We start from the raw sequence: 105,818 nt of genomic DNA, 5'->3' as shown, positions 1-105,818 counted from the left end.
TATTCGCAAGGAATGAGTCGCCCACTCCATCGTAGGGTTTCAGCCTAGTCTTAGTGCAGGGTCAGCTTTCCCCATCTCTCCTACTTCTGTGCTGCAGTTTCGTAACAATATCTACATAACCTGCCTGCAACTGTTGTTACGGTGTCCAGTTCTGATCCTTTTGTTCTGTAAGCTGTACCTCAAAGCCATATGCTACCTGTAATGGGCTTCCAATCGGCCTGTAAGCGATTGATGGTAACAGCTAATAATTTTTCTTTGGTTATTGCAGAGCTGGCAGTGACCTTACCGGAGTATATAGAGTACAGACCAAACGTTTGGACACACCTTCTCATTTAAAGATTTTTCTGTATGAGGCATTCTATGCGAAAGGTGAAAAAGTGGGGCATCTGCTCTCAGTAGTAGCTTCGGCACAACGGGAATCCTCGCATGTGTACGCAATTAAAACAAAGGAAGGAAATGTGGTTACACAGGGGGATCAAATTTTGGATGTATTTAAATTTTTTTACAGTGAGTTATATTCCTCTAAGATACACAAAAGTCAAGAGGAGAAGGATAGGTATATGAGTGTGATTAAGCTTCCTAGATTAGGGGTTGAAGACAGAGTGGATGGATAAGCCGCTTGCAGCGGAAGAATTGAGGGCGGCACTGGCGGACATGGCCGATAATAAGGCCCCGGGGTGGACGGCATTCCGGTAGAGGTGTATAAAATCCTTAATGAAGAAATAATAACCAAATTGGAGAAGGTATTTAATGAGTCGTCGGAGAGGGGAATATTACCTACATCTATGAGAGAGGCCATTGTTGTGGTCCTTCCTAAAGCTGATAAGGATCCGCTGAATCTGGAGTCTTACAGACCAATCTCACTCCTGACGGCAGATATAAAGATTTTGGCAAAGGCCTTGGCCAACAGACTAACCCATGTGATTGATAAAGTAATCCACCCAGATCAATCTGGATTTATGCCCAATAAATCTACAGCAATCAGTTTAAGGAGACTATATTTAAATATGCAAATTCCAGCCAAAAATGCTGGAAAGAGAGTAGTACTGTCTTTGGATGCCCATAAGGCCTTTGATTGTGTAGAATGGAATTACTTGTGGTCGGTGTTGTTGTGCCTTGGGTTCGGGCCTAAGTTTATATCTTGGGTGGGGTTGCTGTACTCCCCTCCAATGGCAAAAATTAAAGTAAATAATAAATTATCTGATAGTTTCTCGTTGTATAGGGGTACAAGGCAGGGGTGCCCATTGTCTCCGTTGCTGTTTGCCCTTGCCGTGGAGCCCTTGGCCGCTAAAATAAGGGAAGTACGAGAGATAAAAGGATTTGTCTATGGAACGAAGGAGAAGGTGTCTTTGTATGCTGACGATATTTTGCTATTTTTGGGGGACTCAGGGGAGAATCTGGATAACGAGGTGGCATTGATTGAGGAATTCGGGGAATTTTCTGGACTCACAATCAATTGCCTTGTGCAGGCGTGTACTATGGAGGACAGAGAATGAATTTCAATCCAATATTGCAGCCAGCATGCAGCCAGAGGGTAAGGAAAGGGTGAATCAAACACTCGAAAACCCCGCCTCCATGGCTGAAGATTGTTCCCTCCAAATTCAGGTGACAGTGTCCCTTTAATAAAAATGTATCTAATTAAAAAAAAAAAAAGATTTTTCTGTATTTTCATGACTATGAAAATTGTAAATTCACACTGAAGGCATCAAAACTATGAATTAACACATGTGGAATTATATACTTAACAAAAAAGTGTGAAACTGAAAATATGTCTTGTATTCTAAGTTCTTCAAAGTAGCCACCTTTTGCTTTGATGACTGCTTTGCACACCCTTGGCATTCTCTTGATGAGCTTCAAGAGGTAGTCGCCGGGAATGGTTTTCACTTCACAGGTGTGCCCTGTCAGGTTTAATAAGTGGGATTTCTTGCCTTATAAATGGGGTTGGGACCATCAATTGTGTTGTGCAGAAGTCTGGTGGATACACAGCTGATAGTCCTACTGTCACGGGGCTACCGCGACAGAGAGGTTCCAGAGAACCAGAGCACTCTGGGCCTCGTTCACACACAGTGAACAGGAGCTCTTCTGTATTTTGACCTGGCTGCTTTGTGCCAGCAGTGCAGGAGTTAACCTTATTTGCTAAGTTGCTGTGAGCTGGGTCTCTCAGCTGAAGTGGATGTTTGTAATCTGATCTTCTATATAGACCCAGTCCTGACTTCAGCTAGTGTCAGTGATCAGTTTTGCTGCCTGGCTTGGAGGTTGAAGAGAGTGATATTTGGAGCTTGGAGGTTTATTACAGAGATTGGTGTCTGCTGTTTTGGTTGCTTGTTAAACCTGTTTTCCTTCCTTGTTTTCTCCTTCTCTTCCCTTCTATGTGTACCCTCTGTGGTTGTGTATTTGGTGAGTTTGAGACTTTTAGTTACCTTGTCTGTATACCCTGTTTATTGTTGTGTTTATACACTGGTGCAGTCCTCCCAGGGGGGGAGAGGGGGCCACTTATAGGGCCTGCACAGGAGACAGGGATATGCTGGCGGCTCGGGCCTCCTAACCATCATAGGTACCCCCGAGATAAGGGAAAGCCAGGGCCCCATTAATTTGGTAGGGACAGGTGCGGGTTCCAGTACACCGTCCTGCCCCTTTAACACCGCTTCCGGCGTGACACCTACTGAATAGACTGTTAGAATTTGGTAAGAAAAAAGCAGCTAAGTAAAGAAAAACAAGTGGCCATCATTACTTTAAGAAATGAAGGTCAGTCTGTCCGAAAAATTGGTTAAACTTTGAAAGTGTCCCCAAGTGCAGTGGCAAAAACCATCAAGCGCCACAAAGAAACTGGGTCACATGAGGTCACCTCTGCTTCTGAGGATAAGTTTATCTGAGACAACAGCCTCAGATATCGCAGGTTAACAGCAGCTCAGATTAGAGACCAGGTCAATGCCACACAGAGTTCTAGCAGCAGACACATCTCTACAACAACTGTTAAGAAGAGACTTTGTGCAGCAGGCCTTCATGGTAAAATAGCTGCTAGGAAACCACTGCTAAGGACAGGCAACAAGCAGAAGAGACTTGTTTGGGCTAAAGAACACAAGGAATGGACATTAGACCAGTAGAAATCTGTGCTTTGGTCTGATGAGTCCAAATTTGAGATCTTTGGTTCCAACCACCGTGTCTTTGTGCTGCGACACAGAAAAGGTGAACGGATGGACTCTACATGCCTGGTTCCCACCGTGAAGCATGGAGGAGGAGGAGGTGTGATGGTGTGGGGGTGCTTTGCTGGTGACACTGTTGGGGATTTATTCAAAATTGAAGGCATACTGAACCAGCATGGCTACCACAGCATCTTGCAGCGGCATGCTATTCCATCCGGTTTGCGTTTAGTTGGACCATCATTTATTTTTCAACAGGACAATGACCCCAAACACACCTCCAGGCTGTGTAAGGGCTATTTGACCCAGAAGGAGAGTGATGGGGTGCTACGCCAGATGACCTGGCCTCCACAGTCACCAGACCTGAACCCAATCCAGATGGTTTGGGGTGAGCTGGACCGCAGAGTGAAGACAAAAGGGCAAACAAGTGCTAAGCATCTCTGGGAACTCCTTCAAGATTGTTGGAAGACCATTCCCGGTGACTACCTCTTGAAGCTCATCAAGAGAATGCCAAGAGTGTGCAAAGCAGTCATCAAAGCAAAAGGTGGCTACTTTGAAGAACTTAGAATATAAGACATAATTTCAGTTGTTTTACACTTTTTTTGTTAAGTATATAATTCCACATGTGTTAATTCATAGTTTTGATGCCTTCAGTGTGAATGTACAATTTTCATAGTCATGAAAATACAGAAAAATCTTTCAATGAGAAGGTGTGTCCAAACTTTTGTCTGTACTGTATATATTATATACATACTGTGTATATATATATATATATATATATATATATATCTATATATATATATCACTCGTCAGACAAATGCCTAATTGTAGTAACGATTGGAGGCAGCAGAGTTCTGTCCCCTGACAAAAAAATAAGTGGGTGGATCTGTGCTGTGATCTTTGACACATACTATAGCGTAATGTCCCCTGTACACAAGAGCCCCCAATATACAGTATGTCCTCCCCAGTAAGAGGTCACCACATCTCTCCTACACATTGATCACCCCCATAGTTCTCTATATATAGTATAATGTTCCCTTTACAGAGTATGTTCCCATAGCCCCCCAAGCACAGTATTGTCACCATAGTCCCTCTAAACATAGAATGTTTCCATAGCTCCCCGTACATAGCATAATTCCCCCTATACACAGTATGATGGCAACACAGCCCCCAAGCCCACCCTGAATCTCAGGACATATAATGAAAAACAAAAAAATCTTCTCCCCAGTCCTGGTCCTCTTCCACTTCAACCTCCGTCTTCTCTTGCACCTCCGCGATGCATTGATGCCCACCATCCGGTACACGATGTCAGCCTGCTGGAGAAAAATGTCACCTCATGGTCCTCTCACCTCATGGTCCTCAGAAGCGGCCTTGGTGTTATTGCAAACATTTTATTTCTAGCAAAGAACACTTTGGGCCAGAAAACATTCACAAAACCTTTAGTAAATAAATGTAGGACAATGTATTTTCAGAAGAAAATCCGGCCATTTGTATCACATTGTATAAAAGTAAAGTCAGAAAGGAGCTACCATAGTGTGAAGAATATGCCGCCCTGTGTATGATGATGGTATAACAGTTGTCCTGCACTCACAACACTGTTCGTGCTGTCTGAGCCTCCCTGGTTCTGTTACTGCTGTCTGAGCCTCCCTGGTTCTGTTACTGCTATCTGAGCCTCCTTGGTTCTGTTAGTGCTGTCTGAGCCTCCCTGGTTCTGTTTACTGCTGTCTGAGCCTCCCTGGTTCTGTTAGTGCTGTCTGAGCCTCCCTGGTTCTGTTAGTGCTGTCTGAGCCTCCCTGGTTCTGTTACTGCTGTCTGAGCCTCCCTGGTTCTGTTAGTGCTGTCTGAGCCTCCCTGGTTCTGTTACTGCTGTCTGAGCCTCCCTGGTTCTGTTAGTGCTGTCTGAGCCTCCTTGGTTCTGTTAGTGCTGTCTGAGCCTCCCTGGTTCTGTTACTGCTGTCTGAGCCTCCCTGGTTCTGTTACTGCTATCTGAGCCTCCTTGGTTCTGTTAGTGCTGTCTGAGCCTCCCTGGTTCTGTTTACTGCCGTCTGAGCCTCCCTGGTTCTGTTAGTGCTGTCTGAGCCTCCCTGGTTCTGTTAGTGCTGTCTGAGCCTCCCTGATTCTGTTACTGCTATCTGAGCCTCCCTGATTCTGTTACTGCTATCTGAGCCTCCCTGGTTCTGTTACTGCTCTCTGAGCCTCCCTGGTTCTGTTAGTGCTGTCTGAGCCTAGCTGATTATGTTACTGCTGAGCCTCCCTGGTTCTGTTACTGCTGTCTGAGCCTCCCTGGTTCTGTTAGTGCTGTCTGAGCCTCTCTGATTCTGTTACTGCTATCTGAGCCTCCCTGGTTCTGTTAGTGCTGTCTGAGCCTCCCTGGTTCTGTTAGTGCTGTCTGAGCCTCCCTGATTCTGTTACTGCTATCTGAGCCTCCCTGGTTCTGTTAGTGCTGTCTGAGCCTCCCTGGTTCTGTTATTGCTGTCTGAGCCTCCCTGATTCTGTTACTGCTATCTGAGCCTCCCTGGTTCTGTTAGTTTTGTCTGAGCCTCCCTGGTTCTGTTACTGCTATCTGAGCCTCCTTGGTTCTGTTAGTGCTGTCTGAGCCTCCCCGGTTCTGTTTACTGCTGTCTGAGCCTCCCTGGTTCTGTTAGTGCTGTCTGAGTCTCCCTGATTCTGTTACTGCTATCTGAGCCTCCCTGGTTCTGTTACTGCTCTCTGAGCCTCCCTGGTTCTGTTAGTGCTGTCTGAGCCTAGCTGATTATGTTACTGCTGAGCCTCCCTGGTTCTGTTACTGCTGTCTGAGCCTCCCTGGTTCTGTTACTGCTCTCTGAGCCTCCCTGGTTCTGTTACTGCTCTCTGAGCCTCCCTGGTTCTGTTAGTGCTGTCTGAGCCTAGCTGATTATGTTACTGCTGAGCCTCCCTGGTTCTGTTACTGCTGTCTGAGCCTCCCTGGTTCTGTTAGTGCTGTCTGAGCCTCCCTGATTCTGTTACTGCTATCTGAGCCTCCCTGGTTCTGTTAGTGCTGTCTGAGCCTCCCTGGTTCTGTTAGTGCTGTCTGAGCCTCCCTGATTCTGTTACTGCTATCTGAGCCTCCCTGGTTCTGTTAGTGCTGTCTGAGCCTCCCTGGTTCTGTTAGTGCTGTCTGAGCCTCCCTGATTCTGTTACTGCTATCTGAGCCTCCCTGGTTCTGTTAGTTTTGTCTGAGCCTCCCTGGTTCTGTTACTGCTATCTGAGCCTAGCTGATTCTGTTAGAGAACCAGGAAGGGTCAGACAACACTAAGTGCTGTCTGGGCCTCTCTGGTTCTGTTATTGCTGTCTCAGCTTTCCTGATTCTTGTCGAAGTCTCCCTGGTTCTGGTTTTTCTAGTGTCGTCTGAGTCGCCCTGGTTCCATTAGTGCAGTCTGAGGCTCCTTGGTTCTGATTCTATTAGTGATGTCTGGACCTCCCTTATTCTGTTTTTTTTCTAGTGAGACCTAAGTCTTAAATCCAGAATTTCGATGTTTTTCAGTTTCGTTTCTGTGGTGTGACAAGTCTTGGTGACTCACAGAGCTGTGTTTGGCTTCCGGCACTTTTTTAGGTTTTGACTTTATTTGTTCCTCATTTATACTGGTGCAGGTCCTGTCATTACAGCGCCTTGCGCAAGTAATCGGCCCCCTGGAACTTTTCAACCTTTTCCCACATATCATGCTTCAAACATAAAGATACCAAATGTAAATTTTTGGTGAAGAATCAACAAGTGGAACCCAATTGTGAAGTTGAACGAAATTTATTGGTTATTTTACATTTTTGTGGAAATTCAAAAAATGATAAGTGGGGCGTGCAATATTATTCGGCCCTTATAACTTAATACTTTGTTGCGCCACCTTTTGCTGCGATTACAGCTGCCAGTCGCTTGGGGTATGTCTCTATCAGTTTTATACATCGAGAGGCTGAAATTCTTGCCCATTCTTCCTTGGCAAATAGCTCGAGCTCAGTGAGGTTTGATGGAGATCGTTTGTGAACAGCAGTTTTCAGCTCTTTCCACAGATTCTCGATTGGATTGAGGTCTGGACTTTGACTTGGCCATTCTAACACCTGGATACGTTTATTTGTGAACCATTCCATTGTAGATTTTGCTTTATGTTTGGGATCATTGTCTTGTTGGAAGACAAATCTCCGTCCCAGTCTCAGGTCTTTTGCAGACTCCAACAGGTTTTCTTCAATGGTCCTGTATTTGGCTCCATCCATCTTCCCATAAATTTTAACCATCTTCCATGTCCCTGCTGAGGAAAAGCAGGCCCAAACCATGATGCTGCCACCACCATGCTTGACAGTGGGGATGGTGTGTTCAGGGTAATGAGCTGTGTTGCCTTTACCACAAACATTTAATTTGGCATTGTTGCCAAAAAGTTCAATTTTGGTTTCATCTGACCAGAGCACCTTCTTCCACGTTTGGTGTGTCTCCCAGGTGGCTTGTTGCAAACTTTAAATGACACTTTTTATGGATATCTTTGAGAAATGGCTTTCTTCTTGCCACTCTTCCATAAAGGCCAGATTTGTGCAGTGTACGATAGATTGTTGTACCCACCTGAGCTGTAGATCTCTGCAGTTCATCCAGAGTGATCATGGGCCTCTTGGCTGCATCTCTGATCAGTCTTCTCCTTGTTTGAGATGAAAGTTTAGAGGGACGGCCGGGTCTTGGTAGATTTGCAGTGGTATGAAGTCCATATGAATGAGTATCATATGATCGCTTGCACAGTGCTCCTTGGGAAGGTTAAAGTTTTGGAAATCATTTTGTATCCAAATCCGGCTTTAAACTTCTCCACAACAGTATCACGGACCTGCCTGTTGTGTTTCTTGGTCTTCATGATGCTCTCTGTGCTTCAGACAGAACCCTGAGACTATCACAGAGCAGGTGCATTTATACGGAGACTTGATTACACACAGGTGGATTATATTTATCATCATTAGGCATTTAGGACAACATTGGATCATTCAGAGATCCACAATGAACTTCTGGAGTGAGCTTGCTGCACTGAAAGTAAAGGGGCCAAATAATATTGCACGCCCCACTTCTCAGTGTTTGAATTTCCACAAAAATTTAAAATAACCAATAAATTTGGTTCAACTTCACAATTGTGTTCCACTTGGTGTTAATTCTTCACCAAAAATTTACCTTTGGTATCTTTGTTTGAAGCGTGATATGTGGGCAAAGGTTGAAAAGTTCCAGGGGGCCGAATACTTTTGCAAGGCACTGTGTGTTAGTCTCCAATACAGAGAAAAAAACCTGTGATATAGTAGACTTTCCTCTGCGTGAAGCCGGAGGCTGATGTTGGTGCAGTAGGTACCCCTGGCGTCCTTCTCGGGGTCAGGACTATACCCAGTTTACTGATTGAGGGAAGTACAGATAATTGCCGACTGTTAGATAAGATCAGGACTAGGGAATCTGCAATATCCCTTCACTGCGTCAGAAAATGGCCGCGGGATGCCGCGCGTGCGCATTAGAGATCGCGGTGGCCATTTTCCCAAAGCCGAGATGCAAACTCGGCTTTGGGAAAATGGCCGCCGCGATCTCTAATGCGCACGCGCGGCCATTTTCCTGAAGCCCCGTGCAGCAGAGCACTCGATCTGCGCACGCGCGGCCCCAGGAAGATGGCCGCCCCCACCGATGACAGGGGCAATAGCGCAGAACGCGCGCTTTTGCTTCACGTGCGCGCAGGGGATTCGGAACTCTGGACATGCGCACACCACTACGCCACCAACGGAAAGCTGGGGAAGAAAAGAGCGATGTCACCACGCCCACCCGACCTGACCAGCCTGATTGACAGGCGAAAACGGCGACTTTGGTAATGTATTTCTCAGCATAGGTGGGGAATCGGGGTACACTACATACACTATTGTAACACACAGCGCAGGCCCTATTTAACAGTATTTATATCTCAATCTCAAAAAACGGGGTGACAGGTTCCCTTTCAGATAGCAGCTATAATACCACATAGAGGGGACACATACCACCACCACATAGTGACCAAATAGTACCATATACAAGGGAGAAATACAACCACATACCACCACTGGTGGATAATAATGAGGGCAATCTGGGCTACTGTCAAAGGCCCGAGGCTTTGCAGGCCCCATGACTAAATTGCCTTTGTTATACTGTTTTCTGCACTGCCATTGGCGGTGCACATATAATATATTGGCTCTGCTGCCAAAGATACAGAATGGCAGCCAGCATGATGATGTCATCATGCCAACAAGTACACGCTGGCAACAAGTAGAAGCCGAGCCTCGGGGACCGAAGCAGAGCGCTAGGGGGACGGGAGCGAGATGAACACGTGTTGTTTTTTGTTTTGTGTATGGGACGTGTGCCTATATAGGGGTTATGTGAGGGTTCATACTGTATATAGGGAGCTATGTGGGGGCGCATCTTGCATACAGGAAGTTACAAGGTTCATACTGTATATTGAGAGCAATAAGGAGTCTCACTGTATAGAGGGCTCATACTATATCTAGGGGACAATGTGAGGGCTCATACTGTATCTAGGGGGCTATGTGAGGTCTCATACTGTATATGGAGAGCTACATGGTGCCAAAAACACTATAGAGAGTGACAGAGGCACCCACTGTACTGGTGAATTGATAAATCATGTCCACTTTTGGGATTGAACATGTTCCCTAGACCCACAAAGTAGTGGGAAGGTGGAACGCCTTAATGGTACTCTGAAATGAGAACTCCAGAAGTGCATGGAAGTATCACACTGGTTCTGGTAGATTGCTCGACATTGAATTCAGTGAGGACTACCCCGAGGGGTAGAGAGAGTAGTCACAGGATTCCTACAGTTCTCTCACTAAATATGTCTTTAATTTGCATAAACCTCTATGGTAACTGCTAGGCTGTGTGCCCACAATGCGTTTTTGCGGTATTTTTCCCCACACGGAATTGGCTCTAAAACGCAAGGGAATCCTTCTTCTAGCAAAGTCAATAGGAGTCCTGAAGTTCTGTGCACATGATCAGTAATTTTCCTTTCCAGATTTTTGCTGCTTTTAAATCTGCAGCGTTAACTCTTTGTGCGGATTTTTAGCGTTTTTCACCAATTGACTTCAATTCAGTCAAGTCAAATCCACAGGTATAAAAACGTTTGTGAATTTGTTGAGTTTTTGCTTGCGTTTTTATGGACTTCCAATTGTGTTTCCCACGGTGTCATCTGTCAACCTAGATTGTTTTATTTTTAATCGTGTCCAAATAAACTTTTTTTTTTTTTCATTTTAACTGGTCAGTGTGCCAAAAACATACCCTTTCCTACGTTTGCTGAATGTACCAGCAGGATCAGCACCCACGACTCATGCTAGCAAGCTTGCTTAGATTCCAGCTGGATACTACTCACGTGGAGACTCCCTGTCCCTCTTCCCTGCCTTGGAGATACTCTGGCAAAAGAACACTTCTATGATTTGTGATATTTTCAGGAAAGCTCCATGGATATTTGGACAATAGCGAGTTGTGGTTTACAGGTACTTGTGAACAACCTTACCCCTTTGATTACGCTTCTGAGTCTAAGACGTGCCGAAGGAATGAGGTCGGTTTTCAAAACAATTGAACTCGGCGTGCCAAACGCAAGGACTTTTGACTTCTATACGTTGTCTTGGGAGACCCACTGACATCATCCCCTAAATACCGTGTAAGGGTTTATATCTAGTATGTGGTCACCAGGCCTAGAAATGGCAGAAGGAACCTGCACCTTAGCACGCCTTATGCCTGCTACCTTCATACTTCCTGATGGTGACCTTGATATAAATGCTGTCCCAAAACATTCCCTATATAAACAAGCTGCAGACAATCGCTCCAGACCGAATGGTACACCTCACATAGCAGAAATGGGGACAGAGAATAAGATTAGTAATGTGTTCATTTACCTTTTCATTACACAAATGTATCAGATAATAGACCCTACCTATGGCAATTACATAGACCAAGACAATATCCCAGTAAAAGCCAAGCAAGAAACAAGGGACAAATGGTTACAGGACGGAACACCGTGAAAACGAGGATTCTAAATGAGGCAACAACTTCTGATTCCTTCGTTCCACCAGTTGGTTCAATGGTATAGGTGGGTGGCTGACGGGAATTCTGCAAGGAATCCTACAGATAGGAACGTTGGTACTGCTGGTAGATGTAGCTGCTAGAACTGGTATATTTGTTTAGACGACACTATGTAAAAAAGAGACAAGTAAGATCAGGCATCACGGGCCGTCAGTTATCACATCTGCAAAATATCACAGCGCTCCTTCGATAAATATACATGACGAGATTTACAAGACGTCCGCCGGTGACTGGGATTCATCCCCTCCAGGCTGTCATAGCACGGGGAAAGTAGCTGTAAATAATAAAAAGGAATTCTTATGGTAAATATTTGATATTTCTCTTTATTTCAACTATTTATATATCTTTGATAATTTCGTGTTTGTATTATCTTTAGAAGCGTTCGCAATAACACAGGGAGTTGTGCCTAAGGCTATGTGCACACGTTGCGGATTCTCTGCGGATCCGCAGCGTTTTTTGCAGTGCAGAAACGCTGCAGATCCACAATTGATTTACAGTACAATGTAAATCAATGAGAAAAAAAAAATGCTGTGCACACTTTGCGGAAAATCCACTGCGGTTTAAAAGAAGTAGCATGTCACTTCTTTTTTGTGAATCTGCAGCGTTTTTGTACCCATTCCATTATAGAAAACCGCAGGGGTAAAAAAACGCAGCAAATCCGCAAGAAAACTGCAGCAAAAACGCACAAAAAACGCTGCGGAACCGCACAAAAAAAGCGACAAATCCAGAGGTGCGTTTTCTGCCAGGAGAGGCAGAATCCGCACCAGAAATTCCTAAGCCTAATCCGCAACGTGTGCACATAGTCTTATATAGACCACCACATCTGTGACAGCACCCTCCGTCCCCACAGATCCCCACATGACAGCACCCTCCATCCCCATAGACCCCCACATGACAGCACCCTCCATCCCCATAGACCCCCACATGACAGCACCCTCCATCCCCATAGACCCCCACATGACAGCACCCTCCATCCCCATAGACCCGGATGTGACAGCACCCCCTCCTTCCCCATAGACCCCCACGTGACAGCACCCTCCATCCCCATAGACCCCCACGTGACAGCAGCCTCCGTCCCCAGACCCCCACGTGACAGCACCCTCCGTCCCCATAGACCCCCACGTGACAGCACCCTCCGTCCCCATAGACCCCCACGTGACAGCACCCTCCGTCCCCATAGACCCCCACGTGACAGCACCCTCCGTCCCCATAGACCCGGATGTGACAGCACCCCCTCCTTCCCCACAGATCCCCATGTGACAGCACCCTCCGTTCCCATAGACCCGGATGTGACAGCACCCTCCGTCCCCACAAACCCCCACGTGACAGCACCCTCCGTCCCCACAGACCCCCACGTGACAGCACCCCCTCCTTCCCCACAGACCCCCACGTGACAGCACCCCCTCCTTCCCCACGTGACAGCACCCTCTCCTTCCCCACAGACCCCCACGTGACAGCACCCCCTCCTTCCCCAGACCCCAATGACATCACCCCTCTCCTCCCCCCGTGACAGTACCCCCTCCTTTCCTACAGCCCCCCTCCTTCCCCAGACCCACTCCTTCCCCACAGACCCCCATGTGACAGCAGCCCCTCCTTCCCCACAGACCCCAATGACAGCACCCCCCTCCTCCCCCCGTAACAGCACCCCCTCCTTCCCCACAGACCCCAATGACAGCACCCCCCTCCTCCCCCCGTGACAGCACCCCCTCCTTCCCCACAGACCCCCAATGACAGCACCCCCCTCCTCCCCCCGTGACAGCACCCCCTCCTTCCCCACAGACCCCAATGACAGCACCCCCCTCCTCCCCCCATGACAGTACCCCCTCCTTCCCCACAGCGCCCCCCTCCTTCCCCACAGACCTCCATGTGACAGCACCCCCTCCTTCCCCAGACCCCCCATGTGACAGCACCCCCTCCTTCCCCACAGACCCCCCATGTGACAGCACCCCCTCCGTCCCCACAGACCCCCACGTGACAGCACCCTCCGTCCCCACAGACCCCCACGTGACAGCACCCCCTCCTTCCCCACAGACCCCCACGTGACAGCACCCCCTCCTTCCCCACAGACCCCCACGTGACAGCACCCTCTCCTTCCCCACAGACCCCCACGTGACAGCACCCCCTCCTTCCCCAGACCCCAATGACAGCACCCCCCTCCTCCCCCGTGACAGTACCCCCTCCTTCCCCACAGCCCCCCTCCTTCCCCAGACCCCCTCCTTCCCCACAGACCCCCATGTGACAGCACCCCCTCCTTCCCCACAGACCCCAATGACAGCACCCCCCTCCTCCCCCCGTGACAGCACCCCCTCCTTCCCCACAGACCCCAATGACAGCACCCCCCTCCTCCCCCCGTGACAGCACCCCCTCCTTCCCCACAGACCCCAATGACAGCACCTCCCTCCTCCCCCCGTGACAGCACCCCCTCCTTCCCCACAGACCAATGACGGCACCCCCCTCCTCCCCCCGTGACAGCACCCCCTCCTTCCCCACAGCGCCCCCCTCCTTCCCCAGACCCCCTCCTTCCCCACAGACCTCCATGTGACAGCACCCCCTCCTTCCCCACATACCCCCCATGTGACAGCACCCCCTCCTTCCCCACAGACCCCCACGTGACAGCACCCCCTCCTTCCCCACAGACCCCCATGTGACAGCACCCCCTCCTTCCCCACAGCCCCCCGTGACAGCACCCCCTCCTTCCCCACAGCCCCCCGTGACAGCACCCCCTCCTTCCCCACAGACCCCCATGTGACAGCACCCCCTCCTTCCCCACAGCCCCCCGTGACAGCACCCCCTCCTTCCCCACAGCCCCCCGTGACAGCACCCCCTCCTTCCCCACAGACCCCCCACTTGACAGCACCCCCTCCTTCCCCACAGACCCCCCACGTGACAGCACCCCCTCCTTCCCCACAGACCCCCCACGTGACAGCACCCCCTCCTTCCCCACAGACCCCCATGTGACAGCACCCCCTCCTTCCCCACAGCCCCCCGTGACAGCACCCCCTCCTTCCCCACAGACCCCCCATGTGACAGCACCCCCTCCTTCCCCACAGCCCCCCGTGACAGCACCCCCTCCTTCTCCACAGACCCCCATGTGACAGCACCCCCTCCTTCTCCACAGACCCCCCATGTGACAGCACCCCCTCCTTCTCCACAGACCCCCATGTGACAGCACCCACTCCTTCCCCACAGCCCCCCGTGACAGCACCCCCTCCTTCTCCACAGACCCCCATGTGACAGCACCCACTCCTTCCCCACAGCCCCCCGTGACAGCACCCCCTCCTTCTCCACAGACCCCCATGTGACAGCACCCACTCCTTCCCCACAGCCCCCCGTGACAGCACCCCCTCCTTCTCCACAGACCCCCATGTGACAGCACCCCCTCCTTCCCCACAGACCTCCCATGTGACAGCACCCCCTCCTTCTCCACAGACCCCCGTGACAGCACCCCCTCCTTCTCCACAGACCCCCATGTGACAGCACCCCCTCCTTCTCCACAGACCCCCATGTGACAGCACCCCCTCCTTCCCCACAGACCCCCATGTGACAGCACCCCCTCCTTCTCCACAGACCCCCATGTGACAGCACCCCCTCCTTCCCCACAGACCCCCCATGTGACAGCACCCCCTCCTTCCCCACAGATCCCCCCATGTGACAGCACCCCCTCCTTCTCCACAGACCCCCATGTGACAGCACCCCCTCCTTCCCCACAGACCCCCCATGTGACAGCACCCCCTCCTTCCCCACAGACCCCCCATGTGACAGCACCCCCTCCTTCTCCACAGACCCCGATGTGACAGCACCCCCTCCTTCTCCACAAACCCCCCATGTGACAGCACCCCCTCCTTCCCCACAGACCCCCGTGACAGCACCCCCTCCTTCCCCACAGCCCCCCGTGACAGCACCCCCTCCTTCCCCACAGACCCCCGTGACAGCACCCCCTCCTTCCCCACAGACCCCCATGTGACAGCACCCCCTCCTTCCCCACAGCCCCCCGTGACAGCACCCCCTCCTTCCCCACAGCCCCCCGTGACAGCACCCCCTCCTTCCCCACAGACCCCCCACGTGACAGCACCCCCTCCTTCCCCACAGACCCCCCACGTGACAGCACCCCCTCCTTCCCCACAGACCCCCATGTGACAGCACCCCCTCCTTCCCCACAGCCCCCCGTGACAGCACCCCCTCCTTCCCCACAGACCCCCCATGTGACAGCACCCCCTCCTTCCCCACAGCCCCCCGTGACAGCACCCCCTCCTTCTCCACAGACCCCCATGTGACAGCACCCCCTCCTTCTCCACAGACCCCCCATGTGACAGCACCCCCTCCTTCTCCACAGACCCCCATGTGACAGCACCCACTCCTTCCCCACAGCCCCCCGTGACAGCACCCCCTCCTTCTCCACAGACCCCCATGTGACAGCACCCCCTCCTTCCCCACAGACCTCCCATGTGACAGCACCCCCTCCTTCTCCACAGACCCCCGTGACAGCACCCCCTCCTTCTCCACAGACCCCCATGTGACAGCACCCCCTCCTTCTCCACAGACCCCCATGTGACAGCACCCCCTCCTTCCCCACAGACCCCCATGTGACAGCACCCCCTCCTTCTCCACAGACCCCCATGTGACAGCACCCCCTCCTTCCCCACAGACCCCCCATGTGACAGCACCCCCTCCTTCCCCACAGACCCCCATGTGACAGCACCCCCTCCTTCCCCACAGCCCCCCGTGACAGCACCCCCTCCTTCTCCACAGACCCCCATGTGACAGCACCCCCTCCTTCTCCACAGACCCCCCATGTGACAGCACCCCCTCCTTCTCCACAGACCCCCATGTGACAGCACCCACTCCTTCCCCACAGCCCCCCGTGACAGCACCCCCTCCTTCTCCACAGACCCCCATGTGACAGCACCCACTCCTTCCCCACAGCCCCCCGTGACAGCACCCCCTCCTTCTCCACAGACCCCCATGTGACAGCACCCACTCCTTCCCCACAGCCCCCCGTGACAGCACCCCCTCCTTCTCCACAGACCCCCATGTGACAGCACCCCCTCCTTCCCCACAGACCTCCCATGTGACAGCACCCCCTCCTTCTCCACAGACCCCCGTGACAGCACCCCCTCCTTCTCCACAGACCCCCATGTGACAGCACCCCCTCCTTCTCCACAGACCCCCATGTGACAGCACCCCCTCCTTCCCCACAGACCCCCCATGTGACAGCACCCCCTCCTTCCCCACAGACCCCCCATGTGACAGCACCCCCTCCTTCCCCACAGACCCCCCATGTGACAGCACCCCCTCCTTCTCCACAGACCCCGATGTGACAGCACCCTCTCCCCCACATTCCAAAGTCACCCTGCTCCCTGTACAGCCCCCATGTAGGAACGTCCGCTTATCTGTGCCCCACAACCCTCAGATCAGCCCCATGGAGTCCTGTGTACAGCGCCCCCGCCATGGCGCCGCTCCTCAGCCTCTCTCCCCAGGTCTCCCGCTATCAGCGCTGAGCACTGCACTGGAGGACGCCCCGCCCCTTCCCGTGACATCATCTCACACGGTCATGAGGTTGGCAAAGTCAATAAGGAAATACCACAGTGTGGTGAACACCGCCATCTAGTGTATGGAGCCGGTATTGTAGCCGTCCTGCACGCTGACAGCGGCCACAGTCATGTGATGTTAATGTTATTCCTTGTGCAGCGCGCTGATTGGATGGCGCGGCTGTAGCTCCGCCCGGAACTAGGGAGTGCTCAGCTGTTCGCACTGTGAGGTGTTTCGTTTTTTTTTTATTTTTCAAAGATGGCGGCACAGACAACGGACGGGATACGTCTGAGTGCGGTGAGAGAGGGGTAAATGGGGCGGCCGGGAGCCGGATACGGGGAGGGGAAGGGGCACCGTGAGGCCGGGCATGGCTGCGGCGGGTTTTACACAGGACTGTGCTCGGTTTCCAGCTCCTGCGGTCATAACGCCGAGAGATCCCTGTGATGTGTGCGCCCCAGGATGTGCTGGAGGGAAACAAGGCTCGGACGCCGAGGTTCCGCTGGGAGGGCATGGCCGGTGCTGGCCCCGGTGAGGTCCGCAGGGTCGGCTCTGGTGCTGTGTGCGCTGCTGCTCCGGGGCCTGCTGGTTCCGGCTCTGCCCCCATGGTCCCCCTCCTGCCGGCTGTGCCCCCTGGTTCCCCCTCCTGCCGGCTGTGCCCCCTGGTTCCCCCTCCTGCCGGCTGTGCCCCCATGGTTCCCCCTCCTGCCGGCTGTGCCCCCATGGTTCCCCTCCTGCCGGCTGTGCCCCCTGGTTCCCCCTCCTGCCGGCTGTGCCCCCTGGTTCCCCCTCCTGCCGGCTGTGCCCCCTGGTTCCCCCTCCTGCCGGCTGTGCCCCCTGGTTCCCCCTCCTGCCGGCTGTGCCCCCATGGTTCCCCCTCCTGCCGGCTGTGCCCCCATGGTTCCCCCTCCTGCCGGCTGTGCCCCCATGGTTCCCCCTCCTGCCGGCTGTGCCCCCTGGTTCCCCCTCCTGCCGGCTGTGCCCCCTGGTTCCCCCTCCTGCCGGCTGTGCCCCCTGGTTCCCCCTCCTGCCGGCTGTGCCCCCTGGTTCCCCCTCCTGCCGGCTGTGCCCCCTGGTTCCCCCTCCTGCCGGCTGTGCCCCCTGGTTCCCCCTCCTGCCGGCTGTGCCCCCTGGTTCCCCCTCCTGCCGGCTGTGCCCCCATGGTTCCCCCTCCTGCCGGCTGTGCCCCCATGGTTCCCCCTCCTGCCGGCTGTGCCCCCCTGGTTCCCCCTCCTGCCGGCTGTGCCCCCCTGGTTCCCCCTCCTGCCGGCTGTGCCCCCCTGGTTCCCCCTCCTGCCGGCTGTGCCCCCATGGTTCCCCTCCTGCCGGCTGTGCCCCCTGGTTCCCCCTCCTGCCGGCTGTGCCCCCATGGTTCCCCCTCCTGCCGGCTGTGCCCCCATGGTTCCCCCTCCTGCCGGCTGTGCCCCCATGGTTCCCCCTCCTGCCGGCTGTGCCCCCTGGTTCCCCCTCCTGCCGGCTGTGCCCCCATGGTTCCCCCTCCTGCCGGCTGTGCCCCCCTGGTTCCCCCTCCTGCCGGCTGTGCCCCCCTGGTTCCCCCTCCTGCCGGCTGTGCCCCCCTGGTTCCCCCTCCTGCCGGCTGAAGTCTCTCTAGTCATCTCTAGTGTTTGCTGGCGGTGTCCTGATATTTCCGTGGCTCCTGGTTTGGGTTGTGGTTCTGCTGCTGTTCATTGATCTCCGCCTTGTTTTGGTGCTTTCTGTAGATTCACAGTTGTGGTGGTCCCCAGTGCTCTCTGTGTGTCTCTAGTTGTAGAACCCGCTGAGATATCTACTTCTTGTCCTACCTGAGGCCCATAGTCTCTGTGGTTACACTATTGCTGCCTGAGCCCGTCTGGCTTGGCTCCACGTTGGCGCTGCCTGAGCCTGTCTGGTCTTATGTTCCGTGTTATGTTGGCTATAGAAATTTACCAACTCCAGTTTAAAAATAAATAAAATCTGATTTATTAACACAAAAGCTTATATAGCTTTGCGCTGTGATCCTGATATGGATCTATGTATCAGTGTTACAATACTGACCTATACCTAGATCCATATCGGTACCATAGTGTTAAGGTACCATCACACTGAACGATATTGCTAGCGATCCGTGACGTTGCAGCGTCCTGGCTAGCGATATCGTTGAGTTTGACAGGCAGCAGCGATCAGGATCCTGCTGTGCCATCGTTGGTCGGAGCAGAAAGTCCAGAACTTTGTTTCGTCGCTGGACTCCCCGCAGACATCGCTGAATCGGCGTGTGTGACACCGATTCAGCGATGTCTTCACTGGTAACCAGAGTAAACATCGGGTTACTAAGCGCAGGGCCGCGCTTAGTAACCCGATGTTTACCCTGGTTACCAGCGTAAGCGTAAAAAAAAAAACCAAACACTACATACTTACCTTCTACTGTCTGTCCCCGGCGCTGTGCTTCTCTGCACTGTGAGCGCCGGCCAGCCGGAAAGCAGAGCACAGCGGTGTCGTCACCGCTGTGCTTTCCGGCTGGCCGGCGCTCACAGTCAGTGCAGAGAAGCACAGCGCCGGGGACAGACAGCGGAAGGTAAGTATGTAGTGTTTGTTTTTTTTACGTTTACGCTGGTAACCAGGGTAAACATCGGGTTACTAAGCGCGGCCCTGCGCTTAGTAACCCGATGTTTACCCTGGTTACCAGTGAAGACATCGCTGAATCGGCGTCACACACGCCGATTCAGAGATGTCAGCGGGAGAGCCAGCGACGAAACAAAGTTCTGGACTTTCTGCTCCGACCAACGATGGCACAGCAGGATCCTGATCGCTGCTGCCTGTCAAACTGAACGATATCGCTAGCCAGGACGCTGCAACGTCATGGATCGCTAGCGATATCGTTCAGTGTGAAGGTACCTTTAGGCTATGCAAGTTTTTGCATTCGAAATAGTATCACAGGCACAGGAGCAGATTGTGCGTTTAGCCGGTGCAGCTTTGTTTTACACATTATAACTCTTTTATTCTTTGTAGAGGAAGCGCTGGTGATTTTATTTGGTTTATTAACGGTTATCGGAGTTTAGAAATGTTAAAGATATAAATGTAATTTAATTCAAGGTCCCTATGTGTAAAAACCAGGGCTGTGTTGTCGGTGAGCCCAAACCTCCGACTCCTCAATTTCCCTGACTCCACAGCAGCGGTCACTACAAAGCATGTACATAAAGTGCAGCACAGATTCATCTCCACTAAAAGCCAAGATCCTTAGATCAGGAACAGAACAGACATTTGTAGGACATTTCAGAACGTTCCCAAATTCTTATGAAAACATTTACAGCACATTTTGCTTTGTACTACTGAACCCAATTTATTATATATTTTAGGAGTTGGTCCATTTTATACCAACTCAGACTCAACCAAAGTGGACACCGACTACATGGCCCTGGTAAAAACAATAGAAAATTACCAACAAACGCACTACTGTATTACAGTAAGCATATTGGCCAATTGTGAAGAAATCAAAGTCTGGAAATATAACGTAATCGATGTCTGTGCCACTCTTGGTTTGTTAGTGCACTCTGAGCCTCCCCGGATCTGTTGGCGCAGCCCAAGCCCCCCACCCCCCGGGTCTGTTGGCGCACTTTGAGCCTCCCCGGGTTTGTTGGTGCACTTTGAGCCTCCCCGGGCTTGTTGGCGCACTCTGAGCCTCCCCGGGTCTGTTGGCGCAGCCCAAGCGCCCCCCCCGAGTCTGTTGGTGCACTCTGAGCCTCCCCGGATCTGTTGGCGCAGCCCAAGCCCCCCACCCACCGGGTCTGTTGGCGCACTCTGAGCCTCCCCGGGTCTGTTGGCGCACTCTGAGCCTCCCCGGATCTGTTGGCGCAGCCCAAGCCCCCCACTCCCCGGGTCTGTTGGCGCACTCTGAGCCTCCCCGGGTCTGTTGGCGCACTCTGAGCCTCCCCGGGTCTGTTGGCGCACTCTGAGCCTCCCCGGGTCTGTTGGCGCACTCTGAGCCTCCCCGGGTCTGTTGGCGCACTCTGAGCCTCCCCGGGTCTGTTGGTGCACTCTGAGCCACTCTTGGTCTTTTGGGGCACTCTGAGCCTCCCTATGAGCCTCCTAGTTTTGGTTTTATTAGTGTTATCTGAGTCGTTCTGGTCCTAGATGTTGTCCTGATAGTGACAGAGCTTGCTGAATTGGTTAAATCGAGAGTTTGTTCTTGGTTTCAGTTTCGTTTGTGTCGGTATCACTGTGACTCCCAGAGGTGTGTTGTTTTGCTTCTGGCACTTCTCTTGGTATTGAATACATTTGTTTTTCATGTATTTTTAGATTTGGCTCCTCAGGATCAGTTAACAATCATTATATAATGCTCCTCATATCCCTATTACTGCTCCCTACAATCCGGAGCTGTGCCTCTAACCCACACAGTGTATAATACCAGTCAATGTTCTGCACTCCGGTAATATAAAGCCTACTTGCTAGCGCTTTCCATACGAGAACGCTGTTGTTTTACAATGATGCAATCGTTTGACACCACTTTTGTGAAAATGGAGATCCCCTTTAATGAAGCTCAATCACTGTATATTGAACAAGTTGTAGCATTTTCTAATCTAACAACTCTAGAAGGCGGAGCAGTCGCCCCTGGTGCCGGCGGTATATGGAGGCAGTGTAGGTGATATTACATTATTAATAGCAGTAATAACATATGGGGACAATCCGTCTTATCAGCAGCGGTTAGTCCCATACGTGACCATAAAACCTGTCCGAGATCGATGACTTACAAATAACCATTGTATAAACAGCAAATCCAAATCCGTGGGAAAGTTCGCGAATTTGATTCCTCTTTTTGACTACAAGATGCCGAAAGAGTTTCCTTGCATGTGGACAGAGCCACGCTCCACCCGCAGCGTGACTGTCTGACACCAAGAAGCGAGAAAATGTTCATTTTATGTAGGCTTAATTATATGACATTAGTAGGCTATCGATCTGAATGGGCAGGACGGTTAATCAGTAGGGACCTCGTTATCTACGTACGCAGGGGCAAAGATCGCTCTATAGAGAGAATCTACCCGAGCCGTCATACTGCCTGGTCACGCGTTGGAGCAGTTCTGGAGCTCGGCCACCAGCAGGCTGTGACATCACATATCTCATTCGTCCTACCGTCTGGCTCTCTTCTCATACAAAGATGATTTTTGGGGGCATTTTGTGCTTTCAAACAGGAATCTGCAGTCTTGCCCACATAGTTGTCGTGTGTACAACTCTTTGCAACTGGGCAGGTTTATGGTCAGGAACAGGACCATCTGCTGGTCAATCAGACTGTCTGTATATTATTGCTAATAATAATAACTAGATGGTGGCCCGATTCTAACACATCGGGTATTCTAGAATATTTTTGTAGTTTATTTATGAAGATTTAAGAATAATGCAATGAATACACAGGATTTTCCGGGTAAAATATATACATTATCAGTGAAGCGGTGTTTAAATCCCGCGCCGATATCGCTGATTGGTCACGCCCGGCCAGCCACGACCAATCAGCGAAGCGTGGTTCAAATCCCGGGCCAATTCGCGGACGGACTGCGCCTGTCACTAATTGGTCGCGGGCAGATTGCAAGACCAATCAGCGATGCGGGATTTCCGTTACAGACAAACAGGCAGAATTAGACGATTATATAGTAGATACCCGATGTGTTAGAATCGGGTCACCATCTAGTATTCATATAAACATTGGTGCTTACATTTATGTTTTAACCCACTGGACACACTGCCATTTGTTTTTCTCCTGTCTTTATTTTAAGAGTTAAAACTTTATTAGTCATCTATCGCTGTATCGCTTGTTTTCTGCAGGGTGACTTATAGTTTTCAAAGACACCATTTATTTTACCATATGATAAACTTAAAAATGGGGAAAATTTTTATTCTCTCCCTTACACACTGTCCTCCATGATATTCTCTCCCTCACAGACTGTCCTCAATGTTATTCTCTTCCTCACACACTGTCCTCCATGTTATTCTCTCCCTCACAGACTGTCCTTCATGTTATTCTCTCCTTCACACACTGTCCATGTTATTCTCTCCCTCACACACTGTCCTCCATGTTATTCTCTCCCTCACAGACTGTCCTCCATGATATTCTCTCCCTCACAGACTGTCCTTCATGTTATTCTCTCCTTCACACACTGTCCTCCATGTTATTCTCTCCCTCACAGACTGTCCTCAATGTTATTCTCTCCCTCAGAGACTGTCCATGTTATTCTCTCCCTCACAGACTGTCCTCAATGTTATTCTCTCCCTCACAGACTGTCCTTCATGTTGTTCTCTCCCTCACGCACTGTCCTTCATGTTGTTCTCTCCCTCACGCACTGTCCTTCATGTTGTTCTCTCCCTCACGCACTGTCCTTCATGTTGTTCTCTCCCTCACACACTGTCCTTCATGTTGTTCTCTCCCTCACAGACTGTCCTTCATGTTGTTCTCTCCCTCAGACTGTCCTTCATGTTGTTCTCTCCCTCACAGACTGTCCTCCATGTTGTTCTCTCCCTCACAGACTGTCCTCCATGTTGTTCTCTCCCTCACAGACTGTCCTCCATGTTGTTCTCTCCCTCACACACTGTCCTTCATGTTGTTCTCTCCCTCACACACTGTCCTCCATGTTATTCTCTCCCTCACACACTGTCCTCCATGTTATTCTCTCCCTCAGAGACTGTCCTCCATGTTATTCTCGTTCCAGTATATGTATGTAGTTTATTTATGAACGCTGATTGGTCGCGCCTGGCCGGCCTCGACCAATCAGCAACACGGGATTTCGGTTACAGACAAACAGACCCTTAGACAATTATATATATACTAGCTGAAGAGCCCGGCGTTGCCTGGGCATAGTAAATATCTGTGGTTAGTTATAGCACCTCACTTCTCTTATTTTCCCATCACACCTCTTATTTTCCCCCTCACTCCTCTCATTCCCCCCTAACACTTGTCATTTCGACCTCACATCTGTCATTTTCTGATCACTCCACTATTTTCCCTCCCTCCTCTCATTTTGCACTCACACCTTTTCATTTTCACCTCACACCTCTCATTTTCACCTCAGTATATACATGTTTGTCATCTCCCTTATATATAGTATACACCTGTGTCATCTCCCCTGTATATAGTATATACCTGTATGTCATCTCCCCTGTAAATAGTATATACAGTCATGACCAAAAGTATTAACACCCCTGCAATTCTGTCAGATAATACTCAGTTTCTTCCTGAAAATGATTGCAATCACAAATTCTTTGGTATTATTATCTTCTTTTAATTTGTCTTAAATGAAAAAACACAAAAAGAATTGTCCTAAAGCAAAATTGGATATAATTCCACACCAAACATAAAAAGGGGGTGGACAAAAGTATTGGCACTGTTCGAAAAATCATGTGATGCTTCTCTAATTTGTGTAATTAACAGCACCTGTAACTTACCTGTGGCACCTAACAGGTGTTGGCAATAACTAAATCACACTTGCAGCCGGTTGACATGGAATAAAGTTGACTCAACCTCTGTCCTGTGTCCTTGTGTGTACCACATTGAGCATGGAGAAAAGAAAGAAGACCAAAGAACTGTCTGAGGACTTGAGAAACCAAATTGTGAGGAAGCATGAGCAATCTCAAGGCTACAAGTCCATCTCCAAAGACCTGAATGTTCCTGTGTCTACCGTGTGCAGTGTCATCAAGAAGTGTAAAGTCCATGGCACTGTGGCTAACCTCCCTAGATGTGGACGGAAAAGAAAAATTGACAAGAGATTTCAACGCAAGATTGTGCGGATGTTGGATTAAGGACCTCGACTAACATCCAAACAAGTTCAAGCTGCCCTGCAGTCCGAGGGTACAACAGTGTCAACCCGTACTATCCGTCGGCGTCTGAATGAAAAGGGACTGTATGATAGGAGACCCAGGAAGACCCCACTTCTTACCCCGAGACATAAAAAAGCCAGGCTGGAGTTTGCCAAAACTTACCTGAAAAAACCTAAAACGTTTTGGAAGAATGTTCTCTGGTCAGATGAGATAAAAGTAGAGCTTTTTGGGCAAAGGCATCAACATAGAGTTTATAGGAGAATAAAAGAGGCATTCAAAGAAAAGAACACGGTCCCTACAGTCAAACATGGCGGAGGTTCCCTGATGTTTTGGGGTTGCTTTGCTGCCTCTGGCACTGGACTGTTTGACCGTGTGCATGGCATTATGAAGTCTGAAGACTACCAACAAATTTTGCAGAATAATGTAGGGCCCAGTGTGAGAAAGCTGGGTCTCCCTCAGAGGTCATGGGTCTTCCAGCAGGACAATGACCCAAACACACTTCAAAAAGCACTAGAAAATGGTTTGAGAGAAAGCACTGGAGACTTCTAAGGTGGCCAGCAATGAGTCCAGACCTGAATCCCATAGAACACCTGTGGAGAGATCTAAAAATGGGAGTTTGGAGAAGGCACCCTTTAAATATCAGGGACCTGGAGCAGTTTGCCAAAGAAGAATGGTCTAAAATTCCAGCAGAGCATTGTAAGAAACTCATTGATGGTTACCAGAAGCGGTTGGTTGCAGTTATTTTGGCTAAAGGTTGTGCAACCAAGTATTAGGCTGAGGGTGACAATACTTTTGTCTGGCCCGTTTTTGGAGTTTTGTGTGAAATGATCAATGTTTTGCTTTTTGCTTCATTCTCTTTTGTGTTTTTTCATTTAAGACAAATTAAATGAAGATAATACCAAAGAATTTGTGATTGCAATCATTTTCAGGAAGAAACTGAGTATTATCTGACAGAATTGCAGAGGTGTCAATACTTTTGGCCATGACTGTACCTGCTGTATGTCATCTCCCCTGTATATAGTATATACCTGTCATCTCCGCCTGTATATAGTATATATGTGTCATCTCCTCCTGTATATAGTATATACCTGTAGGTCATCTCCTCCTGTATATAGTATATACATGTGTCATCTCCTCCTGTATATAGTATATACGTGTCATCTCTCCTGTATATAGTATATACATTTGTCATCTCTCCTGTATATAGTATATACATGTGTGTCATCTCCTCCTATATATAGTATATACATGTGTCATCTCCTCCTGTATATAGTATATATCTGTGTCATCTCTCCTGTATATAGTATATACCTGTGTGTCATCTCCTCCTGTATTAGACCTCGTTCACACGTTATTTGCTCAGTATTTTTACCTCAGTATTTGTAAGCTAAATTGGCAGCCTGATAAATCCCCAGCCAACAGGAAGCCCTCCCCCTGGCAGTATATATTAGCTCACACATACACATAATAGACAGGTCATGTGACTGACAGCTGCCGTATTTCCTATATGGTACATTTGTTGCTCTTGTAGTTTGTCTGCTTATTAATCAGATTTTTATTTTTGAAGGATAATACCAGACTTGTGTGTGTTTTAGGGCGAGTTTTGTTTGTCAAGTTGTGTGTGTTGAGTTTTGTGTGGCGACGTGCGTGTAGCAACTTTTTGTGTGTCGAGTTGCATGTGACAGGTTAGTGTAGCAAGTTGTGTGCAGCAAGTTTTGCGCATGGCGAGTTTTGCGCGTGGTGCGTTTTGAGTATGTGCAAGTTTTGTGTGAGGCAACTTTTGCATGTATTGCAACCTTTGTGCATGTGGCAATTTTTCCGCATGTGCAAGTTTTGCGTGTGGTGAGTTTTCCATGAGGTGAGTTTTGCACGTGTGGCTAGTTTTGCGTGAGCCTAGTTTTGCATGTGGCGAGTTTTGCGCGTGGCGAGTTTTGAGCGGCGACTTTTGTGTTTAGACTTTTATGTGGCGAGGTTGGTGTATGTGTGGTGAAATGTGTGCCTGGGGTGGTATGTGTTCAAGCACGTGGTAGTGTGTGGCGCATTTTGTCTGTGTGTTCATATCCCCGTGTGTGGTGAGTATCCCATGTCGGGGCCCCACCTTAGTAACTGTACGATATATACTCTTTGGCGCCATCGCTCTCATTCTTTAAAGGTGCCGTCACATTAAGCGACGCTGCAGCGATATAGACAACGATGCCGATCGCTGCAGCGTCGCTGGAGAGCTGTCACACAGACAGTTCTCCAGCGACCAACGATGCCGAAGTCCCCGGGTAAACATCGGGTTACTAAACACTACATACTTACATTCCAGTGTCTGTCCCCCGGCGCTGTGCTTCTCTGCACTGTGTGACCGCCGGCTGGCCGTAAAGCACAGCGGTGACGTCACCGCTGTGCTTTACGGCTGGCCTGCGCTGACAGTGCAGAGAAGCAGGATGCCGGGGACAGACACCGGAATGTAAGTATGTAGTGTTTTTTTTTTTTACGTTTACGCTGGTAACCAGGGTAAACATCGGGTTACTAAGCGCAGCCCTGCTCTTAGTAACCCGATGTTTACCCTGGTTACCAGTGAAGACATCGCTGAATCGGCGTCACACACGCCGATTCAGCGATGTCTGCGGGTGAGCCAGCGACAAAATAAAGTTCTGGCCTTCTAGCTCCGACCAACGATGTCACAGCAGGATCCAGATCGCTGCTGCGTGTCAAACACAATATCGCTATCCAGGACTCTGCAACGTCACGGATCGCTAGCGATATCATTGTGAAGTTGGTTAGTGTGAAGGTACCTTAAGGCTAAGTTCACACGGGACTTTTTTTAATGCGTGTTTTACGCTAATTTTCATTTGTTTTTTACAGCAAAGCCTATGGGATTTCAGAAATCTCATGCTGCACACCGTTGTTTTTTTTTTTGTCTTCAGTATTTTGTGCTGTGCTTGGTTTTTTGGTCATAGAGCATGTCGCTTCTTTCAGCGTTTTTCACCCATTGAAAGCAATGGGGGATGGAAAAAAAATGCTGAAGAAATGCAGGTATGATGTTTTGCAGCTTTCTTACTAGAAAAAAGCAAGTACAGCAATATATGAAACCCATTTATTTTTGTGATTTTTTTTTTTTTTCTTTTTTCTTCTTCAATATTTATCATTTTGTCTTGGTCACCTGAGATGGAAATTTGGATTAGTACAGTTTAATTAAATTAGTGATGTGTAACAAGTAAACATTGGATGACAAAGGTGTGAGATTGAACCATGCCTGTGGCTGGCTGAGGTGTGAGACTGAACAATGCCTGAGCAACTCAATGGCCAACCAAAGTGTGAAAGTTAAACAGCATCCTCCAAACTCAATGAAATGCCAGTGTCTTGGGTAAATTATTCCAGACCAGTTCACCTCCCCCAGCTGTTACATTTGTATGTGTATTTTTTTCATGAACATATGTCTTGTATTGGTGACCTGTGTTCATGCTTCTGTGGTGGAAGCAAAGCTGAACTTTGGGATCCTGAAAAACGCCTCCGTTATGGCCGGCACCAGTCTCTCACGGACTGTGGTTTCCGGTGACATTGCTACAATAGAGAAGGTGCTTCTCTTCGGCTCTGCTCTGCTGACATCGCACTGATAGACATCCGGCTCCCCGCTGCCTCACTGCAGGGAGCCAGCTGTCAATCAGCATGACATCGGCCGAGACGCCCAGTAAGAAGAGGAAGTGCCGCTCCATTGATGTGATGTTAAATGAAGCTGGAGAGTCATCACCTGAGATGTCGGAGATCTTTGGCAACAAGCTGCCTGTAAACTCGTTATCCCCCTACAAAAAATGCAAACATTCAAAGTGTATGTGGCTATATGGTGTGCCAGCCCACTACTACGTGCCGCATTTATGATGCCTTTTGCTCTCACATTACATATTATTGTCCCAGTAACTTTTTTATAAGGTGTACAAGTTTTCCACTTTTTGCTGTGTGTTCACCTTTGTTGTAGAAGCGCCATTTTTATTCATATTTTGGACTATAGATACTGCTGCTAGTAGTAAAACGCTGTAGAAGTGAAGGAGAATTCAGTGTAAGGGTTAAAACCTCCAAGCTTTATTTACATGTAAAAAAAAAAACTCCCATCGGTGATTATTGTGCGGCACCCTACACTCCTGACGCATTTCAGATTCTAAGTGGACTTTTTTGCTGATTATTTCTGAGGCTGTTTAACCCCTTAGCGACCGCCGATACGCCTTTTAACGGCGGCCGCTAAGGGTACTTAAACCACAGCGCTGTGGAAAAAGTGAATAGCGCCCCCCAGAGTCGGATTTTCTCTGGGGTCTCGGCTGCCGGGGGTAGCTGAGACCCCAGAGAACATGATTCGGGGGGGTTTTTAACCCACCCCGCATTTGCGATCGCCGGTAATTAACCGTTTACCGGCGATCGAAAAAAAAAAAAAAAAGCGATCTCTTTTTAATTTCTCTGTCCTCCGATGTGATCGCACATCGGAGGACAGAGAAAAGGGGTCCCAGGTGGCCCCCCAATACTCACCTATCTCCCCCGATGCTCCTTGTGTCTCCCGGTGGGCGCCGCCATCTTCAAAATGGCGGGCGCGTGCGCCCGCCTGCCGGCCCCGCGAGAGTCTTTGGGGTCTCGGCTGCTTCTGGGGTCCAATTTCTCTTGTTACCCTTGTGAAAATAAAAACTTGGGGGCTAAAAAATCTTTTTTGTGGAAAAAAAAAATATTTTTTATTTTCACGGCTCTGCATTATAAACTTCTGTGAAGCACATGGGGGTTCAAAGTGCTCACCACACATCTAGATAAGTTCCTTAAGGGGTCTAGTTTCCAAAATGGTGTCACTTGTGGGGGGTTTCCACTGTTTAGGCACATCAGGGGCTCTCTAAACGTGACATGGCGTCCAATCTCAATTCCAGCCAATTCTGCATTGAAAAAGTCAAACGGCGCTCCTTCTCTTCTAAGTTCTGCGGTGCGCCCAAAAAGTGGTTTACCCCCACATATGGGGTATTGGCGTATTCAGGAGAAATTGCATAACAAAATTTATGGTTACATTTCTGTTTTTACACTTGTGAAAATAAAAAAAATGGTTCTGAATTAAGATGTTTGAAAAAAAAAAAAAGTTAAATGTTCATTTTTTTCCTTCCACATTGTTTCAGTTCCTGTGAAGCACGTAAAGGGTTAATAAACTTCTTGAATGTGGTTTTGAGAACCTTGAGGGGTGTAGTTTTTAGAATGGTGTCACACTTCATTATTTTCTATCATATAGACCCCTCAAAATGACTTCAAATGTGATGTGGTCCCTAAAAAAAAAACTGGTGTTGTAAAAATGAGAAATTGCTGGTCAACTTTTAACCCTTATAACTCCCTAACAAAAAAAAATTTTGTTTCCAAAATTGTGCTGATGTAAAGTAAACATGTGGGAAATGTTACTTATTAACTATTTTTCGTGACATATCGAAGAAATGTTACCACGAACATGAAGTACAATATGTCACGAAAAAACAATCTCAGAATCAGCGGGATCCGTTGAAGCGTTCCAGAGTTATAACCTCATAAAGTGACAGTGGTCAGAATTGCAAAAATTGGCTCGGTCATTAAGTACCAAATTGGCTCTGTCACTAAGGGGTTAAAGGGACTCTGTCACCTGAATTTGGAGGGAACAATCTTCAGCCATAGAGGCGGGGTTTTCGGGTGTTTGATTCACCCTTTCCTTACCCGCCGGCTGCAATATTGGTTTGACGTTCATTCTCTGTTCTCCGTAGTACATGCCTGCGCAAATTCAGGTGACAGAGTCCCTTTAAGTCTCACCCCAACCACCTAACACCTTTGGTATGCATAGAGAAAAATGGTATACTGCAAAAGGAAAAAGAATTCAAAAAGTCATACAAACATGCACAATATGCACCAACAGTGATTAAAATGAAATTTGTCAGCAGGAATTTGCACTCACACTATTTATAAGTGCCTCTAGCTGTTTCAGACAAGTCTAGTAATACCTTTTACATGGCTAGTCCTTCTGCCATTGCTGAGAAATCAGCGTACGCTTTGATATGCAAATGAGGCTGAAGAGCTATGGTAGATCTGAAGCCACTATCACTCCAATATCAATGTGCAAATTGTGGAGGGTTTGGAAGGGATCTATTATCTATCTTTTACAATTTGGGAAAACCCAACAGGAACCCTCACTAACAAGTCTTAAAACTTAACTTTTATTATGGATTAAAATAGTGGGGTAATAATAAACCTGAAATATGCTGTCCCTATATTGCCTAAAAAAAATCTAATATAAAGTAGAGGCGATTGCCAAAATATCACTGTGACACTTTGGAGTGTCAATATTATAGGGCAAACAGGACAGTGTTTCTTAGAGCATGTGTCCCCCCCCCCCCCAACATGTTTCATCGCTGATGCGGCGTCATCCGGGGATGGGATTATAGCTAGCTCTAAGAAAAGCTGTCGTGTTTATCCTCTGTCACTCCAGATCTATTCCCAGTCGAATGCCACCTTCTCTTGCTTGATGGCTCCTTTGCCTGAAATCACACATAACAGAGGCTGTCGATGGAGAGAGACAGAGCCTCTGTGCAGTTTATCAGGCAAAGGAGCCGTCGGTCAAGCAGAAGGAGGTGGTGTTTGACTGGGAATAGAGCTGGAGTGACAGAGGCTCCATGTTTCTACTTCTTACCATCACTGTGACATCAATTTAAAAAAAATTTTTTTTAAATAATAATGTCTGAGCTTTTCACCGTTAAAAAAGTTAAAAACAGAGAGCGCACTGATCATCCATGGATGGCCTCTGTGTCCTCCGTGTCCTATGTATTTATTCTCAGAACCATTGATTTCAACAGGTGGGTTTGATTCACGACTAGTGATGGGCGAGTATACTCGTTGCTCAGGTTTTCCAGAGGACGCTCGTGTGGTCTCTGAGTATTTGTGACTGCTCAGAGATTTCATTTTTGTTGACGCAGCTACATGATTTACGGCTATTAGCCAGCCTGAATACATGTGGGCGTTGCTAGGGAATCCCCACATGTAATCAAGCTGTAAATCATGCAGCTGCGGCAAGGAAAACTAAATTTCCGAGCAGTCATAAATACTCGGAGACCACCCGAGTGTGCTCTGGAAAACTCGAGCAACGAGTATACTCGCCATTCACGACTCATAAAAATGGACACGTTTCCTGCCCTTTTTTTCGTGGACACAGTCTACAAAGAAACACAAACATGGGAACAGCACCGTAGACTATAATGGTTGGCTCCGTGGTTAGTACTATAACTTTGCTTGGAGTCCTGGGCTCAAATCCCACCAAGGACATCTACAAAGAGTTTGTATGTTCTCTCCGTGTTTACGTGGGTTTCTTCCATTGCTTCACTGTCACAGGGTGACCAAATGTGTCTCCTTTTTTCTTCTGTCTGGTCACTGTGTGTCAGTATAAAATAGCCCTCACCACCCTGAGATGCCGGAGAGAACGATCACCTGGAAACCAAACCCGCTGCTTGACTGCTCATTGTCCAGCAGGATCATTCAGGTCACGCAGCGGCCATGACCTTTTCTGTAGTACCACGTGTTGTGTTCTGACGATCTACTTCTGTCTTTATTTTCCAGTTGTGCCCCAAGTTTCTGCACACCAATTCCACAAGTCACACGTGGCCGTTCAGCGCAGTGGCCGAGCTCATAGGTAAGTCTGCGCGTCATCCCGATAAATAACCGTTCACACTGATGTTGTCACCAATACATCGAGGGGCTGGCTTGGCTATTGAAATAAGCAGTGAGCCAGTCCCCTTCGCACGCAGCGCACTTTCTTTTTGTCTCTGAGCTGTCGGGACCAAGCCAGATTTCTATGAAGGATAGGATCACGTGAGGTTCAGTGTTCGGGCCCATATAATGGAACAGATAGGAGAGCAGGAGGGAGATCAAAGGCAGGTGACGAGGTAAATACATGGGATGGGAGGTTACTCTGAGGCTCTACTTAGGGCGCAATCAGATGGTTATATAACACGGGCGACAATCTCATCACAATGCTCGCACTGGCTGGCGGCTCTCCTGACCTGTGTGTGACAGCTACATAGAAATACATGCAGTCACCCATGGGTCAGGAGAGCCGCCAGCCAGTCCGAGCACGGGACCGTCGTCCTTGTTATACGGCAGTCTGACTGTGCTCCAAGTCAGATTTTACTGCTCATTATGCAACCAGTCGCAGGGAAATCCACGGGACAAACCCGCACCAAATCGTGTGGATTTGCTGCTTCAGATTTTGTCACGAAATCTGACACGAAGTAACATGATCTTGAAATACGCAGTTTTCTAGATCTGCATGAACCATCTCTTCCCTCTGTCAGTGCTGGCTATGTAACCACTTAGATGTCTCCATCAATCTCTGACAGTGGCATTTATGAAGCGTGGCATGTCTGTTCTGACGACCGTTTTACTCGCACCCACGGGATGCCAATGGGTGGTTTACCCCAATCATTGCCATCAAAATACCAACCCTTCCCCATGAAGTTTGAGCTTCATAGAAGACCAATTTCCACTTTATACTGCCATACTGCCCGTACAAATAATCACAGGTGAGGACTAAAAAAAATTGTGTAAAAGTGGAAAAACACGTTTTTAAAATATATGTAAAAAAACATAAATGGAATCGCCCCACTTTCACCATTTTAAAAATAATTTGGAAAAAAAAATTGCAATGGCTGTGAGCCGAAGGTACATACAGCTCACAGCTATCTTTTGCACCTGGCTTGCTTAATAGATACCCTTAGAAAAGAAAGCTTCACCCATAGAGCTCCCCCGAGCCCCTGTACTTAGTATTTATAGGATGGCACCTTACAATCTAGTAAGTCATGAATGTGGCCTCATGATCCCACGTGACAATGAACTAAAATCTATAAGCCTTCTCATAGTGAAGATTAACAACATGACTTTTAGGGTCCAAAAATTAGCTAAGACACTCCATATGACCCTGGTGCAGCAGGACTCCCCTGCTGTGAACAGGTAATTAAAGTGCATCAGCTAACTAATGGAAATGGCGATCGTTACACATGGTCTTGCACCACTGGGCGGATGCGGAAACGCCTCCAAATTAATATTGATCAGATGGATCACAATATTCATGCCATGTTTTCTATCTATGGAGAGAGAGAATCGTAATTATGGCATTAATATCTCCCGTCTGGGACCTCCAGAGGCGACGATATCGTGAAAGTTGGGGAACCCATATTTTTCTAAAGACCTAGCCATCTCTCATGACCAGCCCTGTTATAAGTCACTACAGGGAAGTTATGTGGGTGTGACTTGTGTTAATGAAAGCAAATACTGAGCTACAATCGGTAACAGTCCACTGTGATTTTTGTACCGTTACTCCCCAAAAACTAAGAACTCCCCTTCATAAGAGACTGCGCCAATCCTGTGACATCCGGTTTAGTACATTTCTTCTATCACTTTTCTTTTTTCATGTAAATATATATACCATATTGTTTTGTCATTTTGTATCATCTTTATGTATTGTTTAGAAACCCTGCCTACCTTTCCAGATTAAATATATAAATTTAGTAGCACCATTCCTCTTGCTCTGTAAACCGCACCCCTGAAGCCATACGCTACCTATAATGGGTGTCCAGTCGGCCTGCACAAACGATTGGTGGCAGCTAGTTATTGTGAAGTTGTCAGTGACTGTACCGGGGCATATACACACATTCCATACGTTGGAATCGGAGGTGTATATACCATGCGCCCACTGTGAGCTCCCTAATAACCGGCCTAGTAGTGAGAACAGCCGCAGCCTCGTCCATCACTCAACTGCATAATTGTCCTGATGATGAGGTGGCGGAGTGTGTTCTCTGACAAACTGGTGGGATCTACGTGATTCTCCTGGCTGTTCCCCTGACAGAAAGCTTTGGAGGCCGTTGTTGCAGAACTACAATAACTCTGTTTTCTATGTATTTCAGATAACGCCTATGACCCGGATGTCAACGCTAAGCAAATATGGATTGATCAGACTTTTCTGAATGGTTACCTGAGCTTAATCTTTACAGACAACGGGAATGGGATGACTTTGGATAAGTTGCACAAGATGCTGAGGTGCGTGCGGTGTCAGTCGGCTCTTGTTAGTCTCCGCAGTCTTACATTTTTCACTATAAAGGTTTATAAGTGATATCGATTCTTCTTCTGTCTCATTTCAGTTTCGGATTCAGCGACAAGGTCGCGGTACAAGGTCACGTTCCCGTCGGCCTTTACGGAAATGGATTCAAATCCGGATCCATGCGCCTGGGCAAGGACGCCATTGTACTGACCAAAAACGACTCCGGGATGCACGTGGGAATGTTGTCCCAGTCCTACCTGGAGGCTGTGAAGGCAGAAAACGTCATCGTACCGATCGTCTCCTTCGACAAACAAAATATCCTTTTTTGTTTTTCTTTGTCTTTTTTTTTTTTTTTTTTTTTTTTGTGCAGGTAGTAAATGTTTTTATGCAGAAATAAATTGCAGGAAGACTTTGATATTCATGATCAGGACAACATGTTGTTTCTAAGGGGGAAAAAATAGCATTATGTCATCAATCATACAAGAACGGAAGTTGCTCTGAACATGGCTGCCTTCCATCTTCCGCTTAACGGGACACATGACAGGGATCCTAGCGGGCGTATTTAAACCCTTACCATTGTGAATTTATGGCGGGGGGGATTATAGCTATCGCAATCTAGTTGAGTGGATATATAAAAAAAAATAAAAAGCTGCGTTTTGTGAAGCACTATATACATAGTGCTAACTGAGCGTAGTGTCGTGTGGCGATATCGCTGCTGTTATTGTACTCTGATAATGTGATCACATGAGACATAAAATGTTGTAAGTTCTTTAACTCCACAAACAGCAGCTGGTGAAAAATTCGGACTCCGATGTAAATCTGCAGGCGATCTTGGGACATTCTCTTCTGAGAACACAAAAGGACTTGCTGACAGAAATGGATGCAATTTTTGGGAAAAAGGGAACAAGGATCATTATCTGGAATTTAAGAAAGTATGCATTTTTCTACATTTTTAATAAATGCACCATTCTGTATTGTTATGGAACACAGATTGTCAACAATATCAGATCTCTACAGGTTTGAGACCGTCCACCAATCAGCTGTTTGCAGGCTCCTCGGGGGACAGTTCAAAATTCCACAGCTCATTACGCTGCGTAGTGGCCATTCACAGGTACTGCAGCTGAAATGACAAGAGCTGATCTACAGTACCCTGCAGTGACCACTACACAGTGTACGGAGCTGTGGCTTTGTACAGTACTTCTGGATGCCAAAGACCTGCAGACATCTAATTGGTGGGAGTGTCAATCCATCACTTGTGTATGATATTGATGACCCTCCCTAAGGATAGGTGTTGGACAACCCACTGATATATCCTGCTGTGTGACGTGACTCTTTCCCTTTCCAATGCTAGGCTATGGAAAAGGAGACGAGGGCGAAGTTAAAGTGAAATTTCTCTAATATTCTTCAATTTTATGCATTTTTGCTATTTAGAGACAAAAATGGGAAACCAGAATTTGATTTCACTGTGGACAAGTATGACATAAGGATTCCTGAGGAGTTTGATGGATCTTCCAGGAAGGGGTATAAGAAGCAAGAAAGGACGGATCACGTTGCTCCAGATAGTGATTATTCTTTAAGGGTATGTCATTTGGCTATAATATTGTTCTTGCTTGTTGCCTGCATTTGGCTCTAAGAATTGACAGTGATATGTGTAGGATTCATTCAGGGGCGTGGGCAGAGCAGGAAGCCAGCCAATAGCTGCAGAGCAGGAAGTTTGTGTGGTGCAGCTTCAGCCAATAGCTACAGAGCAGGAAGTTTGTGTGGTGCAGCCTCAGCCAATAGCTGCAGAGCAGGAAGTTTGTGTGGTGCAGCTTCAGCCAATAGCTGCATAGCAGGAAGTGATGTCAGAGAAAGGGGCATGTATTTAGCTGCTGCTAAAAATCAGTGGACGTTAACATTACTTCTGATGTTAAGGGCCTATATTGTACATGTACGCCAAAAGTCATGTCCCTGAGTTTGATGTGGCCTCACACAACCCAGCATGCATCTTTCCTATCCTGGCACATGATGGCTGATTTAATCAGCCATCATGTCTTTAACCCCTGGAGCTTTTTTCGTTTTCCACTCCCCTCCTTTCCAGAGCCATAATTTTTTTTTATTTTTCTATCAATATGGCCATGTGAGGGCTTAGCTTTTGCGGGACGAGTTGTACTTTTGAACGACATCATTGGTTTTAGCATGTCGTGGAGATAAAAACAGGAAAAAAAATTCAAAGTGTGGTGAAATTGCAAAAAAAAAGTGCAATCCCACACTTATTTTTTGTTTTGGCTTTTTTGCTAGATTCACTAAATGCTAAAACTGACCTGCCATTATGAGTCTCCAGGTCATTACGAGTTCATAGACACCAAACATGGCTAGGTTCTTATTTATCTAATTGATTAAAAAAAAATTCCAAACTTTACTAAAAAATTATTTTAAAAAAATTGCTCAATTTTGGTGCAGATACGATCTTTTGATCGCCTGTTATTGCATTTTAATGCAATGGCACACCGACCAAAAAAGCGATTCTGAACGCGGCAATACTAAATGTGTAGGTTTTTATTTTTCTGTTTTATTTTGAATGGGCGAAAGGGGGGTGATTTGAACTTTTTATATATTTTTTTTCAAAAAATGTTTTCTCTTTTGGCATGCTTCAATAGCCTAGAAGGCTAAAAGCTGGCGCAACTTGATCGACTCTGCTACATAAAGGTGATGCTCGGATCGCCTCTATGTACAGTTGTGGCCAAAAGTATTGACACCCCCTGCAATTCTGTCAGATAATACTCAGTTTCTTCCTGAAAATGATTGCAAACACAAATTATTTGTTATTATCTTATTTAATTTGTCTTAAATGAAAAAAACACAAAAAGAATTGTCCTAAAGCCAAATTGGATATAATTCCACACCAAACATAAAAAAGGGGGTGGACAAAAGTATTGGCACTGTTCGGAAAATCATGTGATGCTTCTCTAATTTGTGTAATTAACAGCACCTGTGACTTACCTGTGGCACCTAACAGGTGTTGGCAATAACTAAATCACACTTGCAGCCAGTTGACATGGATTAAAGGCGACTAAACCTCTGTCCTGTGTCCTTGTGTGCACCACATTGAGCATGGAGAAAAGAAAGAAGACCAAAGAACTGTCTGAGGACTTGAGAAACCAAATTGTGAGGAAGCATGAGCAATCTCAAGGCTACAAGTCCATCTCCAAAGACCTGAATGTTCCTGTGTCTACCGTGTGCAGTGTCATCAAGAAGTTTAAAGAACATGGCACTGTGGCTAACCTCCCCAGATGTGGACGGAAAAGAAAAATTGACAAGAGATTTCAACGCAAGATTGTGCGGATGTTGGATAAAGAACCTCGACTAACATCCAAACAAGTTCAAGCTGCCCTGCAGTCCGAGGGTACAACAGTGTCAACCCGTACTATCCGTCGGCATCTGAATGAAAAGGGACTGTATGGTAGGAGACCCAGGAAGAACCCACTTCTTACCCCGAGACACAAAAAAGCAAGGCTGGAGTTTGCCAAAACTTACCTGAAAAAGCCTAAAACGTTTTGGAAGAATGTTCTCTGGTCAGATGAGACAAAAGTAGAGCTTTTTGGGCAAAGGCATCAACATAGAGTTTACAGGAGAAAAAAAGAGGCATTCAAAGAAAAGAACACGGTCCCTACAGTCAAACATGGCGGAGGTTCCCTGATGTTTTGGGGTTGCTTTGCTGCCTCTGGCACTGGACTGCTTGACCGTGTGCATGGCATTATGGAGTCTGAAGACTACCAACAAATTTTGCAGCATAATGTAGGGCCCAGTGTGAGAAAGCTTGGTCTCCCTCAGAGGTCATGGGTCTTCCAGCAGGACAATGACCCAAAACACTTCAAAAAGCACTAGAAAATGGTTTGAGAGAAAGCACTGGAGACTTCTAAGGCGGCCAGCAATGAGTCCAGACCTGAATCCCATAGAACACCTGTGGAGAGATCTAAAAATGGCAGTTTGGAGAAGGCACCCTTCAAATATCAGGGACCTGGAGCAGTTTGCCAAAGAAGAATGGTCTAAAATTCCAGCAGAGCATGTAAGAAACTCATTGATGGTTACCGGAAGCGGTTGGTCGCAGTTATTGTGGCTAAAGGTTGTGCAACCAAGTATTAGGCTGAGGGTGCCAATACTTTTGTCTGACCCATTTTTGGATTTTTGTGTGAAATGATCAATGTTTTGCTTCATTCTCTTTTGTGTTTTTTCATTTAAGACAAATTAAAAGAAGATAATAATACCAAAGAATTTGTGATTGCAATCATTTTCAGGAAGAAACTGAGTATTAACTGACAGAATTGCAGGGGTGTCAATACTTTTGGCCACAACTGTAGTAGAATTACAGCATTGCTATGAGCGCCGACCACAGGCGCTCATAGCAATCTGGCATCAACAACCATAGGGGTCTCAAGGAGACCTCTGGTTGTCATGCCGACGCACCGATGGCCCCCGATCATGTGACGGGGGTTAGCGGTGCGTGCATTTCCGGCTGGATGCGCTTGTTAAATGCCGCTGTCATGAGTTTTGACAGCGGCATTTAACTAGTTAATAGCCGCTGGTGGATCGCAATTCCACCTGCGCCTATTGCAGGCATATGTCAGCTATTCAAAACAGCTGACATGTCCCGCTTTGATGCGAGCTCACCCCCGGAGCACACATCAAAGTGGGGGATACTGGCCGCTGATGTACTGTTCCATCCGATGGCAGAAAGGGGTTAATCTCTGACAGCGGCATGTAACGAGCCGGCGGTGGGTCGCTTCATTCCACCCACCCTACTGCGTGCCCATGACACATGCATTTATGGTATTGCTGCATTTGGAAGAGTCCGATCTATCAAAATATAAAATAATTTAATTCGATCGGTAAACGGCGTAACGAGAGAGGAAATAGAAATGCCAGAACTACATTTCTTTGGCCACAACACTGCAATAAAAAAAACAAAGGGCGATCAAAATGTATCTACCCCAAAATGGTATCCATAAAAAAAAAATCAGATCAAGCCACAAAAAATAAGCCCTCACACAGCCCGAGATCCCGAAAATTGAAAGCGTTACAGCTCTCAGAAAATGGTGATGCAAGCAAATTTTATTAATTTTTTTTTTTTTTTTACAAATTTCTGATATATTTTTTTCACTACTTAAATTTAAAAAGGGCAAAAAACTAATGTATATATGTTTATCTGGGGAATCACACTGACCTTGGAGAATCATATTCACCTGGTCATTTTTACCATATAGTAAGGAAGGTAAATTAATAAAAAAAAAAAAGAAAATTGTGTAATTGGTTTTGTTGGTGTTTTTTTTTTTTGTTTGTTGCAATTTTAACGTGGTAGGAATATATATATTTTTCCTGCTTTTCCAGTGCATCACATGATAAAATGATGTGGTTCAATGAACCTCTAGTCCTAATAAAAACCAATCCTCATACGTCTGTGGACGGGAAATGAAAGAACTTTGAACCAAAAAAATAGGAGCACAAAATAGAACCAATCATATAATAGAATTCAAGTAGACCACAACACAATCAACCTAAAGAAAAAACACTTGAAAAGGATGTAAATACCAAAATAAATCACAAACCAAATATGTTCAAAATATAAATAAGTTTATTAAGGACACCAATCCAATCAAACACACACAGTAAAAAACACGTAGGACAAATCTAAAAACTAAGGGAAACAGAGCACCACCAAAAGTCAGAACAAATTGCCTAAATCAGCATATACTTAGATACAAATCCAGCTGTCATAAATAGGGAAGTATACATTTCATGTCGCCAATCACACATCAAATATATAAAGCTGAATGTGTGTGTGTGTATGTCCGGGATTGGCATCTGCACCGTCGCAGCTACAGCCACAAAATTTTGCACAGTCACACGTCTGGACCCCGAGAGCGTCATAGGCTATATTGTGAGGCGAAATTTTAACCCCGCGCGTTCCAATTCACCAAACAATTTTGCCCCTATCTACATAATGGGGAAAAAAGTGAAATGAAAAGTGTTAGAGGCGTCGCAGCTACAGAAACAAAATTTTGCACAGTCACACGTCTGGACCCTGAGAGCGTCATAGGCTTCGCTGTGAGGTGAAATTTTAACCCCGCGCTTTCCAATTCACCAAACAATTTTGCCCCTATCTACATAATGGGAAAAAATGAAAGGAAAAGTGTAGGAGGCAAATTGACAGCTGCCAGATGTGAACAAGGGGGACTTAAAGAATGAGAGCGATGGCGCCAAAGAGTATATACCGTACAGTTGCTAAGGTGGGGCCTCGACATGGGATACTCACCACACACGGGGATATGAACACACACACAAAATGCGCCACACACTACCACGTGCTTGAACACATATTACCCTCAGCACACATTTCACCACAAATACACTAACCTCGCCACATAAAAGTCGAAACACAAAAGTCGCCGCTCAAAACTCCCAACGCGCAAAACTCGCCACATGCAAAAACTAGGCTCTTGCAAAACTCGCCACAAGTGCAAAATTCTCCTAATGAAAAACTCGCCACACGCAAAACTTGCACACGCGGAAAAATTGCCAAATGCACAAAAGTTGCAACACATGCAAAAGTTGCCTCACATAAAACTTGCACATACTCAAAAGGCACCACACATAATACTCGCAACGCGCAAAACTCGCCATGCGCAAAACTTGCTGCACACAACTTGCTACACTAACCTGTCACATGCAACTCGACACACAAAAAGTTGCTACACGCACGTCGCCACACGCAACTCAACACACACAACTTGACAAACGAAACTCGCCCTAAAACACACACAAGTCTGGTATTATCCTTCAAAAATAAAAATCTGATTAATAAGCAGACAAACTACAACAATTGCACCATATAGGAAATACGGCAGCTGTCAGTCACATGACCTGTCTATTATGTGTATGTGTGAGCTAATATATACTGCCAGGGGGAGGGCTTCCTGTTGGCTGGGGATTTATCAGGCTGCCAATTTAGCTTACAAATACTGAGGTAAAAATACTGAGCAAATAACGTGTGAACGAGGTCTAATACAGGAGGAGATGACACACAGGTATATACTATATACAGGAGAGATGACACACAGGTATATACTATATAGAGGAGGAGATGACATATAGGTATATACTATATACAGGAGGAGATGACATACAGGTATATGCTATATATAGAAGATGACATGCAGGTATATACTATATGCAGGAGGAGATGACACTCAGATATATACTATATACAGGGGAGATGACACACAGGTATATACTATATACAGGAGGAGATGACATACAGGTATATGCTATATATAGAAGATGACATGCAGGTATATACTATATGCAGGAGGAGATGACACTCAGATATATACTATATACAGGGGAGATGACACAGGTATATACTATATACAGGAGGAGATGACATACAGGTATATACTATATATAGGGGAGATGACACACAGCAGGTATATACTATATACAGGGGAGATGACATACAGGTATATACTATATACAGGAGATGACATACAGATGTATACTATATATAAGGGAGATGACAAACATGTATATACTGAGGTGAAAATGAGAGGTGTGAGGTGAAAATGAAAAGGTGTGAGTGCAAAATGAGAGGAGTGAGGAAAAATAGTGGAGTGATCAGAAAATGACAGATGTGAGGTTGAAATGACAAGTGTTAGGGGGGAATGAGAGGAGTGAGGGAGAAAATGAGAGAAGTGAGGGGGAAAATGAGAGAAGTGAGGTGCTATAACTAACCACAGATATTTACTATGCCCAGGCAACGCCGGGCTCTTCAGCTAGTCTAATATATAAAGCTGAATGTGTGTGTGTGTGTGTGTGTGTGTGTGTGTATGTATGTCCGGGATTGGCATATGCACCGTCGCAGCTACAGCCACAAAATTTTGCACAGTCACACGTCTGGACCCCGAGGGCGTCATAGGCTATGTTGTGAGGTGAAATTTTAACCCCGCGCTTTCCAATTCACCAAACAATTTTGCCCCTATCTACATAATGGGAAAAGTGAAAGGAAAAGTGTTGGAGGCAAATTGACAGCTGCCAGATGTGAACAAGAGCGATGGCACCAAAGATTATATACCGTACAGTTGCTAAGGTGGGGCCCCGACATGGGATACTCACCACACACGGGGATATGAACACACACACAAAATGCACCACACACTACCACGTTCTTGAACACATATTACCCTCAGCACACATTTCACCACACATACACCAACCTCGCCACATAAAAGTCTAAACACAAAAGTCGCCGCTCAAAACTCGCCACATGCAAAAACTTGGCTCACGCAAAACTCGCCACAAGTGCAAAACTCACCTCATGGAAAACTCTCCACACGCAAAACTTGCACACGCGGAAAAATTGCCACATGCACAAAAGTTGCAACACATGCAAAAGTTGCCTCACACAAAACTTGCACATACTCAAAAGGCGCCACACGCAAAACTTGGCATGTGCAAAACTTGCTGCACACAACTTGCTACACTAACCTGTCACATGCAACTCGACACACAAAAAGTTGCTACACGCATGTCACCACACAAAACTCATCTCACAAAAGTCGCTACATGCATGTCGCCACACACAACTCAACACACACAACTTGACACATGAAACTCGCCCTAAAACACACACAAGTCTGGTATTATCCTTCAAAAATAAAAATCTGATTAATAAGCAGACAAACTACAAGAGCAACAAATGTACCATATAGGAAATACGGCAGCTGTCAGTCACATGACCTGTCTATTATGTGTATGTGTGAGCTAATATATACTGCCAGGGGGAGGGCTTCCTGTTGGCTGGGGATTTATCAGGCTGCCAATTTAGCTTACAAATACTGAGGTAAAAATACTGAGCAAATAACATGTGAACGAGGCGTAATACAGGAGGAGATGACACACAGGTATATACTATATACAGGGGAGATGACACACAGATATATACTATATACAGGAGAGATGACACACAGGTATATACTATATAGAGGAGATGACATATAGGTACATATATATACAGGAGGAGATGACATACAGGTATATACTATATACAAGAGGAGATGACATACAGGTATATGCTATATATAGAAGATGACATGCAGGTATATACTATATACAGGGGAGATGACACAAGGATATATACTATATACAGGAGAGATGACACACAGGTATATACTATATACAGGAGGAGATGACATACAGGTATATGTTATATATAGAAGATGACATACAGGTATATGCTATATACAGGAGGAGATGACATACAGGTACATACTATATATAGAAGGAGATGACATACAGGTATATACTATATACAGGCGAGATGACACACAGCAGGTATATACTATATACAGGTGAGATGACATACAGGTATATACTATATACAGGAGATGACATATAGGTGTATAATATATATAAGGGAGATGACAAACATGTACATACTGAGGTGAAAATGAGAGGTGTGAGGTGAAAATGAGAGGAGTGAGGGAAAATAGTGGAGTTATCGGAAAATGACAGATGTGAGGTGGAAATCACAAGTGTTAGGGGGGAATGAGAGGAGTGAGGGAGAAAATGAGAGCTGTGAGGGGGAAAATGAAAGATGTGATTGGGAAAATGAGAGGCGTGATGGGAAAATAAGAGAAGTGAGGTGCTATAACTAACCACAGATATTTACTATGCCCAGGCAACGCCGGGCTCTTCAGCTAGTTAATTATATAAGAATCCTATTATATCCGATCAGTATACCATAAAGTGCTTTAAGTAACAGGGTACATATAGCCCCAAATAAATTATATTATAAGGTGCACATATTAGAATAATTTATAGTGATCCCCAGTGGGAGACTGGCCGAAGTAAAATGAGCACATATACTAACCGGGATTCATTTCCCTCGTGGTGCTGCGGCTATCCCGCACTCCAACGCGCGTTTCAGGGAGTGACGAAGCAACGTGTGAAACGCGCGTTGGAGTGCGGGATAGCCGCAGCACCACGAGGGAAATGAATCCCGGTTAGTATATGTGCTCATTTTACTTCGGCCAGTCTCCCACTGGGGATCGCTATAAATTATTCTAATATGTGCACCTTATAATATAATTTATTTGGGGCTATATGTACCCTGTTACTTAAAGCACTTTATGGTATACTGATCGGATATAATAGGATTCTTATATAATTAATGTGTGATTGGCGACATGAAATGTATACTTCCCTATTTATGACAGCTGGATTTGTATCTAAGTATATGCTGATTTAGGCAATTTGTTCTGACTTTTGGTGGTGCTCTGTTTCCCTTAGTTCTTAGATTTGTCCTACGTGTTTTTTACTGTGTGTTTGATTGGATTGGTGTCCTTAATAAACTTATTTATATTTTGAACATACTTGGTTTGTGATTTTATTTTGGTATCTACATCCTTTTCAAGTGGTTTTTCTTTAGGGAAATGAAAGAAGTTATGGCTCTTGGATGGAGGGGAGGGAAAAAGAAAAAGGGAAAATAGCTCTGTCAGGAAAGGGCTAAACTCATTTAATTAACAATTTTATCATAGTTCAGCTAATAATGGAGGAAGCTTCTGTCTGCTCCCCTCAAGGATTTTGGCAAATTGGCATGTAATGCCAGGCCGAGGCTGGGAATCACTGCTGGCTCTCCATCTGTGCAACTTACTCCATAGCTGAGAGACAGAGAAACTTACACCCCACCCCCAACACAAGTCCTTCCGGAGCCCTCCTCCCCCAACATTTAAAGTACAGATAAGAGGGTCATGTTGGCGAATGGTTGGACCTTGTGCTTCCCAGCTTTTCCCTTTCATGTGATGTGCTCCTCTGATCTCTGTGGTTTACCTCTAGAGTTTCGCCTGTTTTGGAGGGGAGGTCTGTCCTAGTGCATACGCTAAACAATTGTCTAGGAGTCATGCTGCAAAATACGAGGATGAACGTTGGCGCTGTGCTAGAAACAGACCTGAGGTCAAGGACACCAAAATAATTCACGGTGCCCAGGGAGCTTCCTAGGAGTTCTCCAAAGTCTACAAACCCATCCAACACAAATTCTGCATGTTGTTTTTTTTGTTTGTTTGTTTTTTTATGGCACATTTCCACTTTTTTTCTTTTTTTGTCTTTTTTGTATTGGACATGTTGCAGCATTTTTAGATTATTGATTAAAAAAAATTCTGCAGACACAATGCTGCGTTTTAATTTGTTGTAATATTATATATAGAGATCTACTATATAACTGTCTAAGGGTCACTTCCGTCTGTCTGTCTGTCACGGATATTCATTGGTCGCAGCCTCTGCCTGTCATGGAAATCCAAGTCGCTGATTGGTCGCGGCAAAACAGCTACAACCAATCAGCGACCAGCACAGTCCGGCAGAAAAATGGCCGCTCCTTCCTCCCCGCAGTCAGTGCCCGCTCCGTACTTCCCTCCAGTCAGCGCTCACACAGGGTTAATGCCAGCGTTGATGGACCGCGGTGTAACGCACTCCATTCACGCAGCTATTAACCCTGTGTGACCAACTTTTTACTATTGATGCTGTGTATGCAGCATCAATAGTAAAAAGATCTAATGTTACAAATAATAATAATTAAAAAAAAAACGTTATTCTCACCCTCCGCCATCGCGTCCTCTCCTCGGCAGTGCAAGCGGCAGGTTTCGGGGCTAAGGATGCTATGCAACAAGGACCTGCCATGACGTCACGGTCATGTGACCGCGACATCATCACAGGTCCTGCGCTCATACCAACCCTGGGACCGGAAGCTGCCGCGTGCACCGCACACAGGTGACAGGACTACAAGGGGCTCCCGGAAGGTGAGTATATGTTTCTTTTTTATTTCATCTCTTTTTTTTTTTTTTTAACCTGTTACATACGTGTCTACGCAATATACTACGTGGCTCTGTGCTGTATACTGCGTGACTAGGCAATATACTACGTGGCTGGGCAATATACTACGTGGACATGCATAGTCTAGAATAAAAAAGATGGTGGCCCGATTCTAACGCATCGGGTATTCTAGAATATGTATGTACATAGCAGCCACATAGTATATAGCAGAGGCCGCGTAGTATATAGCAAATACTATGTGGCCTGTGCTATATACTATGTGGCTGCTATATACATACATATTGTAGAATACCCGATGCGTTAATACAGGCCATGCAGTATATAACACAGCCCAAACGATATATAACACAGCCCACATACTATATAACACAACCCACGCAGTATATAGCAGCCACTCAGTATATAACACAGGTGACGTAGTACATAGCACAGCCCATGCAGTATATTACACAGCCCACGGAGTATATAGCAGCTACGCAGTATATAACACAGCTCACGTAACATATAACATAGGATACGGAGTATATAACACAGCCCACGCAGTATATAGCAACGTGGGCACCATATCTCTGTAAAAAATAAATAAATAAAATAAAAAATGGTTATATACTCACCCCCTGGGATCCAAGGAAACTCTAGCGATGCGTGCGCGGCTGCTGCCGCCATCTTCCGTTCCCAGGATGCATTGCGAAATTACCCAGATGACTTAGCGGTCTTGCGAGGGCATCGTCGGACTACGGAGGGGGAGTATAGCAGGTTTTGTTTTTTTATTATTTTTAACATTACATCTTTTTACTATTGATGCCGCATAGGCAGCATCAATAGTAAAAAAAAAAAGTTGGGGGACACACAGGGTTAATAGCAGTGGTAACTGAGTGCGTTACCCGCGGTCTGTTACCGCTGGTATTAACCCTGTGTGAGCGGTGACTGGAGGGGATTACTGAGCGGGCGCCGGGCACTGACTGCAGGGGAGGGACTAATCGGACTGTGCCCGTCGCTGATTGGTCGTGGCAGCCATGACAGGCAGCTGGCGAGACCAATCAGCGACGCGGGATTTCTGTTACAGGAGTGGGCGCCGGCAACTGACTGCGGGGAGTATAGAGCGGCCATTTTCTTCCGAACTTTGGTCGTGGCTGTTTTGCGGCGACCAATCAGCGACTTGGATTTCCATGATAGACAGAGGCCACGACCGATGAATATCTGTGAAAGAAAGACTGAAAATATATATATATATATATATATATATATATATATATATATATATATATATATATATATATATATATATATATATATATATATATATATATATATATATTGCACTCAGCACTTTACAGGTACTGCACTTTTACTAATATCTTGAACTTCACATGAGCTTTATTTTTGATTTTGATAGCACTCATTACATTTAGGCTAAAAGCCCATGCACAACTTATGAACAAATTTTAATACTTGCAATATGCACTTTATCTGGAAAGTATCAAAATTATTTTGTTTTCATATTGTTTTTGCATTTTTAGTGCTTTTTCTTTTTATATTTGTATGTATTGTATGCAATTGTTCCTGTGCATACCATTATTCATGTCCCACTGCTCCTGCACTCTTTGTATGTTCCTGAGCTTGAGCTATACATCTCTGAATGTTTAAAATGAAAATTGAATTTTTACTACATAATATCTCGTTGCAATTTATCGTCGAGCCTCTGCATAAGGTTTGAGGTTGTTTATATATATATATATATATATATATATATATATATATATATATATATATATATATATATATATATATATATATATATATATATATATATATATATATATATATATATGAATGAGATAGAGAGATAGATTATTATTATTATTTTTTTTTTTTTTTTTTTTCCGGTATATTACACTTTAGTATTATAATATTTTTTATTGTTGTTTTTTTTTAGTTTTGTGTCTGGCATATTTCAGTATTTTATTTTTTTTTCTATATTTTTGTATTCTGATTTATTTATTTTATTTTATTTTTTTCTCCCTTCAGGCGTATTGCAGTATTTTGTATCTGAAGCCGCGGATGCAGATCGTTCTTCGAGGCCAAAAAGTTCAAACACAACTTGTGTCCAAAAACCTGGCCCATATAGAAAAAGACGTCTACAGACCCAAGTCTTTGTCCGTATCCTTAAACTTCTGGAATGGAGGAGCTGTTTCATAAACCTGTAGCATGTGCACCATCACACAGGAATAACTAACCCAACGTTTTAGGAAAAAGATGTACATTTTTTGCTGAAAAGTGAGTATAGTCAAAACCGCAATAATACAGACCCCAAATCGCATTAATACTGACCCCAGTATACTGCCGCTTGCTCTTTCCCGCATTCCCAGGAGGGGCATTTTCCCTATATCTCCGACATAAGTGGAGAGAAGCTTTCGTAGGAGACCCGCTCGTTTCCTGGCAGGTAGTGAAGGACCCTCAGACCTCCCTGACCCACCGAGCAAACATAATGGGCAGCAGTGAACGATGTGCTGAGCCGTAATTGCAGGAGGGACCTGAGGGGGTGTTACACAATTTAAATAAATAAATAAATTGTGGGGTCCTTCTATTCCCTGCCGACTGTTTCAGGGATCCCAGGTTAAATTTTTACAATTTTTTTTTTTTTTCTTCTGGACTCTACTTTTGACAGCCAATGGTGATTGTACTGTATTTAGAGGACAAGTCACCATGCCAAGTGTGTCCAGTTATTTTGTGCTTATTTATTCCATCTGCTCCCCTGAGTATTTTCTATTTTGTTTTGTAAAAATCCACCCTGTGGTTCCTGAGATATGGGCCTTTTCATTCATTGCTGTTTTTTTTCCCATAGTCCTTATGGCAGGGGCGTGGCTCACATGATTTTCCTGGGGGCGTGTCTTTAGACTGCTCTGCATAATCACCCTGTGAGCCACGCCCCCTTAGAAAGTGCCATTAAAAACTGGCATTAAGAATAAAAATGTAAAAAGGCCTATATCTCTGCAGCCGTATGGTGGATTTTATAAAAAAAAGAACAATGGAAAATTCAGGGGAGCAGCAGGAATAAAGTAAGAGCAAAGATTGAATACTATTGATCCAGTGATGTGTTCTCCTCGAAGTAGAGTTTTCCTTAATTTGCTCAGCATAAACCCGTGAAAATCACCTTTGGTTACAATTGTCGGAACAAGGAGCACTATGGCATGATGATGTACCACAAGAACCGGCTGATTAAGGCCTACGTGAGAGTCGGCTGTCAGCTAAAGGTGAGCTCTGCATGTGATAAGTGTATGGGCCGTATTGTAGGAGGGAATGACTTGGACTGATATGTGTTCACGGTCTTCTAGGCTAATAATATGGGCGTTGGCGTGGTTGGCGTCATCGAATGTAACTATCTGAAGCCCACACACAACAAACAGGACTTTGACTATACAAATGACTATAGGTACGTATCAGTGATTGGCTTAATCTCCTCTGTTATACTCTGGAACACATTTTAACCCCTTCTAACTGCAACCAAGTAGGTACCCGGTTATTATCATTCCTATTGCCTTTTAACAGGTGTGTGCAATATTATTTTTTTTTTTTTTTTGGGTCCAAGGGCCACAATGCTGTACTGAACCAATACCAAAGGCCTCAAAAATGTAAAGGGGTACTGTTACATGAATACATCACCAGAACCACCATCAGTACATTAATACATCACCAGAACCAAGTTTTGTGTATTTTATGAGTATTTGAAGAGATTCTGCTCCAAAAAATAAGTGTTAACTTGCACTATCTTACAGAGCTTTTGGAGCAGAATTTTGCAAAATCCTCATCATAATCTCAGTACCCATAAGTTTTGAAAGGTTTAAAGTTTAAACGTGGCTATGAAGCATGTTCTGTGTACAAGATTGTGTACAAGTTCAGACCCACCGCCAGTACACTAGTGCAGCGCCAGAACCACTGTCAGTACATGAATGCAGCTCAAGAATCACCGCCAGTACATGAATGCAGCTCAAGAATCACTGCCAGTACATGAATGCAGCTCAAGAATCACCGCCAGTACATGAATGCAGCTCAAGAATCACTGCCAGTACATGAATGCAGCTCAAGAATCACCGCCAGTACATGAATGCAGCTCAAGAATCACCGCCAGTACATGAATGCAGCTCAAGAATCACTGCCCGTACATGAATGCAGCTCAAGAATCACTGCCCGTACATGAATGCAGCTCAAGAATCACTGTCAGTACATGAATGCAGCTCAAGAATCCCTGCCAGTACATGAATGCAGCTCAAGAATCCCTGCCAGTACATGAATGCAGCTCAAGAATCACTGTCAGTACATGAATGCAGCGCCAAAACCGTCTGCACGTGAATAAACTGCCAAGTTTAGTGTAGCGATCAATTGCAATGTTAGGTCAGCTCCATGTACAATTATATCATATTAAACCTACAACTCCCAACAATGTTAAGGAGATGCTGAGAGTTGTTGTTAAGTCATCATCAGACTGTGGACCATACAGGAATCACAGGACTGATGAGATGCATGCAGGATCACAAGGGCATTTACACCCAGGAACCTTAAAGGTGACATCTTCTCTGATTCCATATACTCCCATGCCTTTTGTCTCCATGTACACTGCCTGTCTGCAAAATATACCCTCCACCCTCCCACACACACCAGGCATTGTTTACTTTCACACATTGGTAGGGAATTCATTGTCTGACATTGTTTACTATGACACCTAGCAGTAATTTAATTATGCTAAAAAGAAAAAACACTGAAAGTGACATTGCTGCAGTTTTCCAGTTTAGCTTATAAATGGCATTAAAAAACACAGAGAAAATACGTGTGAACCTAGCCTAAAAGTGGAAAAAGTTTTGGAATGACTTTTTGTCACAAAAAAAACTTGTTTTTTTGAGGGGTGTGTAGACTTTTTTTTTTTTTTTTTAAATATCCACTCTTGATTGTATTACCAAAGACCCGTGGATGTGTGTTTTTTTTTTTTTTTTTTTTTTTTTTTTTTTTTAACATTTACCTTAATGTGTTATACACTTCACACTTTGTTCCAGACTAACGCTGACGGCTATAGGAGAGAAGCTGAACGATTACTGGAATGAGATGAAGCTGCAGAAAAACTCGCTTTCCAGCGTCCCGGTAGAAGATGAACAGTAAGTGAGAACATTCAGCTCGGGCATTACTATCTGCTCTACGAAAACTGGACTGTAGACGCCACATAATAGTAAAGCTTTAATAATAACGTACACAATTATAAGGCTATGTGCACACCTTGCGTCGGGTCCCTGCGGGTTTTCCCGCAGCGGATTTGATAAATCTGCAGGGCAAAACAACTGCGGTTCTCCCTGCAGATTTATCGCGGTTTGTTCCGCGTTTTCCGCTGCGGGTTTCCGCCTATACTATTGATGCTGCATATGCAGAAATATGCAGCATCAATAGTAATGTTAAAAATAATAAAAATTGGTTATACTCACCCTCTGATGTCCGGATCTCCTGGGCGCTGCACCCGGCGGTCCGGTTCCAAAGATGCTGTGGGAGAAGGACCCTTCGTGACGTCACGGTCATGTGACCGCGACGTCACCGCAGGTCCTGGTCGCACAGCAACTCTGACCGGACAGCCGCGTGCAGCGCCCAGGAGCTCCGGACATCAGAGGGTGAGTATAACCAGATTTTTTATTTTTTAACCCCAAATATGGTTCCCAGGGCCTGGAGGAGAGTCTGCGGTTTTTCCCGCAGCATGTGCACAGCGGTTTGCGGTTTCCATAGGGTTTACATGTTACTGTAAACGCTATGGAAACTGCTGCGGACCCGCAGCATCAAAATCGCGGCGGTTCCGCGGTAAAAACCGCTAAGTGTGAATATAGCCTAAAGCAAATAAAAAGACTGATTTCACAGATACAAAAGGAAAAAGCCCTAATAACTATAATGCCAAAATAAAGCAGACAGATAAAAATGCCTGATGGGGAGGTCAGGTTGTGCTGCAGGTAGCTACCAGGCGTCACTCCAGGGTGGTGTCTGGCTGTGGCTGCTGATCCCACTTGGGTAGATGGCACACTGGGACAGGTACGAGTAGCAGAGGGGCTGGTGTGCACGGCTAGTACTCTGGCAGGTGGTCACGGCTGAAACACAGGGCAGGCAGGCACGGATATAAGCAGGAAGGAATGAAGTATGAAGGAACAGGTTGGGACCTGTTCACACAGGAGACGAGAACCGCAAGGCTGAGGAGAAGGGCTGTAGAGCAGCAAGAGGTTCTGCAGCAGGAGTAAAGCAAAGCCGAATCGTAGGGCATGCGAAGAGGAGCTACAGCAAGAGGTTCTGCAGCAACAGAAGCTAAGCAGAGCGGAACTGCAAGGTATGCATGGAGAGGAGCCGCAGCAAGAGGTTGTGTAGCAGCAGGAACGAAGCTGAGTGGAACCGCAAGATATGCAGAGAGGAGGTGCAGCAAGAAGTTCCGCAACAGCAGGAGCTAAGCAGAGCAGAACCGCAAGGTATGTGGAGAGGAGCTGCAGCTAGAGGTTCTGCAGAGTGCGGAGCAGAGGCAGAAAAGTGGTTCAGAGAGAACACAAGGAAAGACACAGCAGGGAAGGAAAGCACAGACAAGTAGACTACCAGACAGAGGTAGGACAAAGTTCAGACAAGGTAACGGTGCAAGACAAGGTACAAGACCAAGGATGCAGGGACCAGAGAATACACAGGTACAAAGCAAGGCTAGAACAAAGACACAGAAACCAGGGTATACAGTCTCCTGGAGGGCAGACAAAGAAGTACCAAGCAAAGCTAGGAGTAGAGCCTCCAGAAAAGGAGGAACACAGAGCAAGACCTGGCCACCCAGTAGCAAGACACTGAGCTAACACATTGCACAGGCCGGTTTCACAGGATGGAGCTGCCCTAAATACTAGAGGCCTCTTGGTAATTGGTCAGGGTCACATTAGACAGGTGCACCCAGATTCCATAAGAACCAGAGTTCTGGCGCCGCCCCCCTATGCACACAGCCAGGAAGCTTGCAGAGAGCAGGGAGAAAGCAAGAGACACAGAACATGTAACCTACAGCCGACAGAAATCACAACATGACCTGGAGCAGTGAGTAAGATGGTGTGTGAGGGATGGGAGGCCATGCAATGATGCCGGCAGAGTTCTTACAAGTAGTCAGTGTGCAGCTTCTATAACTGTAAATTTGGTGCCCTCTAAGTAACTTACAACCAGCCATTAATGTCTAAACCGCTGGCAACAAAATGAGTACACCCCTAAGTAAAAATGGCCAAACTGTGCCCAAATAGTGAATATTTTGTGTGGCCACCAATATTTTCGCGCACAGCCTTAACACTCTTGGGCAGGGAGGTCACTAGAGCTTCACTGGTTGCCAATAGAATCCTCTTCCACTCCTCCATGACGACATCACGGCGCTGGAGGATGTTAGAGACCTTGTGCTCCTCCACCTTCAGTTTGAGGATGTCCCACAGATGCTCAATAGGGTTTAGGTCTGGAGACATGCTTGGCCAGTCCTGCACCTTTTACCCTCAATTTCTTTATAGGACAGTGGTGGTCTTGGAGATGTTTGGGGGTCATTATCATGTTGGAATACCGCCCTGCAGCCCAGATTCTGAAAGGAGGGGGATCGTGCTCTGCTTCAGTATGTCACAGTACATGTTGGCATTCATGGTTCCCTCAATGATCTGTAGCCCCCCCACATCCGGCAGCACTAATGCAGCCCTAAACCATGACACTCCCGCCACCATGCTTGACTGTAGGCAAGAGATACTTGTCTTTGTATTCCTCACATCTAACATATGGACCAAATAAGTTTATCTTGGTCTCATCAGACCAGAGGACATGGTTCCACTAAACTATGTCCTTAGTCTGCTTGTCTTCAGCATACTGTTTGCAGGTTTTTTTTTTGTGCATCATCTTTAGGAGAGGCTTCTTCCTGGGATGACAGCCATGCAGACCAGTTTGATGCAATGTGCGGTGTATGGTCGGAGCATTGACAGGCGGACTTCCCTAACGCCTGTAACCTTTGTATGGTCGGAGCACTGACAGGTGGACTTCCCTAATGCCTGTAACCTTTGTATTGTCGGAGCACTGACAGGCGGACTTCCCTAACCCTGTAACCTTTGTATGGTCGGAGCACTGACAGGCGGACTTCCCTAACGCCTGTAACCTTTGTATGGTCGGAGCACTGACAGGTGGACTTCCCTAATGCCTGTAACCTTTGTATTGTCGGAGCACTGACAGGCGGACTTCCCTAACCCTGTAACCTTTGTATGGTCGGAGCACTGACAGGCGGACTTCCCTAACCCTGTAGCCTTTGTATGGTCGGAGCACTGACAGGCGGACTTCCCTAACCCTGTAACCTTTGTATGGTCGGAGCACTGACAGGCGGACTTCCCTAACCCTGTAACCTTTGTATGGTCTGAGCATTGACAGGCGGACTTCCCTAACCCTGTAACCTTTGTATGGTCGGAGCATTGACAGGCGGACTTCCCTAACGCCTGTAACCTTTGTATGGTCGGAGCACTGACAGGCGGACTTCCCTAACCCTGTAACCTTTGTATGGTCGGAGCACTGACAGGCGGACTTCCCTAACGCCTGTAACCTTTATATGGTCGGAGCACTGACAGGCGGACTTCCCTAACGCCTGTAACCTTTGTATGGTCGGAGCACTGACAGGCGGACTTCCCTAACCCTGTAACCTTTGTATGGTCGGAGCACTGACAGGCGGACTTCCCTAACCCTGTAACCTTTGTATGGTCGGAGCACTGACAGGCGGACTTCCCTAACCCTGTAACCTTTGTATGGTCGGAGCACTGACAGGCGGACTTCCCTAACCCTGTAACCTTTGTATGGTCGGAGCACTGACAGGCGGACTTCCCTAACCCTGTAACCTTGGTATGGTCGGAGCACTGACAGGCGGACTTCCCTAACCCTGTAACCTTTGTATGGTCGGAGCACTGACAGGCGGACTTCCCTAACCCTGTAACCTTTGTATGGTCGGAGCACTGACAGGCGGACTTCCCTAACGCCTGTAACCTTTGTATGGTCGGAGCACTGACAGGTGGACTTCCCTAATGCCTGTAACCTTTGTATTGTCGGAGCACTGACAGGCGGACTTCCCTAACCCTGTAACCTTTGTATGGTCGGAGCACTGACAGGCGGACTTCCCTAACCCTGTAGCCTTTGTATGGTCGGAGCACTGACAGGCGGACTTCCCTAACCCTGTAACCTTTGTATGGTCTGAGCATTGACAGGCGGACTTCCCTAACCCTGTAACCTTTGTATGGTCGGAGCATTGACAGGCGGACTTCCCTAACGCCTGTAACCTTTGTATGGTCGGAGCACTGACAGGCGGACTTCCCTAACCCTGTAACCTTGGTATGGTCGGAGCACTGACAGGCGGACTTCCCTAACCCTGTAACCTTTGTATGGTCGGAGCACTGACAGGCGGACTTCCCTAACCCTGTAACCTTTGTATGGTCGGAGCACTGACAGGCGGACTTCCCTAACGCCTGTAACCTTTGTATGGTCGGAGCACTGACAGGTGGACTTCCCTAATGCCTGTAACCTTTGTATTGTCGGAGCACTGACAGGCGGACTTCCCTAACCCTGTAACCTTTGTATGGTCGGAGCACTGACAGGCGGACTTCCCTAACCCTGTAGCCTTTGTATGGTCGGAGCACTGACAGGCGGACTTCCCTAACCCTGTAACCTTTGTATGGTCTGAGCATTGACAGGCGGACTTCCCTAACCCTGTAACCTTTGTATGGTCGGAGCATTGACAGGCGGACTTCCCTAACGCCTGTAACCTTTGTATGGTCGGAGCACTGACAGGCGGACTTCCCTAACCCTGTAACCTTTGTATGGTCGGAGCACTGACAGGCGGACTTCCCTAACGCCTGTAACCTTTATATGGTCGGAGCACTGACAGGCGGACTTCCCTAACGCCTGTAACCTTTGTATGGTCGGAGCACTGACAGGCGGACTTCCCTAACCCTGTAACCTTTGTATGGTCGGAGCACTGACAGGCGGACTTCCCTAACCCTGTAACCTTGGTATGGTCGGAGCACTGACAGGCGGACTTCCCTAACCCTGTAACCTTTGTATGGTCGGAGCACTGACAGGCGGACTTCCCTAACCCTGTAACCTTTGTATGGTCGGAGCACTGACAGATGAACCGTCTATCCCTGTAACCTCTGTAGCATTGTTTTCAGCACTCGTGTCTGTTATGAGAGGATATCCTCTGGATAGGACACCTGCACTCAACTTCTGTGGTCGACCATGGCGAGGCCAGTTCTTGGTGGACCCTGTCTTGTTACACCGCTGTCTGGTGTTGGCCGCTGGGCCGCAGCTCAGTGTCAGTGTGGGCAATCTTCTTATAGTCTCTGCCATCTTTATGTAGAGCAGCAATTCTTTTTTTTTTTTGCCATACCCCTAGAGTTCTTTGCCATGAGGCGCCATGCTGAACTTCCAGTGACCAGTATGAGAGGTGTGAATGGGGTGCAGGCGTGTAACATCTGGTGTTATCGCTCTCACACTCTGAGACCTTCTAACACTAATGAGTCCTATGACATCTGGGAGGGAAAATGGCTAGCTAAGCACATTTTGGCCATTTTCCATTGGGGTGCACTCACTTTTGTTGCTGGCTGTTTAGACATCAATGGCTGTGAGTTACTTAGAAGGCGCCAAATTTCCACCATTATACAAGCTGCACACTGACTACTGTCTGTTGTATCAAAGTGTCAGATCTTCAGTGTTTTCCCATGAAAAGATAGAATAAAATATTTACAACATCTGAGGGGTGTACTCACTTTTGCAATATACTGTTTTATCGTGGCACAGTCTATAAGACATGGTATGCTTGAAGGTAAGTATAAAAATATTCCTTCATAATGAGAAAATGGATAGAAAGCTATTAAGTCCGAAACGCATCAACAGAGGTATAATACGATGAAACAACAAAATGGAAGAGTTTTTGGCAGAAACTTGTCAACCGTGGTATGTAAATAGAATTAGTTCATCAATGGGAATAGATAAGTCACAAACACCTAGCAAATGTGGATAAGTGTGGGCCGTAAATGTCCTAGAGAAATCCCTTTTGGTGCATATGCCACGGCTAAATTCTGAAGAGGTAAGTATGGATGAAGATGACAAAAGGGGAGGCCAAGGCCAGTTTAGAGTCGCTGTCGTAGACAGGAGTGTACAGGTCCTTCTCAAAAAATTAGCATATAGTGTTAAATTTCATTATTTACCATAATGTAATGATTACAATTAAACTTTCATATATTATAGATTCATTATCCACCAACTGAAATTTGTCAGGTCTTTTATTGTTTTAATACTGATGATTTTGGCATACAACTCCTGATAACCCAAAAAACCTGTCTCAATAAATTAGCGTATTTCACCCATCCAATCAAATAAAAGTGTTTTTTAATAACAAACAAAAAAACCAACAAATAATAATGTTCAGTTATGCACTCAATACTTGGTGGGGAATCCTTTGGCAGAAATGACTGCTTCAATGTGGCGTGGCATGGAGGCAATCAGCCTGTGACACTGCTGAGATGTTATGGAGGCCCAGGATGCTTCAATAGCGGCCTTAAGCTCATCCAGAGTGTTGGGTCTTGCGTCTCTCAACTTTCTCTTCACAATATCCCACAGATTCTCTATGGGGTTCAGGTCAGGAGAGTTGGCAGGCCAATTGAGCACAGTAATACCATGGTCAGTAAACCATTTACCAGTGGTTTTGGCACTGTGAGCAGGTGCCAGGTCGTGCTGAAAAATGAAATCTTCATCTCCATAAAGCATTTCAGCCGATGGAAGCATGAAGTGCTCCAAAATCTCCTGATAGCTAGCTGCATTGACCCTGCCCTTGATGAAACACAGTGGACCAACACCAGCAGCTGACATGGCACCCCACACCATCACTGACTGTGGGTACTTGACACTGGACTTCAGGCATTTTGGCATTTCCTTCTCCCCAGTCTTCCTCCAGACTCTGGCACCTTGATTTCCGAATGACATGCAAAATTTGCTTTCATCAGAAAAAAGTACTTGGGACCACTTAGCAACAGTCCAGTGCTGCTTCTCTGTAGCCCAGGTCAGGCGCCTCTGCCGCTGTTTATGGTTCAAAAGTGGCTTTACCTGGGGAATGCGGCACCTGTAGCCCATTTCCTGCACACGCCTGTGCACGGTGGCTCTGGATGTTTCCACACCAGACTCGGTCCACTGCTTCCTCAGGTTCCCCAAGGTCTGGAATCGGTCCTTCTCCACAATCTTCCTCAGGGTCCGGTCTCCTCTTCTCGTTGTACAGCGTTTTCTGCCACATTGTTTCCTTCCAACAGACTTACCATTGAGGTGCCTTGATACAGCACTCTGGGAACAGCCTATTTGTTGAGAAATTTCTTTCTGGGTCTTACCCTCTTGCTTGAGGGTGTCAATGATGGCCTTCTTGACATCTGTCAGGTCGCTAGTCTTACCCATGATGGGGGTTTTGAGTAATGAACCAGGCAGGGAGTTTATAAAAGCCTCAGGTATCTTTTGCATGTGTTTAGAGTTAATTAGTTGATTCAGAAGATTAGGGTAATAGGTCGTTTAGAGAACCTTTTCTTGATATGCTAATTTATTGAGACAGGTTTTTTGGGTTATCAGGAGTTGTATGCCAAAATCATCAGTATTAAAACAATAAAAGACCTGACAAATTTCAGTTGGTGGATAATGAATCTATAATATATGAAAGTTTAATTGTAATCATTACATTATGGTAAATAATGAAATTTAACACTATATGCTAATTTTTTGAGAAGGACCTGTATATACAGGGAAGGAATAAAATCCCTGCAACTACAACCTAAGAAAAACAAAATTACCTACAGAAATGGGGCAAAGTAACCACTTGATTTAGTTTCTTTGGTTGGACGGAGTCGACTTTAAGGATCTATTTATCCTCCAGTTGTGCCAAGTTTTCTCCAGTTTCCCCCAGGCTGGTCTGTACGGACACAATCGATACCCATAACCTTTAAGAGGCATACATCCCGGCCACGGGCAGTTCTGAAATGTTGTGAAAGATCAGCAACTTGTTGATATCGCTGACATGTTCTCTGACACATATCTTTAGTTGTCTTGATGTGAGACCAACATAAATAAACTTGCATGGGCATGTTACATAGTACACAATACTTTTCATATTGTCCTCAGTGTGATCAAATTTTTTTTCCGTGCCATCATTGGACAAGATGTTCGAGCATGCAACACAACTTTGACATGGGAAGAAGCCCCATTTGGGACCCTTAGAGCCAAAGACAGTTTCCAATTTATGGCTTTCATAGAAGTTCCTCAAATCGATGCCCTTCTGTACGGTATAGCTGGTTTCTCCAAGGTGTATTTTGGACCGTGTCTATTTTGAGCATTGGCCAGTACTTTTGTAGGGCACCCTTCATTCAGTACATCTATCATTAAACCTGGAAATTAATCTTACCTGCTGATTGAAGGCTGGTTTGGTCCTTGGTCTAACAAGATCCTCTGTCTTACAAGGTTTACAAATGTCTTTTTTCGGCCTTGCTAACTATGTTACTATTAAGTTGGAAACTTGGGCCGAGAAAGTGGCAGATGTGGTTTAACAATGATAAATGTAAGGTTATACACATGGGAAGAAGGAATCAATATCTATCCCTATTACACACTGAACGGGAAACCACTGGGTAAGTCTGACATGGAGAAGGACTTGGGGATCCTAGTTAACGATAAACCTACCTCGAGCAGGCAGCGGCTGCCAAGGCAAACAGGATCATGGGGTGCATTAAAAGAGGTCTGGATACACATGAGAGCATTATACTGCCTCTGTACAAATCCCTGGTTAGACCGCACGTGGAGTACTGTGTCCAGTTTTGGGCACCGGTGCTCAGGAAGGATATAATGGAACTAGAGAGAGTACAAAGGAGGGCAACAAAATTAATAAAGGGGATGGGAGAACTACAATACCCAGATTAGCGAAATTAGGATTATTTAGTCTAGAAAAAAGATGACTGAGGGGCGATCTAATAACCATGTATAAGTATGGTTATGACCACAAATATAGTTACAGTTAGCTAGTTGCTAGATGTCGTAACCATGGATTCCTAAGCAACTGAAATGCCCTGCACATGGGGTAAGTGATATAGCGAATCAGAAGAACTGTTATTATTCCTACTACATATTGGGATAGGATCTTGGGAATACTCCCTTTAGCTTGTCTAAGACTGGATAATCCAAAAAAGATTGTTCTAATATTATCATTGTTTTGTCTGTTGTACTAAAATAAGTTACACACCCAAATGTCCCCAAAAATTCTTTTTTATTTTTATTGTTCTAATGTAGAAAACGACCCGATCAGACTTGGGCCCAGTGTGATTCTTGCTTAAAATGGAGAAAACTTCCTGACGCCATGGGGAAACTTCCACAAAAGTGGTTCTGTTATCTGAACCCCGACCCACAGTTCAGGTACTGTCTCTGATCCTTATGCCACAGCGTATTCCATTGTATCGCCTGTCTGAATTACTGATGCTTTACCCAAAAACAGAGACTGCAATGTTCCCGAGGAACCGGAGGATGATGACGAGATTACTCACTCCACGTATGAGAAGACGCACAAGAAGAGGCAAGTCATCACACATACGCTAGCACATTATTGAAGTTCCTCCCAGGCATGTGCCTGATTACATTATGTGAAAAGACCTTCAGCTAGCCAGGACGTGCAGCTTTAGTGATAGTAGCTCTTCTGCTCAGCATCGATCAGACTGATCAATATCGGCAGGAGGAGGAGAGCTGTGCCACAGTTATGTTCTCTGACTAATCTGGAAGTAGGCGGTGTCGGCTTTCTCCTCCATCATGAGAAGCTGCCTAAAGACTATAAGCCGTACACGCTTTTTAGCAAGGCTTTTTATTTCCTTGCTAAAAAGTGCATCTTATAGTCCAAAAAATACATGTGTTCCCTATTAACCCCTTCCCGACCTTTGACGCCACGTAGGCGTCATGAAAGTCGGTGCCATTCCGACCCATGACGCCTATGCGGCGTCATGGAAAGATCGCGTCCCTGCAGATCGGGTGAAAGGGTTAACTCCCATTTCACCCGATCTGCAGGGACAGGGGGAGTGGTAGTTTAGCCCAGGGGGGGTGGCTTCACCCCCTCGTGGCTACGATCGCTCTGATTGGCTGTTGAAAGTGAAACTGCCAATCAGAGCGATTTGTAATATTTCACCCATTATAACGGGTGAAATATTACAATCCAGCCATGGCCGATGCTGAAATATCATCGGCCATGGCTGGAAATACTAGTGTGCCCCCACCCCACCCCTCCGATCGCCCCCCCACCCCCCCGATCTGGCCGGTACACTGCTCCGGCTCCCCTCCGTCCAGTGCTCCGCTCCCCCTCGTGCTCGTGTCCGCTCCCCCCGTGCTCCAATCACCCCCCCGTGCTCCAATCACCCCCCCTGCACTCCGATCCACCCCCCCCGTGCTCCGTTCAACCCCCCCGTGCTCCGTTCCAGCCCCCCCGTGCTCCGTTCCACGCCCCCCGCGCTCCGTTCCACCCCTCCCGCGCTCCGATCCCCCCCCCCGTGGTCCCCCCCCACCCTATCATACTTACCGATCCAGCCGTGGTCCCGTCCGTCTTCTCCCGGGCGCCGCCATCTTCCAAAATGGCGGGCGCATGCGCAGTGCGCCCGCCGAATCTGCCGGCCGGCAGATTCGTTCCAAAGTGCATTTTCATCACTGAGATATAATCTATCTCAGTGATCAAAATAAAAAAAATAATAAATGACCCCCCCCCCCTTTGTCACCCCCATAGGGACAATAAAAAAATAAAGAATTTTTTTTTTTTCCACTAATGTTAGAATAGGGTTAGGGTTAGGCTTAGGGGTAGGGTTAGGGTTAAGGTTAGGGCTAGGGGTAGGGGTAGGGTTAGGGGTAGGGTTAGGGGTAGGGTTAGGGTTAGGGTTAGGAATGTGCACACGTATTCTGGTCCTCTGCGGATTTTTCCGCTGCGGATTTGATAAATCCGCAGTGCTAAACCGCTGCGGATTTATGGCGGATTTACCGCGTTTTTTTCTGCGCATTTCACTGCGGTTTTACAATTGCGATTTTCTATTGGAGCAGTTGTAAAACCGCTGCGGAATCCGCACAAAGAAGTGACATGCTGCGGAATGTAAACCGCTGCGTTTCCGTACAGTTTTTCCGCAGCATGTGTGCAGCGATTTTTGTTTCCCATAGGTTTACATTGAACTGTACACTCATGGGAAACTGCTGCGGATCCGCAGCGTGTGCACATACCTTTAGAATTAGGCTATGTGCACATGGTGCGGATTTGGCTGAGGATTCGTAGCAGTTTTCCATCACGTTTACAGTACCATGTAAACATATGAAAAACCAAATCCGCTGTGCCCATGGTGCGGAAAATACCGCGCGGGAACGCTGCGTTGTATTTTCCGCAGCATGTCAATTCTTTGTGCGGATTCCGCAGCGTTTTACACCTGTTCCTCAATAGGAATCCGCAGGTGAAATCCGCACAAAAAACACTGGAAATCCGCGGAAAATCCGCAGGTAAAACACAGTGCCTTTTACCCGCAGATTTTTCAAAAATGGTGCGGAAATATCTCACACGAATCCGCAACGTGGGCACATAGCCTTAGGGTTAGGGTTGGAATTAGGGTTGTGGTTATGGTTAGGGGTGTGTTGGGGTTAGTGTTGTGGTTAGGGGTGTGTTGGGGTTAGGGTTGTGATTAGGATTATGGCTACAGTTGGGATTAGGGTTAGGGGTGTGTTGGGGTTAGTGTTGGAGGTAGAATTGAGGGGTTACCACTGTTTAGGCACATCAGGGGTCTCCAAACGCAACATGGCGCCACCATTGATTCCAGCCAATCTCGTATTCAAAAAATCAAATGGTGCTCCCTCACTTCCGAGCCCCGACGTGTGCCCAAACAGTGGTTTACCCCCACATATGGGGTACCAGCATACTCAGGACAAACTGCGCAACAATTACTGGGGTCCAATTTCTCCTGTAACCCTTGGGAAAATAAAAAAATGCTTGCTAAAACATAATTTTTGAGGAAAGAAAAATGATTTTTTATTTTCACGGCTCTGCGTTGTAAACGTCTGTGAAGCACTTGGGGGTTCAAAGTGCTCACCACATATCTAGATAAGTTCCTTGGGGGGTCTAGTTTCTAAAATGGGGTCACTTGTGGGGGGTCTCTACTGTTTAGGCACACCAGGGGCTCTGCAAACGCAACGTGACACCCGCAGACCATTCCATCAAAGTCTGCATTTCAAAAGTCACTACTTCCCTTCTGAGCCCCGACGTGTGCCCAAACAGTGGTTTACCCCCACATATGGGGTATCAGCGTACTCAGGAGAAACTGGACAACAACTTTTGGGGTCCAATTTCTCCTGTAACCCTTGGGAAAATAAAAAATTCTGGGCTAAATAATTATTTTTGAGGAAAGAAAACGTATTTATTATTTTCACGGCTCTGCATTATAAACTTCTATGAAGCACTTGGGGGTTCAAAGTGCTCACCATACATCTAGATAAGTTCCTTTCAGGGTCTAGTTTCCAAAATGGGGTCACTTGTGGGGGGTTTCTACTGTTTAGGCACATCAGGGGCTCTGCAAACGCAACGTGACGCCCGCAGAGCATTCCATCAAAGTCTGCATTTCAAAACGTCACTACTTCAATTCCAAGCCCCGGCATGTGCAGAAAACAGTAGTTTACCCCCACATATGGGGTATCACCGTACTCAGGAGAAACTGGACAACAACTTTTGGGGTCAAATTTCTCCTGTTACCCTTGGGAAAATAAAAAATTGCAGGCTAAAAGATCATGTTTGAGAAAATAATTTTTTTTTTTATTTTCATGGCTCTGCGTTATAAACTTCTGTGAAGCACTTGGGGGTTCAAAGTCCTCACCACACATCTAGATTAGTTCCTTTGGGGGTCTAGTTTCCAAAATGGTGTCATTTCTGGGGGATCTCCAATGTTTAAGCACACAGGGGCTCTCCAAACGTGACATGGTGTCCGCTAATGATTGGAGCTAATTTTCCATTTAAAAAGCCAAATGGCGTGCCATCCCTTCCGAGCCCTGCCGTGCGCCCAAACAGTGGTTTACCCCCACATATGGGGTATCAGCGTACTCAGGACAAACTGGACAACAATATTTGGGGTCCAATTTCTCCCATTATCCTTGGCAAAATAGGAAATTCCAGGCTAAAAAATCATTTTTGAGGAAAGAAAAATTATTTTTTATTTTCATGGCTCTGCGTTATAAACTTCTGTGAAGCACCTGGGGGTTTAAAGTGCTCAATATGCATCTAGATAAGTTCCTTGGGGGGTCTAGTTTCCAAAATGGGGTCACTTGTGGGGGAGCTCCAATGTTTAGGCACACAGGGGGCTCTCCAAACGCGACATGGTGTCCGCTAACAATTGGAGCTAATTTTCCATTCAAAAAGTCAAATGGCGCGCCTTCCCTTCCGAGCCCTGCCGTGTGCCCAAACAGTGGTTTACCCCCACATATGAGGTATCGGCGTACTCGGGAGAAATTGCCCAACAAATTTTATGATCCATTTTATCCTACTGCCCATGTGAAAATGAAAAAATTGAGGCGAAAATAATTTTTTTGTGAAAAAAAAGTACTTTTTCATTTTTACAGATCAATTTGTGAAGCACCTGAGGGTTTAAAGTGCTCACTAGGCATCTAAATAAGTTCCTTGGGGGGTCTAGTTTCCAAAATGGGGTCACTTGTGGGGGAGCGCCAATGTTTAGGCACACAGGAGCTATCCAAACGCGACATGGTGTCCGCTAACGATGGAAATAATTTTTCATTCAAAAAGTCAAATGGCGCTCCTTCCCTTCCGAGCCTTACCATGTGCCCAAACAGTGGTTTACCCCCACATGTGAGGTATTGGTGTACTCAGGAGAAATTGCCCAACACATTTTAGGATCCATTTTATCCTGTTGCCCATGTGAAAATGAAAAAATTGAGGCTAAAAGAATTTTTTTGTGAAAAAAAAGTACTTTTTCATTTTTACGGATCAATTTGTGAAGCACCTGGGGGTTCAAAGTGCTCACTATGCATCTAGATAAGTTCCTTGGGGCGTCTAGTTTCCAAAATGGGGTCACTTGTGGGGGAGCTCCAATTTTTAGGCACACGGGGGCTCTCCAAACGTGACATGGTGTCCGCTAAAGAGTGGAGCCAATTTTTGATTCAAAAAGTCAAATGGCGCTCCTTCCCTTCCAAGCCCTGCCGTGCGCCCAAACAGTGGTTTACCCCCACATATGAGGTATCAGCGTACTCAGGACAAATTGGACAACAACTTTCGTGGTTCAGTTTCTCCTTTTACCATTGGGAAAATAAAAAAATTGTTGCTAAAAGATAATTTTTGTGACTAAAAAGTTAAATGTTCATTTTTTCCTTCCATGTTGCTTCTGCTGCTGTGAAGCACCTGAAGGGTTAATAAACTTCTTGAATGTGGTTTTGAGTACCTTGAGGGGTGCAGTTTTTAGAATGGTGTCACTTTTGGGTATTTTCAGCCATATAGACCCCTCAAACTGACTTCAAATGTGAGGTGGTCCCTAAAAAAAATGGTTTTGTAAATTTCGTTGTAAAAATGACAAATCGCTGGTCAAATTTTAACCCTTATAACTTCCTAACAAAAAAAAATTTTGTTTCCAAAATTGTGCTGATGTAAAGTAAACATGTGGGAAATGTTATTTATTAACTATTTTGTGTCACATATCTCTCTGGTTTAACAGAATAAAAATTCAAAATGTGAAAATTGCGAAATTTTCAAAATTTTCGCCAAATTTCCGTGTTTATCACAAATAAATGCAGAATTTATTGACCTAAATTTACCACTAACATGAAGCCCAATATGTCACGAAAAAACAATCTCAGAACCGCTAGGATCCGTTGAAGCGTTCCTGAGTTATTACCTCATAAAGGGACACTGGTCAGAATTGCAAAAAACGGCAAGGTCTTTAAGGTCAAAATAGGCTGGGTCTTGAAGGGGTTAAATATAAATTCTGGAGCATCTTTCCTGATCTTTGTGTTCCGTTCCTCTGTTATTACAAGTAGAAATGTATGAATAAATTAAGGTGTTTTTTTTTTTTCCCGGATTGGGGTGTCTCCCTGCACTTTATCACGCTGTCCATGTAGAGACACGTCCTTGAAGTATAGGGGAATGGTAACACCTAGTTGTCAATCTGTTCATATATTTTTAGGAGAAGTAACTGAGGAACAGGGCAGAGTTATGAGGTGCTCCGTAATTGTTGCTAAATTTGTATTGCAAGTATTAACTAAAACGTATATTGCAGAAAAGATTAGATGAATAAAATATATTTAATATACATTTTTATATTTAATATTGTGTATATACAGTCAAGTGTTGGCACCTTGTTCCAGAAAATGCAGTATTTCTCCCAGCAAATTATTGCAATTACATGTTTTGTTATACACCTGTTTATTTCTTTTGCGTGTATTGGAACAATACCAGAAAAACATAGGGGAAAAAGATGCAAATTGGACATAATTTCACACACAACCCAAACTATGGCTGGACAAAATTCTTGCAATTTTTCCAAAATTATGGGTAAACAACTTTATTTCAAACGTATGATGCTCGTTCAAACTCACCTGTGGCAAGTAACAGGTGTGGGCGATATGAAAATCACACCTGAAACCAGATAAAAAGGTTAGAAGTTACCGTATATACTCGAGTATAAGCTGAGATTTTCAGCCGAAATTTTTGGGCTGAAAGTGCCCCTCTCGGCTTATACTCGAGTCACGATCGGCGGTGGGGTCGGCGGGTGAGGGGGAGAGAGGACTGTCGCATACTCACCTGCTTCCGGGGCTCCTGGCGCTCCTCCTACCTGTCCCATGGTCTTCGGGTGCCGCAGCTCTTCCTCTGTTCAGCGGTCACATGGTGCCGCTCATTAAAGTTATGAATATGGACTCTACTCCCATAGGGGTGGAGCCGTATATTCATTCCTCTAATGAGCGGTAACGGTGATCGCTGACAGAGGAAGAGGCTGCGGCACCCGAAGACCATCTGTCCGGGATAAGGAGCTAGGGACGCCGGAGCAGTAAGTATGTCATATTTACCTGTCCGCGTTCCACCCGCCGGGCGCCGCTCCGTCTTCTGCGTCCTCTTGCAGTAACTGTTCAGGTCAGAGGGCGCGATGACGTATTAGTGTGCGCGCCGCCCTCTGCCTGAACAGTCAGTGCGGAGAGACGGGACGCTGAGGAGCTGCGGGCAGCAAGAGAGGTGAGTGTCTTTTTTTTTTTTTTTTTTATTGCAGCGGCAGCATTATATATTGCACAGCTTTATATGGAGCATCTATGGGGCCATAATCAACGGTGCAGAGCATTCTATATGGGGCACAGCTTTATGTGGAGCATCTATGGGGCCATAATGAAATGTATGGAGCATTATATGTGGTACAGCTTTATATGGAGCATCTATGGGGCCATAATGAACGATATGGAGCATTTATCTTTGAAATTCACCGGTAGCTGCTGCATTTTCCACCCTAGGCTTATACTCGAGTCAATAAGTTTTCCCAGTTTTTTGTGGCAAAATTAGGGGGGTCGGCTTATACTCTGGTCGGCTTATACTCGCGTATATACGGTAGTTGACTCAATCTTTGCATTGAGACTTAAAAACCCAAATCATTGAAAAATATCGACAATCTCAAGTTTACAATTCCATCTCCAGTTACTTTGATGTCACTTTGCCCACAGTGCTTGACATAATCAAGAGGTTTACAATCCATAGCACTGTAGCTAATCTACCTTGGACAGCAGAGAAAAATTGCTGAAAGGCTGCAATGTAGGATCCGTCTAATTTTGAATTAAATGAAACGCTATTGCAGGAGACCCGGGAGGACCCCACTGCTGACAGACATAAAAAAGCTAGACTACAGTTTGACAAAATGTACATGAGTAAGCTAAAATCCTTCTGGGAAAGCATCTTGTGGACAGATGAGACCAATATAGAGCTTATTTGCAAAGCACACCATTCTTCTGTTTACCGAAACTGAATGAGGCCTACAAAGAAAATAACACAGCACCTACAGTTAAATATGGTGGAGGCTCTTTGGCTGTTTGCAAAGAACCATGAAAACTGAAGATTACCAAAAGATTTTGGGTGACCATGTAGTGCCCAGTGTTAGAAAGCTGGCTTTGTGTCCTAGGTCGTGGGTCTTCCAGGAGGCTAATTACCCCCAAAATACTTCAAAAAGCCCCCAGAAATGGATGGAAACAAAGCGCTGGAGTGTTCTGAAGTGGCAGCAATAAGTCCGGATCTAAATACCATTGAATACCTGTGCAGAGATCTTGGGAGAAGGTGCCTTCAAATATGTGAGACCTGGAGCAGTTTGCGAAAGAAGAGTGGACCAACATTCCAGTTAAGGTGGAAGAAGCTTGTTTGCAGTTATTTATTTCAATGGGTGTGCAACCAAATGTGATATGTCCAATTTGCCTTTTTTTGTGTGTTCTGACAATAGACACAATGGAAATAAACATGACTATATTTAAATAAATGTTAGAATTTTTTTTTTATGTATATATATTTTTTTTATTTTGCAGGAAGTTTGAGCTGGCATCACAGGTATTTATGCTGTTTGATTATGATGTTCTTCAAAGTTCTTGTCAAATGCAAATTCTATTGATCAATAATACATCAATATGAAAAACCTTTTTTTTTCTTTTAATGCACTTTGTTTTTGCACAGATCGCTAACAAGCCAACGATTCTGTTTAATCCTCCAAGTAAAGAAATGCAAAAAGCTCTAAACATCGTTCAGACCAATTATAGATCAGCAGCCACCACAAATCCTCCATCTTTGGTGGCCGCTGAAACCTCTCCACATCCTGGCAGACTCCCTGACCGGTAAGTGAACCGCTCCTCCCCACGGCAGGAATGGCCGCCATGCTGTCACTGCTGCAGTGGTTTACAGCGAAGCTTGTCAGTCTTTATACTAGGGCTTCACCAGCCAGAACAAGCAACGACATGATCAAAACCGCCTATTAAAATCCTTCAATTTGTCGTAAAATGAATAAAAGGAGTTTTGCTAAACAAAAGATATATAAAATATATATAAACTTGCCTGTCATTCATCCATATCACTGCCCATGACCGCTGCAGCCCAACAGTGGTCGCAGCAGGGACTATTGTCGTCCTGTGATTAGCAATTGATTGCAGCAGACAAGCGCTGTTCAAGCAAGAAGACGAAGCTAGAAGATCAGAAGATCTTCAATCTGAGCTGTGGTGCTAAGTATCCACAGGCAATTGTTAGAGGTTATCCACTAGGGCTGCCCATTCTTGATCTAAATGTTTGGCTGCAATAAAATATAAAAAAGCCTGTACTTACCTCCCATGCCGGCGCTGTTCCAGCGGTGTCGGCACTCACGCTCCCGGGGCTCCTTATGAAGTTATGACACGTGACCCCCGGTGCCCAATCAGCGCTGGCGTCACTGACTCCGCCTCCAGACAAAATGAACGTCAAGAGGAAGCGAGAGCCACAGCCCGGACTTCCTCTTAATGATTTGTCCGAAGGCGGGGCCAGTGATGTCAGCGCTGATTGGGCACCGGGCTCATGTGACATAACAACCTCACATGACCCCCGGGAACGTGAATGCCGACCTCACTGGAATGGCGCCAGCTCGGGAGGTGAGTTTAAGCTTTATTTTATTTTATCAGAGCCATGCATGGGATATAAGAACGAGTTGTCCTCATAGTGGTCAACCTTTTGAGTATATAAATAAATACATTTTAGTTGGTGTTGCCATTTTCTGAAACTTCCAACATTTTTATTTTTCCAATAACAAAAAAAAATAGATATTACAAGATGATCGAAAAACACCAATCCTGGAGTTTCTTTTTTTATTAATGCCAAATTTATTTATTTTATTTAAAAATGGCTTTATTCACATTTTATTTTATTTTTTTTTGTAATGAGCTTTTATTTATATCTGTTAGTCCCTACTAGCGGACTTGAATTTGTATTACCGTATTTTTCGGACTGTAAGATGCACCTAGGTTTTAAAGAAGGAGAATAGAAAAAAATGGTCAATTCTGTACTAATATCCCCCATCATGGTAGGCAGGGTCCCCTTCATCCCCATCCTGGTACGCATGGTCCCCCTCATCCCCATCCTGGTACGCATGGTCCCCCTCATCCCCATCCTGGTACGCATGGTCCCCCTCATCCCCATCCTGGTACGCATGGTCCCCTTCATCCCCATCCTGGTACGCAGGGTCCCCTTCATCCCCATCCTGGTACGCAGGGTCCCCTTCATCCCCATCCTGGTACGCAGGGTCCCCTTCATCCCCATCCTGGTAGGCATGGTCCCCCAGATCCCCATCCTGGTAGACATGGTCCCCCTCATCCCCATCCTGGTAGGCATGGTCCCCCTCATCCTCATCCTGGTAGGCATGGCCCCCCTCATCCCAATCCTGGTAGGCATGGTCCCCCTCATCCCCATCCTGGTAGGCATGGTCCCCCTCATCCCCATCCTGGTAGGCATGGTCCCCCTCATCCCCATCCTGGTAGGCATGGTCCCCCTAATCCCCATCCTGGTAGGCATGGTCCCCCTCATCCTCATCCTGGTAGGCATGGCCCCCCTCATCCCAATCCTGGTAGGCATGGTCCACCTCATCCTGGTACGCATGGTCCCCTTCATCCCAATCCTGGTATGCATGGCCTCCATCATTAAAACATAAACCATTCTACTTACTTTCCTGCCCTCCCTCGCAGCGTCCTGTTCTGATGCCAGCTGCTGATTTCAGCTTGTAAGCCGCGTATGGCAGGGACATCATGCACAGTATTACAAGCCCAGGACAGCTGCCGGAACTATTTGCAGGCCATGATATTGACCTTGTGTCTGCAGGCCATGATATTGACCTTGTGTCTATTTTCAAGGAATGTTTGGACAGTTTTTGCTCTATGGCAGGATGCATGATCATCTTGAAAAATGATTTCATCATCCCCAAACATCCTTTCAATTGATGAGATAAGAAAAGTGTCCAAAGTATCAACATAAACTTGTGCATTTATTGAAGATGTAATGACAGCCATCTCCCCAGTACCTTTACCTGACATGCAGCCCCATATCATCAATGACTGTGGAAATGTGCATGTTCTCTTCAGGCAGTCATCTTTATAAATCTCATTGGAATGGCACCAAACAAAACTTCCAGCATCATCACCTTGCCCAATGCAGATTCGCGATTCATCACTGAATATGACTTTCATCCAGTCATCCACAGTCCACGATTGCTTTTCCTTAGCCCATTGTAACCTTGTTTTTTTCTGTTTAGATGTTAATGATGGCTTTCGTTTTGCTTTTCTGTATGTAAATCCCATTTCCTTTAGGCGGTTTCTTACAGTTCGGTCACAGACGTTGACTCCAGTTTCCTCCCATTCGTTCCTCATTTGTTTTGTGCATTTCCTGTTTTGGAGACATATTGCTTTAAAGGGCCACTGTCACCCCCTCCAGCCATTATAAACTAAAAGAGCCACCTTGTGCAGCAGTAATGCTGCATTCTAACAAGGTGGCTCTTTTAGTTTTAGGTTCAAGTATACCCCAAATAAAGCGTTTTTATACTTGGCCACAATTCCTGTCTCTAGCCAGGGAGGCGGGTCCTCACTCCCCAGCTCTAACCGCTCCTCTGCCGTCACTCACATCTTCCTGCACTTTCGGCGCCGCCCCCTCAGCGCTGTGTACGTTTCAAAACCGGCGCCTGCGCAGTGTACTGCTGTGCTGCGCAGACGCAGTAAGCTCTGGCCGTCTGACGTCCCAGCCAGGCTTGCAGACTGTGCCTGCGCGGGCATTGAGGCCAGCCACCTTTGGAATCCCCGCCCCGCACTGTTATGCATTATGCACAGTGCGGGGCGGGGATTCCAAAGGTGGCTGGCCGCAATGCCCGCGCAGTCTGCAAGCCTGGCTGGGACGTCAGACGGCCAGAGCTTACTGCGTCTGCGCAGCACAGCAGTACACTGCGCAGGCGCCGGTTTTGAAACGTACACAGCGCTGAGGGGGCGGTGTCGAAAGCGCAGGAAGATGTGAGTGACGGCAGAGGAGCGGTTAGAGCTGGGGAGTGAGGACCCGCCTCCCTGGCTAGAGACAGGAATTGTGGCTAAGTATAAAAACGCTTTATTTGGGGTATACTTGAACCTAAAACTAAAAGAGCCACCTTGTTAGAATGCAGCATTATTGTTGCACTAGGTGGCTCTTTTAGTTTATAACGGCTGGAAGGGGTGACAGTGGCCCTTTAAGTTTCCGGTCTTGAAGCTTTGTCTTCCTTGGTCTACCAGTATGTTTTCCTTTAACAACCTTCCCATGTTGTTTTGTATTTGGTCCAGATTTTAGACACAGCTGACCGTGAACAATCAACATCTTTTGCAACATTGCCTGATGATTTACCCTCTTTTAAGAGTTTGATAATCCTCTCCTTTGTTTCAATTAACATCTCTGGTGTTGGAGCCATGATTCATGTCAGTCCACTTGGTGCAACAGATCTCCAAGGTGTGATCACTCCTTTTTTAGATGCAGACTAACGAGCAGATCTAATTTGATGCAGGTGTTGTTTTTGGGTATGAAAATTTACAGGGTGATTCCATAATTTTTTTTCCTCAGAATTGAGTGATTCCATAATTTTTCCCCTATGCTTGGTTAAAAAAAATAACCATTACTGACTACCACATTTTTTGTTCTTGATTTCTTTTAGTTTTTCTTAAAGCCAGAAAGTTGCCATTTGAAATTACTTTAATTTTGTAGAAAAAAAAAGCAGATCACAGACAGGGCACAAAACTAAACAACTGAATGAACATCCTCCAAGGCTGGTGATTCCATAATTTTTGCCAGGGGTTGTAGTTTGAAAAATACGGTATATACTGTGTAATGCCTTCAAGGAAGGAACTAGTTAAATGTCAGAGACTGAAAAGCAGCATCCAAATGGTTAAATAGCGCTGATCAGAGCAAGCGCAGGTTGCTGCTCTTGGAGGCGGGTACCAGCCGCCACCAGCCATGTATTTTGCGCACTTTGTTCCCGCGCTTGATGTAGGAAGTACTATTGTGTTCTGTTTTCTAGATTATGTAAGCGGTGCTTTTACTTTTATACTTCTGTTATTTGCTTACTCTAAACCTGATTACTTGCGTTATCTTTAGGCGGAAACGTCTGCTTTCACAAGAAAATTCTCCCGAGCCGGCTAAAAAGCTACATGTTACCGTAACTGAGACCATAGAGCTTCCTGATGGAGATGATGATGACGATGATGATAAGGCAGTGGAGGTAGATGATGGAGATGTGATCATCATGGAGGAGGTCAGTACACCCAAACCCAAGAGTGATAAAACACCAGAAAACGGCACAGGTCTTAGTCCTATCCCCATGGACAGTTTGGAGGGTGTACCTTCGGGAATGACAGCAGCCACAACACAAACGGACAAGCCAGAAATAACCGTAAAAAAGGAAGAAGATGATGGAAACTTTCAAGGGTGCCAGGAGATGTCAGGTGAGCAGGTCTACCAACACTGTAATGGCGCCATGACACATAACCAGCAGAGTCACAGCCTTGCGGTACAAGATGAGAAGGAATACTATAAGAAACATTGTGAAGAACTGAGCATTAAACTAAAAAACTTGGGAGAAACCATAACTCAGCAAATGAAAAAAGAGACTTCTCACCAGCAAACACAGACTCTTCCCAGTAGCGGGGACGTAAAGTATGAACATGCCTTAAAAGAAATCAGCAGACTTAATCTAATGTGCAAAAAACTGCAGGAGCTGAAATCAGAGTCCGGCTGTTCTCCCATCATTGAAGTGGACAGCACGAGTGAAGTCGACGATATGGCGTTACAACTGGATGGCATTTTCCGGAAACTTGACACCTGCTCGGCAGAAAAAGATCAGTGCAAAGCAGAGGTAAGAGATCATCATCAGTGTTTTCTTAATATAAATTACTATACTTGCATACAAGTTTTTTTTCGAGCCAGTGGGCAGCTGGGCCCTGCACCCCCCAAGCAGAGCCGTTTATCTAGATCAGAGGTCCCCAACTCCAGTCCTCAAGGCCCACCAACAGGTCATGTTTTCAGGATTTCCTTTGCATTGCACAGGTGATGCAATTATTACCTGGGCAAGACTAAGGAAATCCTGAAAACATGACCTGTTGGTGGGCCTTGAGGACTGGAGTTGGGGACCTCTGATCTAGATAACGGCTTCTATGCAGAGTCGAGAGAAATCAGAGAAGCCTAAAGAATGTCTCTGATCTCCGAGAGACAAAATGTTGCTCTCCAGGTGATCTGTCTGGATTAATGGGAACAACCCTAGTCTGAGATGGTGAAGAAGTTCATATCACTGTCCCTGATGGTTTAGGTCAATAAAAAATTTAAAGAGGATTTTTCACAAATTGGAAAAAAAATTATTTTTTATTTTACATCTGTTAAGGAAATATTAGGAAGTATTTGGTGCCTAAGAGTTAGCTTTAAGCTACATGGGTTTTATCCATAGATTTCACTGGGGGCGTGTACTTCTTCTCCCTGTATGAATTGACCAATCATAAGCAGGAAGCAACACAGAATTAAAAGCACACCCCCATTTTTATCATTCTACCTAAAACAAGTCTGTGTAACATGGAGTGGTAGTCACTTCAATGGATGCAGTTACACGCGGTCAGCCGGAGGAGACGGCTGCTTTTTCTTTAGCACTATTCCTCTGTATGCTACACAGATTTGTCTGCAGTGGTTGTGGCAGCCATGGTGATGGTTCATCACATAACCCTCCCTCTCCATTACATGCCTCTTCCAGATCGAGCGGTTACAGCAGGAGAAGAAGAAGCTGGAGGCCGAGAATAAACAACTCAAGATGGAAATACAGCAACTAAAGGAAGCCGCTAATGAGAGTAGCGCCTCCATCAGTGAACTGGGAGAAGAGAGGTGTGCAGGACTTTGGGGTTTTATGAAATTTGAAGCAGCGCCACTCTTGATCCAGTGGTTGTGTTTGGTATTGCAGCTTAGTCCAATTTCAGTGACTTTCTTGTGAGCTGCAATAGTCAACACAGCCTGTAAAGGCCCCTTCACATTAAGCGACGCTGCAGCGATACCGACAACGATCCGGATCGCTGCAGCGTCGCTGTTTGGTCGCTGGAGAGGTGTCACACAGACCGCTCTCCAGCGACCAACGATGTCGGTAAACATCGGGTAACTAAGCGCAGGGCCGCGCTTAGTAACCCGATGTTTACCCTGGTTACCTTCCTAAAAGTAAAAAAAACAAACAGTACATACTTACCTTCCGCTGTCTGTCCTCCAGCGCTCTGCTCTGCACTCCTCCTGTACTGTCTGTGTGAGCACAGCGGCCGGAAAGCAGAGCGGTGACGTCACCGCTCTGCTTTCCGGCTGACCGACGCTCACAGCCAGTACAGGAGGAGAGCAGAGCACAGCGCTGGAGGACAGACAGCGTTAGGTAAGTATGTACTGTTTGTTTTTTTTACTTTTAGGAAGGTAACCAGGGTAAACATCGGGTTACTAAGCGCGGCCCTGCGCTTAGTAACCCGATGTTTACCCTGGTTACCTTCCTAAAACATCGGGTTACTAAGCGCGGCCCTGCGCTTAGTTACCCGATGTTTACCCTGGTTACCAGTGAAGACATCGCTGGATCAGTGTCACACACGCCGATCCAGCGATGTCAGCGGGAGATCCAGCGACGAAATAAAGTTCTGGACTTTCTTCAGCGACCAACGATCTCCCAGCAGGGGCCTGATCGTTGGTCGCTGTCACACATAACGATTTTATTAACGATATCGTTGCTACGTCACAAAAAGCAACGATATCGTTAACAATATCGTTATGTGTGAAGGTACCTTTAGAAATAAGCCCTGGTTTTTAATACAACCCCTTCCCGCCTTTGCCAATTTTTGTTTTTACACTTCTGTTTTTTTTTTTCCTCTTTCTTCCAACTTTTACTGATTAAAACATCAGTAAAAAGTCACGTAGGCGGAGCCTCTCTGCAGAACAGTAAAACTCGCCTGTCCCCATCCTGTACCATGGAGTGCATATTTCATGTAGGGCAGTACTTTAGCCTCTGGGCACTACACATGTCTCTAGATGTGGCTTGTGGGGGACATTCCTGGCCTGTGAGATGTCAGTCCAGCCAGGAGGGAGGCGGCCCATCCTGACTGTTTAGGCAAGTGGCTCCACCCCTCTGACTCTTTTTCTACCGTTTCAATATCTGGCACCCAAGATGAAAATCCCCAAACCTCAGTGTGCAGTACAAGTGACCTACATCTGTATATGCTGCCTTTTAAATGACAGCCAGGGTCAATATGGGGGGGGGTCATCGTTTTGCCATAGCAAAGCCTGCAGTGTTAGAGGCGCATCCATTTTCCCCATTTTTGTCGCATACACTCCTTACACGTTTTTACACTTTTCCCTTTATAGGACAAAGTTACGGATGCTACGGATTCACGTTGCCCAGTTATTGACCACGCTGATGCCAGACTTGGACTTGGAGCAGGTGGATTACGACGTGGACGTGATTGATGAGATTTTAGTGCAAGTGCTGGAGCAGGCAGAGAAACAAGCCAACGGCCACGAATAACATTAAGGATGTCAGAGAAAGGAGTTACTATGTCGAACTTTATTTAAATCTTACGATGAACACAACAATGGCCGCCGCGGAGAATCGGACTCTCCAGTGATCCTGGACCTCCTGCGGCACACGACGGACACCACACGCCCTGTTGTTCTATTTGCAAGAGAAGATTTATGCACAAGGCGGATACCTCAGTTTTTCTACAGATTTTCCTAATTATATAATACCCTGCTGTATTTTTCATACGTGAATTGCCAAAACCGCGCTAATGGTGAAATGTTAGGATAAGGTGGACGCCCCATCTGAACAATTTGTAATGTGTCATTTTTATTTTATTTTTTGTACTCTTATTGAAAAAGTTTTCCCCCCATTTTAAGTGATTGGTTTTGGCCCAGTGTGGGGTAATAAAAAAATAAAATAAATAAATAATCCTATACTCTCCACCCGCACTCGCTACGGTTTCACCTATAGGTCTCAAGGCATCAACACTCACGTGACCATTGCAACCAATAAGCTGCCGCTGATCTGCACCCTTCACATTGTACCTCAGCCAAGAAGCGGGACAGTGGTCATGTGATGCCCTGAGATGGCGGGTGATAGCGTAGCTAATGCAGAGGAGAGCCGCCACACCGGGAGGAGGGTATTATATATACCTGATCTTCAGATCGTCATTCATAGAGTTGAAATTTTATTTTAAGCATTGAATCATTAACAACAGTTTTAGCCCCATCCAGTCACTGTAGAACTACACCTCCCAGCATACACCATCTGGGGAATTTTGGAAGTTTGACAGCTGCAAAGTTATAGTCTGAGAACCACGATTCAGAGGTCAGAAACTTACGGCAGAAGTGTAACTTCAGGCTGGAAATAGTAGTTTAAAAACAGCTGAACTCCAGCTTACTCCTAGCTTTCCATATGAATCATGTACTTCTTTAGTCCCCAAAAAAAAATCACCCATTTCAGACAGCAAACAATATGAACAATACATTTCCTACTTTTTAAAACTTCCCTACTGGTATAATAAAGTGGAGGGGGTCCATATAGTTTAATTTTAATGCACTAGGGTAAAATAGGGATGTAGTAGATCTATTGTTGGTGTTTTACTGCGCCATTTTCCTTGTACACATATGGTTTTACACAGTGCACATTCATTCTGTTCTGCTGTATCTACGCACACACAGCTTTCCTACATGCGCACACACAGCTTTCCTACATGCGCACACACAGCTTTCCTACATGCGCACACACAGCTTTCCTACATGCGCACACACAGCTTTCCTACATGCGCACACACAGCTTTCCTACATGCGCACACACAGCTTTCCTACATGCGCACACACAGCTTTCCTACATGCGCACACACAGCTTTCCTACATGCGCACACACAGCTCTGCTACATGCGCACACACAGCTTTCCTACATGCGCACACAGGTCTCCTACATGCGCACACACAGCTCTCCTACATGCGCACACACAGCTCTCCTACATGCGCACACACAGGTCTCCTACATGCGCACACACAGGTCTCCTACATGCGCACACACAGCTCTCCTACATGCGCACACACAGCTCTCCTACATGCGCACACACAGCTCTCCTACATGCGCACACACAGCTCTCCTACATGCGCACACACAGGTCTCCTACATGCGCACACACAGCTTTCCTACATGCGCACACAGGTCTCCTACATGCGCGCACACACAGCTTTCCTACATGCGCACACACAGCTCTGCTACATGCGCACACACAGCTTTCCTACATGCGCACACAGGTCTCCTACATGCGCGCACACACAGCTTTCCTACATGCGCACACACAGCTCTCCTACATGCACACACAGGTCTCCTACATGCGCACACACAGCTTTCCTACATGCGCACACAGGTCTCCTACATGCGCACACACAGCTCTCCTACATGCGCACACAGGTCTCCTACATGCGCACACACAGCTCTCCTACATGCGCACACAGCTCTCCTACATGCGCACACAGGTCTCCTACATGCGCGCACACACAGCTTTCCTACATGCGCACACACAGCTCTCCTACATGCACACACAGCTTTCCTACATGCGCACACACAGCTCTCCTACATGCACACACCTCTTCTACATGCACACACCCTAGCTTGGCTACATACTCACACCTCTGCTGCATGCGCGCAAACGCATTGTAAGCATTACCACATTTTTCTTTCCAGGCATGTTGCTGATCACATGACTTAAATGGCCCTTCAGCTATTCAGGACTTATAGCTTCCTTGCACCTCTAGTGATGTGCAGGTCCTGGTGGCTTCCTCTCCGGCCCTGCAGCGATAAGACAGATCAGTGTCAGGCTGGAGGAAAGCGACTTGTGCCGCTGTAAACTTCTCTCAGCAGGATTTTTTTTTCCTTGCTAAAAAAAAAAAGTGCATCTTAGTCCAAAAAAATACAGTATTTATTTATAGCAATAATTATTACATACATATCTTGCGTCCCAAAAAAGTATTTTAGGTCCATGTTCAGACTTGGTGGATTTGCAGAACAGTCTGCAGCCAAGACAAATGGAGCGTGAACAATTCTATAAATCTTCATTCAGTGGCAGAAAATGCTGCAAATTTTTATCTCTGATTTGATCCCAATAATGTATAAGGGGGTAATAACCGCAGCAAAGAAGAAAAAAAAATGCATGTAAAGCTGAGGGCATGTGAATATGGCCCAATAAGACTGGATACTAACTGCCCATTTCCCCCATATGTATATATTGATACATAGAATAATTGTAATACGTCGAGTTCTAACTATGCAAATGTATTAATACTATATATTTATTGCAGTAAGTGCACTGTCGGGAAGGAGGTAGAATTCCTTTTTGCAGCAAGTCGCAGATTTAGGAAGGAAATCATGGTACAGATGCTCCTGGACGCGCTGTAATAATTATATGCCACTGGTTATGTCCTTGTTCTCCATGTTTGATCATGTGGACGTCACCCACCTATAAAAAGGCTGGAACGTCCTCCATAAATCAAGCGGACCATAGATAACCAGCTGTCGGCTTCTCTTCTTCGGCACAGCGGCTGTCCCAGGTGTTTGCGCAGCCCAGGTAAAGGTCGGCTGTGCCTCAGTGTTAATTCCCCTCCAGGTCATAAAGAAAAAATATTTTATAGCAGATTTTTTTTTTTTTTTTAAATTTTGTGTTCAACAGCGCCACTCTTATTTGTGGCGGTCTCTGGTATTGCAGCTCAGCCCCATTGACTTTAATATGGATTGATTGCAATATGAGGCGCAGCCCATGCACTAGGGCGGTGCCGTTTTCCTCTCGTACGTCCACTTGTCGCCATTGCTGCAGGTATCTACACCCATCGTGTTTCTTCTGCTGCAAATAACACATTTTCTGATTGCGCTCTGTCTGACCCATCAATAATACGTTCAGTCGTGTACAGATATATAACATTTATGTACTGTTTTTACCGCTGCGTTCTGTCTCCTAGAGCGGCTATAACGGATGATGGTATCGTCCATTTCTCTTCATGCTGTTTATAATTATGGGCTGTTATTGTGAAATTTTACCATTTTTTTTTATTAAACACATTTTTGTTTTTATTTGCTGATTTCTGTGGGGTTTTTTCTCCTCCCCCATGACAGTACCACGGAGAGAGGGGATCCGCCCTTCAGGGACAGGAAACCTACAGATAAAAAGGGCGGTACCTCTCCCTCGCATCAGTTGGTTTCCTGTCCCTGATGGGGAACCTTCAGTATGGCGTACCTGAAGAATAGAAGATACGAAGAGGCGGTGTCCAGGTCTGGCCAGACCTGTACAGGCAGCGGGGATCCCCTGCAACAGCTGGTGCGGTGTCCTGAAGCTGGAACTGAGGGGTCTTTCAGGGTGTGCGGGGGGGAGGGCAGCAGCCACACCATATTCCGGTGTAGAGTTTCCGGACTGCTCATGTGCCTGAGTGGCCCCCTGATGACGTAGTCGGTGGGTCACACGACTGAAGGAGGAACTTCCAGTATGGAACCGGAAGCAGCGTAGGGGACACGTCGGGTGACTTTTTTTTAAAAAAAAAAGGGAGTGGGGTGAGACTCTCCCTGCAGCATACGCGGCCCCCTGTTGCAATGGAGGATGAAACCGCAACAGCCAAAGCAGCAGCAGCTAGGAAGAAGGAAGGGGATGCAACAGCATGATTCTTAAACCAGGCGAAGTGGACATTCTACCCAGCAGAGCAGGAGCTCCAGCGCAGTGGAGGAATCTCCAGCCTCAAAAGGCCCATCAGCGGACCCTATTCCTCCTTCAAAACTGGTACCCGCGGCTGCGTCTGATTAGTGAGTGATCTTCGTGAAAGATCACTTTGTAATTGGGGTCCCCTTTCTCTTTCATTTATCCAGGAAGGAAAAAGCTTGGCTAAGTCCAAGCACAGGAGCTGCCCCATGTGTAAAGAGAATTTATCACCTGGGATAAGAGCATCTGCTCTATGCATGAATGGCAGAGTATGTGAGTAGACCCCAAATTTCACCTCCGAATTAAGATCAGTAATCAAAATGGAGGTTGAAAGCACCTGTTAAATCCCTCTCACAAGGAAGTGGTATAAAGAAACAAAAGGCCAGCAGGCTCCCCGAATCTGAGTCCACTAGTTCAGAGGAGAAAGATTCGGGTTCATCAGATGCTTCCTTAGAGGAAGAAATGGGGAGGGGGGCCTTGTTTCCCATTAGAGGAGATGGAGGGTCTGGTTAAAGCAGTGAGATCCACTATAGGAGCAATGGACCCTCGCACAGAAAAGACCGTATAGGATGTGATGTTTGGGGGGAGTGGGACAAAAAAGCGGAAGTCATTTCCCCTAAATGAAAATATACTGGCCCTAATTAAAAAGGAGTGGGATAAGCCGGATAGAAAAAAACTCCTCTGTGCTGTCCCTTAAGAGGAAATACCCCTTTGAAGATTTAGCATCGACATCCTAGACTAAAGCCCCAAAATTGGATGTAGCAGTAGCAAAGCCTTCCAAGAAACTTGACCTCCCCTTTGAGGACATGGGAGTCTTTAACCCCTTCATGACGTTGGGATTTTCCGTGTTCGTTTTTTCGCTCCCCTCCTTCCCAGAGCCATAACTTTTTTTTATTTTTCGTCAATATCGCCATGTGAGGGCTTATTTTTTGCAGGACGAGTTTTACTTTTGAACGACATCATTGGTTTAACCATGTCGTGTACTAGAAAACGGGTAAAAAATTCCAAATGCGGTGAAATTGCAAAAAAAAGTGCAATCCCACACTTGTTTTTTGTTTGTTTTTTTTTTTTTTTGCTAGGTTCACTAAATGCTAAAACTGACCTAATATTATGATTCTCCAGGTCATTACGAGTTCGTAGGCACCAAACATGTCTAGGTTCTCTTTTATCTAAGTGGTGGAAAAAAAAAATTCCAAACTTTAATTAAAAAAAAAAATTGCGCCATTTTCCGATACCTATAGCGTCTCCATTTTTCGTGATCTGGGGTTGGATGAGGGCTTATGTTTTGCGTTCCAAGCTGACGTTTTTATTGATACCAAGTTTGTGCTGATACGTTCTTTTGATCGCCCGTTATTGCATTTTAGTGCAACGTTGCGCCGACCAAAAAAAACGTAATTCTGGTGTTTCGAAATTTTTTTCTCCCTACGCCGTTTAGCGATCAGGTTAATGCTTTTTTTTATGGATCGGGCAATTCTGAACGCAGCAATACCCAATATGTGTAGGTTTGATTTTTATTTTTTTTTTTATATATATTTTATTTTGAACTAGCTGAAGAGCCCAGCGTTGCCTGGGCATAGTAAATATCTGTGGTTAGTTATAGCACCTTACTTCTCTTATTTTCCCATCACGCCTCTCATTTTCCCCCTCACATCTCTCATTTTCTCCCTTACACCTCTCATTTTCCCCTAACTTCTTATTTTCCCCCTCACTCCTCTCATTCCTCCCTCACTCCTCTCATTCCCCCCTAACACCTGTCATTTCGACCTCACATCTGTCATTTTCCCATCACTTCACTATTTTCTCTCACTCCTCTCATTTTGCACTCACACCTTTTCATTTTCCCCTCAGTATATACATGTTTGTCATCTCCCTTATATATAGTATACACCTGTATGTCATCTCCCCTGTAAATAGTATATACCTGCTGTATGTCATCTCCTCCTGTATAGTATATACCTGTATGTCATCTCCCCTGTAAATAGTATATACCTGCTGTATGTCATCTCCTCCTGTATATTGTATATACCGGTCATCTCCTCCTGTATAGTATATACCTGTATGTCATCTCTTCTGTATATACTATATACCTGTATGTCATCTCCTATATATAGTATATACCTGCTGTATGTCATCTCTATATACCTATGTGTCATCTTTTTTATATAGTATATACCTGTGTCATCTCCTGTATATAGTTCCCTGAAATCATCTTTAAGGACCTTCCACCTACCTCTAACTTTGTCATTAGTGCCAATGTGCACCATGACCGCTGGGTCCTCACCAGCCCCTCCCAATAATCTGTCCACCCGATCAGCGATGTGTCGGACTCGAGCGCCAGGTAGGCAGCACACCGTTCGACGATCCCTGTCTTTGTGACAGATTGCCCTATCTGTTCCCCTAATAATTGAGTCCCCCACTACCAGCACCTGTCTGGCCTGCCCTGCTCTCCTATTTCCCTCCTTACTGGAGCAGTCACTCCTCCGGCTTTCAGAGGACATGCCTGGCTGCAGCAGTGCTACCCCTGTACTGGCACCCCCCTCATCTGCCAACTTAGCAAACTTATTGGGGTGTTCCAGATCAGGACTAGCCTCCCTGGCACTCTTCCCTCTACCCCGCTTCCTAACTGTCATCCAGCTTGCTACTTCATTGTTCTGCAGCTCCATCCCACCATCACCCCCCTCATCTGTCCCATTGAGCGTCTGCTCCGTGAGCAGAAGACTCCTCTCCATGTTGTCTATGGATCTCAGTGTTGCCAGCTGCACATTTAGAGTCAGAATCTGGGTTTCCAAATGCACAACGTGCTCACATCTCGCACAGCAGTATGCACCCTCGATCGGCTGCTCAAGGACTGCATACATGTGGCAAGATGTGCACTGGATGGCATTAACAATCGTGGAGCACATTTCCTAATGGGGATTGCACCAGACAGAACAGTTCAATTAAAAAAAAAAAAAATAAATAAATACAAAGTATTAATAAAAATCAGACAGCAATTCCTCCCCTGGAAACTCCCTGAATCCAAAGTCACTGAATCACAAGTCACACTTACCGCCGTCCACACTTACGCTCAGGACACACTCAGCTCGCTCACACTCGCTCTGCTGAAGATTTATAGATTTTTTTTTTTCCTAGTTCCCCTCAACAGCAATCAACCTTGCTGTTCAAATGCACTTCCAAAAAGGACTTGAGCCCCAAACAGCTGCCCCTTATAAACCCTTAACTATGAGCCCCCACCCTAAGTTAACCCTTATGAATATACCTACCCCCAATTCAGCAACTCACACCAATTCACACAGGTATTTGTTAAAGGCTTTCCAAATACCTCTTCACTGAATCACAAGTCACACTTACCGGCGTCCACACTTACGCTCAGGACACACTCAGCTCGCTCACACTCGCTCTGCTGAAGATTTATAGATTTTTTTTTTTTTTTTTCTAGTTCCCCTCAACAGCAATCAACCTTGCTGTTCAAATGCACTTCCAAAAAAAGGTGTCATCTCCTCCTGTATATAGTATATACGTGTGTCATCTCCTCCTGTATATAGTATATACCTGTGTCATCTCCTGTATATAGTATATACCTGTGTCATCTCCTGTATATACTATATACCTGTGTGTCATCTCCTGTATATAGTATATACGTGTGTCATCTGCTCCGGTATATAGTATATACCTGTTATCTCCTCCTGTACATAGTATGTACCTGTATGTCATCTCCTCCTGTATATAGTATATACTTGTCATCTCCTGTATATACAGTTAAGTCCATATATATTTGGACAGAGACAACATTTTTCTAATTTTGGTTATAGACATTACCACAATGAATTTTAAACAAAACCATTCAGATGCAGTTGAAGTTCAGACTTTCAGCTTTCATTTGAGGGGATCCACATTAAAATTGGATGAAGGGTTTAGGAGTTTCAGCTCCTTAACATGTGCCGCCCTGTTTTTAAAGGGACCAAAAGTAATTGGACAGATTAAATCATTGTAAATAAAATGTTCATTTCTAGTACTTGGTTGAAAACCCTTTGTTGGCAATGACTGCCTGAAGTCTTGAACTCATGGACATCACCAGACGATGTGTTTCCTCCTTTTTGATGCTCTGCCAGGCCTTCACTGGGGTGGTTTTCAGTTGCTGTTTGTTTGTGGCCTTTCTGTCTGAAGTTTAGTCTTTAACAAGTGAAATGCTGCTCAATTGGGTTGAGATCAGGTGACTGACTTGGCCATTCAAGAATATTCCACTTTAATTAACTCCTGGGTTGCTTTGGCTTTATGTTTTGGGTCATTGTCCATCTGTAGTATGAAACGACGACCAATCAGTTTGGCTGCATTTGGCTGGATCTGAGCACACAGTATGGCGGCTCTGAAGACCTCAGAATTCATTCGGCTGCTTCTGTCCTGTGTCACATCATCAATAAACACTAGTGACCCAGTGCCACTGGCAGCCATGCATGCCCGCGCCATCACACTGCCTCCGCCGGGTCTTACAGATGATGTGGTATGCTTTGGATCATGAGCTGTACCACGCCTTCCCCATACTTTTCTCTTTCCATCAGGTTGATCTTGGTTTCATCTGTCCAAAGAATGTTCTTCCAGAACTGTGCTGTTTTTTTTAGATGTTTTTTTAGCAAAGTCCAGTCTAACCTTTATCTTCTTGATGCTTATGAGTGGCTGCACCGTGCAGTGAACCCTCTGTAGTTACTTTCATGCAGTCTTCTCTTTATGGTAGATTTGGATATTGATACGCCGACCTCCTGGAGAGTGTTGGTCACTTGGTTGGCTGTTGTGAAGGGGTTTCTCTTCACCATGGAGATTATTCTGCGATCATCCACCACTGTTGTCTTCCGTGGGCGTCCAGGTCTTTTTGCATTGATGAGTTCCCCAGTGCTTTCTTTCTTTCTCAGGATGTACCAAACTGTAGATTTTGCCACTCCTAATATTGTAGCAATTTCTCGGATGGGTTTTTCTGTTTTTGCAGCTTAAGGATGGCTTGTTTCACCTGCATGGAGAGCTCCTTTGACCTCATGTTTACTTCACAGCAAAACCTTCCAAATGCAAGAACCACACCTCAAATCAACTCCAGGACTCTTATCTGCTTAATTGAGAATAACATAACGAAAGGATTGCCCACACCTGTCCATGAAATAGCCTTGGAGTCAATTGTCCAATTACTTTTGGTCCCTTTAAAAACAGGGTGGCACATGCCACGCCTTGCGCAGGCGTGTACTACGGAGGACAGAGAATGAACTTCAATCCAATATTGCAGCCAGCATGCAGCCAGCGGGTAAGGAAAGGGTGAATCAAACACCCAAAAACCCCGCCTCCATGGCTGAAGATTGTTCCCTCCAAATTCAGGTGACAGTGTCCCTTTTAAGGAGCTGAAACTGCTAAACCTTTCATCCAATTTTAATGTGGATACCCTCAAATGAAAGCTGAAAGTCTGAACTTCAACTGCATCTGAATTGTTTTGTTTAACCCCTTCCCGACCTGTGACACAGCGTATGCGTCATGAAAGTCGGTGCCAATCCGACCTGTGACGCCTATGTGGCGTCATGGAAAGATCGCGTCCCTGCAGATTGGGTGAAAGGGTTAACTCCCATTTCACCCGATCTGCAGGGACAGGGGGAGTGGTAGTTTAGCCCATGGCTACGATCGCTCTGATTGGCTGTTGAAAGTGAAACTGCCAATCAGAGCGATTTGTAATATTTCACCTATTATAACTGGTGAAATATTACAATCCAGCCATGGCCGATGCTGCAATATCATCGGCCATGGCTGGAAACATTGATGTGCCCCCACCCCACCGATCGCCCCCCCCAGCCCTCCGATCTGTCCTTTACGCTGCTCCGCTCCCCTCCGTCCTCCTGTCCGCTCACCCCCGTGCTCTTGTCCGCTCACCCCCGTGCTCCAATCACCCCCCCCCGTGCTCCAACCACCCCCCCCTGCAGTCCGATCCACCCCCCCTGCAGTCCGATCCACCCCCCCTGCAGTCCGATCCACCCCCCGATGCTCCAATGCACCCCCCCGTGCTCCGATTTACCCCCCCCATGCTCCGATCCACCCCCCCCCATGCTACCCCCCACCCTATCATACTTACCGAGCCTCCCGTGGTCCGTGGTCTTCTTTCCTGGGCGCCGCCATCTTCCAAAATGGCGGGCGCATGCGCAGTGCGCCCGCCGAATCGGCCGGCAGATTCGTTTCAAGTGCATTTTGATCACTGCGATAAAACCTATCGCAGTGATCAAAATAAAAAAAATACTGAATGACCCCCCCCCCTTTGTCACCCCCATGGGTAGGGACAATAATAAAATAAAGATTTTTTTTTTTTTCTTCCACTAAGATTGGGGTAAGAATTAGGGTTAGGGTTAGGGCTAGGGTTAGGGTTTCGGTATGTGCACACGTATTCTGGTCCTCTGCGGATTTTTCCACTGCGGATTTGATAAATCCGCAGTGCTAAACCACTGCGGATTTACAGCGGTTTTTCTGCGCATTTCACTGCGGATTTACAACTGCGATTTTCTATTGTAGCAGTTGTAAAACCGCTGCGGAATCCGCAGAAAGAAGCGACATGCTGCGGAATGTAAACTGCTGCGTTTCCGTGCAGTTTTTCTGCAGCATGTGTACAGCGATTTTTGTTTTCCATAGGTTTACATTGAACTGTAAACTCATGGGAAGCTGCTGCGGATCCGCAGCGTTTTCCGCAGCGTGTGCACATACCTTTAGAATTAGGCTATGTGCACACGGTGCGGGTTTGGCTGCGGATTCGCAGCAGTGTTCCATCAGGTTTACAGTACCAAGTATACCTATGGAAAACCAAATCCGCTGTGCCCATGGTGCGGAAAATACCACGCGGAAACGCTGCGTTGTGTTTTCCGCAGCATGTCAATTCTTTGTGCGGATTCCGCAGCGTTTTACACTTGTTCCTCAATAGGAATCCGCAGGTGAAATCCGCACAAAAAACACTGGAAATCCACAGTAAATCCACAGGTAAAACGCAGTGCCTTTTACCCGCGGATTTTTCAAAAATGATGCTGAAAAATCTCACACGAATCCGCAATGTGGGCACATAGCCTTAGGGTTAGGGTTGGAATTAGGGTTGTGGTTAGGGTTGTGATTAGGGTTAGGGGTGTGTTGGGGTTAGAGTTGTGTTGCTGTTAGGGTTGTGATTAGGGTTATGGCTACAGTTGGGATTAGGGTTAGGGGTGTGGGGGGGTTAGAATTGAGGGGTTTCCACTGTTTAGGCACATCAGGGGTCTCCAAACGCAACATGGCGCCACCATTGATTCCAGCCAATCTTGTATTCAAAAAGTCAAATGGTGCTCCCTCACTTCCGAGCCCCGACGTGCACCCAAACAGTGGTTTACCCCCACATATGGGGTACCAGCATACTCAGGACAAACTGCGCAACAATTACTGGGGTCCAATTTCTCCTGTTACCCTTGAGAAAATAAAAAATTGCTTGCTAAAACATCATTTTTGAGGAAAGAAAAATGATTTTTTATTTTCACGGCTCTGCGTTGTAAAAGTCTGTGAAGCACTTGGGGGTTCAAAGTGCTCACCACATATCTAGATAAGTTCCTTGGGGGGTCTAGTTTCTAAAATGGGTTACTTGTGGGGGGTTTCTACTGTTTAGCCACATCAAGGGCTCCAAACGCAACATGGCGCCACCATTGATTCCAGCCAATCTTGTATTCAAAAAGTCAAATGGTGCTCCCTCACTTCTGAGCCCCGACGTGTGCCCAAACAGTGGTTTACCTCCACACATGGGGTATCAGCGTACTCAGGAGAAACTGGACGACAAATATTGGGGTCCAATTTCTCCTGTTACCCTTGGGAAAATTAAAAAATTCTGGGCTAAATAATTATTTTTGAGGAAAGAAAACATATTATTTTCACGGCTCTGCGTTATAAACTTCTGTGAAGCACTTGGGGGTTCAAAGTGCTCACCACACATCTAGATAAGTTCCTTTCGGGGTCTAGTTTCCAAAATGGGGTCACTTGTGGGGGGTTTCTACTGTTTAGCCACATCAAGGGCTCTGCAAACGCAACGTGACGCCCGCAGAGCATTCCATTAAAGTCTGCATTTCAAAACGTCACTACTTCACTTCCGAGTCCCAGCATGTGCCCAAACAGTGGTTTACCCCCACATATGGGGTATCACCGTACTTAGGAGAAACTGGACAACAACTTTTGGGGTCAAATTTCTCCTGTTACCCTTGGGAAAATAAAAAATTGCAGGCTAAAAGATCATGTTTGAGAAAATAATTTTTTATTTTATTTTCATGGCTCTGCGTTATAAACTTCTGTGAAGCACTTGGGGGTTCAAAGTCCTCACCACACATCTAGATTAGTACCTTTGGGGGTCTAGTTTCCAAAATGGGGTCATTTGTGGGGGATCTCCAATGTTTAGGCACACAAGGGCTCTCCAAATGTGACATGGTGTCCGCTAATGATTGGAGCTAATTTTCCATTTAAAAAGCCAAATGGCGTGCCTTCCCTTCCGAGCCCTGCCGTGCGCCCAAACAGTGGTTTACCCCCACATATGGGGTATCAGCGTACTCAGGACAAACTGGACAATAACATTTGGGGTCCAATTTCTCCTAATACCCTTGGCAAAATAGGAAATTCCAGGCTAAAAAATCATTTTTGAGGAAAGAAAAGTTATTTTTTATTTTCTTGGCTCTGCGTTATAAACTTCTGTGAAGCAGCTGGGGGTTTAAAGTGCTCAATATGCATCTAGATAAGTTCCTTGGGGGGTCTAGTATCCAAAATGGGGTCACTTGTGGGGGAGCTCCAATGTTTAGGCACACAGGGGCTCTCCAAACGCGACATGGTGTCCGCTAACAATTGGAGCTAATTTTCCATTCAAAAAGTCAAATGGCGCGCCTTCCCTTCCGAGCCCTGCCGTGTGCCCAAACAGTGGTTTACCCCCACATGTGAGGTATCGGCGTACTCGGGAGAAATTGCCCAACAAATTTTAGGATCCATTTTATCCTATTGCCCATGTGAAAATGAAAAAATTGAGGCAAAAAGAAATTTTTTGTGAAAAAAAAAGTACTTTTTCATTTTTACAGATCAATTTGTGAAGCACCTGAGGGTTTAAAGTGCTCACTAGGCATCTAGATAAGTTCCTTGGGGGGTCTAGTTTCCAAAATGGGGTCACTTGTGGGGGAGCGCCAATGTTTAGGCACACAGGGGCTCTCCAAACGCGACATGGTGTCCGCTAACGATGGAGATAATTTTTCATTCAAAAAGTCAAATGGCGCTCCTTCCCTTCCGAGCCTTACCATGTGCCCAAACAGTGGTTTACCCCCACGTGAGGTATCGGTGTACTCAGGAGAAATTGCCCAACAAATGTTAGGATCCATTTTATCCTGTTACCCATGTGAAAATGAAAAAAAATGAAATTTTTTGTGAAAAAAAAAGTACTTTTTCATTTTTACGGATCAATTTGTGAAGCACCTGGGGGTTCAAAGTGCTCACTATGCATCTAGATAAGTTCCTTGGGGTGTCTAGTTTCCAAAATGGGGTCACTTGTGGGGGAGCTCCAATTTTTAGGCACACGGGGGCTCTCCAAACGTGACATGGTGTCCGCTAAAGAGTGGAGCCAATTTTTCATTCAAAAAGTCAAATGGCGCTCCTTCCCTTCCAAGCCCTGCCGTGCGCCCAAACAGTGGTTTACCCCCACATATGAGGTATCAGCGTACTCAGGACAAATTGGACAACAACTTTCGTGGTTCAGTTTCTCCTTTTACCATTGTGAAATCAAAGAAATTGTTGCTAAAAGATAATTTTTGTGACTAAAAAGTTAAATGTTCATTTTTTCCTTCCATGTTGCTTCTGCTGCTGTGAAGCACCTGAAGGGTTAATAAACTTCTTGAATGTGGTTTTGTGCACCTAGAGGGGTGCAGTTTTTAGAATGGTGTCACTTTTGGGTATTTTCAGCCATATAGACCCCGTAAACTGACTTCAAATGTGAGGCGGTCCCTAAAAAAAAATGGTTTTGTAAATTTCGTTGTAAAAATGAGAAATCGCTGGTCAAATTTTAACCCTTATAACTTCCTAGCAAAAAAAAAATTTGTTTCCAAAATTGTGCTGATGTAAAGTATACATGTGGGAAATGTTATTTACTAACTATTTTGTCACATAACTCTCTCGTTTAACAGAATAAAAATTCAAAATGTGAAAATTGCGAAATTTTCGCCAAATTTCCGTTTTTATCACAAATAAACGCATAATTATTTGACCTAAATTTACCACTAACATGAAGCCCAATATGTCACGAAAAAACAATCTCAGAACCGCTAGGATCCGTTGAAGCGTTCCTGAGTTATTACCTCATAAAGGGACACTGGTCAGAATTGCAAAAAACGGCAAGGTCTTTAAGGTCAAAATAGGCTGGGTTATGAAGGGGTTAAAATTCATTGTGGTAATGTCTATAACCAAAATTAGAAAAATGTTGTCTCCGTCCAAATATATATGGACTTAACTGTACCTGTGTCATCTCCCCTGTACATAGTATATACCTCTGTCATCTCCCCTGTATATAGTATGTACGTGTGTCATCTCCCCTGTATATAGTATATACCAGTGTCCTCTCCTCCTGTGTATAGTATATACCTGTATGTCATCTCCTCCTGTATATACCTGTGTCATCTCCAGTATATAGTATATACGTGTCATCTCCCCTGTTTATAGTATATACCAGTGTCATCTCCCCTGTATATAGTATGTACCATTGTCATCTCCCCTGTATATAGTATGTACCGGTGTCATCTCCCCTGTATATAGTATATACCTCTGTCATCTCCCCTGTATATAGTATGTACGTGTGTCATCTCCAGTATATAGTATATACGTGTGTCATCTCCCCTGTATATAGTATGTACCAGTGTCATCTCCCCTGTATATAGTATGTACCAGTGTCATCTCCCCTGTATATAGTATGTACCAGTGTCATCTCCCCCTGTACGTAAGGCATCACAATATCCATCCATGCCTTTGAGAAAGGCCATGTCCCTGTTAGGTTCCGTAACCTCCCGTTTGCCAGTGGTTCAGTATGCCCAAATATTTACCAGGGAGCTTCAGTGGGACATCTTAAAAAAGGTCTCCCAAAAAGGTCAATTAGAAGGCCGTATGACTGTCTTTAAAAACTATTAGTTCCCAGGGTTGGTGGAAAGGAATGGGCAATCTCACCAAAGGGGTCCCTTAGGTGACCACATTGTCTCGAATAGTTACCTTGGATGCAAGCCCCATTGGGTGAGTGGCTCATCTGGACAACAGAGTTACTCAGGGAGTCTGGACTGGTTAGCAGGGGTCTGTTTCCTCGAACCAGAAAGAACTATTAGTAGTCAGTCACGCCCTGATAGAACTCTTAGCTGCCCTTCAGGTTCATCTCATGCGAGTATTTTTGGACCAGGTAGTGGTACCCTATCTGTACTATCAGGGGGAACCAGGTCACAGGCCTTGATGGACATAACCCAGATATTCCGATTGGCAGAGAGCACTCTCCTCTCGCTGACTGTGGTCTACAGTCGGGGGTAGAAAACCACAAGGCAGACTTTCTGAGCTGCACTCAGTTTAAACAGGGCAAATGGGTACTGAGTCCATTTCCAGACAGATTGTGGGAATGTGAGATCTCCCGGTCCTAGATCTCTTCGCCAGCATCGAAAACAGGAAGGTAGACTCATTTTGCTCCATAGAACCCAAAGGGAACCCTCAGGCTCTGGATGCCTTTTTGATTCCTTGGAATCAGAGCCTGGCCTATGCCTTCCCACCGGTCATCCTGATCCCAGTGGTTCAAAGGAAAATCAAAGACCGGGCAAGAGTTTCTTGATAGCCCCTTTCTGGCCAAGAAGAACTTGGGTTTTTCCTGGCTGAGGATGATGTCCATCACTGACCCTTGGATACTACCGGAAGTTCTGGACCTTCTCTCTCAAGGATCGGTGTATCATCCTCAAGCAGCGAATTTACACTTAACAGCGTGGAATTTGAAAGGGTGCTTTTGAGGGACAGAGGTTTTTCCCCAAACTTGGTTTCCACCCTACTTGAGAGTAGGAAAATTGTCACTACCAAGCCTACGGTAAAACCTTGAAAAGATTCCTATCTACCTCAGGCGTCAGAGTCCAGGATGGGGTTCCAATGACGGCCATACTGGAGTTTTTACAAAAGGGGTTAGAGCAAGGCCTTGCTACTCGCACCTTAAAGGTTCAGGTGGCTGCTTTGGGGGCCCTGTATAGTTATGATGTAGCGGGCAATCCTTGGATAACAAGACTCATTAGAGCCTCTGCAAGGTCTAGGCCCATCACCAACCAAAAATTGCCACCATGGGATTTAAATTTGGTCTCATCAGCCTTAACAGGTCCCCCATTTGAACCATTAGATTCCACCTCTTACAAGATCCTGTCTGTCAAAATGGTTCTTCTGGTGGCTCTGACATCAGCCCTTAAGGCCTGAATGTTGCTCACCTTATCTGCAGGCCTTCCCTTCACCAAAAGCCTAGACGACAGTTATTTTAAAACCTGACCCTGCTTACTTGCCCAAGGCAGCATCTCTGTTCCATAGGTCCCAAGAGATAGTCTCGCCTTACTTTTGCTCCAACCCCAAAAATGCAGGGGAAAGGAATTTCCTTTCATTAGACATAAAAAGGTGTTTGGTTCAGTACTCTAGCATCCACCTGTGAAGGAGAGTATGGCTGATGAAATCAATTATTGACCTTACATAAGCTCGCTTAAGCATAATATGGCAAGATGGCGCCTGCATTTGGGACAACACTCTGTTGTACAAGATGGATCCGGAAGGAAGCTGATGCAGCACACAAGACCATATAAGGAACCAGCCAATCTGGAACATACGTGCGGCTTGCAAGCTATGCATATCTCCACCCTATCGCTTTCTTCTATATAAGATACTGTATCTTTACCAATGAACGACTTCTGCGCCTAGTCTAATTAAGAGAGGAGCATACTCTTGACTCTGTGTCCGGTGTCATTTCTTCTGCGTGTGCACTTGAATTATGGATTAAATTAGGAGTAGGCAATTAAGAGACCACCCTAACACACCCAAGGGTGTAGGAAGGATATTTAACACACTGCAGACATTTTAGGTTACTTTAATTGTAAAAAAATAAAAAATAAAAAAAAGTCCAAAAAGTATTTTTTGGGGGAGGAACCAGATGCCTGGCTTGCTGGTGTTTTGTGCACAGGGCAATGCAAATGGAAGAAGCAGTGGCTTTTTCACATGAAATGATGCAAAAATGATCTGTGTTTGAGGAGTATCAAGAGCTTTTTTTTTTCTTTGCTAAATGAAAAAGCTTTTTCTCAAGCTGTCCAAAAATTATTTTTTTTTTTTAGGGAGAAGGAACAGGTTAGCTGATTTGAAAGTGAAATAGTAATGGCTTATCAACTGAGAGTGGAAAAAAATATTCTTTTGAGATCTGCAACAGGTTTGCTAGTGTCAAAAGTATTAAACAACAAGAAAGCCATTTTTATAAACCCGTCTAAAAATTATCCCTCATTATTAGGGGTAGGAACAGGCTAGCCTTTTTTAAAGTGAAGAAGCAAGCCAGGGATTCAAGCTTGAGGAGGCTAATTTGCATATTCCAGGTGCATTCTGGGAAAAGCGAAGTCTCCCTAAGCTAGAAGATCGTTGGGTACAGCCGGGACCAGCTGCTTGGAAAGCATCACCAAACCAGGGATTCAAGCTTGAGGAGGCTAATTTGCATATTCCAGGTGCCTTCTGGGAAAAGCAAAGTCTCCCTAAGCTAGAAGATCGTTGGGTACAGCCGGGACCAGCTGCTTGGAAAGCATCACCAAACCGCGCGCCTTACGGCGCGTGAATTTTTGCCTGTAGGATATTATTGCAAGAGAGCTTGGCTGAGTAGATTACACAAGAAGGAAAACACACAGCAAGTCAGCAGGATCTAGGAGCAACATGGCAGATGTGACAACCTACATGGTGAGCTGCAGCATGTGCTACATGTTCACAGATCGACCAGAAGAAGAATCAAATTTCACCTGTCAGAAGTGTAGATTAGTGGCCCTTTTAGAAGAAAAGGTGCGGGGTCTGGAAGAAAGAATAGCAACTTTGAAACTCATCAAAGAGAATGAAGACTTTCTAGACAGAACAGAAGCATCTCTACTGGTCACAGAAGGTGAAAAAAGTGTCAGAGAACCTCCAAAAGCAGATGAGTGGAAGCATGTGACCAAAAGAAGCAAGAAGACCATGGAGAAATCACCAACCACACAACTGAAGAACCGATATCAAATCTTTGTAGAGGATGACGATGGCACACCTAAGGATGAAGCAATACCAGCAAGCAAAAAAGAAAAGGGCACACAGCAACAAGTGACAGCAAAAAGTACAGCCAAGAAGCAACGAAGAGTGGTGGTGGTGGGAGACTCACTACTGAGAGGCACAGAAGCAGCCATCTGCAGACCGGACATAACTGCAAGAGAAGTATGCTGCCTTCCAGGTGCGATGATCAAGGATGTGACCGATAGGATACCAAAGCTCTTCAGCTCCAAGGACGTCCACCCATTTCTTCTGATACATGTTGGCACCAATGACACGGCAAGGAAGGACCTGCCGACAATCTGCAAAGACTTTGAAGAGTTGGGGAAGAAAGTAAAGGAACTGGATGCACAGGTAGTTTTTTCTTCTATCCTTCCAGTAGACGGGCATGGCACCAGGAGATGGAACAGGATCCTTGATGCAAACAACTGGCTAAGACGATGGTGCAGACAACAAGGATTCGGATTCCTGGACCACGGTGTGAATTACTGGTACGATGGACTCCTCGCCAGAGACGGACTACACCTCAACAAACCTGGGAAACACACATTCGCCAGAAGACTCGCTACACTCATCAGGAGGGCGTTAAACTAGAAGAAGAGGGGACGGGAAGAAAAACATTAGACTTGAACAAAGAAGACCCAGGAAAACATACTCAGATGGGAGGTAAGAACATTTCTAAAACAATCTACAGCGAGGAGATTGGAACAAAACAAAATCCTCTAAACTGCATGCTCGCAAACGCCAGAAGCCTGACAAACAAGATGGAAGAACTAGAATCAGAAATATCTACAGGTAACTTTGACATAGTGGGAATAACCGAGACATGGTTAGATGAAAGCTATGACTGGGCAGTTATCTTACAGGGTTACAGTCTGTTTAGAAAGGATCGTAAAAATCGGAGAGGAGGAGGGGTTTGTCTCTATGTAAAGTCTTGTCTAAAGTCCACTTTAAGGGAGGATATTAGCGAAGGAAATGAGGATGTCGAGTCCATATGGGTCGAAATTCATGGAGGGAAAAATGGTAACAAAATTCTCATTGGGGTCTGTTACAAACCCCCAAATATAACAGAAACCATGCAAAGTCTACTTCTAAAGCAGATAGATGAAGCTGCAACCCATAATGAGGTCCTGGTTATGGGGGACTTTAACTACCCGGATATTAACTGGGAAACAGAAACCTGTGAAACCCATAAAGGCAACAGGTTTCTGCTAATAACCAAGAAAAATTATCTTTCACATTTGGTGCAGAATCCAACCAGAGGAGCAGCACTTTTAGACCTAATACTATCTAATAGACCTGACAGAATAACAAATCTGCAGGTGGTTGGGCATCTAGGAAATAGCGACCACAATATTGTGCAGTTTCACCTGTCTTTCACTAGGGGGACTTGTCAGGGAGTCACAAAAACACTGAACTTTAGGAAGGCAAAGTTTGACCAGCTAAGAGATGCCCTTAATCTGGTAGACTGGGACAATATCCTCAGAAATAAGAATACAGATAAAAAATGGGAAATGTTTAAGAACATCCTAAATAGGCAGTGTAAGCGGTTTATACCTTGTGGGAATAAAAGGACTAGAAATAGGAAAAACCCAATGTGGCTAAACAAAGAAGTAAGATAGGCAATTAACAGTAAAAAGAAAGCATTTGCACTACTAAAGCAGGATGGCACCATTGAAGCTCTAAAAAACTATAGGGAGAAAAATACATTATCTAAAAAACTAATTAAAGCTGCCAAAAAGGAAACCGAGAAGCACATTGCTAAGGAGAGTAAAACTAATCCCAAACTGTTCTTCAACTATATCAATAGTAAAAGAATAAAAACTGAAAATGTAGGCCCCTTAAAAAATAGTGAGGAAAGAATGGTTGTAGATGATGAGGAAAAAGCTAACATATTAAACACCTTCTTCTCCACGGTATTCACGGTGGAAAATGAAATGCTAGGTGAAATCCCAAGAAACAATGAAAACCCTATATTAAGGGTCACCAATCTAACCCAAGAAGAGGTGCGAAACCGGCTAAATAAGATTAAAATATATAAATCTCCGGGTCCGGATGGCATACACCCACGAGTACTAAGAGAACTAAGTAATGTAATAGATAAACCATTATTTCTTATTTTTAGGGACTCTATAGCGACGGGGTCTGTTCCGCAGGACTGGCGCATAGCAAATGTGGTGCCAATATTCAAAAAGGGCTCTAAAAGTGAACCTGGAAATTATAGGCCAGTAAGTCTAACCTCTATTGTTGGTAAAATATTTGAAGGGTTTCTGAGGGATGTTATTCTGGATTATCTCAATGAGAATAACTGTTTAACTCCATATCAGCATGGGTTTATGAGAAATCGCTCCTGTCAAACCAATCTAATCAGTTTTTATGAAGAGGTAAGCTATAGGCTGGACCACGGTGAGTCATTGGACGTGGTATATCTCGATTTTTCCAAAGCGTTTGATACCGTGCCGCACAAGAGGTTGGTACACAAAATGAGAATGCTTGGTCTGGGGGAAAATGTGTGTAAATGGGTTAGTAACTGGCTTAGTGATAGAAAGCAGAGGGTGGTTATAAATGGTATAGTCTCTAACTGGGTCGCTGTGACCAGTGGGGTACCGCAGGGGTCGGTATTGGGACCTGTTCTCTTCAACATATTCATTAATGATCTGGTAGAAGGTTTACACAGTAAAATATCGATATTTGCAGATGATACAAAACTATGTAAAGCAGTTAATACAAGAGAAGATAGTATTCTGCTACAGATGGATCTGGATAAGTTGGAAACTTGGGCTGAAAGGTGGCAGATGAGGTTTAACAATGATAAATGTAAGGTTATACACATGGGAAGAAGGAATCAATATCACCATTACACACTGAATGGGAAACCACTGGGTAAATCTGACAGGGAGAAGGACTTGGGGATCCTAGTTAATGATAAACTTACCTGGAGCAGCCAGTGCCAGGCAGCAGCTGCCAAGGCAAACAGGATCATGGGGTGCATTAAAAGAGGTCTGGATACACATGATGAGAGCATTATACTGCCTCTGTACAAATCCCTAGTTAGACCGCACATGGAGTACTGAGTCCAGTTTTGGGCACCGGTGCTCAGGAAGGATATAATGGAACTAGAGAGAGTACAAAGGAGGGCAACAAAATTAATAAAGGGGATGGGAGAACTACAATACCCAGATAGATTAGCGAAATTAGGATTATTTAGTCTAGAAAAAAGACGACTGAGGGGCGATCTAATAACCATGTATAAGTATATAAAGGGACAATACAAATATCTCGCTGAGGATCTGTTTATACCAAGGAAGGTGACGGGCACAAGGGGGCATTCTTTGCGTCTGGAGGAGAGAAGGTTTTTCCACCAACATAGAAGAGGATTCTTTTCTGTTAGGGCAGTGAGAATCTGGAATTGCTTGCCTGAGGAGGTGGTGATGGCGAACTCAGTCGAGGGGTTCAAGAGAGGCCTGGATGTCTTCCTGGAGCAGAACAATATTGTATCGTACAATTATTAGGTTCTGTAGAAGGACGTAGATCTGGGGATTTATTATGATGGAATATAGGCTGAACTGGATGGACAAATGTCTTTTTTCGGCCTTACTAACTATGTTACTAACTATGTTACCTCACCTTGGCCGTGTCTGATCACCTTGTACTTCTGTGTCTTGCTCAGTGGTGGTCGGGTTCAGCCTCCTCACCTCGGTCTTGTCTCTGAGCACTGAACACCTTGTACTTCCGGCCTCCAGGGAGGCTGTGTCTCTGGAAAATGGCTTCCAGGTCACTTCACATCTGATTCTTTTCAAATTTATTTTTTTTATTCGTTTTATAAAGAAAAACAACTTTATAAAATCAATATAAGCTTTCCTATATAGTCACTGTATAATGTATTGTTACATTTCCTCCTTGTGACTTTTCCATGTTAAGAAAGCAAAAATCTTACTAAGGAAGAGTTATTTATAAAAATTTCCATTACATAAACACAAATATACATAAGGCTCATAGAACAAAAGAAACAGAAAGACGTTATTTCAAAGATCCCCAGAATAACCTGTATCAAAAAGATTATAATCTTAATCCTAAAGTATCAACAAACTATTGTGTTACCGAAAACAACCTTCTATTGAAACTCAAGAATGATTAATGTAACCATGAGAGATTTGCTATGCTGCTGAGAATAAGTGTGAACTATTATATCTTTTATATACTAATAATATGGCAACTTTAGTTTTATTATTCGCATGTTGAGATGATAAAATGGGATGAGTTCCAAAAATCCCAGACTTTAAAAATTACCCCAGACAACCTCTATTTTGATACAGTATTATCGAATTGACCAACTCAGGAGCCACGAGAAGAGAAAAAGCTACCCATCACCCAGCGCAAAGCCAAATCTTAATATAGTGTCCCCATATTCCCACTTCCAGGATCCCAAATAAGCAAACTACTGGATGTAAGGGAACTGGGATAAATCTTAGTGAAGACGGTAATGAAATTACTTCCCGCCAAAAGGATTTTTTTTTTCAAACCTGTTGACGATTTGCTACAAAACTTTTGATAGTTCATTGTTTGTGCCCCAATATCTTAGCAATGTCAAGAGTTCTGCATTTCTGTGAAACTTTTAAATTTTTTTTAACTTTTTAGTCCGTTAATTCTCCCATTTTGCCTGAGGAAAACTGCTGCGTAATAATTCTGCACCCCCTGATAAAGGGTGTTATATCCTTAGGCTGCACCCCCCTCATTACACAAATACACATCACCTGATTTGCTTCCTCCAATAAACATTATAGCTTGAAGTTGGAAAATCGGCATAAAAATACTGGTATGGTCAAAATACTCTCTTACCTAATAATTCTGCAATAATCCATGGCCAAAGTCACATGGCAAGGCTCGTTACAGGATCAATATTGATTTTTCAGATTTATACATCCGATAGGCTGCACTAGAGTTAAGGTCCTCTTCCTCTCTGAAGAGACTATTTGCAAATTTTTGTAAATTTTCTCATGCCAGCGTGACCCTCTCCACAAGAACAACCTTCCACCTTAGACTCCCTGATTCACTTTTACTAATGCAAGGTTTCCCACACCTACGGTGGATAACTTGGTCCACTTGAGTGTGACAGCCATGGGCTTTACCGAATACCTTCTCTGACCTTACAGAAGAGTCTAAGCGTAAAACTATACCCATAGAAATTTGGGACAGTTCCTGCCACTGGTTCAGTCTGCTGTGTCAAAGTCCATGGGATGGAGGCTTGAGGTATCTGCCTGAGAAAGGACACGCCTTAGGTACGACTGAACCTGGTTGTTCAGTCGGCGCGTCACTGCTGAACTGTCAGGCTGGTGCTATGGCAGATGAAACATATGGTCCATCGTGTTAACTATACTGTAGATGTTGCTGCCTCAGCTAGTTGTTGTAGCCCTAACACAGATGAGGAGCATTGGGTTTGCAGAGAGAGGTCTTCTGGTTAGTCGTACAGTCGGCAAGCATCCGCTTGGTGAATGCTTTGCTAAACAGGTAGGCTGGTATAAAGTCAATTTGGACTCCCATTTCAGAAACAGGAAAAAAATTCCCCCATTTTGTATCAAAGAGCTAGAAGAATCATCCAATAGTCATCCCTTTTCTTGAGGGTAACAGTATGCATGTCATCCCACCATGACTCCAGCATACAGCTTGTTATGCTGGCCAGCATGACTGAGGGCCCTTTTGGTTCACTTTTATTACCCCTCTATGACGGTTAGTTGACATGGTCGCCGTCATCATTATTCTAACTCTGTCAGACTTGTCCTATGCCTGTGTCAACTTGGTGTCCCCCTCCACATCCACATACTGCTGCTCCTCCTTTCTTCCTCATCCTGCAGCATGTAACATACACCTTGAGGGTCCTCAACTGGGACAGAGCAGCAAGGAACATGTGCAAGTTGCTGTTCTTCCTCAATCCCCTTTTCCATTTTGGTGGGGTTTTTTCCAGGATAAATATGTGGAGGAAAAAATTGTTGGTTCCACAGTTGTTTTGTAGCCTCTTCAAAGGGCTTCAATAGGTGATATGTTCCTTATCAGCAGCATTTTTCTAGATATCCTATCAAAAAATCACGGACAGACAATATTTTTTACGCACACATTGCAAAAGCATAATAAATAATTATGATTATAGGTGATACACATCTGCGTCCCCAAACTCTGATATAAAGACGTTAGCTGCATTCTCAGTAAACTGCAAAATGATAATTACAGTCAAAATCTGTATAAATTTCTTCAGCTTAAAAAAAAAAAATCACGGACACCCTACACTTTTTTTTTACGGACAAGGCAAAAAGTGCCCTATTGTGTATGGACTATCCTGGATGGACAGCAACCCTGCTCACCAGCTCCTAATGTCGGATCTCAACGTAACTCATGCTCCAGTTTAACTGCTACAGAGGTATGTCAAAGTTTAGGCACCCCTGGTCAAAATTACTGTTACTGTGAAGAGTTAAGCAAGTGGAAAATTAAATTATCTCTAAAAGGCCTAAAGTTAAAGATCACACATTTTCTTTGTATTTTAGTTATATATATATATATATATATATATATATATATATATATATATATATATATATATATATATATATATATATATATCTCAAAAAAATAAAGGCAACACTAAAATCCCACATCCTAGATATCACTGAATGAAATATTCCAGTTGTAAATCTTTATTCATTATATAGTGGAATGCATTGAGAACAGTAAAACCTAAAAATGATCTAGGTAAATCACAACTAATATCTCACGGAGGTCTGGAGTTGGAATGATGCTCAAAATCAAAGTGGAAAATCAAATTACAGGCTGATCCAACTTCAGTGGAAATGCCTCAAGACAAGGAAATGATGCTCAGTATTGTGTGTGGCCTCCACGTGCCTGTATGATCTCCCTGCAAAGCCTGGGCATGCTCCTGATGAGGCAGCGGATGGTCTCCTGAGGGATCTCCTCACAGACCTGGATTAAGGCATCAGCTAACTCCCGGACACTCTGTGGTGCAATGTGGCGTTGGTGGATGGAGCGAGACATGATGTCCCAGATATGCTCGATTGGATTCAGGTCTGGGGAACGAGCGGGCCAGTCTTTAGCATCAATGCCTTCATCATGCAGGAACTGCTGACACTCCAGCCATATGAGGTCTGGCATTGTCCTGCATTAGGAGGAACCCAGGGCCAACCGCACCAGCGTATGGTCTCACAAGGAGTCTGAGGATCTCATCTCTGTACCTATTGGCAGTCAGGCTACCTCTGGCGAGCACATGGAGGGCTGTGCGGCCCTCCAAAGAAATGCCACCCCACACTATTACTGACCTACTGCCAAACCGGTCATGCTGGAGGATGTTGCAGGCAGAACATTCTCCACTGCGTCTCCAGAATCTGTCACGTCTGTCACATGTGCTCAGTGTGAACCTGCTATCATCTGTGAAGAGCACAGGGCGCCAATGTTGAATCTGCCAATCTTAGTGTTCTCTGGCAAATGCCAATCGCCCTGCATAGTGTTGAGCTGTAAGCACAGCACCCACTTGTGGACATCGGGCCCTCATAACATCCTGATGGAGTCTGTTTCTGACAGTTTGAGCAGACACATGGGTGTTAGTGGTCTGCTGGAGGTCATTTTGCAGGGCACTGGCACTGCTCCTCCTGTTTCTTGCACAAAGGAGGAGGTAGCGGTCCTGCTGCTCGGTTGTTGCTTTCCTACGCCCCCTCCATGTCTCCTGGTGTACTGGCCTGTCTGCTGGTATCTGCTCCATGCTCTGGACACTATCCTGACAGACACAGCTACCCTTCTTGGCCCAGCTCGCATTGATGTTCCATCCTGGATGAGCTGCACTACCTGAGCAACTTCTTTGGGTTGTAGACAATGCCTCATGTTACTATACAGGACCTCTAGGGGTGAGAGCAATGACAAAATGCAAAAGGGACAAAAACGGCCAAAAAAGAATGAGAACAGAGAAATGGTCTGTGGTCACCCCCTGTAAAACCACTCCTTTATAGGGGTTGTCTTGCTAATTGCTGACCATTTCTAACTGTTGCCTGTTACACTTGCACAACAGGGGAAATTGATTCACAATCAGTGTTGCTTCATATCTCGATGGGTTGATTTCACAGAAGTATGATTGACTTGTAGTTACATTGTGATGTGTAAGTGTTCCCTTTATTTTTGGAGCAGTATATATATATATATATATATATATATATACACTAGATGGTGGCCCGATTCTAACGCATCGGGTATTCTAGAATATGTATGTATGTATATAGCAGCCACATAGTATATAGCACAGGCCACGTAGTATATAGGAGTACTACGTGGCCTGTGGTATATACCATGTGGCTGCTATATACATACATACATATTGTAGAATAACCGATGCGTTAATATAGGCCACGCAGTAAATAACACAGCCCACGTAGTGTATAACACAGCCCACACAGTATATAGCAGCCACGCAGTATATAACACAGCCCACGTAGTATGTAACACTGGCCACGTAATATATAATACAGCCCACGTAATATATAGCACAGCCCACATAGTATCTAACAGTGGCCACGTAGTATATAGCACGCAGTATAGAACACAGCCACGTAGTATATAACACTGCCCACGTAGTATATAGCAGCCAAGAAGTATATAACGCAGCCCACGCAGTATATAACACTGGCCACGTAATATATAGCACAGCCCACGCAGTATAGAACACAGCCCACATAGTATATAACACTGGCCAGGTAGTATATAGCAGCCACGCGGTATCTAACACTGCCCACGTAGTATTTAGCAGTGTGGGCACATATCCCTGTTAAAAAAAAATAATTAAAATATAGTTATATACTCACCCGGCGGAATCCAGCGAACTTCTGGCGATGCGCGCAGTTGCCGCCATCTTGCGTTCCCAGGATGCATTGCGAAATTACCCAGATCACTTAGCGGTCTCGCGAGATCGCTATGTCTTCTGGGTAATTTCGCAATGCATCTCTGGGACCGGAAGCTGGCGGGAGCGCATCGTCGGACTACGGAAGGTGAGAATAGCAGGTTTTTTGTTTGTTTTTTTTAATTATTTTTAACATTAGATCTTTTTGCTATTGATGCTGCATAGGCAGCATCAATAGTAAAAACTTGGTCACACAGGGTCAATAGCGGCGGTAACGGAGCGAGTTATCCGCGGCATAACGCGGTCCATTACCGCTGGCATTAACCCTGTGTGAGCACTGACTGTGGGGAGTATGGAGCGGGTGCCGGGCACTGACTGCGGGGAGTATGGAGCGGGCGCCGGGCACTGACTGCGGGGAGTATGGAGCGGGCACTGACTGCGGGGAGTATGGAGCGGGCGCCGGGCACTGGCTGCAGGGGAGTAGGGAGGGACTAATCGGACTGTGGCCATCGCTGATTGGTTGCGGCAGCCATGACAGGCAGCTGGAGAGACCAATCAGCGACTTGGATTCCATGACAGACAGAGGCCGCGACCAATGAATATCCGTGACAGACAGAAAGACGGAAGTGACCCTTAGACAATTATATAGTGTATATATATATATATATGTCACGATATTGTATGAAATATAATATGATGTTGTAGCTTTGTCCTTCAGCTCATGCTGGGGGCTAAAACCCCCCTTCTCGCTCTGGCTCTCTTTGTTTTTCTGTGTGCTTCGGAATGTATGGTAAAAGGGGGTTTTATTGCCGGGCCATAAATTCTAGGCTCGACGAAAGTCACTCGCCCCCTCCCGACTGCACTAGCTGGAACTGGTAAAAATGGCTCCAAAATCCATGGAAGTCCTTTGTTCCATTATGATAAGATATTGGGCTAATGAGTTAGGCTAGAAAAAGGGAAAATATATATTCTTTACGTCCCTCGGCGGATCTATCCGCCACTCTAAACATGATTTTCTAACTCCATCAGGTAAAAAAGTAGGGATTTCTCTGTAATTACGCATCACACATAGGACATATTTGATCTCATTAGAATGCCAATGTTAAGACGAGATGAATGCTGGGTTTGTTATGACTATGACGTGTTCTGTAGCGGAGATACCGGCATTAGACAAATTTAGGTTAGTTAGTTAACTGAAGAGGTAGGAGGGACGGGGTAATCCAACCCCTTTTAGTGATGTCACCAGGATGAGCAATAAGTGTTTTGCCAGACCCCAGCAGTGAGTCTGCTGCTGGAGCCCATGTGAGTCTGACCTGAAGAGCTGTTCCTAATGCATTGAGCCAGATGGAAGCCCCCACTAGCCTGGTTGCCTGAACTGATATGAACTGAGAACATTTGAGTTGTACC

General features: G+C 45.6%; 1 protein-coding gene across 1 annotated transcript; it reads left to right on the top strand.

Annotated features, from left to right (window-relative positions):
• Window positions 1-16,939: 16,939 nt before the first annotated feature.
• Window positions 16,940-80,613, top strand: MORC3 (MORC family CW-type zinc finger 3). Its single transcript, XM_069760766.1, has 17 exons — window positions 16,940-17,040; window positions 32,092-32,164; window positions 34,434-34,566; window positions 34,668-34,883; window positions 35,353-35,499; window positions 35,999-36,146; window positions 48,455-48,586; window positions 49,561-49,680; window positions 49,762-49,859; window positions 51,475-51,573; window positions 60,770-60,892; window positions 60,972-61,049; window positions 69,026-69,047; window positions 69,171-69,328; window positions 73,608-74,364; window positions 75,247-75,374; window positions 76,875-80,613. The coding sequence occupies exons 1-17, from the start codon at window positions 17,002-17,004 to the stop codon at window positions 77,032-77,034; spliced, it is 2,631 nt and encodes an 876-aa protein (XP_069616867.1). The 5' UTR covers window positions 16,940-17,001; the 3' UTR covers window positions 77,035-80,613.
• Window positions 80,614-105,818: the final 25,205 nt, after the last annotated feature.

The sequence above is a fragment of the Ranitomeya imitator genome, chromosome 3, assembly GCF_032444005.1.
Source record: "Ranitomeya imitator isolate aRanImi1 chromosome 3, aRanImi1.pri, whole genome shotgun sequence".
NCBI lineage: Eukaryota > Metazoa > Chordata > Amphibia > Anura > Dendrobatidae > Ranitomeya > Ranitomeya imitator.
Note: the sequence above shows the minus strand (reverse complement) of the source record. Positions and strands in the feature narration are given on the sequence as shown.

Bases quoted from the DNA above. Each gene is read 5' to 3' on its own strand.
- MORC3 (XM_069760766.1), top strand. From the start codon at position 17,002: ATGGCGGCACAGACAACGGACGGGATACGTCTGAGTGCG. The intron at 34,567-34,667 runs GTGCGTGCGGTG...GTCTCATTTCAG, and splicing joins AAGTTGCACAAGATGCTGAG to TTTCGGATTCAGCGACAAGG. The intron at 36,147-48,454 runs GTATGTCATTTG...TTCTCCCTTCAG, and splicing joins ATAGTGATTATTCTTTAAGG to GCGTATTGCAGTATTTTGTA.